Below are 121,896 nucleotides of genomic sequence, written 5' to 3'. Positions count from 1 at the left end.
GCGTGGTGTCCTGGTAGAGGACTCGATCGATGGTTTCCCGCACGCGGCTGATCTGGGTTCAAAGCTGTTCTCGGAAGGAGGACGCTGCTTCCATCCGGGTCGACCTTTCCCCTTCAAGGTTCCGCAATCGTTCCTCGATGATGGCTTTCAGAGACTCGTCATCTACCTGACTGAGTTTGGTCTTTCACGGGCGATGTGGGCGTCTATCGCGTACAGTTTGGCCTTGTTGTCCACGAGTGACCCACGAATGGTTTGCATGGCCTTGTCCAGCCCCCGCAGTTCCCGAACGGTAAATTCGAACCTGGGTAAGGGTTTGTTATGGTACGTGGCCAACAATTCATCGATGGCATGTTGGGGCTCATCGTTGAGTTCGGCCCTGGTAGCTTGCAGATCTTGGACAACCTTCGGGGGAAGCTTGGGCCGATAATCCATGAGGCTTAGTGCATCGCAGATCAGTTGCCCACCATGGCGACTGATGAGTGTCGATAAGGCAAGCGGTTCTCTCGTGCGTTTGCTCACAATATTGATCTCCGGGTGAGCCTTCAATCGCAGCGTGCCGTTCTCGTCGAGGGTGAACGAGTGGGCTCTATTATCCCACAAGTCACCCATCTGGATGTCATCGTAATCACCACCTTCAGCCATATTTAATTATGTTAAACTTATATATTTCATGTATATAACAATGTCATACGGTAGGAAGATCCGGAGATCAAGGGAGCCTCTAGGCGCCAGAGCCGTGCGCCAGTCGGTGACCATCACCAACAATCCTAGCAAGATAGACCAGAACCAAACGCTGCTGGGTCGATTCCCCAACCTGGGTGAGAACGACCTATCGTGCCTGGCACGGTTCGACTGGCGGTCAACCTCACGTTGACCTCCAGCAATGACAAACGCAAGCTCGAGCGAAACGTAGGTCGGGCCATCGTCAAGAAGACCACCATCAAGATCAGCGGCAACAAGGTGCTGAGCATCGATGACAGCAACGTATTTTACTGCTACGGGGACCTCTGGAAAAGCGAGGGAGAACGCGTCAACGGTGTGTACCAAGGCATCAGCAAGTCGACTAGGTTGCGCGTCGGTACGGCTTCACGGCAGACCAGCTCGACAAGGTCTCGGCGGGTGCAAAGGCCATCGCCGAAGCGGGAACAGGTTCTGCGTGTCGCTCGACTTTGAGTTGCTCACGGGACACGCGCCGTTTTACCAGGCCGCGCTGGGCGATCGGCTGGAATACGAACTCACGTTCAACGACTATGGCAAAGTCGTGCATATGCCGAACGGTGATGAGGCCAGTTACGCCATCGACAACATCTCTCTGGAGTTCGACATGGTCACTAGCCCGGAGCTGGCCAGGCAGGTTCGAAACCAGTACTTGGGGAAGGTGGCCATCCTGTACGACCGCATACTGCGGCAGTGAATGGTAGTACGGGATAAGAGCGTCACGGTGTGGAATATCAACCTGAACGTGCCGCCGCGATCGATGAAAGGCATCCTGATCGTCCCCGTGGAGGATTACGAGCCCTTCCGAAGGGACAGCGAGAAGTTTTTCAACCCCGAGATCACAAAGGTGGAAGTGACAATCGAGGGCCTGCCCAACCAGCTGTTCAGCCATGGTATGAGGGCACACCAGCAGTTGGATGAGATAACGAAGCTACCGACCTGGCACCAACACGTCATTAAGGACCTGGATCTATCCTCTGTGACCACCAAGTACACGCTATGGTTGGACATGCGATCCACGGACGACGATCAATTGCACGGCAGCGGACGCCACATCGACAACGGCAGCGAGGGGATAACCGTCCAGATTACCAAGAAGGCTCAACCCACGGGCAAGTTGAAATTATATCTGTACGTGATTATGGACGTGCAGTTTAATATAGATAATGGGAGATTCGTGCAAGCCATCTATTGATCTACCCCGCGACCCGCACTGCGCCATAGTGTGCGGGCAGACTGGTTGTGGGAAGACCATTTTCGTGCTGGATATGCTGGAGGGGTACTATAGGGATGCCTTCGACAACATCGTTATCATGTGCCCTACTCTGCATATGAACAGGACGTACACGGAAAGACGGGTGATGACGGACCCGGACGTGCACACAGTCGACCTGGGAACACGCCTGCAGGACTGGCTGAAGGCTTACCACGGTAAATTCAAGGGGGAGTCGACGCTGTTTATCCTGGACGACTGCAGCGCTAACAAGGAGATAACAAAAAAGAGAGACATGCTATCGTATTTAGCCTTCTCCGGACGGCACGCTCAACACAGCATCTGGGTGCTGACGCAGAAGTTCAACTCGGTCCTTAAAGACCTCAGGGAACAGACGCGATGGGTAGCCAACCCGTGGCTTACCAAGTGCTAGGCATTACCAAGCAATGCTGAGCAATACTGAGTAATGGCTGAGCAAATGCTGAGCAATGCTAAGCAATGGCTTAGCAATTAAAAGTTACAGTTCTATATGGCTTGTGAAGTGCTCATCGTGTGCAATTTAACCTTCATCTCGCTGTGTTTCGCGTGCATTGGTTATTATATCATTAGAGTTAAGAATCGGGTGATAAGCGAGTGAAACTGCCTGATGATAAAAGCGACGACAAGCGAGAGAAACTAATGGCGCTGGCGGTAAGGCCAAAAAATACTTTGGGGACTATGCTCCCGATAAGATTCAGAAACTACCCGCCGATGAGGTCGATAAGCTGTACGCGAGATATGAGTCCCGGCTCGGGGCCGAGATGACGAAGACTATAGGGTCGACAATGACTCAGATCTACACCGGTTTGGCGTCGTATGTCCTCCCCATTCCCCCGGTACGCCGACTTTACCTGTGGGAGGACCTCGAGAAGGACCCCTTTATCGAACATGCTTTGAGCGCCGTTAGCTGCCTGCTGTACCACAAATACGGCATGTTCTTAGCCCCGGTGACGGCGGCGATCATCATGGCAAAGCATTGTCAATTTAAAGAGGGGAATAATAATAGTAATAGTATACAAGATGGATGCTGCCCAGCCAGTGACTCCGACCCCAGAGGGGGAGGAAACCCTGATCCCGTCACTAAGCAGAAGAACCCTAAGAGAGTCGCCGCCGGTAGAAAAGGTGGTTTGGCTAAGCGTCACAGTAACTATACTCTGTGGATTGTAGGCGCAACTGCAGCTCTCTCATTATCCCCCGCAACGCGTTTTGCGGGGGAGGTATTAAAATGGACTGCGTCCGTCCGTCCGTCCGTCCGTCCGTCCGTGCACATTTGTCTTTTCCGGAGCAGAACTCTAAAACCATTGAATATTTCTTCACCAAACTTGGCACATACATAGATCTGGTGGTGTACTTGTGCCTTTTGGTAGTTTTGGAATTCTGAATAAAATATTTTTGGCGTTTCCATGGCAGCAAGTTTGACTAAAACTGAAATTAGTGGTAGTGTTCTTTTCCGGAGCTGAACTCTAAAACCATTCATGTTTCTTCACCAAACTTGGCACAAAGATTGGTCTGGTGGTGTACAGGTGCCTTTTGGTAGTTTTGGATTTCTGTATAAAATATTTTTGGCATTTCCATGGCAACAAGTTTGACTTAGACTGAAATTGGTGATAGTGCTCCTTTCTGGAGCAGAACTTTAAAAACCTTTCAATACTTTCCATCCACTTTTCTATATACACACCTAAATATTTGACATAATCATAACTCGTAGACATTATCATGAAGAGTATTTTGCCATTGCAGGGGATATTGATGACTTTGTCTTCTTGTTATTCATGCTATATCGTACATCCCCAAAACCAACCCCACCCCCGCAACCCCAATTAGAGGTCAACCCCCATATTATGTTGTAATTAAATATATGTTTCTGTATCATATACATCATGTCTGAGGGGAAAACGTTCGTTAACGAAGCATACCACGCCACCGTGGTCGCCGGCCTAGCCGTAGCATACGCTCGGTTGACCAAGATGGTCCTCAAACAACCGACTATCAAGCTCGACTTCGACCTGCAGGATATTGGCAACCTGTACGGTTGGGCTATGAGCCGGTATCTACCCACCGGGGGTTCGACTGGGTGCCTGAGATAGACGTCATGAGCATACCGCCGGATTCGGGGCAGGTTACATCCTCGAAGTTGACTTGGAGTACCCAGCAGCATTACACAAGTCACACAACGGCTACCCAATGGCCCCCGAACGGCTGATGGTGAACCCGGACTGGATGTCCGACTACCAACAGAACTTGCTGGGGAAGAAAAACCTAGCCAACGTCGAAAAACTCGTACCCAACTTGATGAACAAGACCAAGTACATCGTTCACTATCGCAACCTGCAGCTGTACCTGTCGCTGGGTATGAGGCTGACTAAAACCCATAGGGTGCTCAAGTTCGACCAAAGCCCCTGGATGGAGCCCTACATCAGAATGAACACGGACCTGCGAACGCTGGCCACCAGTGACTTCGAGAAGAACCTCTTCAAGCTCATGAACAACTCGGTGTTCGGTAAGACGATGGAGAACCTGAGGAAACGCGTGACCGTGAAGCTGGTCCGGTCGAAAGAGGAAGACAAGCTCAGGAGACTGATAGCCAGCCCGGCATTCAACCGGAGCAAGATAATCACCTCCGATCTGGTGGCCCTACACATGAGGAAGAGCCACATCAAGTTCAACCGGCCCGTCTAAGTTGGGATGAGCATCCTCGACCTCTCCAAGCACCTGATGTACGACTTCTACTACAACGAGCTCAAGAAGCAGTATGGTGACAGGTGCGAAGTGCTGTACACGGACACGGACTCCCTGCTGATGGAGATTCGAACGGAAGACGTGTACGAGGACATGGCAAAACACATCCACAGATACGACACCAGTCTCTACCCCAAGGACCATGCCATGCACAGCACGGTTAACAAAAAGGTCCTCGGTAAGATGAAGGATGAGTGTGCTGGCACGCCCATAGCCGAGTACAAAGGCTTGAGGTCCAAGATGTACTCCATCCTGAAAGCCGACAATAGCGAGATCCGGAAGGCGAAGGGTGTCAAGAAGTACAGGGTGAAACAACACATCAAAAACGCCAGGTTCAAGGAGGCCCTGTTCAGGGCCCGCACCTTCAAGCATCAGATGAACACGCTGAGAAGCGAAGGACACAGGATATACGGACTGACAGTAAACAAGACGTCCGTCACTGATGGACACGAAGCGTTGCATAGCCGCCGATTGAATCAACACGTACGCGTACGGGCATGAGAAAATTGAACCAAAGACATAGCCGTATGTATATGATGTCACGGAAAGAGAGAAAGTTTGAGGCTATTTACTACAGCCCGCGTGGGTACTGGAAAGGAGCGAGCGCCATACATAAGCTTGCCAAAATGGTGAGAGTACCCCCGGACGAGGCCAAAGCGTGGCTGGAAAAACAAGCCTTGTGGCAGATCTACCTACCGGCACCACGCTACGTGCCTAGAAGAAAGTTCGGTATTGACGTACCCAAAAGCGTCCACCAGGCCGACCTCCTGTTCCTACCCCACGACAAGAGGTACAACTATGCCCTAACCGTCGTGGACGTGGCCAGCCGCTACAAAGAAGCCGAACCCTTAACCGCAAAAGACTCGGCCCAGGTAGCCCGCGGATTCGATTGCATATACAAGCGCAGCCCGCTGACATGGCCCACCGAACTGCAAGTCGATCCCGGACGGGAGTTCATGGGTGCCGTGTCACAACTGCTAACTAAGCGTCCAGGACAGGCGTGGTGCGGCCGGGGCTCATCGCAGCCAAGCCATCGTCCAGAGATTCAATAGGACTTTGGCCGAGAGCTTATTCGGGCATCAGTATGAGAGAGAGATGGCCAACCCGGGGAGACGATCGACGGAATGGGTAGTGCGGCTACCTCAAGTGGTGTCGGCTATCAACCACGAAACCACTCGGCTCACAAACTGAAAATCAGTGACGGCCGAACCGGCTGCACCATGGAGAACATGAAGGAGACACTCGGAAACGAGCCACCGACCCGACATGGTCGGTCAAAACTTACAACAAAGATAAAGTGGACACCAAAGCCGACAAGCCGAACTTGTACTACTTGAAAGATCGGCCACCGAGAGGTTTCGTCAGAGAGGAATTATTGATCATACCCCACGGCACAATGTTACCCCCCAAGTAGTGATTCAAAATATTTAACACTTACCTTGTCGAGTAATCCCAATAGTGTCACGTAACCAGGAAGTTTTGGTTCGCGGTCATAGTGACCAGGAAGTTAACTGGGGATTCAAACAGTGGTATACACACTAGCGGGGAGAGATAAGGGCCTGACAAAAGCTTTATTTCATAAATAAAGCTTTACAGATCTCGTACCGCTACTGTATATACTACTACAGACATCAACATGAAGTATCAGAATAGCTGCAGCAGGTAGAGACTTTACAAGATCATCCCTACTCTGCTCACAAATTGCAATAATATTTAGGTCATTGAATGAGGTGTAGGGTTGTTGCTTTTCCTGCAGCTGTAAGAGTGAGTGAGAACATTATGAACACTTAGTTATATCATGGCATGTCAGCTTAACGTGGTATTAAACTCAGGGAAATCTTGATTCAAACCACACCAAAAAAAAGAAGAAGTTTCTATCATGCCCAAAGGAGGCAACTCTACTGGGCTAATTGTTGTGCAACATGGCAAATAGGCCTATGTGAGGCTGTTACCACCATATGACAGCTATCAGTCTGTATACTTTCAGATGTAGCATCCACTTTGTAGACAGTATCTTGTTGAGATGTGATAGTGCATGGGCAAGGGTGTTGATATCACTGGAATGTGTTGTATGCGAGACTCTGCCAGATCATAAAGATCCCCTTTAAAGACCTTATGATCAAAAGAGTGTGGTTCCTCCCAATCTGTTGATGTCGCCAATGGACAACTCATAAGTTGTGGCTTATAAGGATGGAGGAATTCTTGAGATGTAGAGACCAGTTCTGGATTGTTAGGATCACGACCTTCAAATATCTCAAATATCTCTGTGTACCAGGGAATCTAAAGTGGTTAGGGTATGCACCCCTTCATGTCAGACATATCTGTGAAGAGGTGACAATCTCGTTGAGGCATCCGGATTGTCCACTGGATGACACTGTTGGAAATGTTCCAACATCGGAGTTCCTTGGAAGAATCCTGAACTGGAAGAATCTATTGTTGATGGCAAAGCATAGATGTTACTGAGATGTTGGATGGACTGGAATGAGGCATCCTAAAGGTCTACTGAGATGGTCTGCTTCAGGTTCCAAACCATTGAGAGAAAAAACATTCCGAGAGACCCAAAGGGTCTAACTCAAGTGTTAGAGGTAGTATTCTAAGCATTTTTATCATTGCTGTTAATACTTCAAAATTCTTACAAATATGTCCCTCTAACACTTGATTACCGAATCCCACATAGGCTTGGTGGGTCCAGAATACCCCAAACAAGGAATGGAAGACAACCATAAAACTCTTGGTGGACTAGGCCAAAATTTTGGGTTAACCATACTTCCGATGATATCAATTCCATTTAACTATACATCTGATGATGCCCCTTCATGTTCATATCTAGTCCACTCAATGAATCACCAAGTTTATATCCCTGATTGGACATAACCCGTCTTCAATTATGCAGTTGTAGTGTACCATTTGAGGCATTAGACTCATCAATTATATGCAGCAAGAAAAGCTTCACGGATTGTCAACCTCATGTCCAATTTCAGTGAGGACTGTTTTCTTCATGTTTCCTGGTATCTTTTCTCAACATGTTTGACCTGTAATTGTGCATGGAAGCCATCTCAATCTGGCAAAAGTAAACTTTTCTCTGTGGATCTGGGACAGGACTGACATAAATTTGCAACTGATCTTTTAATGATGTCACGAACAGATTTATGTGAGGTTGTACACTTTTGATCGTTATCTGCCTGAAGGCACGCAGATGAAGCATCCACTCTGTCATTAGAATTTTGTCAGGCGTGATAATGTGTCTGCAAGGATGTTGATATTGCCTTGGTTATGTCTGGCCAAAACATTGTAATCCAGACCACTAGGTCATAAAATTTCTCTCATAGATTCATGATTACCATCTCAGTCTGCTGATAATGGCAATTACCATGGTGTTGTCCGTGGCAACTAATAGTGAGGAATTCCTGAGGATTAATGCCCAGTGCTCTCATCTCCAAGATGTTGATATGAATTGATGAATCTAACTCCCAAAGACCTAATTTTCAAGAAAAAGCTCCCCATCCTGTGAGCAAAGCATCACTGAAGAGATAACAATCCGTCCACCATGTGAGTTCCTTGAACACTCGATCAATGTCTGTTTCGCTCAACATTGATAGATTCAATTTCTGAATGAATCTGAGATGCAGAAGGCCTCTGAATGTTACATCTATTGTGTGTGAAGATTTCTGGAACTTGGCTGTGACATCCTGATAGTGTTCCAACTGGGGATAAACAATATATTTGTGAGTGTTGAATATGGCCCCTATGTACTTCAGTCCATTCTTGGGCTGAAATTTGATTTTTCTGGATGCATTAGGAACCCCAAATTCCCAACGAAATCTTCCAGATAAAGGGAATTGTCTAAAGATTCATCTACGTCAACATTTGTCAAGATATCCAGGAGGATGTAGGTGCGCCAGTACCGGGGCTGTTAGAATCGTGAATAGCCATGGAGCTACTGATATTCCGAACGGGAGCACTCCAAACTGGTACAGTCCCAAGTTTCCAGCAAACATAGATATTTCTGTGAGTCCAGATGAATGGGTACGTGGAGATGAGCGTACTGTAGATCTGTGGAGTTCCCTATAGAAATTGACTGAGATTCCATTTGGACAAGGGAGCTTGAAATTGAAAACAGCTCTCATTGATCAATTTCAACGTGTGCGATAATTGTGGGAAATATGAAAATTGTTTTGACAGTTGGTGCTTTAGGAAAACTCCCCTGCCTGCCATGTTTGTTTGATGTTTACCTGCACACGTGGAAATTGACCAGTGAGAGCCGTTTTCATTTTCCCCAAGTCATTTGATTTCCAAAAACTGCTCAAGTTTCCCGATAGAGACCACTTGATCACTCAAAACAGAGGGCAGTGTAAGTGCAAGGGTCATGCAGTGGTCAAGTAAGAAATGAAGTTAGACAAAATGATGAGCACAAAGGTAAAAAGAATGATCTACGAGCTCGTCACAAGTTTTTGTGAAAAACATAAGGTTTTGTTGACCTGCAGGCTAAAATAGTTGGGCTGTGCAGTTTTTGATCATGTTTTAGCATTGTGTACTCAAGATAATAGTGTAGCGGTAGAATTTTCTAAAATCTTTATATTTTTACCAATTTCGTGCACATTTGAAAAATATGTTAAAAACTGCAATTGCAAAAGTCTAGAATTGTAAATTTTATTATAAATTGTATATTTATATACTTATCCTATCTCACTGTATGCAAAATCCCACGGTTGGTAGGCTGGTCGCAGATTACCCAGTTACTACCACCAGGAAAAACGCATAACCCCCAGCAGGCCAGGAGAAAGCACCAACTCCCAATATGCAAACTCCAAACTTGAGATGGGTTTCTTGTAACCCCTTGGCTTACACAGCACAAAAACTCTAGGGAGTGGGCGCTCCCCAATTAATGTGGTTTTCAGACCGCAACTTTTGACAAGCAAAAGGATGCAGTTTGGCAAGTAGGCCCCGCCGCCCCGCGATTTATCAGGTGACCCCAGTGAATTAAAGTCGAGGACCTTAATCTGGCCAGTCCCTGCTTCGAAACTACCCCCCACAGACACACGCTGGAAGGCGGTGAAAGAGGGAATAGTTCGGATGCTCAACTAGTTTAACGTTCAGTACCAATCTCCCTAACGTACTAAAGGTGAGAAAGGACCAACGAGCAGAACGCTTCGAAAACCATGTAGGTAATCTGAAATCAACACTTCACTGACGTAATTGCTCAGAGAGTAGAGGCCAGTAAGCAGAGTGTCGATCATCTCTGTATGTAGCACAAGACTGGCCTCACAGTCTATCAAGTCATAACTAATGACAGTGCAAACACACCCTATTTCCATAGGAGAGAATAATCTAAACCCAACGGAAAAAAGTACTAAGACATGGATAACATCGATATCTTTTATTATGTACAGAGCAAAACCAAACAAACAGGATTGTTTCATCTGCGAACACGAGCCGATGACAACTGCTGCGCCAGGACCAGGGGCCGAACTGATGTAGACCTTCCACGTCTGTAACTGAGAGGTCCCTCCGGTAGTGTGAAGCAAACACTGTATCTGATCGCCAAAAACAGCCCTCCATGATGGACTGCAGGGAACAATTTCTGTGAAGAGCCATGTTTGGAGGCAAGAGCACGCGTCTCATGGAGCTTCGCCGTTGACGGTGGAGGCAGTTCAGCAAAGGCATAGGCACGCTGGATCGTAGTTCTCATCCAAAACGCCAAGGTAGTACGGGAGACTTCCGAGGTGGAGGCAGTGGACAATGGAATGAACAATCTCTTACGCAATCTGCGGCGATCCTGCGAGGCAGCTAGGTAAATCCTAAATGCACGCACCGGGCATAAGGACAGATCCTCAGTGACGTCTGGGCCCAAAATAGTGGACAACGGCGGAATCGTGAATGTGCGATCCGGCTGAACTGGTAACTGATTCTTGGCAAGGAAATCCCACCGCAAACCAAGGAAAACTTTCGCATGTCTAGACCTTTCAAACCTTACCCGAGAGACATCCAGAGCATGCAACGCCGTAGCCAAGGCCAATAAAAAGAAGGTCTTAAAGGAGACATGTTTGAAATCTTTCTCCTCCAAAGGTTCATAATCAGCTGACGTTGAGATGAGCAAGTACAACGGAAAGATCCCAAGCTGGAGGCCAGAACTTCCGAGATTGGTCAGCCAGTTTGTAAGACCAGAGGAGAGACTGGAGTTCAGGGACAGTGGACACCTTCACACCCGAGGCCGCTGCAATTACTGTGTTAAGAGCCGCCAAATAGGTAGATAGCGTAGAACCTTGGAGGTTCGGAGATGCTGAATGTACTCTGCCACCATCTGCGGGGACGCGCGGAAGAAGGGCCACTGGTGGGAACGCGTAAGTGTTCAGGTTGTCCCAAGGAATGGCTAGAGCATCGAGGTCCCAAGCCAGAAGATCCAGAATCGGTGACACAAACCGAGGCAGCTGATGGTTGAAGCGGGTGGCGAAGAGATCTACTGTCGGCGTCGTCAACGGAAGGCAAAACGTCTGGAACACTTGAGGATGCAATTTCCATTCCGTTGGAGACGGACGACTCAGTCGAGACAGAGAATCGGCGATGACATTCTTCACCCCCGGAATGTGATTGGCTCGTACCATGATGTGGAGACTGTCCACCAGATCGAAGAACCGTTGGGTCCGTCGTAGCAGTTGAGTAGACCCCGTGGACCCCATCCTGTTGATATGCCAAACCACCGCTGCGTTGTCCGATCGGATCATGAGGAACGTTGCTCTGAGGACATCCTGCCAGTGACTGATTGCAAGCATCACCGCCCTGAACTCCAGAACGTTGATGTGACAGGTGCGATCGCCGGGAGACCACTGCCCTGCCACTTGTTGATTGAGAAGATGAGCTCCCCACCCGTGTAGAGACGCGTCCACATACAGGTGGTGAGACAGAACAAACGGCCCTAAACAAACTCCGTCGCAAACATTCAGTTCTTCCATCCACCACCGGAGATGGGGATGGAGCTGCAGAGGTAGAGTGATCAAGGCAACGGGATCTCCCACTCTGATGTAAGGCGCTAGAGAGAACTGCAAGGGACGAAGTTGTAGTTGACCCCCTGAGGGTCAACGCCTGAGCCGACGTCAAGAGGCCCAGGAGCTCCTGCCACTGACGAAGCGTCCTGGGTTGCGCCAATGCCAATGAAACCAATCGCTGAATCTTGACGAAACGATCCCTCGGGACAAAGAGTTTGTTGACTTTTGTGTCGAAGACTGCTCCAATGAATTGGAGACAGCGCGTGGGGACTAGTTCCGATTTCTGAAGATTGATTAACCAGCCTAATTGGCGAAGAAGCCGTATCGCAAACTGCATGTGACGAAGCAGAAGGGCCTGATCGTTCTGTGCCTGAATGCAGTCGTCCATGTAGGCTTTGAACACGATCCCCTTGCGGTGAAGGAAGCTGGTGATAGGCTTTGTTACCCGTGTGAAGAGCCACGGGGCCGAAGAAATTCCAAACGGGAGGACAAGCCACTGATAGTGGGTGCCCTCGAAGACAAACCGAAGGAACTTGCGATGACCTGGGAAGATCGGGATGTGCAAGTAAGCATCCTGGAGGTCCAAACTGACCATGAAATCTCTTGATAATGGTCTCGAGGAGTGCCACCGATACCATGCGAAAATAGGGCGGAGGCTGCAGAAACCTCTTGTTGAACTCCTTCATGTTGAAGATTAACCTCAGCTTGTCCGAATCCTTCTTGGGGACCAGAAAGATTGGAGAATAGAACCCCGCGGGGTGGGAGGAGCCGGACCCAGGGATTCGATCGCAAGTTTCTCGAGTAAGGTATTGATTGTGGATCGCAGAACAGCCATCTGTCAAGCGGGATACGTTCTGCGCTCCGGAAGCAAAGTGAGGGGAGGATCCCCTATGAGTGGCAGCTGAAAACCCGTCGACAACAGGGAGAAGATGAAGGGGTCTCCCAAGATGGTCCAATTGGGAGCATAAGACCCAAGCTGACCGCCTACCGGGGACGTCAGAATTGGCACGACTGGAGGTGGAAGAACCAAGGCGCCGTCCAATATCCTCAAGTCACTGTTTAGCAGGTCTTTGCGAAGTGGGCTGGTCGGACACGGAAGCTGATCGTGAAGTAGAGGAAGCCCGACGTTGACGGTTGAGTCGTCCTCTGCCACCGGAGCCTCTCCCACGAAAGGAAGCAGCAGAACTCGCACGAAGATCAGGATCCACAGGAACATAACGGGCTGGCCTTCGTTGGCGCAACGATTCCTCCACTTGCAAACGCTGGAACTTCAACAATTCCACTGACACTTGTAAATGAGCGTCCTGGCCCACTCTGTTAGCAACATCTCTAACAGCTCCGTTAAACAAAGATCTGCCAGACCATGGCTGCCGAAAAAGATCAGTAAGTAACCGATCCTCCCAAGAGGATAAGTTCAAAGGCCCCCTGCGACGTACAGCTGTGATGTACGAAAAGAAGTGAGCTAACTGATCTAGAATGGTCTGGAATTGCTCTTGCAACAAGACCATAGCTGCCTGAATATACGCTTGTTGATGGGACGTAGCATTTGCAACCGACATAGCCACTGCTTCGGTAGTCGTCAACACCATGTTGAGTGGAGCCATAGCCTTCCGTATGACACCATCCAAATGTAACAGCTCACGATCCTCAACCCGGAACGGCGAGAAAACCTTCTGTTTAGTCCCAAGCAAAGAAACATCATCATCCACCGGAGGGGAGACGATAAGCGTAGAGAAACCATGAACATAAGTGCTAAGTTGAAACGGGGAGCCGCGAACCCATTCTTCACCTTCATGAGGTTACAGAAGGCCTCGTCCAGCAACGTTGCCAATTGAATAATACACGGTCGAGGCGGGAACGTGATAGACCCAAAATCACCTGGCTTCATGTCAAAACTGGATAATAAATCCGCTGATGAGGTACTACGCTGTAATCGCGTACCTCTTGTAAAGGAGGAGCTGGATAACTCGAAGGATGGGATGACTGATGAGCAGGAGGAGTTGGCACCTGCTGTCGTAACGCTGACGCTACCGCTAGTACCATAGCATCAAAGTCCAAAGGTTGAGCACCTGAAACCTCAGAGCCCGGATTCCAGGAAACCGGCAACATGGGTCTGGCCCCCAGTCCCGATACAGGAGGTACCGATGAAACAGAAGGCGGTACCAAGGTATGACGAGGTACCTCCCGCTGAGGAACCGAACCACCAGCTGATTGAGGCACACTCCCATGCGCCAACAACGAAGTCGCAAGGTCCCGGCTATTAACAGCAAAGGTTGACGTAGAAGGACCAAGTGCCAAACATGAGAGGTAAGCACCGAACTCGGACCAGTATATGTAAGCGGGGCAACACGAACCCCGTGAGGAAGCGCTGAACCAGGAACATTGTGAGTATGCATCGCACTGGGAACACCCTGAGGAAGCGACGACCCCCAGCCTGCATAAGGAAGTGCTGAATCAAAACCTCCCGAAGTATACACCAGTAGTAAGCGCCGATCTGGACACGCCGGTAGTAAGCGCCGAACCAAGAATACTAGTAGGAAGCGCCGAATTGGACACAAGCGGCGCTCTAACTGATATCTGGCCTAAAGGAAACAACGCTTGTGAGGCAAGAGGGGCACTCGAATAATGTGGTGGTTTAGAATCAAGTGACACATTCGACTGAACCACTGAATGAGAACCAGACGAAGGAACAACCACCGTAGACAGATGAGGTTGTGGAGAGGACGTAGTTAACACAACAACCCTAGGTGGAGACGAGTCTTCCAACGTGATGGGGTTACGGCCACGCGGTTGGAACAGTTGTCTTAAGTTCTCACTAAGGTAGGAATCAGACGCCTCTTCTAGGAAATCCTCAATAGGAGACGGGGACCTCGAACAACGGACTGCCGCAGATTTACGACGCTCAGCCTTGGTACGTTTCGATGCCGACGGACCCTCAGATAGTTGACGGCGATCTCGATCGGATAAACGTCTACCAGCCACCCGGCGATATGCCGAGAAATCATCATCGTTGAGATCCTTACATAGTACAGCGATGGGACCATTCACATTTGCCTAAACAGTCTACACACAAGACATGTGGGTCCGCCGCTGAAAAATTACTGTTGCATTGGTCACAATGCTGTCGTTTCTTAGAAATACTGCGATTAGACTTTCCCATAGTTGTAGAGAATCACATACAAACTTTCCATAGCCAAGCACACGTCCACCAGACGCCGCGACAAGAAAGAGAATGACAGGCACAGGTAGTCACATGATCATCTGAGCGAGCAGCACGCTTACAGAGATGATTGACAGGTGTTGATGTCGGAGTGGGGGCAGAGGTCAGGGCGGGTCAGAGGCCAGCAAGATTTGATTCAACTTAGCCTACAGCACGTTTCCACACATGGTCATAGAAGAAGAGAGAGGTGCATACAGTGAGATAGGATAAGTTTACAAATTTTGTTTTTTTTACATCATTGTCCAAACAGTGATTCAAATCCCTGTGGTCCAAAGGTTTCAGGGCCGCTGTTAGTTTCCACAGTGAAGCACCTCGGCTCTGGAGTCACAGGTTGGGGTGTGATATGATCTGAACAGCATGCTTCCCAGCTGATATTTCCAAATCATCCATCATGATGGCAGGAGTATGGGGGCTGCTTCTTTGCCATCTCTTTATCCTGGCCTTTCTTTACCGCCATGGCACTTTTCTTGAAAAGTCAGAATTGAGACAATTGGATGAGATTGCTAAATGGTTTCACGGCCACTGATAAGACTTCTGTGACATAATTAGGCGTCTGGGGTTGTGTGACATGGTGTATCCATAACAGATGAAACGGGGAGGATGCCAGGCTCCCTATGAGTCACACTGAACATCAGAGGTTTCTCCAGGCTCTAGAGGAACTTTCATCACTTTGGTGCTGTGGGGAGGTTTTTTTTGCATTTTCTTCTCTTGCCATTTTTTCAAGGACTAAAGCATATTTTCCAAACACCAAAGTGGTTTACTGGCCTCAATCTGGAGACAAACAAACATGGTATGTCCACACATTCTGTGAGGATCTTGAGGGGACATTAATTTGACACAATCTGTACAATTTTTAGTGCCCATTGGGAAGCCAGCATGAATTTATCCATTTTTTTTATCTACCGGTTTTTTTTCAGAACATGTTCACAAAATTGATGAGGATTCCCCCTCTCTGCTAGGGAAGATAACTTCAATGGCCAGCATTTGGTGGATCATAATTAAAAAGGACACAAATCCTTGGACTTTAAGTATTTTATTCAAGCTAAACCTGTGGATTCAGAAACAAGTTTCAAGAAAAAGGCAATCAAATGTTAAAAGGGATGTATTCATAAGAATTTATCTGTTTTGTGATCAGATGTCAGTTTTAAAAAACATGCACCACTACATCGGGGTTCAAATTATCTGTTTTGTTTTTTAAGAAACATGCACCACTACATTGTCGTTTATATTTATTTTGTTTTGTGCACCAGTGACAAATCAACAACCCCCATGCGCCAGTTTTGACTGACCTGCTGATGGGGCTGCAACGATTCGTTTCGATTCATCGAAAATCGAATCTGACACCTTAGTTTCGATATTTTCGATAACCATTATCACTATTTCAATATTTGAATACCTACTTAAATTATTTCCACACAGCCAGAACGTAATTTTGACTCCAACTCGAGCTGTTTCGAGCGCTGAAATGAGACGAAATGTGATTGGTTGACGCCGGGCTAATTTGTTGTTAGTAGACATAGCCAAGTTGACGATGGATTTCATGCTAAAAAAGTTGACTCTGAGAGTTGAATCGAATAAAAAATGATCGAATCGAGGGTCCAATTTCGAAAATCAAATCAAATCGAGGTGTGGGTGAATCGTTGCAGCCCTACTGACTGATCGCTGTATTGTTATAGATATGTATGTGTAGGCTGTTGATTGGTCATATGACCCACCCTGACTTCAGCCTTTAACTATGGAGGAAATTTGTTACATGTTTCAGTTTTAGTTATGTATCAATAAATCCTCTTAGGTCCTTCCCACCTGTACCTTTTTAAGTAATTTGACCTCTGCCTTGGTCATTGATTCACGCACCTGCTGCTTCCACAAAAGATTTCTATCAAGGCAGAGTTTCTCAATATCAATCTGGATGTCAGCTAAAGCTTTTTGTTTGTACACCTCATAGTCCACCCGTTCAGCATCAAGTTGTTCTCGAAGTTCAATCAGTTTCTGTTTTCTCACGTTAAATGCTGCCTTCACGGTGCCACTTCTCTTAAGGAACTTTTTGCTTGCATGGCCATGGTATTCCTGGATGGGGACATAGCGAATCCTCAGTTCCCTCAAGAGCCAGAGGAATCGCTGGTAGTCCTCCTTGCGCAGATACTTCAGCAGTTTCTTCCTCATCTGTATCTTCTCCACCAGCTGAGCCTTATTCTTCTTGTCCTGACAACATTTCAGCATCATTAAACTCAAACGCATATGGAAATAGTACACCATTTCTCCTGTTATTCCCTAATCAAAATACTATAGTCTGTTTGGCTCAAAAGCGGACCGATGAATTGCAATCTAACTCGAAAACTAATAAACATAACATACTCAATGAAACGCTGATCATAATCAAAACATCATACCCACTCTGTGAGGTTTTTGCATAATTTTTGTCCTAAAAATAAAAAAGTTGTTTAACAAACTATCATTAAAGTATTGACACAGTTCACTGTTTGTTACGAGGGAGGAGTGCAGAGAAAGGGACAGCCAGGTGTTCGAGTTCACAGACAAAGTTATTTATTCATTAACCTGTGCTGTGCCGTCTCCATCCGTTCTCAAACACCTGGCTGTCCCTTTCTCTGCACTCCTCCCTCATAACAAACAGTGAACTGTGTCAATATTTTAATGATAGATTGTTAAACAACTTTTTTAGGTTCAAGGACAAAAATTCTGCAAAAACCTCACAGAGTTGGTATGATGTTTTGATTATGATCAGCGTTTCATTGAGTATGTTATGTTTATTAGTTTTCGAGTTAGATTGCAATTCATCGGTCCGCTTTTGAGCCAAACGGACTATAGTAGACTTTACATTTTCCTTATAGTGAGTGAGTTTACACCGCTTTTAGCAATATTCCAGCAATATCACGGCAGTGAACACCAGAAATGGGCTTCACACATTGCACCCACATGGGGAATCGAAACCCGGGTCTTCCACGTAACGAGCAAACACTTTAACCACTAGGCTACCCCACCGCCCACGTTTTCCTTATAAATGATAAAGCTCACAACATGAAATCAAGATTGTTTATGTCTTCACAGGATTTTATCCACTTCTGGACATCTTGAATCCCTGTGTTTACCACCATATATTTCCAGTTCAAAACAATTACCTGAAGTTTTGTGAAATATTTGCATGCAATAACCTAATATCGAATTAAAGTACCTTTGCTCTTGTGAATAAATGGGTGCAAAGGAATGTCCACTCTAATTCCCTAAATGGCATTACTTCCCTCAGTCATTCACAATAAGCTTAGTTTCTATTTCCATTTATAAAGGAAATCAGTACATATTAAGCATCTCGAACACATGGTAGGGGTAGTGAAATGCTTCAAAACTATAAAAAAACAAGTACAGTTCCTTTTGCACGCAAACTACTTAACCGTGCATGTTATAATCATGGCAGTAGGAGTTGTGAGCTTGTCAAAACATCGCAATTAAGTCTATGACAATATGCAGTTTGCGATAAAACATGATAATCTGAAATGCTATCATATGTTTTACTGAATGCCAGACAGTGGTCCATACGTAGAGATTAAAAATACATGTATATTTGTCTCAGAAAACAGCCAGACATATCAAACAGCTGTTTACACAGTTCACCCTCACGAGCAAATGCTGTAACCAACTGACTACACCAGGGGCCCCAGACATACAATGAACATACAATGTTCATGGTCAGACTGGGTAAAAACATAACCAAAACGATAATCTGACATACTTTTTCTGGTTTTAAGCACTTACATCACCTTGTCACACAGTAGTCAAACTGTAGTCCACGACTATTCCAAAGGAGAATGTATTTTCAGAAATTTTCATGATCACCAGTTTTACAATCAATGTTTTATGTTGAGACTGTTAAATTGTGCCAAGATAATTAAGCCCTATTTACAGGACATTAGAAAAGAAAACGGCAAGTGACCATGACATGTGCATTTGCTATCAAAGGACACAAAGTTAGTAAAGTGGTTGATGGTACCTGTTACTGATCAAGGTTACCAAGGAATACATTTACAATTTACAGTGCTTGTAAAGTGGAGTGGGTGAGTATGGTTTTACGCCGCTTTTAGCAATATTCCAGCAATATCACGGCATGGGCTTCACACATTGTACCCATATGCCAGGTGGAACTTACCTAGGGTGAAAAACAGAAAGGCTACCCACCTGCACTATTTTTTTCAAAAGTCATTGGCTGAGAGCCAGTTGCTTTACTTAGAGAAGTACACATCTGATGTAGTATAATTTTAAACCAGGAAACATCCCATACTCACGGCTCCCCTCTGGTCCAATAAACATGCCTTCAAATCTCAGTCACGAATTCCAGATAATTACACATTGAAAGACTAAGTGTTTTCTCAAACGTAATGTTACTGGACATTCTGTAAATACTCTCAGAATCAAACTGTCCACAAGTCTTTCACATGGCAAATTACCTTGACATTTGTCATGACCTTAATCACAGAATAAGGTTTTGTTTTGTCAGGAATCCAAAGCAACAATTCAAGCTTACATTGACCTTTATCAGAAGTTAAACTCATTAAGTTTAATCAATCATCCAATCTCACGAACAACATTTGTGGAAAATATACCCCTCATTTTTTTGTGTGAGAGTTAAGTATGGTGGTAAATCCACACGCTAGTGGTCAGGATGCAAAACTTCCTCCTTGCTAATGTCAGTTACCTGCCTGAACTTGACACAGTGTGGGATGACTGTTCGAATGTCCACTGTCAGTTTGGCAACTGAAATTAGAAGTCAAACTTTGTGAAAACTATGACAGATAGCTGATATTCCATGCAGAGTAAAACAAAAGACTAAATGAATAGTCTGGCAGGTTTGGCTTGAAGTGGGGAAAATATTTGCAGGATAAATGTACTTGTTACCTCAGAGATCAGAGGGTGGTATATATAAGGAGGAAAGAGCTGACTCACTCCTAAGTTCGAGGTCTGCACCAACCCCAAACAGGTCCTCTATCCTGTCCTGTATGTCCTCAACATAATGAGTTTTCCTCTCCCTCTGTAAATATAGAATAATCTCAAGACAGATGTCCAATGTTCAATGATTGGATTGTACACTTCTGAATAATGCAGTCTTCCAATAAAGTATGTAATGCATGTCCCAAATAACTGAAATTTGGTCTTTGTCAAATTTGCACACAACAGCATGTTGCAATGAATTTGATCTTCACTGGCAGACAGGAAAACATGAGCCATAGAAGTACATTCAATTCACCTTGCACAATCTCTGGTCATAAATACTTGCAAAAGAACTGAGGTATTGTTGCAGTTATTTGCAAATTTGAAAACCCACCAGGAATTTTACACTTATAGTAAAGGTTAAAATTCTGGCTTACCAATAGACTTCATTGTTAGAAATTCAAACGCTATTACATTATCAGGTAACATATATTCAATCATCTATTTTGACTACAGTTACACAAAACTAATCTTAATAATTCTCAACACTGACAGCTACAGTTGTCAAGATAACAGTACCACCAATGAGCATGTAGCTCTTCATCTTGTCATGGTAGGAAAAAAACGACTTCTTCCAAATGTTTCCACAAGAATGGGGAATAGGGTGTGAGTAATTATGATGTAATCAATGTAGGTAGTATCCTTAAACCTTTTAACAATGATAACTACTGTGCTTATAATTCACAAAAATTCCCTACTTCTTTTTAATACATCCTTACCAGGTAACTAGGGCTGCACAAAATAACCGGTTTAGACATGAAATCGATACGTATTGCGATACGCTGATCGAAAACAGGTATTTCGACATGCATTTCATGAAACTTCATAACACTCGGAAATCTTCAGATATTTCCGTTTTTCACACCAGAAGTCAAGTTAAGTTTGGTTTGAAGTTGTGTTCTTAATTTTTGTTCAAGTGTTTCGCAGTGTTTTGGATCTGAATGTTTTAAATATTTACTCATTAATGACCAGTGATCTCTGATATGTCCTGACCAGGTCAAGTTGCTGTCTAAAATCTCAGGACTTTTTTTTGAAAATGGAGAAACTTGATCAAACTAGTAACCACTGTGTTGATAATAAATTGTTCTTTTCCTTGTTGCATTTGTGCCAAATATTATTGATTTTGTCATCATTCAAAGATTTTATTATAGCTTAATCAAGCATAGTGATTTTTTTTGTCTTTTTGCTTTATATATCAAGCATTACCTCTATTATAAGTAGCTTCTGCTTAAAGGTCACATGCAACGTAAAACACAACTTTGCAGATTCTGATACCTTTTGGTATGGACTTACCGAAACAAATCATCACAAATGCAAATTCAACTTATAAAGTTGAAAAATAACGCGATGAAAAAAACCGTGCGAAATCGGAGTTCAAACGATTCACTAATTTTCCCCCGACTTTTCAGGGGAAAATTGGTTTCAACAGCTGGGCTGCGCTCATAGCATGTGTGCAGTGAAATAGGTTCGCACAACTTGGAAGCGGGCTGTCCGGTGAATACTCGGTGAGGGCTTTGGTGTGAGCTATTTTCCTAATGTTTTGTTGATATCTCACAGGCGCGAGCTTTTTATATGTTATGACAGTAAATAAACTGTTTATATAATTTCATTTGTCTATTTCACCACACGTTCTTCTTACCGAGTCACTTTCTCAGTTCGATACTTATAAGCAATGTCATTATTTAGCGTTGACAGAATTTTTAACTGTGATATGGATATGTCGTTGTCACAGACAAAACTCAATGTCTTGTTTTATTGACACCTGTGTGTCTGCCTGCCTATCTGCTAATGACAATATTCAATACACAATTTCGATCACTGACCACATGCAATTTGAACTTAACACCAATCAGGCTATACACCATAAACAAAACGCATTGATTTATGGCCCGAGTTCGGTCTCTGTCACATTATGTAATTACACAGACAGGCAGGTGTGATACTTGAGCACATGACATGTTATGATGTCTGTTGATTGCAAAATGTTATACACAAAAAATGAGCATGTATTTACAAAACCCAACATCACTATATATACACACACACAATGAGCCGTGAGGGCGTCTGCAAATGAACCAGCCGTTACACTTGAGTGCACACCCACCCGCTCTGACTGGGTTCGGTATCCCGGCTGCTTCGTTTCTTGGTAAGTAAACCCAAGTACACAATATTGCACTTATGATTTGCGATTGTACACTTATAATTTTGTTTATATGTTTTTTCATAACCAGCAATGTATATTATATGTCATGAATAAGTGATAATTGTGTTTTAATTATGTTTGATTTTTTGGTTGCATGTGACCTTTAAAAAAAATTCTTGCAACATACTGCAATATATTTTGCATTGCAATATATTGCAATATGAAAATTCTCAGCAATAGCCACCTCTACAGAACACTATAGTGGGATAGAGTCAGTTTTGGCTCAGGTGTGCTCCCAGAGTAGATGACAATAGTGTTATGTATGTGGTATCTTTAGTAGAATACTGTAGATGTAATACTGTAGACTGACTGACTGACTAATTTTGTTTTTTACGCCGCTTTTAGCAATATTCCAGCAACATCACAGCAGGGGACACCAGAAATGGGTAATATTGTAGATGTAATACTGTAGATGACCTACAATGATGTTTCTCTTTCTGGTTTCTGTGACATCATTTCCAGTCTATAATACTTTAAGTTATGATACAACATATTGTTCATGGTGCCATTAATGATGTTATCTTCCAGTTCTGACATCACTTCCCGGTTATCTTTTCCCATCCAAATGGTCCTTTGTGCCATTCTTGTGTTGATTGTGACAACACTTACTTTGGTTCTGAATATGATTTCACTTCAGTCAATGATATTGCTTGATTCAGACTTTACTTTCGGTCTGAACTACCTTAATCATTTACGTTAATCTGTTTCTAAATAATCTGTACTAAGGGTAAGAAAATCAAAGGTGTATCTTCCTTTGAGGCTGCAGATTCAGGACCTCCACCAAATTCTATATTCCAAAACTATTTTCTTATGATCAATGGAGCAGCCATTATGGGGCCTGGGGTGTGGATCCCTTCCAACTCTACCTGAACATCGCATAAATAGAAGTTTGTAAATGTTTTGTGCAAGCCCTAGTGACAACTAGATGCAAGTCATTCAACTGAAACTGTATTGAAGAATGTAATACTTGTTGCCAAAGTTCCTTAACTGTGGCTGTCGTAAGTTTATTGATAGTAGTATGATGGGAAATTGACATCCCATCTTGAACATGTACAGAATATTAGGCCGATCAGTACCCTTCTATTGTACCAAGGCTTTTTATCTTGATGTAGAACTAGTAACAAGACCATGGGAATCTCCGAGGTCATGTCTTCATCTCCACTAAATGACCGTATTCGATTGATCGTTTGAAAAGGTGAAGTGAGGTGAGGTGAATTTGGGTTTAACGTCGTACTTGAGAATATTTCGCTCATATGACGACGTGCATGCATGTGTATGTGCGGCTGCTTGTACTAGCCCAGACTTAAGCTGGTTTTATAGTGCTAGCTCACTGAGATACCATGCCGCAGTGAAGCATGAATACCCCACTCAGACACATTATACTGACTCCGAGCCGACCAGTCCTTGTTGTACCCATTAATGCCGAGTGCCAGGCAGGGACCAACAAGTACCATATTTTAACCTCTTTTGGTATGACACGGTCGGGGATCGAACCCGTCACCTTCCGCTCTAACCACTACACCATGGAGGTGGTCTTGATTTAAAAGGAGGAACAGTGGTGGTTTAAATGATTTAACTGTTGCTGGATACACTGATTTACAGAAACTTGCTTGTTTCAATTTCTATGAGATAATTTGTTCAAGGTAAGTGCTTGGAAACTAAGATTGCTGCGGAAGACTTCTCCCAACTAGAAAGGCTGTCTGCTGGGATCTTCAGTCTTCTAGGAAGTGAAGTGAAATTGGGTTTAACGTCGTACTTGAGAATATTTCGCTCATATGACGACGTGCATGCGCGTGTATGTGTATGTGCGGCTGCTTGTACTAGCCCAGGCTTAAGCTGGTTTTATAGTGCTAGCTCACTGAGATACCATGCCGCAGTGAAGCATGAATACCCTACTCAGACACATTATACTGACTCCGAGCCGACCAGTCCTTGTTGTACCCATTAATGCCGAGTGCCAGGCAGGGACCAACAAGTACCATTTTTTAACGTCTTTTGGTATGACGCGGTCGGGGATTGAACCCGCGACCTTCCGCTCTCCGGGCGGACGCTCTAACCACTACACCACGGAGGCGGTCTTCTAGGAATATGTCTTGCATCTATCTGGAAATTGACTGAGTAATAAAAACAATGAATTGGATATGGTTCCTCCTCGCTTCTGAATGTAAGTTACCACAGCCATGCCATGGTATAAGATCCTTCTGGGAGCAATGACCATCCGAAAAATGGTTGGAATCTTGCCTAAGTGTATGCTATGTCTGGTTTTGGGATGGTCTCTGATTGCATTGGAAATATGAGGAAACCAAGAAGTTTCCTCAAGAAGATCTTATTCTGCTGTAATCTTTGCAGAATATGCCATTTCCATGTAAAAAATATCAGCACCATCAGACACCTGATAACCAAGGATGCTGGTCCGCTCACTCCTATTTTCTAGGCTAGACTACTGTAATAGTTTATTGTCTGAAAAACTCTATATTGGTCGCCTATTCAAGCCAGGATAGAGTTCAAAGCACCAACACTCACTAACACTCTGGATTATGGCTGCCTTTATACTGTGGGTACTACTAAGACAGAAATGGAAATAAAATCTTAACTAAGTCATAGCTATACCCTCGACAACAATCAAGACTTGATTATTTCCTAGTTTCTAGAGATATTGCAAATCTTACTATGTCCTCTGATATCCTCCCAGGATACAAATCTGATCATTCAGCTATCACACTAACTCTTTCGAACTCTTTATGTAAGACTCGAGGAAAAGGCTCTGGAAATTCAATACATCACTGCTGAGAATTAGTTAATATACTGATATAGTTACAAAAATGCTTCTTGAAAATAAACAAGAATATGCAACAAAACAAGAAGAGCAAACTTAATTTAGAGGATTTGAAAGGCATTGATGACAAAGATTTAGAGTTAAGCATTAGTGATCTTATGGTACTTACCATAAAAAGAAGTAAAACACAGATACCCTAGAGCTTGAAACCAGAATTAAGGAAAAGGAGGAGGACATACGTACTGGTAGTAATTTTCAGGCAATTGATGAACAGTTTTTAACCTCTCTGTCAACTGATAAACTCAAATTGGAAAGTATTAAAGAAACCCAGGTCAAAGAAAAAGATTTTAGGACTAGCACCCAATGGTATGATGAAAGGGAAAAGCCCACCAAGTATTTTGGCCACCGTGAGAATCGACACTTAGACTGAACTGATCAATGCGCTTATTAGAGACAATGGAGATGAAATCTTAGATGGTAGTGAAATACTTACTGAACAGAAAACGTATTATGAAATTTATATAAATCATCTGGTGACATAAATATTGAAAATATGTAATTTTTAGAGTAAAATTGATATTTTATACTTATCCTGACTCATGCTCTTTTGCTTGTCTTCTTCTTCTTGCGAACATAGTGGAACACTTGTATCTCCCTAATTGAAGCTCCCTTCAATGTAAAATCACTAATTAGTACTCACCACGAGTTACCTCCCTTCCACAAGCGCGGGAACGAGGGCGCCACCTCCACCCATGTGCCTCACTCTCTCCTCATATACTGAGCCCAACATTTGAATTTACAGGGAAATCCAAAGCGTTATGTGGGGAGGATGGGAGGCCTTACCTCATGAGTCAGGATAAGTATAAAATATCAATTTTACTCTAAAATTACATATTTTTCCTTATCCTGACTCATGCTCTTTTGCTTGTAGAATCCTACGGAAAAGGAGGTGGGACTATATAATACTTTGGATTTTAATAATTAGTGATTTGAACTGTGATGATTGTAATAACCCTATGGGAACTTCATAAAGGCTCTGAACTGATGAATTCCTGCTGCTAACTTATCAGCTGCCATATAAAGGTTATTACAATTTACTTATTATGATACAGTATATATAACATTAATACAATGCTTAAGACTAATAGACTTAAGCTTGTTAATATGCTAGTATTAACTCCTTAGAGTTTGTTAGCTAAAATACTTTAAGATATAAACATAGTACTAAGCTTAAGATATGATTAAACTTAAGCTAATTATATAATAGCAAAACTCCTTAAAGTTTATAGCTAATATACTTTATAATGTAACCATAATGCTTAAGATCTGATGAAACTTAAGCCAAATATATATAGCAAAACTCTTTAGAGTTTGTTAGCTAATATACTTATATGATATAAACATAGTGCTGAGCTTAAGATATGAATAAGCTTAAGCTACATATATAATAGCAAAACTCTGTAGAGTTTGTTAGCTAATATATTTTTACGATATGAGTATAGTACTGTGCTTAAGATATAATTAACTTAAGCTACATATACAATAGCCCAAAACTCTGTAGAGTTTATTAGCTAATAGATTTATAATGTAACCATAGTACTAAGCTTAAGATATGATTAAACTTAAGCTATATATATAATAGCAAAACTCCGTAGAGTTTGTTAGCTAATACATTTTATAATGTAACCATACTGCTTAAGATATGATGAAATTTAAGCTAAATATATAATAGCAAAAAACCCTTTAGAGTTTGTTAGCTAATATACCTATATGATATAAACATAGTACTGCGTTTAAGATATGAATAAGCTTAAGCTACATATATAATAGCAAAAACTCCGTAGAGTTTGTTAGCTAATACATGTTATAATGTAACCATAATGCTTAAGATATGATGAAACTTAAGCCAAATATATAATAGCAAAAAACTCTTTAGAGTTTGTTAGCTAATATACTTATATGATATAAACATAGTACTGAGCTTAAGATATGAATAAGCTTAAGCTACCTATATAATAGCAAAAACTCCGTAGAGTTTGTTAGCTAATATATTTTTACAATATGAGTATAGTACTATGCTTAAGATATAATTAATTTAAGCTACGTATATAATAGCCAAAAACTCTGTAGAGTTTGTTAGCTAATGCATCTATAATGTAACCATAGAACTACGCTTAAGATATGATTAACTTAAGGTAAATATATAATAACAAACTCTGTAGAGTTGTTAACTTATATATTGTATGATGTAATAACCATAGTACTGTGATGATAAAAAAGAACTTAAGCAAATTATATATAGCATGTAGCTATTTAGTACTGTTATAAGATAAGTAGAAATCTGTAAGATTGACTTATCTTCTCGAGGAACTGTCAACTGTTGTCTGCGAGGACCATGGGACCGAATTGGTGGATACCTGAGACGTCCTCGGTGGTGATATCTCTCAGATAATGGTTGGCAACCACCATATCGGATCTCCAGAAATAAACCCTCCATTATTTCAAATAACACTTGTGTAGATCAATTGTAGAAGTTAGCGCTCTAATATCATGAGTATTAGAAGCTCATGGAGGGTCGGGTCGGGTCCTGCAGTCTTGTAGGCACGTAGTATGACAGTTCTGATCCAAAAGGAGATAGTAGTACATGAGACTTCAGTCTGCGTAACTTGATGATAGAGGAAATAATCTGTTGCATTTTTCCCTCCTGTTTGGTTCGGTGGAGATATATTTACAGTGCTCTTACTGGCCATCGTGATAGAATCATCGTATCATGGAGTCCAAGTATATCATCAAAGCGTGTTCATAAACCTCACTTGTGAGGTATTGGAGCACTATATTCAGATCCCCAAGTAGGAGCGTGAAACTTCCGTTTTAATCCTCCAATCAGAAAGCTTAAGTAGGTTTACTAACCATCTAGTTGTGTTAGTAGCTTGATGATGAAATTCAGCTGTAGTCTGAGACGCTGTGGATTTGGATCCACTTGTATCCCGTCGTCTAGGTAAATTCGCTGCGAAGTCCTTGATGATGTAGGTGCACAACCAGGTGTGCCTGTCCTCGTTGAACTTTATGTAAAATCGCCTGACTGCCGTGCCCTCGTCCTAAACTTGACAGGGGAGGTCTCTAACCTCAAGAAGGCAGCCCAATCATGAAGGTTCAGGTTAACTGGACTGTAAGGAGGCTTGCTCGTTCACTGATATATAGTTGTTACTTGTAACCTAAGTCTTGAACTGTGAACTAAGATCGACCTCTGCGTAGGTTGTTGTCCATCGCGGTCCAATCAGAACAAGGCATTTTGATTCTGTAGAATACCCGAGCTGTGATGTCACCGGTGTACCAGGAAAGAACCTTGTATAAAATCTTGCCGTCGTTGATATTAGAATAATCGTCGGTCTTCACCGTAGCTTCCCGAGGTTACCCGAGTGACCACGTGTTTCGAGGGTCAATGGTAAACGGGCGAAACCTCCGGCGCGAAATACCTCGCTCTGTAATATTAATGCTGGGTAGGTTATTTTCCTGGCTGTCGTGAAAGTAACTTCAGTTTTGAATATAATTCCGACTTCCTTATATAAAGGTACAATAAACTTGCCAGTTGTCAGCTTGTAGACTGTATACATGAATGTATCGTCATAATTGTAGAATTAAGCTGAACTTGTTGTACATATTTCTTCTCAGAAACGTTGACGATTATGAGTTATACTCGCTGTAACAAGGCTGCTGTTCAATTTCGATATTGAATTGTCTGCAGATCTGCGTAATGGTCACGCATGTAGATAATCGTATCGTAGTCCGGGATTGCATATTCTAGCAATCTATACTGAAAAGTTGATTCCTGTGAAGATCTATGAACGTCGTTGACTAATTAATACAGCGACGTTCTGTGTTGTACATAGCCTGTGCAATTGTCTTCGCGTAGGCTTATAGACGGCATATGGCATACAGTTGATAGACAACTTATGCGATGTCTTGAACGGACTGACGAGTGGTTATATATGACGAGTGGCTAGTATATGGAGACCTTGGAGGAGACTTCCTCGGTGATCCCTTCTAGATCTTCTGGGTGAAGTAGACTTGGAGCCACTTAGCCTTCGCGACCTTTGCGAAGGTATCGAGTCAGAGCCCGATCAGTATATATATATGAGCGCTTGCTTCGTGAACGACCTCTGTGTTCAACAGGGTGTGGGGTCGGCGAAGCGCTACTCCTCCGCGACGTCCCTTGATTCATGTGTGGTTCTTGCTGGTTCTGCATAAGTAGGGCCGAGTAGATCATCCTATCATCTTCAGAAGTCGTGTCACGAAATCTGGTGATAAGAGTCTCATTGATCGTTCTAGATCTATTAAGGCCAAAGAACATACGGTGTGGCGTTTGAACTTTCATGGCTTTATGGCAGGCTGTGTCCAAATTCTGTGGCACCGCAGCAATCGGGTCGATCGGAGGTAAGGTGATGGCGTCTGCATCGTCCTCCTTCATCAGGTAAGTATGCGCCGAGTTACCACTCCTGGAAGGTGAAGAAAGGTCTAGGTTGTTAACCATCTAATAACGTATCTCAGCGTCTGAGAAATTGATGCCTCCATCATCTTCTACCACGGGATCGCTGATGAGAGGTTGATGCTCTTCAGATGGTGGACTGTGTGCTTCTACCACTGTACCGGGTGTCTGTGAAGACTTGTGTGGTGACCTGCGAGGAGATCGACGTGGTGATGTACGAGGAGATCGGCGCGGTGAACGGCGAGGTGGTCGGCATGGAGAATGGCGAGGGGAGCGTCTTGGTGAACGTCCTGACGATCTGCGTCTATCGGTTGACCTTCGCGGAGATCTGTGAGGTGAATGTTGATAGCTTCGCGAAGCTCTTGTGGAATCCCTCGATGTCCTTCTGGACGAAGATGATTTGGAGCCTGATAAAGGTGCCCTTCGCGAAGGCCTTCGCGAAGCTTCCTCTGCGTCCGGTCCTGAGGAACGGCGACTTGACCTTCGCGAAGGCTTTCATGAAGTCTGGTGGTCCGAGTCCGAATCTAAGGATGAAGCCGAGGTAGGTGATGATCTATCAAGCCTTCGCGAAGGCCTTCGCGAAGGCTGTACATCTGGGTCCTTCGTCGAGGTGGTCTGTGACTTCCTTCGCGAAGGTGGCTTCGTCGTGGCTTCGTCGTGGGCGCTACGTTGACGGGGGGTCCCTCTGGGATGTCGTCTACGTTGGAGCCTTCGCGAAGGCTGTACATCTGGTGGCCGCTACGTTGACGGGGGGTTCCTCTCGAGGATCGTCCGACATCGGTGTAGACACATCAGGCTGCATGGCGATCTGTGCTGACGTCACTGTTGCCGACACCGGTCGTCTCTTGTGGCGTAGATCGGGGATGATGATCGGCTGATCATCGTAGAGGCCCAGTTCAGCGGCTGGAACAATCTCGGTTGAGAAAGTCCTAGTAGACTTCGTTGATTTCCCCTCAGGGGTCGACGCTGCCCTGGGGGTGCGAAGTCTGCGTTGAGATGAAGTAGTTGCTGCCCTATCAGCGTTGATAGCGACGGGACCCTCAGGAAGATCATCGAACATCAGCGTCGGTACATCAGGCTGCATGTTGATCTGCGCTGAAATCACTGTTGCCGACATCGGTCATTCTTTTGATGTACATCAGGTATGATGATCGGCTGATCATCATACAGGCCCAAATCTGCGACGGGAACAATCTCGGCTGAGAAAGTCCTAGTAGACTTCGTTGATTTCCCCTCAGAGGTCGACGCTGCCCTGGGGGTGCGAAGTCTGCGTTGAGATGAAGTAGAAACCCTCTAGTCTTCGGCTACGACGACGGGATGTCTGGGGAAGCAGGACGCTTCTTGGAGGCGGACTACGTCCCAAGCCTCTCCACCACTCTAGCGGAACACCAGACGGGAGGGGGGGCGACCAACAGCAGTAGACTGGCGAGGGGTTCAGGTGTATCAGTCATGGCTAGACTCTGCATCACAGCGACCTATCTGCTGCTGCGTCTCAAAGCGCAAAGTAAATATTTATTAAAGGCAGAATTGGATAAATTAGTACCGCAATTGCAACGTGAATAAAATGAACATGGCGCAGTACAGCTAGGGCATATTAAATGCGGATCAGCAGCAGAATAAAAAACGTAATCTGCAACAGTACAGATTTTCATCAACGTAATCCACTGAACAAACACGGCGTCCCGTGAATAAACAGTAGAAACACGACTAAATATCAATATATAATTGTTGAAGGATACTAGTTAAACCTGTATAGATGCCTATACGAGGTAACTAACTAAATATAATCAAAGGATATAGTGTGTCGGGAGACACAGGCGCTCTCACGTCCAGCTCACTGGGCGAAGAAGGAGAGAGTGAGGCACATGGGTGGAGGTGGCGCCCTCGTTCCCGAGCTTGTGGAAGGGAGGTAACTCGTGGTGAGTACTAATTAGTGATTTTACATTGAAGGGAACTTCAATTAGGGAGATACAAGTGTTCCACTATGTTCGCAAGAAGAAGAAGACAAGCAAAAGAGCATGAGTCAGGATAAGGAAAAATAAAAAGTTTCTGAACTCTGTTACCGTTCCTAAACTTGATAGGCTGCTCAACGAAGAACTGGAAAAACAATTTGATCTTAAAGAAATAACCAGTGCAGTTAAATCTATGAAAAACAATAAAAGTCCAGGCCTAGATTTCCTATAGATTTTTTCAAGTTCTTTTGGAAAGAACTAAACATATTCATATTCAGATATATTAACGCTGTTTATGAAACTAATTTGCTACCCATTACAATGAACAGAGGTGTTATTACATGTATCCCCAAATCTAATAAAAATAGGAAATACCTTAAAAACTGGAGACCTATTTCCCTCGGTGTATAAAATAATCAGTACTTGTTTAACTATCAGAATAAAGAAAATTCTTCCTCATCTTATCCACACGAACCAAACAGGTTTCATACCAGGTAGAGTGAGTGAGTGAGTTATTATTTAACGTCACATCGGCAATATTTCAGCCATATCGTGACGAGAACATTTGAGATTGAAATGGAATATGTGTATGATATAAAAAACCTGCCAACGAAGGGCAGTAAAACAACTAGAATATCACAGATATGTATGTAAAACCAGCAATTAAACTAAAATATGTTAATTTGAAATGACAATACAATATAAAAACGGACTATAGATCGCCAATAACTGAAGGTAGATCACCATACTAGGAACCATGGGGACTTACATTACTTTTGCTACCTACATGGATCCTAGTTGGATTTACACCATCCCTTCAGCCATTGGCGACAGAAGAGAAATCTAGCCATAAATTAAAAGCACACATATTCTACGATTAAAAACGTGGTAAGCCTAAATTTACTCTAAATGTGTTGGGACTTACGTACCCTCTCAGGAGGACAATAATTTTACAATACTTCAACCCCCTTTGAGGATACAGCCACTAACAATCTCAGTTGCTAATCTAAACTACCAATAATAAAATATATATCTATTTACAAATCACTCAACAAATCTAATTTTTTTAAAAATGCAAGAATTAAATGAGAACTGACATTATTAAAAAGATCCTTCAGACTTTTGGATGTGAAATAGATATCCCTTGTGATGGAATATTCAATGCAGTCAAGCAAGACATGCTTGACTGTGATTCTTTCATCACAAGGGATACAAAACGGAGGATCTTAAGCCTTTAAGCAAATATTCATGGGTATATCTAGTATGGCCAATGCGACATCGCCCGCATAATGACCTCTTCAAATCTGGACTGACAACCCAAGTAGGTGTAACCAATGTAGGGTTTTATTGCATGTAATTTATTAATACCTACTTGGGTGTCCCACTTCTTCTGCATTAGATCGCGGATGTATGCTCTAATGCTGGCTTTGTAATCAGAGTAAGGAATAAGAAGTGGTGTCACAGATTGGTTGAGTGCTGCCTTAGCAGCAAGATCGGCCATTGTATTCCCAGAAATGCCAAGCGTGGCTGGGTAACCAACAAAAGACGATGTCGCATTGGCCAGTAGCAAGTTCATTGTACAATTCAATAATTTCTAACAAAAGTGGATGTTTACAGGATAAGTTTTTAATAGCCTGAAGACAAGAAAGAGAATCTGAAAAGATGATATATTGTTTATATTTACGGTGTTTATTAATATATTTAAGAGCTGTTAAGATGGCGTTTGCTTCTGCTGTAAAAATAGAGCTGTTATCTGGTAAAGCGAGAAGATATGGTTCTGGATCCAATGACAGTGGCACATGCCACCGCGCCACCATCCTTGGATCCATCTGTAAACAAGGATTTATATGTATTATATTGACTCCTTAATTGATGATATTCTTGTTTATATTGTAATTCATTAGTTTCTGCTTTTTTAAATGCTGTTAATGTTAGGTCAACTTGTGGCCTAACCAATTGCCAAGGAGGAGAAGAAAGAAGACGGGAAGGAGCTATATTTTCCAGCTCAATGCCGGAAGCAGCAATAAATGGTTTAATTCTGAGCCCAAGAGGCGGAACAAGAGAAGGTTTTTGTTATACAAATCCTCATAAAGGGATTAAAGACACAGTGAAAAGCAGGATTAGTCTTGTTAGAATGTAATTTAAGTAATATATTGTAAAGATAATTTTATCGCCGTTGGTTAAGAGAAGGTTCATCTGCCTCGACGTAAAGACTGTCAACAGGAGAGGTTCTGAAAGACCCAAGACAAAGTCTTAGGCCTTGGTGATGGACAGAATCCAGTAGTTTTAGGTTGCTTTTGCAGGCTCCACCATATACAATGGAACCATAATCGAGTTTCGAGCGGACCAATGAGCGATATAGGTGGAGGAGGGTAGTATGATCTCCTCCCACTTTGAGTTGGAAACAACTTTCAACAAATCAAGGGCCTTTAGGCATTTAGCTTTAAGGGATTTAATATGCGGCAAAAGGTTAAATGAGAGTCAAAGATTAGACCCAAGAACTTGGCCTCCTTAACAACTTTGATGGGAGTGCCATTTAAAGATAGTTCAGGGTCTTTATGCAGCTTATATTTTCTACAAAAGTGTAGACAATTAGTTTTGGACTTGGAAAATTTAAAGCCGTTTTCAAGACACCATTTATTTATTTTATTTAAACACAACTGCAATTGCCGTTCAATGGTATGCATATTTTTGCCACGACAAGAAATATTAAAATCATCCACAAAAAGCGATCCATCGATTGAATCGTTTAAAACCTTGGATAAACTGTTGATCTTGATACTAAATAAAGTGACAGACAAAATACTGCCCTGAGGGACACCCTGATCCTGATTGTAATGGTCAGACAGGGTTGAACCCACTCGGACTTGAAATTGTCTGTCTTTTAAAAACCGTGATATAAAAAGAGGCAAACGGCCTCTCAAACCAAAGTCATGTAAATCCTTCAAAATGCCATGCTTCCAGGTCGTATCATAAGCTTTCTCAAGATCAAAGAAAATTGATACAGCATGTTGTTTATTGACTATAGCAGTCTTAACAAAGGATTCCAAACGTACCAACATACCAGGTAGATGTATCAGTGATAACATTAGGTTGCTCTATGATATAATGTTTGAACTCAAGGAGATTAATAAACGTGGAATGTTACTCCTCAGAGACTTTGAAAAAGCCTTTGATACTGTCTCTAAAGACTTTATTATGCTGGTTTTGGATCAAACTACTCATTCTTATCAGACGGCCCGTAAATTTCATTCTGGTAAATCATATTACCTGAATATATATCCCTCATCAGATAAGGATGAGTTTTAACATGTTTCTTTAATTGTATCTGAACATACTGAAAGACATATCCAACTTCTGAAAATGCCACTCAAAGAAATTCATCGTTAAAATCTAGGGCGGAAGTCTTACCATTTTTGTGAGTTCTCTAGTAAATGTTCACTTTGTGTCAAATATGAAGAAAATACAGTGATTCGTTTGTGAGATGTCTTGCTGACAAGGTGAAAATGTACATTAACAAACTGAAATCTTCAAAGTGTCGCCGTGACCTATGTGATGGTCACCAAACTCAACTGGGCCCTTTGCCTTCCTTAGATAAAGCTTGGTGTCAAATATGAAGAAAATCAAGTGAATGGTTCTTGAGATATGTCGTTGACAAGGGTAAAATGTTAAAGTCCCCTTGTGACCTTGGTCAAGGTCACCAAACCTGACTGGGACCTATCGCATACTGTGATGAACCTAGGTACCAAATATGAAAAGAATCTAGTCAACGGCTCTTAAGATATTCCAATTTACATGTACAGACGGAGCCTTATACTATATACCCCGCTTTGCGCTAAACGTGTGGTGGGGGGATAAAAATCTGTTATAGTATCATATATGTGAAGGCTTTGAATATTGTGAATCCATATGTATAGTCTGTTTGCAATGAAATCGTACCGATGAATTTCACTCTAAACATAAAAGTAAATCAAATGAAGTTAAATTTAGATTGCGAATCCTCATAACTTTACCTTGCCAACTGAACATTAAAATCTCAGCACATTAAATGAAACTCTGAGACCACGTAAGGTTGGTGTAAGTGAACGCTCATCACGTACAGCACGTGCATTTGTTTCACTGTTCCAACTACTGCGTGTACACCCTTGTAATAGAAACCAATAATAGCGATTTGAATGTATGATCGTTTGTTAAACAACTTTTATCATAAGTTGAATAAAATTCTGAGAGTTAAATGTTCATTTGGCAAGGTAAAATTATAAGGATTCACAATCTTAATTTCACTTTATTTGATTTACTTTTTTTGTTTAAAGTGAAATTCATCGGTACGATTTCACTGCAAACAGACTATGGTGCACAATGTGTTTATTAAACATCAAGAATTGCAGTATGTAACATTGTTACACAGGCAGGTATTGTTGCACCCCTAATACATCTCCAAACAATGTTTTGCTTTAATAGCTTTGCTTGTTGCAGTGTCTACTGATGAGACAATAAATTGATTTCCAATAAGCATGCGTGGAATATAGACATCAATCAAGTGTAGAAGTGAGCACAGCTCTCATACCCCCGCTTCCCAGTTTGGGACATGGAAATGACTGATATTGATATATATAATGTGACAAAGATCAGCAGCTCACAAGACTTTCTCCTTGACTCTACTAAAGTTTATATACATGTTAGATAATAGTTTTGCCATGTACTGATTACAGTAATAATTTATGGAAACAATATTTTTTTGTGTTTTCCGTGGAAACCTGACATACAATTGAACTTGTTGCACACAATGAAGTGGACGTAGATGAAGATTGTTCTTTTTTAGCACATAGCATATCTGTGGGTCATGATTAACTTGTGTATTAAGTTTGGTGAACCTAGCATGTATAGTTTTGATGATATGCTGTGGCCAGATATAGCCACATCATATGCTGTGAAGTTTGGTGAACCTAGCATGTAAACTTTAAGAGATATGCTCCAGACAAAGTTTCGGGACGGACGGACAGAATGAACGCTATATACCCCCGTTACGTCGTAGCGGGGGTATAATAAAGACTGAAATGTCATTTCTTCTTTGATGAGCAAGGCATAATAAAATATTAAAATACACACATCTGACATCCAAATTTAATTATCAAAAGATGAAAGAATCTTTAGGACCACTTACCCCATCTGCATACCCGACTGTGCTGAGGCGTTGAACACTTTCTGAAGCTCTGGAACATATTTGTACTACATGTGAAAAACAATCAACTGCTGACAAATTATTTCAACACTTAAACCAAAAGTGGGCATTATGGCCAGTGCAATTTCCAACATGTCCAAGCTATACCACTTTTGTGAAACAAAGCAGTCAAAAAGTAACTCATCACATTGTTATTTGGGTGTTTTTTTTGGCAATAAACAGTTTGGTATCTTCAACCTGGGACTGTCCTTTTTCAAAGATTACTAAGCTCACACAGCACACTTTAGCATACAGTTGAAACTGCCTACCTAAAGACCGCTTAACTAAACAGACCAGATAAGTAAACACTATTCTTTGGTCCCAGAAATATTTTTCATTAATTATCACTATTAGGGTCCGGATAACTAAACTCGGATAAGTAAACAATACTGCCTAACAAAACGTCTTCTCACGGCCTCTGGAAGTAAGTTACTTAACAAAAGAGACCGGATAACTAAATTACAATCACCACATAATCTGAAATGAGGGGCACGTGTAAGTCTCCAGCTAAACAAACATCCTACTTACAGCTCGCTGGCATCATGCAGTTGACAGTACACTGACAGCTGGAGGCCAGCCCTGATAAGTGGTCCATTGTTACATATGCATACATATACATGTATATGGTTGTCATTTGAAAGTTTTACAAGTTTGGAAAAGTAAAATACCTGATAAGTAAAACATTTTGGCGAGTCCCTTGAAATTTTACTTATCACTGTAACTATTACTGACAAAGCATCATAAGATTTTAATACAGCAATTAATATATGGCGATACTAATACAATACTAATGAAATCATCCTGCAATACCAGTATGCTCATCCTCTCTCTGAATGTGAACTGCCAAGTGTGAGGCAGTTGAAACTCAGCATATCTTAAAAGACATGATGGCATGGCTTGTTGCTTCTACTATCGTCTTTGTCATGCCTGTGACTTTGACCCTGAACATGTCCAGGGCATCATGGAAAATGATGCTTTTAAACTTCATTGGAATAGGCCCAAATACAGTCTCAGAAGAATTAATGCCAACAAACCTGATCATGTGCTTTTTGATAAAGCTAATGAATATACTTGTATTATTGAATTTTCTGTCCCTTTTGACAGCAACGTGTTTTGCATGATTCAGGAAAAGCATGTCCTTCTGACACTCTGGGTAATGCAGAACGCTGCAATGTTGGGGAGTCTACATATTCTCTGGCAGGTTTTTGATGGGTTCAACTAGGCAGCGCTTCATGGGAGAAGTAGCTGTCTGGGCTGTGTGTAAAGGGGGCAAGGGCCCTGAGCCAATGATGAGCCTTACCAGCCTGACTCTGCCAGGCTTACCCGAACCCTCTCTGCTGCACACTTTTTTTAATCTGTTAAACATAATAATTTAGCTAAACCTGTAGAGGTTTCAAATTATTGAGAATTTTAGGAATATGTTTAATTCGATTTCTAGTATAAACAACCTTGACCAGCTATCAAGTGCTTGGTTTCATTCAAGAGAGACAACTCCGTTAATCCTTTTTCATTAGTTTGTGAAGAGTTATCCCCCCTTTGTTTACTTGCTAGCAGACGGCATTTTCAGTGATCCTCAGTATGGATGATTTAGAGAAGAGGAAGTTCATTTTAGAGTATTATAACAAGGAAATCAGATCAGCTAAAGTGATTTCAAGTAGAACAGGCATGCCTTTGTCCACTGTTTATCGTGTTTTGAAAAATATTGCAAATGGATATGGCATTGAGCACCAGGGAGGTGCAGGTAGGCCCAGAAAATTGACTGTCAGTGACAGGAGGCGGCTTGGTATTCTTGTTTCTAAAAACAAACAAAGGAGTTTAGAAACCTAAGGCTGGATATGATTGATAGAGGAACTGTGGCTGTCTGTAAGGAGACAATTAGAACTGAGCTGCATGCAATGGGTTGGCAGAAAAGTCGAGGAATTCCATCACCGATCATGAAACGTGAACAAAAGGAGCGAAGGTTGAACTGGTGCTTACAGCATAGAAATTTTAACTGGGACAATGTGATTTTCTCAGATGAAAGTTCTGTGTGGTTGCTTCCTAATACACTGAAATTCAGGACCAAACAAACTTAAAAACCTATGTATCAGCGCCCAAAGTACAGTCCGAAATTGAATGTGTGGGGTGGCATATCTGTGTTAGGGGCAACGCCCCTCTGTGTATTTGAAGGGAATATGAACAGTGAGCGGTACACATATATTCTCGAGGGACATTTACTTCCATCTGCTCACGTGTTCTATGGAAATTTTTGGATTTTCCAGCAGGACAACGACCCAAAACATGGTTCAAAGCATTCAAAGGCCTGGTTTCGGACCCAAAGTATGACATTATTAGATTGGCCAAGCTATAGCCCTGACCTAAATCCAATAGAAAATGTTTGGGGACTTATGAAGGAAAGTGTCAATAAGAAAAATCTGACAAATATTGCTGAAATGAAAGAAGAGGCGGTCCGATATTGGAACAGCATGGACCACGACTTTCTAACTTCTTTGATCAGTAGTATGCCCCTGCGCATTGAAGCCTGCATTGCTGCCCATGGTGACTTGACAAAATACTAACTGTTCACCTGTCTTTGCATCTGGAGTTATGTTCTGCTAATATTCACATAAAAAAATTAAAAATTTACAATCTTTAAATTCTCAATAATTTCTGGTTGTACTGTATCCGTGAGGTGAATACTGACACGATCTGGATGGAACACAGTCAGCGCCGGGTCTGCCGAAATAGCTTGTAAGTCGCCGGCCCTTCGCCCAGATGTTACTGCCACCTTCCATGTTAACAGCTGAATGGAAATAGCAGATAGATGTGAGAACGTAGGACCGGACAGCCAATCTAGTACGATTGACATCCCAAGGTGGGCTAGTTCGCCTGACAGCAGGTCGAACCCAATCCATACCAGCTAAAAAGCGCTGCATAAGAGGGTGCTGCCCCAGAAGAGCACCATCGACAGGAGTGTGGAAAGTGGAAATAGCGGTGGAGTAGCCACGAATGGTCGAAGCCGCCAAGCCTTCTTCCAAACGAGCTTGCAAAAACTCCAGTACTCTGACTAAATCCGCAGAAAAGGGATCTGCAATCCCCCTATCTGAACACCAGAGCGCATAGCAGGACCACCTATCCTCATATTGAACGTTTGTCAAATCCCGCCTTGAAGCCAGAATTGTGTCTGCAACTGCTGCAGGAATTCCGCGAGCTTCGAGGCTAGACCTGACAGAGGCCAAGCCACCTACTGAATCCTTGGATTGGGGTATGGCGCGCTGTTCTGAGTGAGAATGTCCGGTCGCAAAGGAAATAGAACAGGAGGCTGAGCCAGAAACCTGAGAATTACCGGAAACCCGCTCTGTGACGGCCATAGCTGTGCCAGTAGCACAAGTAGCCGAGCTGGCTGCGTCGACAGCTGGGAGAGGACCCGGGGAATGAGTGGTCCGCTGGTGCCTGGGGCTGGGAGAGTAACGAAGACACCATCTGCCATACTCTGGTCACCCGGTCAGGCGACATAGAGACAAGACCTTTGTCAGTTGTGAACCGCGCCCCGAGAAAAACCAAGTCCTGGGTGGGTACCAGGTCAGATTTCTTGAGGTTTATGATCCACCCCAGCCGAATGAGAATGTCTATCACCGTGTGGGTAGAATCTAGGCTCGCTGGCTGAGTTAGAGCGCTGAGCAACCAGTTGTCTAGGTAAGGGTAACAACGCCTTCCTTGCAACCTTTGCGAGGGCAGCGGGCACTAACATGAGCTTGGTGAACACCCTGGGGGCAGTGGATATGCCCAAGGGGAGCACCGTGAATTGGTAATACATTGAGGTTGAGAATGGGAAGTACGTGGAATAAAACCCCAGCTGTTCCTCACCCGGTGGTATGCGCTCTATTGCGGACTTGTCCAGCAAAGGCTGAACTTCGTCTTGCAGTATACCCGCCTTGAGTGCGACGTATGCCGGTGAACTCTGGCGGGCCTTGCTTTCACAGTGGTAGATGGCTGACACAGACGGTGGATAGCACCCAAGTGTTGCTGGTAGCCTTCTCCCACTCCGGCAGGAATAGAGAGAGGCGGCCCCCCACTGGGACGTGTGGTAAGAGGGCGTGAGTGGTCCCTTGCAGATGAACTGACTGGGACAGGGACTGCAGGTTTAACGGGAGGTCGGGGCAGACGAAGAGGCCTGCTCCTTGCCCTTACCTTTGGCGGGACGGCTCCTCCTCCTACCTCTACCCAGTGGCCTAAGCCAGCCAGCAGACTCGGGCGTAGGTTGCGCCCCGGAGGAAGAACCCGCTACGGGAGCGTGGGAGCGAGAAACCCGCGGTTGCTCCAACAAGGCCTTAGAATCCTTGAAGGAGGTAGCTGCTGCAGCAGCCTCCCAAATGACCTGCTGCACCCCCGGAAACAACATCGCTCCCAGCCAAAACGGAAGGGCCAGCAAGGTCTGCTGTATTGCTGCCGAATAATGGGATGTAGACTGCGCACATCACCGTAGACGCGGCAGACCGCAAGGAGTCTCGCATCAGGTAGGCCTGCACTTCAGATAAGCAAAACAACATTCGGGGAAACATCCCCAGTGCTCGCTTCCGCCTCCAGACCCGACCTTTGGATAGAGGAAAGGTAGGCCTTGTACACCACTACCCGGACCTGCTGCATGGCATTCCGGTAGACTTCCTTGTAAGTCTGGTATGCCTGTTGTAGGGGGGCGCCCGCTAGGGCAAACGGTGGAATTAACCGCCCTGAGTCGAGCCTCCCCTGAGGGTGACCGAAGTGAACACGCACTCGTCAACCACCGGCTCAAAGAACAGAGAATCATCCCCCAGCTGGTGCCTCTAAACGAGTTCGGGTAAATCGAACCCGGAGGTGGGACCCAACCAGGAGGGGATCCATCAAGTCCTGCACCAGGGAAGGCAAGATACGGAGCTGTGTCTGCGAGGGTTGCCTAGGGGCAAACGCCTCGCCCTGCAGGCGGAACTCAGTTGAGTCCGAGCGACATGTTGGCACCGTGGCTTGGGGTATATACTCTGCAATACGTTGCCTAACCTCCCGGAGAGCCGACGAGAAACAGAAAGTACCCTCCGACTCCTCGACCTCCCCAACATCCATAGACTCAGCACCTGAGTCTGAGTCAGAATTCGGGTCTCCACGTAAAGAGGAGCCGAACCCCGACCCGGTGGGAGGCCGAGCCACAGACGCCGCGGGAAGGGAAGAGCCGAAGGAACTCCCCGCTCTGGCAACCGACACAACACTCGAACCCCGGTCCCGAGACACGGGAGGAAGACCGGGCAGAACCGGCTCCTCCGCTCTCATGGTGCGGGGTGGCGCAGGGACTGGAACACCAGGAATCCTCAACGGACTCTGCGCCAGCACCGAGAGGGGGACTGGGAGCGAACCCTCCCCATCCAGGGTAGCCGAGGCGTCTGGACCCGAAGCCAAAGGCAAAGGGTCAACAGTCACCTCCAGGCTAAGGATCGAGCTGGGCTCGGCGATCCCACCCCCGGACTCTCGGTCCCCTGCTCAGAGTGGGCGAGGAACTCCTGGCAAAGACCTCAAACAGACTCATGAAGAAGGGACTTCACGGAGTCCATGTGCTGCTGAAACAATTGAGTGATTATTGACATATCAAAACCACTAGATTGGGATTGAGATTGGGAATGCGACTTATGCGAAGACCTAGGTTTAGCTTGTTTAGCCTTTTTGGCTTTGGATGGGGGGACCTCCTGGGTCAGTTCCCATACACAGTTCGCAAGATTTCAGGGTTATGCCCCGCTTTCTCTAAACAGCACACGCATTTGTCCTGCTTATCAGCTCTCAGGATATTCTGCCCGCAGACAGTACACCCAGTAAACGCCTGAAAGCAAACACGCAAGCATGTAGCTAACGGCAGAACACAGCAGCATAAATATACACGTACAAAACATTGAAACTTACGTGAATGCGACCACGCAACATGAAATACTTGGTTAATAACGCAATATTTCAACCACATGGCACACTAAACTTCCCGCCATGGAAAAGCAACATGTGCGTAAACCACGGAAAAGCTAGCGTAAAAGTTTAATACAAAGTCACATAAATGAGAAATAACAGACTGCAAAGTCAATAAAATTGTTCTGTCAAGAACGAATAAAGACCATACAAACAGTTGTTGAAGTCTCAGACATTCTTCACAAAAAGAAGTAAATCAGCTAGTAAATCGGAACGCGTGTGAACGCTTGAGTGACAGCAGAAGGAATGATGATACGGGCCTAGGTGCTTACCTGGTTGGCTGCGCATGCGTAGCAGGGAGGTAACTCCACGTGGTGCGGGCCGCATAATAGATAAAAAAGATTTTTATTTATTGTACAATATTTTTATTAAAACATTGATACAACTGTCACATGACATTTTCAGCCGCAGAAAATGCATATATGTACCCCAAGGACGATGTCTAGGAAAAAGAATGAGTTAATGAGCATCTTGTGGAAGATCAGGCCTACATCTATCTTGGAATGCAAGTTCGAGACAAGCTCCAGAATGCCCAAATTCAAGACAAACTTCAGGCTGAGTATACAACTCGCTTAAAGAAAATCTGGAGCTCAGATCTAAATGCTCAAAACAAGGTCAAAGCCAGACCTTTCCTATCCCTTTGGAGTAGCTGACTGGACAAAACAGGACATCCAGAGTCTAGCTGGATGGTACAGCAATGGGAGTAAACCAGGTGAAGTCCTTCACCAAGTCTACCCAGAGTCGGTCTTTTGTGGAGAAGCTTTCTGAGAAGCCATTGCAATGTGTGTACATGCAGTGCGTGGAACAGAATAGCAATCCCACTGACGCCTTCGCCTGGATGAAGTCGGCTGGTCTCAAATGTGAAACTGAGGGCTTCCTTTTTGCTGCTCAGGACCAGTCACTTCCCACTTGTAATCATCAAAATCTGATTCTTAAAGAAAATATCAATATGAAATGCCGACTTTGCAATGAATTCACAGAGACTGTCCAACACCTTGTCAGTGGATGTCCTACCTTGGCACAAACAGCATATCTTAAACGACATGATGGCATGGCTCGTTGTGTCTCCGCCATGCCTGTGGCTTTGACTCCGAGGTCCATCCATGGTACGACCCTGAACATGTCCAGGGCGTCATGGACAATGATGCTTTCAAACTTCTGAGGAATAGGCCTATATACAGCCTCAGAAGAATTCCTGCCAACAAACCTGATCTTGTCCTTTTTGATAAAGCCAATGAATTTATGTATATCATTGAATTAACGTGATTGGTAAGATTCAGGAAAAGCATGATAAATATGCAGACCTTGCCTTTGAAATGTCTCACTTGCATCCCAAGTACACTGTCGTCAGGCTCCCCATTGTTCTCGGTGCCCTTGGCTTGGTACCTCCTGATCTCTTGGCGCAGATCAGGAGAGTGTCCAGGTTCTCCACCGGGAGCACAGCCCTTCTGACACTCTGGGTAATGTAGAAGGCTGCAGTGTTGGGGAGTCTACATATTCTCCGGAAAGTTCTTGGTGGGTTCGACTAGGCAGTGTTTCCTGGGAGAAGTCCCATTCGCTGTCTGGGCTGCATGTAGAGGGTCGAGGGCCCTGAGCCGATGATGAGCCTTACCACAATGACTGTGCCAGGATCACCCGAACCCTCTCTGCTGCATTTTCATCTTTAATCTGTAAAACATAATAATTAATTTATATAGTGCCTAGTATCCATCAATAGAAGCTCACTTTCGCTTTGACAAAATCAGAAAAAGTCATAGAGTCTAGTAAAAAGGCAATGCAAAAGAGGTGGGTTTTGAGGTGAGGTGAAATTGGGTTTAACGTCGTACTTGAGAATATTTCGCTCATATGACGACGTGCATGCGCGTGTATGTGTATGTGCGGCTGCTTGTACTAGCCCAGACTTAAGCTGGTTTAATAGTGCTAGCCCACTGAGATACCATGCCGCAGTGAAGCATGAATACCCTACTCAGACACATTATACTGACTCCGAGCCGACCAGTCCTTGTTGTACCCATTAATGCCGAGAGCCAGGCAGGGACCAACAAGTACCATATTTTAACCTCTTTTGGTATGACGCGGTCGGGGATCGAACCCGCGACCTTCCGCTCTCCGGTCGGACGCTCTAACCACTACAACACGGAGGCTGTCAGGTGGGTTTTGAAGAAAGACTTGAAATCCTCTTTGGATATAGTGGTCCTTAATTCTGATGGTAGAGAATTCCAGAACATGGGACTGCAAACTGAAAAGGCGCAATCAGACATCACAGAGGTGGACAGAAGCTGATTGAGTTGGTGATCAATGGATAATCGGAGTGAGTGTTCTGAAAAGTAAAGGGATATCAGGTCCTTTAGATATGATGGATCACTGTCATTGAAGAGACAGTCATGAGTCATGCAGCAAATCTTGCAGACAATACAAGAAGAGACAAGGAGCCAATGCAAGGCTTGAGAACTGGTGTTATATGATCTGATTTAAGGATCTTAGAGACACACCTAGCCGCCGAGTGCTGAATCCTCTGTAGCTTGAAGATGGCTTCGTTTGGAAGATTTGCATACAGGGCATTACAGTAATCAATCTTGGAAGACACCAGACACTGCATCAACAGCTTGGCGGTAGGTGTATCCAGAAGGTAACACACTTTGCTCATGTTATAAATGCTGTGGAAACATGCTCTGCTGATGATAGATATGCGGAGTATCCATTGTCAAAGTTGACTCCCAGATATTGAGCACTGGTGGTTGGAAACACTGAAGTAATGCCGATTTCATTGCTAACAGAATCAGGATGAATTTTTCTTTGCTGTCTTGAATCAAGAACTCTGTTTTTTGTTTATTGAGTCTCAAGTACTTAGACCTCATTCAGCGCTGTATGTTGTCAATGCAGTGCTCCAAGCTTGTAAGGTTGAGGGAGAGGTTTGCTTATCAGAGAGCACATCTTGAATTTTCACAAACATTGAACATCAGAGAGATATGATTTGATCCACTGAAGTGTAGTTCCATGGGCACCAAGGCATTCATCTAATCTGTGGAGCAATATGGCATGATCAATAGTATCAAAAGCAGATGACAAATCCAGGGTCCCGGGTCCCTGGGTCCCGTTCCTCAAAGCGATCGTAGCGTTACGACTGTCGTAAGTCTATGTTAAAGTATGGGAGTTACGATCACCTTAGCGCTACGATCGCTTTGTGAAACGGGACCCAGGAGCACAAGAGGAGTTACATTTTGATTACCCATGGAGGACATGATATCATTGGGGACTAAGGGTGAAACGATACAACGATGTTGCGATGTACCATCATACCTAACCCACGATATGATACTGAATACACATTAGATGTTTTGCATATACAGTGAATTTAGCTAGTCAACGTGCAATGCAGATACCTCAGATGGCTAGAATGTTACTTTTAGGGAGAATGAGGAGGGTCGTTTCATTCTTTACATAGAAGTTCCCATGCTGTATTCCTGTTGAAAACAAAACAACTGCTTCTTGAACTACCCTGTCACAAACTCATACAAGATGTTTCCACAATGTGGAATTTCAGTTATGAAATGTTAGAAAGTTATCTGGAACAACAAGCAGCAATATTTGCGACCCTAACAGTGAAAGACATCAGGAAAAATGCTGAGGCTCTAGTCACTCTGTCAGGTGAAGACATTTTCTCGGTTGAGGATGCAATACAGGTTCTGAAGCCATTGAAAACCATCACAACTATTTTCTGTAGTGAGAAGATGCCCACAGTTTCACTTGTTCTTCCACTGAAAGAGTTGATCTTACCATCAGTGACTCTATGCGAAACTGATTCAAGTCTAATCAGGTGTGTCAAACCTGCCATTGACAAAGATCGCAAAGGCCGATACCCAGATCCAGATATTAATGACTTCCTGCTGGAGGCAACCACATTAGATCCAAGGTTCCGATCCCTACCATACCATGATGAAACTGGACTTACAGTGAAAGCTGTGGCAAGTGCTTCTGCTGCATCAAAGGTAAATGAAAATTATCTTTTATACTTTAATTTGAAAATAAATTAAAATGATTAAATAAAGAAATTGTTTATTTTAATCAAGCTTATTTTAAAAGGGTTCAAACTTCAAACAGCAATTAGAATGGTTACTTTTTTGTAAGTTGTTAAAAGTTAAAAACATTCTTCTGCCATGAAGACACTGAATCACTGTGAATTTATGTTTAAGATTCAGACTGAAGTGAGAGTGAAGGAGGAGCCTGCTGAACCTGCAGTTGATGCTGAAACACAACCTCCCCTGCCAGTATTACCCTCTGTACCTGACACTGAGAGGATGGCTGAATACAGTATGACTGCTTTCGAGTCCATCAACGTGAGCCATGATGAACCAGAAAACAAGAAAATGAAGACTGCTACGGAGGAAATATTTGGGGCAGTATTTATCACTTATATTCAGGAGGCAAAGCCATTGTTGGCTTGTGTGGAAGATGAGGTCCAGAGGTACAAGGCAGCGAGTTCCTGCCACATCTGTCTCAAGTGAGAGACTTTTCTCTTCTGCAGGAGATATTGTCAGTGCTCAGAAGGCATCACTCTCTTCTGCAGGAGATACTGTCAGTGATCAGAGGGCATCACTCTCTTCTGCAGGAGATATTGTCAGTGATCAGAGGGCATCACTCTCTTCTGCAGGAGATATTGTCAGTGATCAGAGGGCATCACTCTCTTCTGGAGGGGAGATATTGTCAGTGATCAGAGGGCATCACTCTCTTCTGCAGGAGATATTGTCAGTGCTCAGAGGGCATCACTCTCTTCTGCAGGAGATAATGTCAGTGCTCGGAGGGCATCACTCTCTCCTGCAGGAGATATTGTCAGTGCTCAGAGGGCATCACACTCTTTTGCAGGAGATATTGTCAGTGCTCAGGGGGCATCACTCTCTTCTGCAGGAGATATTGTCAGTGCTCAGAGGGCATCACACTCTTTTGCAGGAGATATTGTCAGTGTTCAGGGGGCATCACTCTCTTTTGCAGGAGATATTGTCAGTGCTCAGGGGGCATCACTCTCTTTTGAGGAGATATTGTCAGTGCTCTGAGGGCATCACTCTCTTCTGCAGGAGATATTGTCAGTGCTCAGAGGGCATCACACTCTTTTGCAGGAGATATTGTCAGTGCTCAGAGGGCATCACTCTCTTCTGCAGGAGATATTGTCAGTGCTCTGAGGGCATCACTCTCTTCTGCAGGAGATATTGTCAGTGCTCAGGGGGCATCACTCTCTTCTGCAGGAGATATTGTCAGTGCTCAGAGGGCATCACTCTCTGCAGGAGTGAGTGAGTTTGGTTTTACGTCACTTTTAGCAATATTCCAGCAATATCACGGCAGGGGACACCAGAAATGGACTTCACACAATTGGTTGAAGCATCTTCTTATGTTAATTCTTTAAAATTCTTTTGGATGAGAAAGTTGTTGGATATTGGTTATGAATCCAAATGGAAGTGTTTGTGCTATGCTTCCTCCCCCAAAATGCAAATCTAGTTGTATTTGGTAATTGTTATCCAGGTACTCAAAGATATTAAGAATGAATTTTGGCTTGATTGTATTTCTGCTTTCGACAAGTTTGCTCATAAGATTCAACCATGTTCATTTGATGAATTCATCGAAGAACCAATCTATTATTACAAGCACTTAAATTTGGCAAAGAGGTAATTTTCTGTTCTGCTTGGCTTGAAAGAGGTGTTAGTCAAATTTGCGATTTTATCAATTTAGACGGAACATATCGTACTCTGAACATGTGCAAGCTTTTTGGAAATGTTTTCTAGAATTATTGAATGCTAAATGTCAACATGTTCACAACATGAAATTGGACCTGCAACTTACCGGTACTGTGTTTGGAATGAGAACAAATGTATATACTGATGATGTGTTTGATTTAATATTGTTGTTAGCTAAATTCTTCATATATAAATGTAAGGTATTAAAACTACTCTTAGTTTAAACATTTTAGACATTATTTACAAGATAGGTACTTTATTGAACAGGGGTTGAAATAACTTTAAAATTGCTAGTGTACTCCGGTACAGCGGCACATGTAAAATCACTTGCCCTGATAATTTTTCCACTATACCAGCCGTTTTCTTGTTGATTTTTAAAATAAACAACATAATTAACATTGGAAAGTCAACTAGACACAGGTATAGTGTGATATACAAATTTGCTTGCCCGACAGAAAAAAACACTGGACTCGGACATCGGGCAATGGGTTATTTCCACCCCTGTTGAAAAGAATATATCCTTCAGTAACAGTGAACAAGAACAAGTTCTATAAAAAATGGATGTTATACCATGATTTTGCAAATTTTAAATGACTTTCTGAATTCATTCTTCTTGTTGTCTAATGAAGAAAAAATATAGGCTGAATGAACTTGAACTTAAACAAACTTAATGTAATTGTTTGAAACTTGTAAGTGTGACTGGTTAGTGAATGTGTTGTGGGGTCTGGTGGTGTTGTTTTGTGCTTTGTTAGAAAAAAAAAATCCTGTTTTTCTGTTGTCAAAGTTTTCCTGCCAAAAAAAATGACTTATTGTTATGCACATTATCATTCCAAATGGCCACACCTGTGTGAAGCTGTGAGATTGAGAGAGTCACAGATAAACAGTTTGATAGGTTGCAAAGAAATGGTTTCCAATCATGAAAATTACCGCATTTTCCATTAAATGAAACATGGCGAGTATCATTTCCATAAGTTTTGCCGTACCAACAGGGCACATTGAAAATATTTCATTCATGCCATTTCAATAAATACTGTGCCATTGTATGAAAATTGAGCACTAACTCAATCCCTGAAATCCTTTTGCTCTTAAAGACCTTTTGAGACAAACCAAACATGAAGTTTGTAGACTTCAGGATTTGGACTCGTGATGTGAGGGTTAACAGCAGATTCAACCGGGTTGGTTGGTGGAGGATGGGTTTTTTACTGGTGAGCTACAGGAGGCTGGGAAGCCACAGTTGGTAAAACGTGACCAAGAGAAACAGCAGATGCTTGTACAGAGCTGCTTTGTGAACGACCTGAGGGAGGTGAACTGGGAAGGAAAAGTGAATATGCTTAGACCGCCCCAAGACACTGTGAGACCCTCCTCTTCTGCTGGATCTGGAGAAACATACACCAGCAGTTGGTGGCTGCTCACAATGGGAAACACAATGGGAAACAGATCGATGCTAGTGTTTCCAGCCAGCCAGATAGGGAGTTTGCTCTCACACTTCAGCAGCCTGTGATGTGGAGCGAGTGAGTATGGTTTTACACCGCTTTTAGCAATATTCCAGCAATATCACAGCTTTAAACAACTAGGCTACCCCAACACCCTAACTGTGATATGGAAACCACCTGTGAGATGAAAGAGGTGAAAGGTCTGGTTGAGCAGAGATGCTATCTTGGTCGAGCTCTGCATGTTGATGTTAGACCCCACAGCCAGGCGTTCCACAGAGCTGTGTGCCTATGGCGACTGTCTCTGATAACTGCTTCCATTTTTAAGTTGTTATGCATTAAGAGCATTTTTTTCCAAGGTCCAAAGGCCGGCACAGTTTCCTGGAACAAATGAGCACTCCACTCACATAGTTAAAGGCGACCCTGGATGGTAAGATCTTGTTTGCTTACTTTCTCAACCAACTCAAAGTTCTAAAAATTGCAAAAAAAGATCTGTAAGTGCCTTCTGTAGTATTTAAAGCAGGACATGGTTAATGATTAAATGTTTCATAAAAACAATATAACCAGATTCATAGATCAATCCTGAAAGAACAAAAGTACTCTTTATTTCTGTGCAAACAACTTTGGAACAATGTTTAATTGACTGAATACTGAAACTGGGCTAAAATAATCGAAGATGAAAAGCATGGGCAGCCAACTTCAAATAGGAGAATAACAGCTGTTTCCACTCTGTGGTGGGGATATTGGAGATATGAAGCACAGTGAACACTGCCATAGCAAAACAATAATCATTTATATTTGTGGGAACAAGCAAAACAACTTTGAACTCCATTTGTCCAGTGGTTTCTGATTAGAGATGTAAACAGATGCTGACATTTGATGTATGATGCCAGACAAACACAAGCTCATCTGATCTTGAATCAGGTGAGCTAAAAAGTACCCAGTATCTCTCATGCCACAATTTTTGGCTCTGCATTATTCATATGAAACAAGCTCCAAAGAATATTGGTGATATATTACTCACTGTTGCAAAGAGCTTGTCAGTTCCTTAGCATTGTATAGCACAGCATGTGGCTCCAGAGGCTTCTGCATGGTTAAGTCTCCTGAACAGTAACAAAAACATGGATGGATCATTCCATACTCAACAGGCATGTTCTTATTTTGCCTACATCCTAATTCGCCTACAGTCTTAAAACAACATTTCATGGTCTGTTGACTGTTGATTACGCAATGGTAAACTAGTGGCACCCGTATGATCTAAAAGTGAACTCTTCTAGTTGAAGAAGGTGAATGACAAAAAGAATTTATTTCTGTTATTTGTCTGTTATTTATTTCTTCTGTTATTTGTCATTTTCTGATCACAATGAAAATTATTCACATCATAACACATTAGTGTTAAGGAAGTTAACTTTTTGCAGATGTCCATTTAGGTGATAAACATACTGTGTTGGAAAATTAGAGGTTTATAACGAAATTGTAATAGCTCTAAATTTGAATTGAAAACGAAAATAGTTCAAGTGTTTTGAACATTTGTGATGTGCTTTCTTTGAATACAAATGTCACAGGGCTCCAGATAAGGTCCGTATCAGCGTATGAAAGGATATAAAATAAGCACGATACGGTAGGAAATAATTTAGAAAACGGAGCAGATACGCACCACAGCAATGGTGTACGGTATTAGAATCATTTACAGACGTATTTATCTGAAAATGTATTGTTTTATTGGTTATTGCAATGTTGTGGTGCATATATGAAACGAAACACAAGACTACTGATACTCCATTAAATCCCATTCAGTACTCTAAATGTACTCTTAAGGTTTTCCAGTACTCCTGTATTGAAAAAATAAGGAGTACGTACTCCCTGATGTTGAAAAATTATATCTGGAGCCCTGAATGTCAGTTGAAACATTTGGTAAATAAAATAAGGTGTAATGATTCTAGTTCAATTTCTATTTCCATCAGTCCAAATGACATTGCTACTTTCCGACATACACTGAGACAAAACAAAGAGAAGGCCTTAAACTGGTTGTAAACAATCTTCATTCACATGTCATATGCATTTAGATAAACAATTTCCAAACTGTTAGATGTTTTAATAAACCAATTATGATTTTATGAAATACAAGGAATTATGCAATATTTGTTACCTACAAGTACATTTTTTTTTTCTTCCACCCAAACTTTAGTTTTTGATTGCATTTTCCAATTTATTTGTACTTACCGAAAGTTCCACCCGTTGTCTCCCGTGCTGTCTCACTTATACCAAACAAAGGTACCAAATTGGTTCTATTTTTGTAAAGCTTGAGGTTATAAAACATGAAAGAAACCATGATATGGCTTCAGACTTTCTACAGTCATTAACATATTGTGCATGCAGAACAACAGTGAATTTAGATGTTAGGCAACATACAATCCATCTAACGACAGGCTAACAAGGTATGATGTTGGTATTTGTAGGCAATTCAGAAAATGAGCACTGATCCACCAACTTGTCACTTTTAGAGATTAGTGATGGCAACTGATTTTCATAAGAGGCAAATATGTTGTCTTTACATTGGTAAAAAGAATTACAAAGTGCAAGCAATTCTGTTTTGGACACCTTATACCTAGCTGTGTACACTTTTCGTTGGAATCGACCACATATCCTTTTAACAACAGTCTATCAAGATGTAGTATGGCACTGACCAGTGAGTCAGGTTCATTATAAGAGTAGGGGTGCAATTTCTAATCCGAATTAGCCTACATTATTTTTGTATGCGAAATGGGATGTAGGCAAATTGAGATGTAGGCGAATAGAGACTAAACCACTCAACATAGCAGACAGAACAAGTAAACTTAATGCATTTACTGCTTTCCTTTGACAAGACAAAGCTGTGAGATGGAAACGTTGAAGAGAAGTTGTTACAACTGAGCAAGCCGCCGTATTGCCATTGCATTGCGCCCACGCAACCCGGAAAGTGCTGACGTCACATATCTTCACATTACTGCTGGATCGTAACATCTGAAGAAACATCGTGGGGAGGTAGCGATGCGATGGACGGGCGACTTAGACTGAGTAATGCAGGATAAGTATACAAATATTTTTACCTTATTAGTCCTTAATGCATCTGCATCCAACGGTATGGAGGCGGCAAACCTTCAGATGTGATACTCTTGAGAAAACTAAACCTCCCACATCGCCAGATATAAGCCGTCAGCAGTCGTGGCCAATGATCGGTAATCCCATAGACCATTCCTGACAGGATAAGCTAAAATCTGAAACTGATCTACCGAGCGAATGCAAACAGCATGTAACCTGCTCGTCTGGGGTGATGTATACTAAAACAGTTGCAAGGCTTGCTCTTGACTGCCATGGAGTTCATGGCGTTTGGGATTGGTGACCTGTTGTGCAACTACCAGGGGACCAAAACTGTGTACACCCTCAACATCTTCTAGCGCCACATCCCTCAAGTAGTGACTGGCAAAGACTGTATCAGACTTCCAAAAGCATCCTTCCATGATGGATCTAATGGAACAATTACTGTGGAGGGCCATCGTGGAGGCTACCGCTCTTATCTCATGAGGGTTGTTTGCCCGAGGAAGGTCCAAGTTGGCAGCTTCATAAGCCTGGAGGATGGTGGCTCGCAACCCTAATGCCAAAGTGTTACAGCTAACTTCTGTCTTCGATGTCTTGGAGATGGGAAAGAAGAGCCGTTTTCTTAAACCACGATGAGCCCTTGACCGACAGAGAAAACACTGATGTGCGTGGACTGGGCATAAAAGAAGTTCTGGGTTGTCTTCAGATCCCACAATCGAAGAGCGATTTTTTGCTATGAAGTCCCAGCAGTCCCAGGTGGACGGCTCCATGTGGGGTACGTTCAAAACGAACATGGGCGACGCCACCTACCCAGCAGGCATATGCCTGGCATATCCCTGTAATGGCTGCAGTCGTATACCGATATCACAGACGACAGTTCTACAGAAACCGTATATTTAGAGAAAGGTCAAACCTTTTAGAAATATACGACGACCTTGATCTGTACAGAAGATTTAGATTCAGGAGAATTGACATTTTGAAGATAGTGTCTACAATCAGAGGTGATATTGATTATGGCTCGTACCGCAATTCCACCATTACCCCAGAAATGCAGGTATTGTAGCCTTACGGTTTTGTTTCAAAACGTAGTTGGGGATACAGCCAAAGTTCATCAATCTACGGTTAGTCGAACAACGTCTTGCTTACGCCAATTAGTTACTTTATTTAAAAGTTTGGAGCTGAGAAGATGCTTATAATCTCCATACATCTCCAAAAGACATATTATTTCTCCATCGGTAAAGTTGGGTTTTCTCGGTCTTCTTTGGCTTTCCATGATTGCGGCTGAAACAAATGTGCCGCGAAGTTGTTTCTCGCATTTTCCAGTGGTTTAAAAACGTTCGAAAATCTAAAAATAGCACACTGCATGAATCCATTAAGTCGCGCGTAGTAACGCCTAGGCTTAGACGAAGTTGTTCATGAGGTGTAAGAGCAGGGCGCTGTTAAGCCCGACATAGTGGGTCAGGCCTGACGTTAGCTACGCCCGACATGTGCATACGACAAAGCTTGCAATTCCAGAATCTTGGTCATCTTCCTGTCCTCTGGAATGGCTAACACCGAGTTCAGAGCTACCAAATATGTTGTAATGGTACTACCCTTAAGGTGCCGGTGATTAATGAAGAAACAGAAGAAATTCAGCCAAGAATTGAGGTGATGCAGTAACAGGATCATGGTGTTTGTCCTTGCAAAAACTCTCAAAGGGTCTCCATTTATCATTCTATAAACCTCGAGTAGAGGCAGAGCTACAGATAACTTTTGGGGTCATTGAGTTATGTACTCCCTTGTGTTCATTTCAATTTGGTATCAAATTTTCCTTTGAGTAACTAAATAAATTGTACTCACCTCACTCAAACACAACTGGATATTTTACAATTGTCCATTCATTGTAAAAATAATGTAATTTTTAGAGTAAAATTGATATTTTATACTTATCCTGACTCATGCTCTTTTGCTTGTCTTCTTCTTCTTGCGAACATAGTGGAACACTTGTATCTCCTTATTTGAAGCTCCCTTCAAAATAAAATCACTAATTGGTACTCACCACGAGTTGCTCCCCTTTGTTTCCCCTGGCGGGGAAAGGTGTCGCCACCCTCTGGCCATGTGCTCCACTCTCTCCTGATTTAGCGAGCCCAACACTTGAATTTACAGGGAAATCCAAAGTGTTATGTGGGGAGGATGGGAGGGCTAACCTCATGAGTCAGGATAAGTATAAAATATCAATTTTACTCTAAAAATTACATATTTTTCCTTATCCTGACTCATGCTCTTTTGCTTGTAGCATCCTACGGAACGGAGGTGGGTAACAGAATACTTTGGATTTATAATTAGTGATTTTGTATAGATATACTGTAATATCCCCTACGGGAACTTCATGAAGGCTTAGATTTAGGATGTTTCCTGTATAAAGAAAACCATAGGTTATATAAAGCCATTAAAGGGGAATTACATTATGAATATATTGAACAATACATATAAATTATATATATATATATAGGTGACTCTGATAGAGGCACTGAACTTGACTATACCAAAGTATATGCTTAAGGTTGAATACTTAAGCTGAACATATATACATAGCCCTAAAACTCCGTAGAGTTATAAGCTAGATGAGTATGTATAAAATACATATTAATCTTGTGAGGATAATATTTTAACGCCTACGAGGGACTGTCAGTTGCTGGCGAGGACCAGTGGTCGAAATGGTGAATGCCAGAGACATCTTCTGTAGTGATGTCTCTCAGGTAGTGATTAGCAAATACCATGTTAGATTTCCAATAGCATCCTTCCATAATCGTGTTCAAGGAACAGTTACCGTGTAGGGCGAGGGTAGAGGCCAGTGCCCTGATCTCATGTGGATTTGATGCTGTTGGTGGGTCCAAGCCTGCTGCCTTGTAGGCACGGAGAATGACAGTCCTTATCCAAATAGATATTGTGGTCCGTGACACTTCTGTTTGATTAAGTAGGCGATAAGGGGATGAATAAGCGTTTGAGAAATCTTCTCCTTGTTTTGGATCGTCAGTAAATAAACTTTGAGCTCTTACGGACACAGTGATAGGTCTTGTGTATCTTGTGATCCGAGAATAGAGGATAGCGCCCGGGATGTGGAATAATCTGTCTGGTTGACCTGGCAGTTGATTTTTTGCGATGAAATCCCATCTTAATCCGAGGTGCGCTGTGTTATGATTGTCATCAAACTGTATCCTCTCGTAATCCAGAGCGTGAATTTCAGACATTCTTGCTGCTGTGGCTAGCGATAGCAGAAACAGTGTTTTCTGTGAGAGAAATTCAAAGTTTGTCGATTCCAAAGGTTCATAGACCTCACTCGTGAGGTGTTGTAACACTACATTCAGATCCCAAGCTGGGGCGTGGAACTTCCGCTTTGGTCCTCAATCGAAAGCTCGTAGTAAGGCCAGTAACTCTGGAGATCTTGTCAATTTGACACCCGTTCTCATGGTGATTACAGAACTAAGCGCGGCAAGATATGTTGATATCGTTGAACCTTTTAAATGTTTGTTTTGGCGTAGGTAACACAAATAGTCTGCCACTTGAGGTTGTGAAGCCTCTCTTGCTGTAAACCCTTTCTTTGTTGCATAATTTTGAAACTGTGCCACTTGTCGTCATTACAAGTTACTGAGTTGAGTAACGTAAAAGCAAAGCGTGACTGCTTTTGCCGCCCTGGCAGAATATCCTCTCTTGTTTAAACACATTTGTATACAGTCCATACGTGTAGTTGGAACATTGCTGGGTTTCCGTGCACTTGTTTGGTGTGAGGATGAATTAACAGGTTGGCGCCGCTTGGGTAGCTCCAGTGTTGGTTGACCGATTTCTTGAATTAGTATGGGAAACCACGTTCTGGCCGGCCAGTAGAGCGACCAAAGTGAGTTGTAGGCTCTGTGTTTGTCTGATTTTCTGTAATACTTGAGGTATTATTGCTGGCGGAAAGCAGCGACGCATTGAGGCCTTCCATGATAGACTTAGAAATCCGTTGCCCAAGCTTGGGGTCTGGGACTGGTGACACGAATGTCGGTAGCTGATTGTTGAATCGCGTGGCGAATAGGTCTATTAGCGGCACTCCTAATTGCTTGATTATCTGTGCAAAAATTTCCCTGTTGATCATCCACTCTGTCGGTGATGGTAGATGAGGCCGAGAGAGAGCGTCTGCTAGTATATTTCTGGCTCCGGGAATGTGCACTGCTCTGACATGTAGATTTAGATCTTGTATTAAATCGAACAGTTGAAAGCTTAGGTTCAAAAGGTTCATCGATCTCGTTGAGCCTTGCCTGTTCACATAGAACGCCACTGTCGAATTGTCTGTATGGATCATTAGGCTCGCATTTTGTAGAAATGTGCTCCAATGTAGAATGGCGTTGATTACAGCTTTCATTTCTAGACTGTTTATATGGAGTTTGCATTCTTGCTGATTCCATAATCCTGATATCGTGTGGTTGGTGAGATGAGCTCCCCAACCTTGGAGTGACGCGTCTACATATAGATGGGTTTTGTATTCCTGCTCTGCTAAACAAATCCCTTCGCAGGCATTCGATTTCTTGGTCCACCATAGTAGATGCGGTCTGAGATGTTTCGGTAGACTGAATGGTTGTACATCGTTGAGATGTGCGTTGATGAGGACCTGTAGGGGACGTAACTGTAATCTGCCTGTGACAGTCATGTCTTGGGCTGATGTGAGAAGACCTAGTAGGCTCTGCCATTGTCGCAGTGGTAACGGAGAGAGTAGAGCTGGTGGAATGGTCTGCTGTATCTTGAGCCAACGGTCTTCTGGTACCATAATACAGTTGCGATTTGTGATGAATCGAATACCTAGGAACTGCAGGTCTTGCGATGGTACTAGGTCCGACTTGCGTAAATTATGATGTAATTTAACTGTAGTTTGAGACGCAGTGGATCTTGATCTACTTGTATCCCGTCGTCGAGGTAAAACGCACTGCGTAGCCCTTGACGATGTAGAAATTTGATAATCGGTTTCGTTATCCTCGTGAATAGCCAGGGGGCTGATGATATTCCGAATGGGAGTACTTTCCACTGGTAATGTAGCCCTTCTAGAGTAAATCGTAGGTATTTCCTGGAATCGGGATGAATGGGGATGTGCAGGTAGGCATCCTGTAGATCTATGCTGCCCATGTAGTCCATAGGACGAATCATCTGGCGTAACTGAGGTAAATGTATCATGCGAAACTTCGGTGGTGTGCGTAGATAGTTCTTTTTGAAAAAGCTCATGTTGTAGATGAGTCTGTATTTCTCCGTGGAGTTTTTCTTGGGAACTAGGAAAACTGGGGAGTAGAAACCTGGTTCGACGTTTGCTTGATCTATTACTTCTATGGCCTGTTTGGATAGGAGTGATGAAACAGCCTCTCTTATCTTTGGTAGTTGTTGCGCTTGTAAATCGAACCTGGGGGGTTTGATTGTCAGCGGAGGCTTGGCCTGTAGAGGGATACGAAATCCGTGTTGAAGAATGTTGGAGACGTAAGGGTCTTGCAATATTCCCCAGTTTTCCCAGTGTAGTTGGAGGCGTCCACCCACTTGAGCTGGCTGTACTGGAACGGCTGGGGGTGGAAGACTCCAGTCGTTCCGAACCTGTGTTTCAGCGTCTATAATTGCGGGAACCTCTGGGTGTCCTGCCTCTTCCTGATCCTCCTCTATAGTTGCCATATGGGCAGCTGAAAAAGAATCTTTACCTCTAGAGCTGGCTATCTTCCTGTCTCTTGCTCTTTGTAGGCCCGTGAACTTAGATCTGCCTGAGTATCTTTGTGAAGTCTGGCCGAATGACGCTGGCTAGTGTGTCCATCGATCTAATCATAAGGACTTCCCTGGAATCCTTAGAGACTTCCTTGGCGACTTTGTCGATTTCTCCGTCAAAGATGGATGTTGTCGACCACGGGGCTGTATAAAGTGGGGCTGTAAAGTTCTCCCCCCAATTACAGGAGGCGAGGAGGCCTTGACGACGAGCTAAGGTCAGTGCTGCTGAAACAGATGTAAGATGATCCGTTAAAAACTGCTGATCTTTCTTTTGCATAAGTAAGGCAGAATAAATCATTCTATCATCTTCCGTCGTGGAATCCCGGAATCTAGTAATAAGAGTCTCATTGATCGTCCTAGATCTATTTAACCCAAAGAACATACGTCTCGTCATGGTTTCTATATGAGCCAACTTGCGATCATCCATCTTGTAAATCTTGTTCTTTACATTGCTGATGATCTTATAGTTCTCATCGATGTCCTGGGCCTTGTAGAAGGAGTCCATGTTATGCGTGGAGAACTTCTTGGCTTGAAAGTTGGGCAGATGTGGTGTTTGAACTTTCGTAGCTTTCTGGAAAGCTGCATCTAGATTCTGTGGCACTGCCGCAATCGGGTCGATCAGGGGTAGAGTGATCATCTTCCTTCATCAAATACGTCTGCGCTGTATTGCCACTTTTAGATGGTGATGTGAGATCTAGGTTATTGACCATCCAATACCGTATCTCTGCATCAGAAAATATGATTCCTCCATCATCCTCAAAACCATCATCATTAACAAATTGTAGATGCTCTTCGGGACTGCGTGTAGCTGTCTGTATATCTGATGAGGTTTGTGGCGATCTAGTTGACTTGTGCGCCGCTCTATGTGGAGATCTGACGGGTGATCGACCTGGTGATGAACGAAGTGGAGATCGTCTATGGGATGATCTTCTCGGAGACTTGTGAGGTGAATGTTGATAGCTCCGCGAAGCTCTTCGGCAGTCCCTCGATGTTCTTCTAGATGATGAGGATCTGGAATCATATGTCCTTCGCGAATGCCTTCGCGAAGCTTCATTTGCGTCCGGTCCGGGGGATCGATGATATGACCTTCGCGAAGGCCTCCGTGATGTCTGATGGTCTGAGTCCATATCTAGAGATGAAATCGAAGATGGTGATGATCTCTCCCGCCTTCGCGAAGGCCTTCGCGAAGGCTGTACATCTAGGTCCTTCGTCAAGGTGGTGCGGGACTTCCTTCGCGAAGGTGACATCGTCTTGGCTGCTACGTTGACGGGGGGTGCCTCTGGGGTGCTGTCTACGTTGGAGCCTTCACGAAGGCTCGGACCCTGCTTGCGCAGTTTGTAGTGGTCCTCCATGATGTTCATAATCTGCCGCATCATGTCTTCTGGGATGATCTGTGACGAAGTCGTCGGCGTCTTTTCTGCGATGGGGTTCACATCAATGACGTCTGACGTCGGTGTAGAGGCATCAGGCTGCATGGTGATCTCTGCAGAAGTCACAGTCGCTGACACCGGTCGCTTCTTCTGCCGTAAGTCGGGGATGATTATCGGCTGATCATCGTAGAGGCCCAATTCTGCTGCTGGAACGATCTCGGCTGAGAAAGATCGGGGCCTGATAAAGGCTTTATCTATAAAATAAAGCTTTACAGAGGCCTTTGGCAAAAGTGATCTCGTACCACCAGTGTATATACTACTATGACATGTTGTAGCAATAATGTTTTACAAGCTGATATTTTCCTTGATAAACACATTGATGACCTCAGAGTCTCTGGGAACGTGGTGTCATGGCAGTAAAAAAGCTCTTGTTGACTGGTGTTGAAAGAGTTAAGAGTAAATTAAATCATTTATTACATACAACAATAAAGCAATGAAAGTAAATTTCATTATCAATGGACTTGTTTTGTTTGTGGGCTAGTGATAGTTGAAGGTTACTAGTCAGAAGGGCTAGAGGCACTTTTAGGTTTAGTTCTAATCCTGCAGATACGCAGCTTATCTGTACCTCTGAGAGGGTCTGTGGGCCCTAAGTTATGGCCCTAGCAGCTCTAGCTGAATAACCCTTGGCACTTAAGCCTTTTGTAAATGTACCAGGCGTGCAGATGAAACTGATCTGGAGCCGGGTGTGGAAGTCTGCTGTGTGGGTGTATCAGTAGATTTGGCCACTCTGGCAGCTTTAGAGGGTCGTTGGTGACAAGCTTTCTTAAGTCCATCAACCAACTCTTTGTCTGCCACCAAGGCGCAATTAAAATCAGGGAGAGGTGGTGAGTCGCTCTGACCTTTTGAAGAACCCTGGGAAGAAGTAACGGTGGTGGAAAAGCATATGCGCTTAGGTTTTCCCAAGGGACGCTGAGAGCATCTACAGCCCACGCTTGTGGATCCGGAACCGGAGATATGTAGGTTCGGATCTGGTAGTTCTGGCAGGTGGCAAACACCAAAGGTCTATGTTGGGATGGCCGAGAAGGCGACATACAAATTTGTATGCCTCCGGGTGTAGTTTCCATTCCGTAGGCGCTATCCTGTTCGTTCTGGAAAGGTTGGCCGCTAGAATGTTTCTGCAGCCCGGAATATGCTGGACAATGAATTTCAAGTCTAGGTGATCGACAAGTTGAAAGAACCGAAATGTCTGACACAGCAGGGAGGGAGAATGAGTCAGCATGCTGAAGGCGTGACTGCCAGTGAGACAGCCAAAATGACTGCCTCCAACTCCAGATTGTTGATATGCCATCGGCGTTGGTCATTGGACCACCGCCCTGAAACAACCTCGCCCTCGAGACGGGCACCCCAGTCCTGGAGAGATGCATCTACGAAGAGGCACAGAGTGGATGTTAGCTCGGTCAAGGAGACACCTCCTAAGACATTCAACTCTATCATCCACTACTATTCGAGGTACATCTTGAGGTGAGACGGTAGAGTGATGGAGTCCGACTGATCCTGGCGTCTGATGAATGGGGCTAGGAAGAGTTGGATCGGGCGTAGTTAAAGGCGACCTCTGGTTGTCAGATCCTGTGCTGACGTTAGTAAACCAAGAAGTACTTGCCACTGACAAAGTGTATGGGATTGATGGAGCGCTGAGAAAATATGCTGCAGAGTCTTGAGCCAGTGGTCTCTCGGAACAGATAAAGAGGTCCTGATGTGTCTGAAACAATCCCCCTATGAACTGCAGCGTGCAAGAGGGAGTGAGCTCCAACTTCTGCTTGTTGACAATCCAACCCTGTCTGGTGAAATTCCTGTGTAGGACAAGAGTTGACGGGTCCTGCTGATTTAGGAGACAATTGTCTATGTACGACTCGTTACTCAGGTGAAGGTAGGCTGCTATTGGCTTGGTTATTCGTGTGAAACACCACAGGGCCGAAGAAATTCCAAATGGGAGTACTGCCCACTGGTAATGGATACCATTGAAAATACACCTGAGGAAGCGCATGTTGCTGGGGAGGATTGGTACATGCAAATAAGCATCCTGTAGGTCGAGACTGATCTGGTAATGGTGGGCGCTGATTCTGGTCCTGGGCAGTCTCAACGTTGTCATGTGAAAGTGAGGCGGAGGTTCCAGATAACGTTCATTAAACCGAGATAGATTGTGGATCATTCTGAACTTGTCTGAGTCCTTTTTGGGAACCAGGAACACTGGAGAGTAAAAGCCTGGTGTCAATGTCGGCCCCTGAACTATCTCTATGGCTTTCTTGTGTAACAATATGTTTATATTGTCCAAAAAGATGTGATGTTGGTTGTGGGGTTATCCGTTCGGGGGGATATTGTTGGACTATCTATCTGCCATCCAATCTGGGACTTGGCGAAGTCCCAAGTGAGTATTCTTTCCTGAGATGAATCGTCACAAAGGCGCCCTCTGATGAATGGTAGTTATAAGGCCTCCGGACAGGATAACCACTCCTCGATCTATGTCTCTGTTTAGTAGATTTCCTGCTCTGTCAAGACCTGAAGGCGAATCACGATATGAAGTAGCCCTAGAGGCACCACAAACGCTGGATCGGTAATGGGAGTAGGATGGACAAGCGTCGGAAGAGTGACACAGATGAATGAGGTGCCGGGAGTACCAGTGGTGCTGCAGGTAAAAGTGGTACTGATTGTGCACAAGACAACAGAGGTACCGAGTGTGCGTGAGGAGTTGCCGTCGGAAGAGGCACAATAGGCGCCTGAGGTGCTGCCTGTCCAGGCTGTGTGGAAAAATCCGGGTGTGGGGCAGATGGATGGATCACCGGAGACACCATCCGCTGTTGAAACATACACTGTAGAAAGGATTGTATCCAACCTGGATACATGAAGGGCGCATGAGGCGCAAACTGGTCGGCAGGTAAACTATGAGGCGATGGTGAGGATATCACTGATGACACTAAAGGCGCCGGAAACGTAGATGGTGTCGCAGAAGCAAGTGCCGACACTGTTGAGGACGAAGTCACTGATGCCGTGGGGAGTGTCGAAACAACACTCAAAGACGCTGGTGTAGATATAACAGACACCGCTATAATTGGCGGTGGTGACGTCTGAAAGATGTAGAATCAGACCTTGCCGGGGGTGATGTCTCCTCCGAAGAAGGCACATCCCCGTAGTAGCCGGTATGACAACTGCTTCTTGAAAAGCAGACATCCTATGTCTATTGGCTTGTTGCTTGAGCTGCTTCCTGGAAACCCTCAGATATTTATTGAAAGCTGTGGAAGAGAGAGTCTGAGTCAATGTAAGCACTTGGACATCAGGGAACACTGCCGAGTACAGTTTAAACACCTCGGATGGAGGTCCCTGTTTGACTTGCTGCCGTTGGAGACAATACAACATGGCATAAATCTGCAATATTGAAAATTTTATAATAAATCGTATATTTATATACTTATCCTATCTCATGGTATGCACCATCTCTCTCTTCTACGACCATGTGTGGAAACGTGCTGTCAGCTAAGTTGAGTCAATCTAACTGGCCTCTGACCCGCCCTGACCTCTGCCCTCACCCCGACATCAACGCCTGTCAATCATCCACCAAAGCTTGGGTCTCGCCCAAATGATAAAATTTTCAAATTTTTATACTTATCCTATCTCACTGTATGCATAATCCAACAGTTGGTAGGCTGGTCGCAGATTACCCCGTTACTACTACCACCGGGAAAAACGCATAACCCCCAGCAGGCCAGGAGAAAGCACCAACTCCCGATATGCAAACTCCAAACTTGAGATGGGTTTCTTCAGGTAACCCCTTGGCTTATACAGCACAAATACTCTAGGGAGTGGGCGCTCCCCAATTAATGTGGTTTTCAGCCGCAACTTTTGACAAGCAAAAGGACGCAGTTTGGCAAGTAGGCCCCGCCGCCCCGCGATTTATCAAGTGACCCCAGTGAATTAAAGTCGAGGACCTTAATCTAGCCAGTCCCTGCTTTGAAACTACCCCCCCACAGACACGTGCTGGAAGGCAAGAAAGAGGGAATAGCCCGGTTGTTTAACTAGTTTAACGTTCAGTACCAATCTCCCTAACGTACAAAAGGTGAGAAAGGACTTAGGAGCAGAAAGCTTTGAAAACCATGTAGGTAATCGGAATCAACACTTCACCGACGTGATTGCTCAAAGAGTAGAGGTCAGTAAGTGGAATGTCAACCATATCTGCATGTAATACAGGACTTGCCTCATAGTCTTCTCGCCATGGATGACGCAAGAGCTCGGGTCTCATGAGGCTTGGCCGTTGCTGGTGGAGGTAGGTCAGCAAAGGTGTAGGCACGCAGGATCGTAGTTCTCATCCAAAAAGCCAAGGTAGTACGGGAGACTTCCAAGGTGGAGGCAGTAGATATAGGGATGAACAGTCTTACGTAGTCTTCGACGATTCTGCGAGGCAGCTAGATAAATCCTCAATGCTCGAACTGGGCATAAGGAAAGATCTTCAGTGTCTTCTGGGCCCAAGATGGTAGACAATGGTGGGATCGTGATTTGCGATCCAGCTGTCCTGGTAACTGATTCTTGGCAAGGAAATCCCACCGCAAACCAAGGAAAACTCTCGCAAGTCTAGACCTTCCAAACCGTACACGAGAAACATCAAGAGCATGCAACTCGGAGATACGGGCAGCTGCAGCCAAGGCCAAGAGAAAAGATCTTAAAGGAGACATGTTCGAAATCTTCTCCTCCAGAGGTTCATATTCAGCTGACGTGAGATGAGCAAGTACAACGGAGATATCCCAAGCTGGAGGCCGGAACTTCCAGGATTGGTCAGCCAATTTGAAAGACCTAGGGGAGACTGGAGTTCAGGGACAGTGGAAATCTTCACACCCGAGGCCGTTGCAATAACCATGTTAAGAGCAGCGAGGTAGGTAGACAGTGTAGAACCTCTGAGTTCCCTGGAGGTTCGGAGATGCTGAAGATAATCTGCCACCATCTGCGGGGATGCCGTAGTGGGGGATGAGATGCCCTTCTTCCTGCAGTATGCTTAAAACTTTCCCACTTGTCCTCGTAGAGTGACCTTATAGAAGTATGATGCGCTGTTGTAATGGCAGTAGCAACCTGCTTCGAATAACCTTTAGCCGGTAAGGATTGATGGAGATGCGCGAAATGTGCAGATGGAGCGTCAACAGGGACCAATGTAGTTTGTGGGAGTGCGGATGAACCAGTAGATCAGTTGGTCGTGAAGCGATACGGGATCTGGTTCGGCTAGGTCTTGAAGATTTACGAACCAACTTCTGGACGGTCAGTAGGGCGTGACCAAAGTAGAGTCAACCTCCGTGTTGCGCACAGTTCCCAAGAATGCGAGGAAGAAGGGCCACTGGCGGAAACACGTAAGCATTCAGGCCTTCCCACGGGATGGCTAGAGCATCGAGGTTCCAAGCCAAAAGGTCCGATATCAGTGACACAAACCAAAGCAGCTGATGGTTGAACCTCGTGGCGAAGAGGTCTACTGTCGGAGAAGTCATTGGAAGGCAGAAGGTCTGAAACACCTGAGGATATAATTTCCATTCCATTGGAGAAAGACGACTCGGTCAGGACAGGGCATCTGCGATGACATTCTTCACCCCCCGGAAAGTGGTTGGCTCGTACCATGATGTTGACTGACTGACTGACTGAGTTTAGTTTTACGCCGCTTTTAGCAATATTCCAGCAATATCACGGGGGGGGGGACGGGACACCAGAAATAGGCTTCACACATTGTGCCCATGTGGGGAATCGAACCTGGGTCTTCGGCGTGACGAGCCAATGCTACCATGATGTTGAGAAAGTCCACCAGATCCAAGAACTGTTGAGTCCACTGTAGAAGCTGTGGAGACCCCGTTGACCCCATTCTGTTGATATGCCAAACCACTGCTGCGTTGTCCGATCTGACCATGAGGGCAGTTGCTCGTAGGACATCCTGCCAGTGACTGATTACCAAAGGCACCAGTACACCACCAGACCAATCTATGTGCCAAGTTTGGTGAAGAAATAGTGAACAGTTTTAGAGTTCTGCTCTGGAAAAGAACACTACCACTAATTTCATTCTAAGTCGAACTTGTTGCCATGGAAACACCAAAAATATTTTATTCAGAATTCCAAAACTACCAAAAGGCACCAGTACACCACCAGATCTATCTATGTGCCAAGTTTGGTGAAGAAATATTGAACGGTTTTAGAGTTCTGCTCCAGAAAAGACAAATGTGCACGGACGGAGTCCATTTTAATACCCCCCGCAAAACGCGTTGCAGGGGATTTAATACAAAGTAAATGAGTAAAGTCACAAACTTTAACTCCGTAGAGAAATGGCATGTCCTGTCAAGTTGCTGACAAGCAGGAATGTGACGATGCGTGACATCAGCACTTTCCGGGTAACGTGGGCGCAGAGCGACAGCAATATAGCAGCTTGCTCAGTTGGAACAACTTCTCTTCAATGTTTCCATCGCACAGCTTCGTCTTGTCAAAGGAAAGCAGTAAACGCATTAAGGAGTAATGCAGGTTAAGGTAAAAAATAAGGTATTTTCAAGCACCTGTAAAAACAGAAACATACCTTTAACATCATTATTAGAAGGCACCAGAAATTATAACATACAAACACACATTTCAGATTTGATACCATCCACTTCAATTAGGTGCAATGCATTGGGTGGTACAAGCTTAGTCATACCAGATGAAAGAACCGTGCCTCTAGCTAACATAATGTGGGCCTACAAGGCATTTCCTCTAAGTGACATCACTTTCTTTCTAATGACGCCATTTCTGGTTTGAAAAACACACAGCCAGTGCAGTACAATTATAAAACAGAAAGTTCTATTTCTATAGATACTTCAATGAAGTACTAAGTATTAAATGGCATTTGCAGTGCAACTATAAACTGACAGTGTTAACGGAACCCAAATTCTCGGACTCAATTGGGTGTCCTCATAGAAATCCAATTTTAGTCCTCACACATTATTTCAACCACTGCCTCCCTAACATTTACAATGAACTATCAGTCCACTCTAATATGGTAAATACCCTGGGCCCATTCAATACCAAAAGGTCTTAAGTTTCTGAAGTCACCATCTCTATTGCTCTCAGTTTTATCACAACCTTAGCACAGAAATTCTCTTGCTTGTGAGCTTGATATCAACAACAAATCAAAATGCTTGATCTGCTTGTTCTGATCAAGCAATTTTACTGATTTGAAATACAAATCTGATATCATACAATTCCAGGACGCCACATTATTTATTATTCTAGGATATTTATATACCACACATATTCACGCAACTAGTACATCCTCAAGGCGCTAAAGTACTGTCGGAAATAGAAGAAAACAGTTTTTTCATACTTATCTCTACAATTTATGTAGTTGATATGTGAAAGTGTGGAATATCTGATAAACTAAGTTCGGCCTAACTGCAGTCACAGTGGGAGGGAGATAGGAAACGTAATAAAAGGACATTAGTGAGGAGAGATTAGTGCAGAATGAGCAATGAGGTTTTTTTTCTTTAGTCCAAAGCGACTTATTTGGAACAGACCATGGCTTTATGCACATTAGTGTTCAATGATATTGTATTTCAAAGGACACTTTTTTAAATGCCCATCTTGAAATTAGACTTAGCTTCATTATAAACGATAGCTGAAACTATTAAGGATGTAGCTACCATGGAGTCTCACTGTCACTATAAAAAGAAACAGATAGGAGGGGTCATCTCAAAAGTAAAACCAGGACGGGTGTCGCATACGATGGTTGGGGTCGGTCTGGGGGATAGAGATATCAGCTAAGATAAGATAATCCTTTAGGAGACTTATACTGGGGAAGTACACGGCATGTTATAACAATTTACAAATAATATCCAGTCCTGTCGGTCTTCAGGTGTTCATGCCACCCATATATTTTGAGATATTTAATACGATGCTTTTCTATGGTTATCAGGTGTCATACTCTTTCACATACTTTTCTAACATAAACTTTATGAAAGAAAGACACGTAAGATGTTAATCAATAGCTGAGACATATTCAACACACATGAAAAAGTACATATCTTTGAGATCAAAATATCTGTAGGCAGCACATACATATCATGCCAGGTGAGTCAAAGGTCCGCCATCATACCTTGCTGAGCGACCTTATTGCCATCTATAGTCTGATCTATTGTTTTCAGCAGCTTTTCGTATTTTTTCTAAGTTTTGCCCCGATTTTACGAGTAAACATGCTTTTCTGGATATCCTCTTACGCATCCCACTGAATGCCCAGTTAGGCCGAAGTGGGTTATTTCAACATATGCTATTTGCAGTTGTGTAACTTTTAGGGATACAAAGCAACAGCCTAAAAACAGTTTTTTTCTATTTCCGACTGTACTTTAGTATTTGTTCCCTCAATCATTGGATGTCAATCTCAACGGCACATCGTATTATCAATCTCAACTCCCCGGAGATCATACAACTCTTGCAGTCACTAGGCACACCAAATTATTGTGGCTTTCCAATCCTTACAAGGTACTCATTCCCAGCTGGGTGGACTGGGACACAGTCACAGTACTTTGTCCAAACTTGTTTATTGCACCCGCAACTAGGTGTTTGCACGTATTCATGTGGCCACCATCTGGTCATATACCAACAGGTTTGTGGGTTCTGTTAAGTGCACAGGGTTGTGTACTGTACACTAGGGGTTGTGACAACACTGAAAGAGTCTGCACACAAAGTAGACTCCAAGGTTTTTACACCTGGTCACAGGTGGGCACAAGCTCGCTGGATCACTAGTCTGGCTTCTTAGCCAGCTCGCCCATCATGCCCCATGAATTTAATTTTATAGCTATTGATGGTGCAATTAATTGAAATATTCGAAGATTGGTCACAGTGACTAAACGACCAAGCAATTGATCATGTTTTCTCATAATCGAACACAAACAATTTTGGAACACTTGTTTGCATTAACAATATTTCTCACAAGGTTGTTTTTTTTCATTTCATAAGCACCACATGCTCATTCCAGGTCATGATTGAATTTATCTTAAAGACTCCAGAAAATATATGTTCCTAACATACTAGTCATCCTTTAAAGATGTGAAATTTGCAAATGCATTTTGTGCAATTTGCAAAACAAACCTTTAAGAATTACATGAGGTTTTGTTTCATTATTTTGTTTTTGCGCATCAACAAACATTACAGGAAAATTTGATAAATGATGCTAACCAATTATTTCGATGATTGATCGGTTGTAATGAACCAATTAACAATTATGAGATTTTAATCATCTCCCAACACTAGCAATAGCATCTTACAATCTGTCAACAACGGACAGTAGAACACCTAGCATATAACAGTTTTGTTTTAAAACTAGTACTAGAGCACTTAACGTTTATTTAATACTACAAAATAAAGGCACCAAATATAGGACCATAATGACTTTCAGTCTCTCTGCTGCATGCATTGTTTCCCCAGAGGATTTATACCATCTCTTTAGCTGCTGGCGCCTGTATGCACTAGAAGCCCAAAACTAAAATGAACATATATACTATGAGTAAAATACTGGTAAGAATAAACATATTTTGGATGACGAGACTTCCACATTTTCTTATTATTCTAACTTCATTCATCCCCATCTGAGGGTACAGCCACAAACAATCTCAGGTCACAAATATGACACTACTAATATTTGAAAATTTTAAACATAAATTGTATGTTTATATACTTATCCTATCTCACGTATTGTGCTCTAATTCGACGAATGAGTGGAAACGAAAAAACTTGTGAACTTATCTCGGCCTCTGGTCCAAGCACCCGCCCTCCATGTTGTCCTCCTTCCTGGACATCTCTGTCTCTCACAAGAGGCATGTGTCACGCTCCACTACCTAGTCACATGACCACTCCTTAGTGATCATTCTCGCTCTTGGATTAAATGTATATCAAGGTAGTGGGGAAGCTGGGTGGGCATACATCGCGTGAGTGAGTGAGTTTAGTTTTACGCCACACTCAGCAATATTCTAGCTACATGACGGCGGCCTATAAATAATCGAATCTGGACCAGACAATCCAGTGATCAACAGCATGAACATCGATCTGCACAATTGGGAACAAATGACATGTGTCAACCAAGTCATGATTCACCCAAGTCATGGCATGATCACCCGAAGATCGACAGGACTGGATATTATTTGTAAATTGTTATGACATGCCGTTTACTTCCCCAGTTTAATTCCCCTAAAGGATTATCTTATCTTAGCTGATATCTCTATCACCCAGCCTGCCCCAACCACCGTCTGCAACACCCTTCCTGGTTTTGCTATGAGACGACCCCTCCTACCTGTTTCTTTTTTAAAAATAGTGAGAATCCATAGTAGCTACATCCTTAAAAGTTTCAGTGCTAAAGTTTTGGGTTTTTTTTACGGCAGCTGTCGCTTTATAATTAAGCTAAGTTTAATTTCAACTTGGGCATTTAAATAGTGTCCTTTGTAATACAATCTCATCGCACACTAAGTTGCATAAAGCCATTGTCTGTTCCAAATATGTCGCTTTGAACTTAGAAACAAAACTGCATTGTTCATTTCTGCACTAATCTCTCCTCAGTAAAGTCCTTTCTCTACGTTTCCTATCTCCCTACCATTTATAATTTACTTATAAAAATGTCATTATTTATTAAACATGCACTATCTAAAAGGAATTCTATCCAATGTTAGAAGAGACATGTATATATATACCTATGTATATGTTTAAGCCATATTGTCTATATATCAAATACCACTTTGCATTTATTGTACACGGGCCAATGGCCTATATACCGAAATAAATTCTTCTACCATTGTGACTGTAGTTAGGCCGAACAGATATTTCACACTTTCACATATTAACTACATAAATTATAGATATAAATGCGAAAAAACAGTTTTTTTCTATTTCTGACAATACTTTAACATGGCAAATATCATTTTACCTAGTAATGACCTCTTTAAATATTGACTTACAACCCAGATAGGTGTGAGCAATTATTGGTTGATGTACGATATTTACACCTAATTGTGTGCCCCACATAACATCTGATCACCAGCTAATAATCACTGTATGAAATTTGAAGTGGTATCAAAGGCTTGTTGAGGGCTAATTAACTGTGGCATCTGCCATTGTTTCAAACATTTTGGGGGATTCAACACAAGACTATGTCATTCTGACCAGTAGCAATATCAATATGGAATTCTATAACTTCACAACAAAGTGGATGTTGACAGAACATATTCTCACTGGCATGAAGTTAGGAAAGGGAATCAGAAAGATTATGAACTGCTCATGGTTAGCTTGTGTTATAACATATATTAGAACTGTTGCCTTTGAATCTGCTGTAAAAATGTATTGTTATTTGGTAGTACTGATGATGGATCTGAATCAAATGATGCCAGCAATTTCACAGGTATTTGTCAAAACGAGATCATAAACACTGTAATACATCGGATAATACAAGAGCAGAAAAAGCTTCTCTACAGGCAGTTCCTTGTTTAATGCTTACCACTGGACAATATTCCAGCTGTATGACTGGACTGAACATGATCGCACCAACCTATAGTCCGTTTGGCTCAAAAGCGGAACGATGAATTGCAATCTAACCGAAAACTAATAAACATATAATACTCAATGAAAAGCTGATCATAATCAAAATATCAGACCAACTATGTGATTTGTTTGCAGAATTTATGTCCTAAAATTAAAAACGTTGTTTAACAAACTATCATTAAAATTTTGACACAGTTCACTATTTGTTACGAGGGGGGAGTGCAGAGAAAGGGACAGCCAGGTGTTCGAGAAGCACGTGCACAAGTGCCCACAAAGTTATTGATTCATTAACCTGTGCTGTGCCGTCTCCATCCTTTCTCGCACACCTGGCTGTCCCTTTCTCTGCACTCCTCCCTCATAACAAATAGTGAACTGTGTCAATATTTTAATGATAGTTTGTTAAACAAGTTTTTTTATTTTTAGGATGTAAATTCTGCAAAAACCTCACAGAGTTGGTCTGATGTTTTGATTATGATCAGTGTTTCATTGTGTATGTTATGTTTATTAGTTTTCGAGTTAGATTGCAATTCATCGGTCCAATTTTGAGACAAACGGACTATAGTTATTGACGTTTTGTGCATCAATCCAGGCAATAGGTAATCCACCAAGTTTTCTGATCCTAACCACCCAATGCATTTAGCATGTTTCATCAACACTAACATTCAACATAGGTTGCTTGAGGTTGTTATTCTTACCCAGAAACCCTATCGGTACCAAGCTGACCCTAGAAACTTACCTGAGTAGGCAAATGTGTTATTCTTTGAAGCATAGTTTCTGGCAACTAACTGCAGCCAGGTACCTGAAACAATGAATTTATTGCCTCAATAAAAAGAGCTACTAGGACTTAGGGGACAATTGGCACCAACAGGACATGATAACTGGTTTCTGTGTCGGGCATGTTTAAGCCTCACAGAGAAGGAATTGCGTGAGATGTCATAGACATTAAACATGAGCAATGAAGAACTATCGGCTCATTAAGTACCAAATCTTTTGACATGTGACAAAATATGCACTAGCATGATAATGTAGCTCTGTTTCAAGCCAGTCCAGATACCCTCTTACAATATCCATGACAAAGGCTCTCTTGAATTTCACTCAAGCTGAACAATTGATGATGTAGGCTCTATTGGTAACTGCTAACAAAAATTAAAACACATTAGACCTAGACCATCTCTCCAGACAACATCCACTTCTGGCAAGAACTATTTAATTGTAACATGACAGATAATGAATATGGAACAATTTATAAGGAAAACAACGACATTATTCTTTGTATTGACGTTTGGCAGCAAAATGCCAGATTTGACCTCAAGCTCACTCTCATAGCTTCACAGTAATGGATCAATGTGGAAACAGAGAAGGAAAATTCTGAAGAAAGATTTCATTCAATTTTGTAATCTACAAGATACTGTGTGGTGTGGAATGAGGCGTTATGGAGCGAACTGAAAACAGTTGTTAACGTCATTGTAACATTGGGAACACTGTAAGGATAATGTGGATCACACTAAGGAACAAGGGAGACATGAGCATGTGTAGTGACGGCAGCCTTCGTGTAGTTAGCCTTCTAATCATTACTGAACAAATGTAGCGTCACGAGTGAAAGTGGCTAAAAAATTAGTGCAAGTTCCATGTCAATGTCGATTTACCCAAATTTTCCACATTAAACCATTCATCGTGCACTTTTGATGTTCTTGTGTAAAGTATTTAAACTGCAAAAGGGAAAACAACAAATGGTACACATGCATACACCGGACATCTATCTACTATATTGGATTTGGTCCCTTACCCTAACCCTAAACCTAAATCGTATCCCCTCGAAATAATCCTAATAAATAGAATACCTTGACAGACGCTGGCACAAAAATGGCTGACATGTCCAGGGTAATGCATTCTTACCGCTTCAAGAAGTAGAACATAATAAATAGACAGCATTCCTATGTCATGATACAAATTAGTTCCAATTTATTATTTATTTAGTCCTAAATATTCTGCTGAAAGCGAAATATAAAATATATTTAAAATAAAAGTGCTTTCATAAACTGGCGCTTGCTATGAATCCACCGCCGTCCATGTTTAGCCCTTGGCTTACTCAAAGACAATGCGTATAGAGACGACAGAACACTGAGAGGAGCTTAGGCACACTCGATAACCCAGCGGCAGCCTGACATCAAACAGCATTGTTTTGGGTAACAATGTTTCACAAATTACATCATAAGGTATTGTGATGTAATTTGTAAAGTTTGTGGGGCTGAATTCTAAAGGTTGGACAATATTTCCTTTGCAAATAATATTCATCATCTAAAATAACTGTTTAATTTTTCTCGAAATGAAAATAGTTTGGGGTAAAAATATATCTCCACAGGGGCTAGAAAAGCAACAACAACAGTCAAATGGCATCTAGGTATACACTGTCACTGATGGGGTCTCAAAACATCGTCGTGTCACATAACTTTGATCGGCCATTTTGAAAGTTAAATTTCGCGATAACAAACGAGATTTGATGTCAGATGCAGCTTTGATCTTTTGTTGAGACCGCTATGTCACCTGAAGCACCAAATGCTTCGCATCAAGTTATCAAATGTAAGTAGCAGCTACTATTTGGCGAACAACTCTCATTTAATGTGTGTTCACTATTGCAATTTCTTCACTTGTAATAAAACATCAATAAAGTTTTAATACGTCATAGAAAACTGACAGGAATTCTGTCGTCTGCTATGTTTGGGTCCCTTGTACAGAGATCATGTGATCACATTAAGTGACATCACGCTCAAAAAAAAATCTATGGAAACTTCTAAGGGCCACTCGTTATCAAAATCGTATTTTGTTTCACTCTTTAATACTTTATCCTTTGTTTCAGTTTGTTTTGTTGTGGTGAACTACAGCTTGTCATTTTGATTTTTTCAAGGTTTTGCCGGACGGGCCGGCCCCAAAAGAGGGAAATGCAGGAAATATTCCTTTGAAGCCCTGGATAAAGTATATGATGCGATAACTTCTGGCATGTCTATAAGAAAAGCTTCTGCAAAATTTTCAATTCCTTTCGTCACATTACATGACAGAATAAGTGGGAAAGTTTCTGTTAAATGCATTACAATGGAGAGAGAAGAAAAGCAACTCGTTGACCATATTCAAGCTATATCAAATTTTTGTTATGGCTATACCAGGACTGAGGTGATCGCTACTGCCACTGATTTAGCTGTTTGTCAAGGAAAGAAGACAAAAGATGAGCCCTGTTTTTCCTTGCAGTGGTTTTACTGTTTTCTTAAACATTGGCCCGATTTATCAGTGAGACAACCTCAATCTTTAGAGATCCAGGGAATGTGTGCTACGTCGGAGGAGACGGGTTCCACATACTTTTCTGAACTTGATAACATCCTTACCAAGTACAATTTTAAGTCTAACCCACAACGTACTTACAATGTGGATGAAAAGGGACTTGTGGATAACCACACCCCTCCTTCTGTGGTCACTTCTAGCCAGGGCTCCCCAGTCTCTCTGACAACTTCACACTCTACTACTACAACAGTTATATGGTGCGGTAATGCAGCTGGTGCATCCATTCCACAGTATTTTATCTTCCAAGGTAAAAGGATGAGGGATGAACTTCTTGAAGGATCCGCTCCGGGGACAGCTGGCACTGTGAGTGACTCGGGATGGTCAAACACCGAAATATTCCAACATTTTTTACAGGAACATTTCCTCAAGTATTCTGTTGCTGCGCCTGCCGACAGTCCCCTTCTCATCATGTATGATGGCCACAAGTCTCACGTCTCCATACCTCTCATCAACTGGGCAAGACAACACCATATTGTATTGTTTGTTCTCCCGGCACATACTTCCCGCGTGTTACAGCCGATGGATGTTGGGTGTTTTGGACCCTTTTCCCGGATTTATAACACCTTTCGTCAAAGTATATGCGTGAAAATGCCACCAGCTCAGTCAATAAGCATTCGGTTGGTCAACTTGGATGTAAAGCTTACAACCTGTCGTTAACACTCTCAAATTTGCAGTTAACATTTAGAAAATGTGGCATATACCAATTTAATCCGTCCGTCGCAACTGATATGAACTTTGCGCCATCTACTGTTTTCAAGTCTGCTGAAACACATGAGGAATCTACTGCCAACGTTTCTGATGTTGTGACTGTTGAAAAACCTTTTGAACCTACTGCCGACGTTTCTGAAGTTGTGGAATTCTTTAATGACAAATCTGCTGTACTTGTCAAGAAATCTGCCCCTACGAAGAAAAGAAAAGTTCTGAGCGCTGTCATCAGGGGAAAAGCCATCATTGAAGATAACATTTTCAGTAATATTTGTTCTCATCAGGCAGAATGTCCGGCACCACAAAAAAGAAAAGAAGCATCTATTAAAATTAAATTTTCTAAACAAACTGCTGTACGTAAACATGTTTCTCCGATGCCAAGCACATCTGGAATTACCCGACCAGTTCACAACAATGATAACGACAGCTTTGATTCGTATGACACTGATGATGTGATATCTGATGAAGAACTGTGCTGCAAATGCAAGAAGTATCTTCCTCATGAGGTTCTTGGGCACAATGCACTCATTCAACATGTCACATCTACGTTTTTGTAGCCCAGTCCGTGTTCAGAGACCATATACCGTAATATGTTTCACCTGACTACGGAAGTCCACTGCTGAGGGCATCTGCGCATGTGCTACGCATCTGAACCACAGCCAGGGAAAACACTGCAGGGGTTCATGGGGTATCGTTTGCACTCATTATCGCGACAGTGATGGTTAATGTTAAAGTACTGCTGAGGCCTGTCCCTCGGTATATGGTCTCTGGTGTTGTACGCCAACATTCCGATTTTTGGTGTCCTTGTCACAACGCATGGAAGCCCAATGAACCAGAAGAATAACTCTAGTCATGCCATCAACGGAGCACCTTTAGAATACAGCACCACAACTTCTCGTGAGGACGATCTCTGCCGTAGGTCACGTGTCATTAAGACAAGCAACCAGTTTGTGAGAACCGATGCCATTTGGCACACTCGTCCCATTCCGTAATCTACAAATTAACGTGTGGCGTGGAATGAGCCGATATGCCTCAAACGGAAAAGGGTTGTTGGCATCAGGCGTCAGACGTAGATTTCAGGTGTATGCATGAATGAGGCGCTTTTATATAAATCTGTGATTTTGTGACAGAAAAGTGATGTAGGGAACACTGTAAGGATAATGTGGATCGCACTAAGGAACGAGGGAGACATGAGCATGTGTAGTGACGGCACGAGGGTGAGTTAGCCTTCGAATCATTACTTTACAAAATTTATGTTGCGTGTGAAAGAGGCTTCAGTGCAAATTCCAGGCCAATTTCCATTAGCCCAAAATTTCTACATTAACCCATTTCATAATGTACTTTCGATGTTTTTGGTTTCCCGTATTTGTGTGAAAAAAAAGTATTAAAATGCAAAAAGGAAAAACAACAAATGGTACTCACGTATTACACCGGACATGTACCTACTATATTGGATTAGGTCCCTAACCCTAAACCCTCAGCCCTAACCCTAACCCCTTGAAATAATCCTAATAAATAGAATGCATTGACAGAACCACCGGACATGTACCTACTATATTGCATTAGGTCCCCAACCCCAACCCTAACCCTAAACCCTAGCCCTAGCCCTAATCCTAACCCTAGCCCTAATCCTTTGAATTAATCCTAATAAATAGAATGCATTGACGGAACCGGCACAAACACGACTGACGTGTCTAGTGTAATGCATTATTACCGCTTTGAAATAAAAAATACTAATAAAACACTTTTCTATGTAATGGTGCAACTTACTGAATGACAAAAATATATATGTAAATTTAAAAAATTACAAAAATGTAATTTTTTGAGTAAAATTGATATTTTATACTTATCCTGACTCATGCTCTTTTGCTTGTCCCCTTCCTCTTGCGAACATAGTGGAACACTTGTATCTCCTTAATTGAAGCTCCCTTCAATGTAAAATCACTAATTGGTACTCACCCAAGAGTTGCCTCCCCTGCCGTAAGCGCGGGAACAGGTGTCGCCACCCTCTGGCCTCATGCTTCACTCTCTCCTGATTTAGCGAGCCCAACACTTGAATTTACAGGGAAATCCAAAGTGTTATGTGGGGAGGATGGGAGGGCTAACCTCATGAGTCAGGATAAGTATAAAATATCAATTTTACTCAAAAAATTACATATTTTTCCTTATCCTGACTCATGCTCTTTTGCTTGTAGAATCCTCCGGAGTGGAGGTGGGCATAAACAGAATACTTTGGATTTATAATTAGTGATTTAAATAACTATACTGTAATAACCCCTGCGGGAACTTCATAAAGGCATTGACTTAGGATATTTCCTCTATAATAAGCCATAGGTTATATATTACCATAACTGGGGTATTACATTACTCATATACTGATATACCATATTATATAAATAGATATAAAAGCGACTCTGATAGAGAAGCTGTACAACTGAACATAAAACTCAGTATGAGCTTAAGGTTGAATAACCTAAGCTAAATATATACATAGCCCTTGAACTCCGTGGAGTTATAAGCTAAATAATGTATGTATAATATACATAATAATCTCGTGGGGTGAATATTAACGCCCTCACGAGGGACTGTCAGTTGCTGGCGAGGACCAAAGGACCGAAATGGTGAATGCCAGAGGCGTCCTCGGTGGTGATATCTCTCAGATAGTGATTAGCAAACACCATGTTAGATTTCCAGAAGCATCCTTCCATAATTGTATTCAATGAACAGTTACCGTGAAGGGCGAGGGTGGAAGCCAATGCCCTGATTTCATGGGGATTTGATGCTGTTGGAGGGTCCAGTCCTGCTGCCTTGTAGGCGTTAGAATGACAGTCCTTATCCATATAGATATGGTGGTACGAGAGACTTCTGTCTGATTAGTAGGCGATAGCGGGATGAACAATCTTCTGAGCGATCTTAGCCTTGTTTTGGAAACGGCGTAAATAGATTTGAGCTTCGTACTGGGCATAGCGATAAGTCCAATGTATCTTGAGATCGAGAATCGAGGATAGTGCAGGGACGTGAAATAACCTGTCTGGTTGGCCTGGTAGTTGATTTTTGGCGATGAAATCCCATCTTAATCCCAGGTGGTGCTGTGTTTTGATTGTCATCAAACTGTATCCTCTCATAATCTAGGCGTGAATTTCAGATATTCTGGCTGCCGTGGCTAGCGATAACAGGAAAATTGTTTTCTGTGAGAGAAATTCAAAGGTTGTCGATTCCAACGGTTCATAATCCTCACTTGTGAGGTGTTGTAGCACTACATTCAGATCCCAAGCTGGAGCGTGGAACTTCGCTTTTGGTCCTCAATCGGAAAGCACGTAGTAAGGCCAGTAACGCTGGTGTTTTGTCAATTTAACACCCGTTCTCATAGAAATCACAGAACTAAAAGCGGCAAGATATGTGGACAATGTCGAGAGCCTTTTAAATGTTTGTTTTGCCGTAAGTAACACAAATAGTCTGCCACTTGAGGATCGCGTAGCATCTCTGGCTATAAAACCCTTGTTTGCTGCGTAATTTTGAAACTGTGCCACTTGTCGTCGTACAAGTTCACGAGTTGAGTATCGTATGGCAAAGCGTGACGCTTTTGCGCGCCCTGGTAGAATATCCTCTCTTGTTTAAACACATTTTAATACAGTCCATCACGTGAAGTTGGAATACTTCTGGGTTTCTGTGCACCTGTTTGGTGTGTGGATGTATTAACAGCTTTGAGCGCTTGGGTAGCTCTAGTGCGGTTGACCCGATTTCTTGTATTAGAATGGGAAACCACGTTCTGGCCGACCAGTAAGCGACCAAAATGAGTTGTAGGCTCTGTGTTTGACTGATTTTCTGTAATACTTGAGGTATTATTGCTGGGGAAGCGGAAGCGGCGTGCGCATTGAGGCCTTCCCATGATATGCTTAGCGTCCGTTGCCCATGCTTGTGGGTCTGGAACTGGTGACACGAATGTCGGTAGTTGATTGTTGAATCTTGTGGCGAATAGATCTACTAGCGGCTCCTATTTGCTTGATTATCTGTGCAAATATCTCTGTATTGAGCATCCATTCTGTCGGTGACGGTAGATGTGGCGAGAGAGTGCGTCTGCTAGTATATTCCTGGCTCGGGGAATGTGGCATGCTTAGACATGTAGATTTAGATCTTGGATTAATTCGAACAGTTGAAAGGTTAAAGTCAAAAGGTTCGGCGATCTCGTTGAGCCTTGCCTGTTCACATAGAGCGCCACTGTCGAGTTGTCGGTATGTATCATTAGGTCGCATTCTGTAGAATGTTGCTCCAATGTCTTATGGCGTTGATTACAGCTTTCATCTCTAATGAGTTTATGTGGAGCTTGCTTTCTAGCTGATTCCATAACCCTGATGCCGTCGGTTGGTGAGATGAGCTCCCCAACCTTGGAGCGGCAGCGTCTACATATAGATGGGTTTTGAATTCCTGCTCTGCTAAACAAATCCCTTCGCAGACATTCGATTTCTTGGTCCACCATAGTAGATGAGGTCTGAGATGTTTCGGTAGACTGAATGGTTGTAGGTCGTCGAGATGTGTGTTGATGAAGACCTGTAAGGGACGTAACTGTAATCTGCCTCTGACTGTCAAGTCTTGGGCTGATGTTAGAAGACCTAGTAAGCTCTGCCATTGTCGAAGTGGTAGCGGAGAGAGTAGGGCTGGTGGAATGATCTGTTGGATCTTGAGCCAGCGGTCTTCTGAAATACGACTATCACGGTTGAGATTGGTGATAAATCGAATGCCTAGGAATTGCAGATCTTTGCGATGGTACTAGGTCCGACTTGAGTAAGTTTACTAACCATCCCAGCTGTGTTAGTAGCTTTATGATGTAGTTTAACTGTAGTTTGAGATGCTGTGGATCTTGATCTACTTGTATCCCGTCGTCGAGGAAGAAAGCACTCGTAGCCCTTGGCGATGTAGATAGGTGACAATCGGTTTCGTTATCCTCGTGAATAACCATGGGGCTGATGATATTCGAATGGGAGTACTTTCCACTGGTAATGTAACCCGTCTAGTGTAAACCGTAGGTATTTCCTGGATTAGGGATGTATAGGGATGTGCAGATAAGCATCTTGTAGATCTATACTGCCCATGTAGTCCATGGGGCGAATCATGTGCCGTAACTGCGGTAGATGTATCATCGCGGAACCTCGGTGGTCTGCGTAGATAAGTCTTGTTGAAGAAGCTCATGTTGTAAATGAGTCTGTATTTCTCCTTGGAGTTTTTCTTGGGTACTAGGAAAACTGGGGAGTAGAAACCTGGTTCGATGTTTCCTTGATCTATTACTTCTATGGCCTGCTTGGTTAGGAGTAATGTAACAGCCTCTCTTAACTTTGGTAGTTGCTGTGCCTGTACGTCGAACTTGTGAGGGTTGACTGTTAGCGGAGGCTTGGCCTGTAGTGGGATACAAAATCCGTGTTGAAGAATGTTGGAGACACAGGTGTCTTGAAGCATTCCCCAGTTTTCCCAGTGTAGTTGGAGACGTCCACCCACTTGTGACGGTTGTACTGGAACAGCTGGGGGTGGAAGACTCCAGTCGTTCCGAACCTGTCTTTCAGCGTTTATAGTTGCGGGAACCTCTGGGTGTCCTGCCTCTTCCTGACCCTCCTCTATAGTTGCCATATGGGCGACGAAAAGAATCTCTTCCCCTGGAACTGGCTATCTTCCTGTCTCTTGCTCTTTGTAGGCCCGTGAATTTAGATCTCCCTGAGTATCTTTGTGAAGTCTGTCGAATGACACTGGCTATCGTGTCCATCGATTTAATCATCAGGACTTCTCTGGAATCCTTGGTGACTTCCTTGGAGACTTTGTCTATTCCTCCGTCAAAGATGGATGGGGAAGACCACGGGGCTGTATATAGTGGAGCTGTAAAGTTCTCACCCCAGTTGCAGGAAGCGAGGAGGCCTTGACGACGAGCTAAGGTCAGTGCTGCTGAGACAGACGTGAGATGATCTGTTAAGAACTGCTGGTCCTTCTTTTGCATCAGTAGGGCCGAGTAAATCATTCTATCATCTTCAGAGGTCGTGTTACGAAATCTGGTGATAAGTGTCTCATTAAATGTTCTAGATCTATTTAGACCAAAGAACTACGTCTCGTCATGGTTTCTATCTGAACCAATTTCCGATCATCAATCTTGTAGTACTTGTTCTTGGCATCGGAGATCAGCTTGTAGTTCTCATCGATGTCTTGCGCCTTGAAGAAGGGGTCCATATTATGCGTGGAGAACTTCTTGGCGTGAAAGTTTGGCAGATGTGGTGTCTGAACCTTCGTGGCTTTGTGGAATGCTGTATCTAGGTTCTGTGGTACCGCCGCAATCGGGTCGATTGGGGGTAGTGTGATAGCATCTGCATCGTCTTCTTTCATCAGGTATGTCTGCGCCGAGTTGCCACTCTTGGAAGGTGATGAGAGATCTAGATTATTGACCATCCAATATCTTATCTCTGCATCTGAGAAATTAATTCCTCCATCATCTTCCATTCCATCATCATTAATGAGAGGTTGTTGCTCTTCTGATGTAGGACTGTGTGGCTCTATCTCTATATCGTTTGACGCTTGTGGAGATCTAGTTGTAGGCTTGTGTGCAGACCTGTGAGGTGATCGACGTGGTAATGTACGTGGAGATCGGTGTGGTGATCGGCGAGGCGATCGTCTTGGTGATCTACATCGATAGGTTGATCTTCTTGGAGACCTGTGAGGGGACCGTTGGTAGCTTCGCGAAGCTCTTGTGTAGTCCCTCGATGTCCTTTTAGATGATGACGATCTGGGTTCAGGTGTCCTTCGCAAAGCTTCCTCTGCGTCGGTCCTGGGGAACGGTGATATGACCTTCGCGAAGGCTTCCGTGAGGTCTGATGATCAGATTCCGTATCTGAGTATGACGCCGAAGAAGGTGATGATCTTTCCCGCCTTCGCGAAGGCTGTACATCTGGGTCCTTCGTCGAGGTGGTCTGTGACTTCCTTCGCGAAGGCGGCATCGTCGTGGCTGCTACGTTGACGGGGGGTGCCTCTGGGGTGCTGTCTTACGTTGGAGCCTTCGCGAAGGCTCGGACCCTGGGATGGCTGCTTCTCCAGTCTGTAGTGGCCTTCCATCATGATCATGATCTGCTTCATTAGATCGTCTGGGATGATCTGCGACGAAGTAGATGGTGCCCTCTCTGCGCTGATAGCGGTGGGGCCCTCAGCGATCTCGTCTGACATCAGTGCAGAGGCATCAGGCTGCATGGTGATCTCTGCTGAAGTCACTGTCGCTGTCACTGGTCGCTTCTTGTGGCGTATGTCGGGTATGATGATTGGCCTGTCATTGTAGAGGCCCAATTCTGCTGCTGGAACGATCTCGGCTGAGAAAGTTCTCGACAACTTCGTAGATTTCCCTTTGGAGGATGACGCTGCCCTGGGGGTACGAAGTCTGCGTTGAGAGGACGTTGAGGCCCTCTTGGACTTTATCTGCGATGGCCGGGATGTCTGGGGAGGCGGTCGCTTCTTAGAGGTGACGGACTGCATCCCCGTCCCTCTTCGATGGGGTCTCAAGCAGAACACCAGGCGGAGGGTAAACGACAGCAGCTGACTGGATGGGAAATCCGATGTATCGGCCATGTCTACACCTAGTTTGCGTGACCTATCTGCAACACGTCTCAAGGCGCTTAAAGATGGTATTTATTAAAGGCAGAATTGGTTAAATTAATGCAGTAACTGCAAGCGTGAATCAAACGCACAAGGCGTAGTACAACTAGGGCATACTACATGCGGATCAGCAGCGGAAAAGCGTAATCTACAAATAGTACAGTTTTTCATCAACGTAATACTAGCTGAACAATCACGAACTCACGTGAATAAACAGTAGAAATACGATTAATTATCAATGCAAATTAATGAAGGATACTAGCTATACCTTTATAGTAAACTATAAGAGGTAACTAACTAAGAAAACCAAAGGATATAGTGTGTAAGGAGACACAGGCGCTCTCGCATCCTGCTCACTGGGCGAAGAAGGAGAGAGTGAAGCATGAGGCCAGAGGGTGGCGACACCTGTTCCCGAGCTTAAGGCAGGGGAGGCAACTCTTGGGTGAGTACCAATTAGTGATTTTACATTGAAGGGAGCTTCAATTAAGGAGATACAAGTGTTCCACTATGTTCGCAAGAGGAAGGGGACAAGCAAAAGAGCATGAGTCAGGATAAGGAAAAATTACAAAATACACAACACATAACACCTCAGCAGCCCGTAATACAAATAAATATGAGCGTATTAGTGAAAAAAGAAAAATATTTCAAACTGGTGCTTGCAAAATATTGAGCATCCGCCGGTATACAACTACTGGAAACTCTCAACATCGTTGGGCTTATGCAATGACATAGCTCGTAGAGATGAAACACCAGTGAGCGGAGCTTATACGCACTCGCTGAGGCAGACAACCATGTTGCCATGCAGGCGTCATAGGGCATTGTTTCGAGATCGTGCTTTCAAACAAAATCACATTACATTACGTAAAAGGGTATTATGACGTATTTTTAAAGTTTGTGGTGCTGTATTATAAAGGTAGGCCCCATCAACATTGTAAATAAGTTGATTAATTCATTTATGTTATTTCGTGCTATTAAAGACTGCAAAGAAATTTATATTGAAGAATGTTTGTGTGAATGACGTGTCATTCAAAATGACAGCAAGGGAACTTCAAACTCTCCATTCCGAATGCGCTACAGGCAGACATATCACGTGATCGAAGTATGTGACGTAGCTTTCTAGGTCAGTTCTGTTGACAGTGAGAGAGCGTCCATGCCACAGCAGTGACATTTGTTAGATTTCAATGGGTTTTGGAGATGTCAAACTCAAGTATTTTTGCATTACAAGCCCGTGAGATTGGTAACTAAGAGTTCCGCCCATAACCCCCCGCTTGTAAAGTATGCTATTTATTCTGATTATTTCAAGGGGTTAGGTTTAGGTTTAAGGTTTAGATTCATCATTATGTTAGGTTTAGGGGGGGTTAGGATAGGCTTTCTATAAAAACCATCTATTCTTACTGTAAATCTTAGGCATAGAATGAAAACAAAACGGGGCTTACGGGCGGAAATCTTCCCTAATCATACATCAACGGGTTCCTGAACACTGCGTTTCACAACAATATCGCATCTCCATTCTATCATGGTGTATATCCTGACTTTTGATCAATGATGATAACTTTTCTCAATCATGATGATACATTGATAGTAACCAACCTTGAGAGTCAAGCAATCGATGATCTAATTTATTAATGTTGGTCTGCTGTTGAAAGTTGCGCTGGCTGAAGCACAAAGACTCAGACATCAATTTTCTTGTTAACAGTCTTCTAGCAATTACATGCATGGAAGTGATTTTGATACACATGCTTGTCGTATTGGCCGGAAATGGATATCTTGGGAAACCTCGTGAAGGTCGTTGGGTTGACCCGGAAGTACTTACCATAGCAACAGCCCATGCGTAAACCTTGTCATCCGGGTTGTTTGGCTGTTGCTTAGATACCGATGTCCGCTCTCCATATTATATTTGGGGTCGCCTTTACTCGGTAGGTCTTTTGCACGGAAGTTCCACATTAGTAAGTGAGTTCGCCTTTTCGCGCAGAATTCGACAAACAAGCCAAGATGATAAAAGGAATTCCACAACAGACCAACAAAGGAAAAGAAAAACAGAAGGTAACTAAATCATGCAGTTCATCGATGAGTTGTCGATCACAATCCCTCCATTTTTAGTATGGGAGTCAACAGTACCTAACAACGTCTAATATTAACCTATAGTTTGTTTTTTATCGTGCTTCGTATCTCTATAACTGTACAGCATCGTTGGAGGCAAGACGTCTGCTACGTATTTATACAATTTTTCTGCCGTCATTTTTATTCACGAAAGATTAAATGGAAAATATATCATGCGAGGGTGTGTGTTTGGGGATGATGAATCCTCAGCATTCGGAATATATAAACATTGTATTTAGCAATAGTCTGCCTGTTAAATCCATTGTGTTTATTCCTTTTTCGGCTCTTCATACAGGATATTTTCCATTCCCAAGCAAACCCTCTTCATCTTAAACTGTCATTCTTAATTCCAGTGTCAATAATGTTTTGTTCTTATCTTCGAACAAACATTTTCTTATCATTGCAAGTTTTCCTGGAATGTGAGCATTCATATGTTTTACATCAGTAGGTTACTGAAACATCTGATTAGGGAAACCAATCGTGTCCTTACTGAATTGTTTTCACCATTTATGTCTCCAAAGACAAGTTATGTTAACCAAACTCTAACAGCAACATTCAGCATCAGAATATATATATGATGTTATTCTGTGAGTTTATGCTGGGATTTATCAACATCAGTTAACAGGCCAATATTCAGCCAGAAATGGCCAACCATCTGACTAAGTGGATATGACTTGTGTTTCACTGATAACATGCCCGACTTAGCTATCCTTTCAAAGTTTTAGTCACTGCATTATCTTGTCACTTCATTGCACCCTATTGTTAGCAATTACTGTTTGATACTGCTTGTTCATTGCACAAGTGCTAATTTGTTCAAAGATAACATGACAATTCATGAAGTGAATTCATTAGTCTGTTTCATCATGATTTTTTAAGGGAATCTGCCAAGTGATTTATGGTGCAACAATTTGCTGTGCAGAATATAAATTATAATGATCATGAGTTCAAATGCCAGATCAACCCTGATTATGATCACTGGTTTGTCACCACCAAAATGATATCTATGAAAATTATTGATAAATGATACTATTTGTAGTTATGAAACTTTCACACAAATGGTATATTTCTCCTCCTAAACATTTCTCTTTCATAGCAATATACAGAGATGCCGACCCATACTATTTTATCGTGTTCATTTCGGAAAAAAACCCACACAATTAAGTGACTACGATAGCAGTAAAATATACAATATTTTCAAAAAATACATTAAGTAAGATTTTCAAATAGCATACGTACCATACACAATAAATTTAACCACATTTTATTCAGTATCAAGCTATATGTGGATACTCACTACTGATTTAGATGTGTACGATGTTAATAACAAGTTCTTGAATATCTATATATATTTTTTTATTAAATATGAAAATTATTTGGAAAAGTTCATACTAATTTTGGTCAAAACATTCTAATGTTTGCATCAGTTTTTGGCCAAGATACTAATTGGGCATCTCTGGGTATATCTAGTCGGTTTGACCATATTCCACTTTTCAATACGTTCAGTAAAACAATCCATTTTTTTCATATAAAAAGTTTAATACATGATTTTCATATGAACTAAGTGTTTCTAGTTAGACATTTCCATATTACTGTTCACAGATAAAAACAGACTATTTCATCCTAGCAATAGTGAGTGAGTGAGTTTAGTTTAATGCTGCTTTTAGCAATATGCCAGCAATTTCATGACAGGATACACCAGAAATGTATTCTAGCAATGGAAATCTTCAGATCATGGTCAAGATGATTGATATAGGATTTGTGCATTATGCTTAGTTGAATAAAGACAAGAATTTGAGAATCATGAACTGGTGGAATGTAAAAGGTATTTACTGAACATATGCATGTTTCTAAGTTGTAATGCTTTAACATGTTACTGATCAATCCATGAAAGTGTAAATATTTTGTTAACCAAATATGGTGGATTAAATTTATGATGTATTTGTTCGTGATGTCTATTGATACTTCTTGCAGGTTGAAGCACCTCCTGTAGCTGGGGCCTTCAAACAGAGACCAAGCAAGCCAACAGCATTCAGGAAGTTCTATGAAAGAGGAGACTTTCCCATTGCACTAGAACATGACACAAAGGGCAATAAAATTGCTTGGAAGGTAAAATGTTTTTAACATTTTGGCCCTATTTATGATCATTACTTGCCATTTTCTTTTAATAATTGTAATGGGCTTTTTTTTCACAGGGAAATGTAGTTTGGATTTACAGTATGCCTTGTATAAATTGTTGCACTACATGTTGTATTCGAAGTTAAGATCATGATTAGACCTTTGGACTTTAGCAGTGTGCTTAACTTCCCTTCAAATGCTTTGGCTCTGTGAACATTTCTCTTCAGGATAAATGAATCTATTATCCTTACATCAATGTAGTTCTATTTGTTGGTTCTTATTAACAATGTCAGTAAACATATCAACTGCCACAAGCTATTGACAGCTTTTTAAGTCATCAGTTTCCATTCATCTTCAGTTGTCTCAAATGATTTAGTCAAAAATAAGAGTTCCTCTTCTATCACAGTTTAACACCCACAGTGTCTGTGGGTATACATTCTCAAAGTGTGAACGGCTTCATCCCAAAATGAGATGGGATTTGTTAGGATCTTCGTAAGCTCAGGGTCAATCTTCAGATGATTCTAACATATGGTTATATCAATTTTAGTTTCTAAATAATGGTGTTACCTCAAATCTGGATATTTACATGAATTTAAACAAATTCTACCATGTAAATGGTCAGTAGTGTTAGGTGCCTTGTACACACATTAAGCTGACATTCCTTTGGTATGACTGAAGTATGGTTCAACATAAGTTGCACGTGTTGGAATCACATATGACATTGTTAAACAGGATTTAAATATTCCTCTATGCAAAGGGTTGGTGAAAACGTTTGCTTTATACGAGAATATATAAGAAGCACTATATTCCAAGTGAGCACATAGTGGTTGTGGTTGAGGCATTACTCTTGATGATGATGTTGATGATTGGGAGATTTCACATGTACTTTTTTGACGTGTGTATTTTACATATGGTCATTACTCTTTTTCATCTTCAGGCTCATATATAGCCAAAGTCATCTGACATAGAGTGCTAACAGTAATGAGAAGTGACATAGTTGCATTACAGTGGGGATTAAATTTGTGATTGGCATGTCATAAGTAATGTCAGCTAAGTGATTCTAGACACACATATGTCATGGCTACAGGGTAAGCAGTGTTTGAAATAAACATTCGTTCAGGCAGGTACTTTGACAGTTAAATCCATCTCACTCAGTGAAATGTTTTTGTCATTTTTATTTTTTTTGACTAGTTGGTTGATGCATCAATGTTTTATTCTCGCATGAGCTGGCTGTTTGTACAGAAATGCTTCTTCAGATGTATGCTAAAGTTATGACATAAGGAGAATATTTCATTGGCATGGTAATGCATTTATAAACGTGGTAATAAACTTTCCTTAGTGTTTACTGTTGTTATAAATTATGGATTAAATATCACCAGATGAGGTTGTTTATCAATCACAAAATTTAAAGGTCGAATAACAACTAGATCATGCAGGGACCGAAATTTCATTGGACATATATTGTGTTTATTTTAATATTATCTTTCAGTGTATTAGAAAATTGTCTCTGTATCCCATCTTTCATTTCAAATCACTCTGGAAAGTCTCTAAATATCTATCCTTAGAGAGTGAATTTAATTCAGGGACATAACTCCGAAAATTAAGATAAAAGAAAATGTGTTACAGTCATGAAACACTTACTATGCTTATCAAACAACAGCCAATCAAAGGCAGGCTTGTTTGAAACAAAAAAGATCTCACAAAGATAGCCATTACATAGAACTCTTGACATTAGTCACAATACATATAGAATACTGTACATTGTGATCTCACCCAGGTATCCTCAGAAGCTATAGCAACAAGCAAACATAACAATATCAAAGCAACTATTGTACAATTATTTTCACACTCGTAGCTAGGTCAGCCTGTAAATTATCCAAAGACTGTAACTATAACAAACAACTGAAAGAACACACTATAGTACATTATTTTAAACTTTAGTTATATTTGTATTGTTGTAACAGTGTGAACACACGCTTTTTGTATCATTTGTAGCTAAACCACTGTAATTCATATTGTCTGGTAAGTATCCATTAGTAATTGCTAATGTCAATTGACATGTTTCTAGGTGGAGATAGAGAAGTTAGACTACCACCACTACCTGCCGCTGTTCTTTGATGGTCTGTGTGAGATCAAACACCCATATGAGTTCTTTGCAAGACAGGGTGTCCATGACATGATGGAGCATGGTGGCTCTAAGATTCTACCTGTCATTCCTCAGCTAATCATCCCTATGAAAAGTAAGTTCCGTGTCCCCACAGGACAGGTGCAGCAAATACTCCACACACAAAAAACATTCCATGATTTGTTAGCAACAGATACATGGGATTATATTGGTTCATCAATTGTGTATCTCAAGATTCTCTTCCTTATGATGTACATGTTCTCTTGCCAGGTCTTAAATCAGTGTTCATCAGCTGACACACGCCACCACTATTCCCATAATAAATATGTTTACTGTGGGAGCATAATATTTATGCTCAATAGAAAGTCAGGTGCCATCATGTAGATGGGTTTATTTTGCATTCCTCAGAATTGATGACTGTCTCAAAAATATTTTCATTTGCTCAGACACCTGCCTCATATATTAGAATGTAAACATGCTGATTTCTTTGTCTTCTCCAGCTCAATTTTCTGTCAGTGCCCTTTCATTGGATAAAAATTAGAAATAGTCCAATCAGACTCTAGCCTACATATTTTTTCAGACATAGTAATGTTCTGGTAATGTTTCTGCTTTATATGACTTTGGTATCATAGAATCACCTGACACACGTTATGTTAGCATAAGTTATGGGTATTGACCTGAATTTCGTATTTTGTTGGTTGTGGCCAACTGATGAAGTAATAGCCACCTTACATACAGGACACTGATCACAAAGAGTTTCACTTTTTTCACAGGAAACAGTGGCTAATATTCATAATTTTATAATGCCACTTTTCTGGGGTCCCTGTCTCCACTTGTTATTAAAAAAAGTCTTAAGATCCTTAAGCTTTACTACAATGCTATTTGAATCAAGGGACATTCTAAATATTTGTCATAATAATTTGCAACTTGACCAGAAATGCTTATCATATATGAACGTGGATACGCCAATCTCATAGATAAGGTCAGCTCCTAACTTGACCCTTAAAATCAGTATCAAAATGGTATCTTTGGTACATAAGCCGAACCACCAACCTTCATACACCTTCTGGTCGTGATCAGTTATTGGAGATAGAATATCAACAAATCCATATTGCATTACCCAAGTTAATCCTGATGTGCAGATAGTGCATTCCAGTTTATTTAAATTAATCAAAATGTCATTCAATAATGTTTATATTAATTGAGGCAAAATTGTGTGTCCCTCCGATACGTATAACTTCCGTCTACATTATTCAGAGCAATCACAATCATATACATATCACGCATTGAAATGAAGTGTAGTTGACAGAAAATGGATAGGTATATATATTTTGTTTGGTCATGTTTGTTATAGCTGTAACACACAGTTTTCGTGGTGGGAATAGCGAGATTGTGCGAAACCATATCGGTGACAGGGCAAATTGCCCCATACATGAAAAGCATCCGACAATACACCAAAGCACCGCATAACCTTACTTATTACAAACATTTTACATTTGGACACCAAACCTGCATTTTAAATGACACAATGCTAGAATATATTTCTCTTGGTAAAATAATAGTTTCAGATATTATTTTTTCCGATATATGTGAAGTAATCTAAATCCCTGCACATAATACAATGCCTAGCAAAAGCAAATTAGAACTGAAGAAATAATTAATCTTGTCTAGTGATGTTTAATTGCAAATTTGACATTTTCACTCACAAAATCATTTATTCTTGTTCGTTCACACAATGCGCGAGAAAAAAAGTTTGAAAGTGTAACCTATATATAAGCTAACCCCTTTCTACAGAATGCTTTTTGGGGGGTCTTCAAATCACGGCTTACTTGTGGTCATATACAGTATCTTACACTATACATCTACTTTCATTTGTCCTGTGCCAATGGACCCCTGATCTATAAAAAATGGGTCATTTTCAAACTGATGGGCCGTTTTGAAATGGGCCTGGACATCTAATGAAAGTCTCCAAACCTATTAATCACAGTATGTAAAGTAAGAAACAACACTGTATGTGTACCTTAGTATGTAAGGTAAGAAGCAACCCTGTATATATTTCTTACCTTACATACTAAGGTATAAAAATGAAAATGTTTCCACAAAGTCAATCTTCCATTGCAAATTGTTCCCTCATTATGTAATATTGTGACCATAAGTGGTGCACTTGTGCCCAATCCCTTCGTCTTTTGGACAATAAAATATGTAACTCAGGGATTTACGGGACGCGAATTCCTGCGTCCTATACGCATAACAATTGATAACTGACACAACGAAATTGATAAGCGTCCACAGGGACGCAGAAAAAGTCCAAATACTACTTGTAAAAATATCATTCAAGTAGCAACAAGTTATCACTGAGTCTGCTACTAGCCGGGTTATGGTATCTTTTGCAATTTAATTTCTGTAACAATGTGATGATCACAATACACAATATATAACAGTAACTGAATTACAACAATATTACAACATAGCATTAATAATGATATTTAAGTGTCTGGGACTCTCAAATGTAGTCCAGGACCCCCGAAAATTAAGAGGGACCCTCAAAGACAGGACTTGAGGTAAATCCCTGAAACTCATGTAAATAACTCGTTCATTGATTTTCAAATACACTCTCTGCACCGCAAGATCCTTTAGTAAACCCAATAGACTTTTAAATTCACTGAGAGGTATGTTTTCTGAAGCCATCTGTTAGACAACTTGGATAGATTTCATTAATCCTTCATCCATATCTGAACCTGATTTTTGACTGGTTGTTTTGAGCTTTATTTGGCATACCACTTGCTGACTAGCTTGCTTAACATGTCATGTCTATGCATGCTGCTAGTAATAAAATACCCCAGTCATTTATACTGTACCCTACTGGCACACTGACTTTAAAATAAACTGGCCAATTTAACATGTACCTTCACCAATCACTTTATAAATACATATATATTGGTTTGTGTATGGTCCTTGTTTTTTAATTTGTATACATTAATGTATATGTAAAAATTTATTTTTTTTCTAACAGATTCCTTGAATATGCGTACACCCATTGTTCTGTGTACTACCCTGAAAGTGCTGCAGCATCTAGTGGTTTCAGCTGATATGGTGGGAGAAGCCCTCGTCCCATACTACCGCCAGATCCTTCCCATTCTCAACATCTTCAAACGGATGAACTGTGAGAACTAGTCAGACGTTTTCTTATGTAATGAGGAAAGTAGAACTGGAATAAGGGAATGATTTGATATTAATAAGTTTCAATAGAACAATTTGGTTATGTGCATAAATGACAACAAATTTCTGAAATATAAGCAAAGGAGTCATAACTGATAATGAGAGGTTTGCTTCAATACTATTGAAGTAATCTTTTAGTAAACTGTCAACATTGCACCCAGTGTGCGAAATAGCCACTGGCCCGCTAGCCCATGGCTAGTACAAATCCATTCAGACCAGTAAATCTCCAAGTCACTGACTGGCCTGACTGGCTAGTGAACTTTCATGGGGTCATTTTTTTAATACATCACTCTCTCCGACCTGTTAAGTTATAATGCACTTTAAATCAATGAAGATTATGATCTGATAAATGATGGTATTTTAACTTTTTGTAATCTTAGTTTCTACATTCAAATTTGGGGCTAGTGAATTATTTAGTGGGCTACTAACTTTCAGGGATAGCTAGCCCGGCTGGCAAACTAAATTTGTAAACTATTTCCCACCCTGATTGCAATAGCGTGAAATGTTTACTTGATGAAGATGATAATGTCCAAATAAATATCAGTTTATTGACCCAACATGATGAACTCTCTTTCAGTGAATTCTGGTGATGGAATAGATTACGGCCAGCAAAAACGAGAAAATGTTGGAGACTTAATACAAGAAACATTGGAGGCCTTTGAGCGTCATGGTGGAGAGGATGCGTTTATCAATATCAAGTACATGGTTCCAACATACGAGTCCTGTATGCTCAACTAGCAGCCATACATAAGCATTGAACACTTTAAGTGAGGATTACATTAACCATTGCAACCATTGTACAGTGACAAGATGATATTTTGTGATAAAGAAACACTTTGGCCAAACCCTGGATATTTTTCACTGTTGCAAAGTGAAGATATATCCATCCATCAGTATTTCTAATATTTTCATTGTTTAGCTCATAGTACTACTTATTAATCATTCTAAGAGCCATTTTAGAAATTTTCACTGTTTGATTTTAAAGCAGCAAATTCATTTAATCATACCTCAGAAATGTTAGGACATATTGAGAAATAAGTACATTTGATTCTTAGTTAGTGCGAAGCATAATAAAATGAACTTGAAATAAAGAAAATGTGTTTTGAATTTTTGTAATTTCCTAATATTTTTTATATTCATTGTTTACATTACACTCAAGAACAAACAAATTCTTGTATAGTTTTGAATATTTTCAACATCCCAAAGCATGTTTTGTTTGAAAAGTATCATCAATTTTAGTAAATATTTTAACCTCTGATATATTTTCAGTAATTGAACAGGTACATATATATTAGGTTCATCTGCTGCTGTACTTTTGCCTACAGGCCTGTTTCAAGTACCAGATTGTCTGAAATTATGCCTGTAGTGTTGAAATACAGACATTATTGTTGTTGTTTTGGTACAACTTGTATATAATTTTCAAAATTGGCCAGTAGGTTATGAAAACAAAATGGATGCTATTGATCTCTTGATCTAGATTTTGTTCATCAATAGATGTCCAGTTTTAGATGTGTTTTTTTATGAAGGAGGTTCCTCCAGCTACCTTACAGGCCTTCCTCCTGTCTGCTTGCAACTCATATGTATAGCTTCATCTTTCTCCCTCCGCCTTGTACAGTTTAACCACTGTTTGTGTCTAATGGCAAATATCCAACTCCCTCTGTTGTAAATAATAAAGTTATATACCATATTTGTGTGTTGTGATATTTCAAAAGCTGCAATCAGTTGGAATGTAACTAAAATAGGATAAATATGACAGCTCTCCCATTATGCAGACAGGCAGTTCTCAGACATCTTAAAACAATTACAGTTCAATGAACAGATTAACTACTACCTGTTACCTATACATTAAAGCACTAACATTCAGTAGGTAGCACAGTAGCTTTCAATTGTCATCATATATACTCTGTGTACAAGGTCTGCATCTGTGTTGTCTCTTCTCTAGCTCGTTTGCGCTGTTCACTGACAAACTTCTGGTTATCTGGTGCGTGGTTGTGTTTTGTCTTCTGTGTTCAGAAGTCTCTGACAGTTGAACATCTCCCCCGTGCATGTCTTGCCGATCCATCTCCAGTGGGTGCAGGTCTGTCTGACCTTATTTCTGGTGTAGACATATCCATCAAGAATAATTTGAGGGCCTCATGCTGTGACATCAGATATTCGACTCTCTGCACTCCAGCCATATTGATAGCAAACATGTTGTTCATCATTTTATATATTTTTTTTAGTTGTTCAAAACAAAGTGAAATTAGTCTTTTGATAAAATTAATTAGCTAATTCCTGTTTATAAAAAACAGGTTTAAAATACGAAAGTACAGAAATACAAGTAATAAATTCGTTACAAACACATTCGAGGGGCTTGTTTCGTTACTTCTTCGTTGAATGAGAATGAGATAACTTGAGCATGCATCATTAATCTTCGAGTGGTTACAATTTGAGTTACGTCCCTTGGCGGGAGCATTCATTATGGTCATTGCAGGGAGAACTAATTGTTAATTGTTTACCAGTAACATCCCATCCTTCCCCTTAAAGATATGCTCTTTAAAGTAAACATTAGAATTAAGGCAGTTGTACAACATTAACTTTAAAGTCTCTCAAAAAAGAAACACTGCCTTAACACAACTGATCAGCTTTTTCAGTTTTGGGTAACTGAAATATTACCACTTAGGGTCTTCCAGGAAATATGAAGAATACACTGAAACTTAAGTTTCAACATTTAAAACTGATCAAAGTCTTGATCGAACAGTAACTTGTAATCCACTTGAGGTTCTTGCAGCACTCTGTCCTCTAACATCGACAACTGGTCGGTCTTCACCTCCACTCGACTGAGTCGAACCTGAGCTGCGCCCCGTATCTCCCTGTTCTGAAGCGACTTGTGCTGAATGATTTGCCACCTGTGATTCAGTATGTCTTGGGTAAAGGTCAACTGGTGGACTCTCATCTTTGGCTGGCTCAGGTGCAGGTTCTCTCGAATGTCTCAAGTGTTTTCTGTTTCTCCTCAAAATTCTTCCATCAGGCGTTTTCACTTGGTAAGATCTTTCACCAACCTGTTCATTCACTACTGCCTTTTGCCAACATCACGGTTTCTGTTTTAAGGTTTGATTCGTACAACATCACCTTCTTTCAGCAAAGGCCATGAATGAGCTGACCTATTGTAGTATTTGGCCTGTTTTGTCTGTCTGGCAGCAAGTTTGTTAGTGATGTCATCAGCTGTACTCGGTCTGAGCAAACTCTCAGCTGTTGGTTGGCAGGTTTTTGTTCTCCTATTGAATATTCTTTGTACAGGTGATGTACCCCGTACCAATGCCTTCTGTTGGTACATTTCTCCATTCCAACAATGCAAGGTATGGGTCTGATTGAGCAAGTTTTGATTTTTTCATCAGTCTCTTAACAGTCTTTACTGCACTCTCAACCTTGCCATTTAATTGAGGTTATCTAGGAGAAGAGGTTTGATGCTGAAATCCATAACTGGAGACAAATCTGGCAAATGCATCCGAGTTAAAAGGGGGCCCATTATCGGTAATGATTTGGCTTGGTATGCCTTGAGTTTTTCAATAACCTCTGTTGCATTCTTACTACTCAAGCAGTCTACCTCGAAAAAGTCAGAGAAGTAGTCCACCGTAATAAGATAATCATGCTCATTAAACTCGAAGAGATCACTTGCAATCTTATCCCATGCTCAGGACGGTAAATTATGGCTTAGCAATGGTTCCTCCCCTGATCTTGTTAAACACTATTGCAGATTTCACATTTTCTGATATGATCAGTTAAATCTCTTTTCATGTTTGGCCAATACACAAGTTCACATGCTCTTTGAATAGATCCTTGAATTCCATTGTTGCTGGAGTGGATCTGTTCTGTGATTTCAGCCCGCATACTTCTGGGAATAACCACTCTTTCCCCTTTAAAGATCACATCGTTCTGAACTGATAGTTCTTCACGGAAAGTGAAATAATCTCTAGCAGCATGTAGCAAGTCATCTTTCTCTTCAGGCCAGCCTTGAGTGAGAATGTTTATCAGGGTTCTCATTTCATTGTCAGACTGTGACTCAAGTTAAATCTTGCCGAAAGTTTTGTCTGAGACGGAAATTTATTGTTTCATGTCAATAGACTCTGTTTCAATTTCTGTTGGTGATCTTACATCCATTTCAAAGATGTCATCCATTTCAACACTTCTTGTGGTATTTGTACAAGGCAAGTATGTTCAACTGAGGGTGTCTGCAAGATATATTTGAGAACCTTTCTTGTTGACAACAAGCAAGTCAAACTTTTGAAGCCTGTGCGTCATTCTCTGCGGACGTTCGTTCATAATTGACTCTAACGGCTTGTGGTCCGACTCATCTTTTACATTTCTTCCATATGTGTAATGCTCAAACTTCTCAACTCCAAATACAATAGCCAATATCTCTTTTTCAATCTGGGCATAGTTTTTTTCCGAGATGGTTAGGGACCCTTGCACCATAAGCAATATGTTGACCTTGCATTAAACTCACACGCCCAATCGATTCTGTGAGGCATCACACTGAATTACAGTCTCAGCTGCATCATCAAAGTACTTCAAGACTGGAGGTTCGGCTAAAATATGCTTGATCCTGTCCAGATACTTTCATGTTCATCCCAGCGAAACTCAACATTGTCCTGTAACAAGGATCTCAAAGGTGCTGTTACTTCAGATAGTTTTGGTGCTAAGTTTTGGACATAATTGACCATTCCAAGAAGTCTCTGTACACCTTGTTTGCCTGTAGGAGCAGGCATCTGTGCAATCGCTTCAACTTTCATGGGGTCCACTTTCAATCCATCTCTTGTAAGAATATGTCCAAGGAAAGGGACTTCAGGTTGTTTCAGTTTTAGCTTTGATCTGTTCAGTTTGATACCCATTTCTCTACAGCGATCGAGGAATGCAACCAGTTTCTTGTCATGATCTCTCTCTGCTTCAGTATCTGTCAGACCGACACCAAATATGAGCACATCATCATGGATAGCTTTTACACCTTCAAGTCCTTCAACAGCATTATCCATTCTTCTTTGGAACTCTTCAGGTGCAGGGGATGTCCAAAATGGCATGCGTAGCCATCTATATCTACCCCAAGGCGTCTCAAATGTGGTGAGCTGACTGCTTTCCTCATCCAGAGCGATGTGCCAGAACCCATTCTTGTCTGAGTTTTGACTTAAGTTAGAGTTTTTACTCAAATTTCAGAAAATGCAGGAAAATGCATTTCCCAGAATAAACTGAAATCGATATTAAACTCATACATAGTAAACAATTTGAGTTTGGTTGATAGGTTACTAAGTTCTTTGGGCTTTTTATCCCCTGCCGCACGTTTAGCGTGAAGCGGGGGATATAGTATTAGGCTCCGTCCGTCCATACGTACTTACAAATTGGAATATCTTAAGAACCGTTGACTGGATTCTTGCCATATGTGGTACCAAGGTTCACCACAGTAAAACAAAGGTCCCAGTCAGGTTTGGTGACCTTGACCTTCATTTCAAGGTCACAAGGGGACTTTAACATTTTACCCTTGTCAGCAAGATATCTCAAGAACCGTTCACTGGATTTTGTTCATATTCAACACCAAGCTTTATCTAGGGAAGACGCAGGGCCCAGTTGATTTTGGTGACCTTCACCTAATTTTCAAGGTCATGGCGACACTCTGAAGATTTCAGCATGTTAAGTTGCTTGTTAAGCTTGTCAGCGAGATATTTCATGAACAGTTCACTGGATTTTCTTCATAGGCTTTCAAGACTTCCCTTGAATGTTTTTCAATAAGCAATTTCTTTCTTACTATTTTTGCATATTTCATACACTAAGACATTCATGTCAAGGTCAAAGTGAGTCTTGAAAATATTTGTGCGTTTGAACAACTACAGATCAAGATATCAAGAGAGGTTGACTGGTCATGTTTTTGTTGACATTTAACTTCATCTTAAATTACGACCTTCACTTTCATTACTTTTTTAAGTTTGATTTGATAATTTGCGGCGGGGGGATTATGTCACCTTAGTGACAATGCTTGTTTATTATAAAAATGCAGTTGAGTTAAAATTTCAGCTGTTTCAAATTGTCAAACTCAGTCTGAAATTTGAGTAAAAACTTAAGTTTATTTCGAGAAATCAGAGCCTGATCTCTGATCTCCCTAACTATTCTGTCACAGATTAAGCTGTCTTCTTTATCCCCATAATTGCAAGTTCTTGCCAGTGTACGAAGTACAGTGGTGTATGTATCAATGTTCTCTGAGGATTCCTGATCCCTTTTACTGAAACAATACCTTTCAAATGTTTCATTTGTTTCGCCAATGCTGTATGTTTCTAACTGATTCAACACGTTATCATCATCTTCCTTGTCTTTCTCATTGGCAAACACAAACTCTTCAATGACATCAAGAACATCTGACCCAATACTTGTCTTCAAAGTGGCACACTTGAATTCTTTGGATTCATTTGACAGTGTAGCTGCTATTATAAATAATTGTGCCAGCTTCTTTTGAACTTCTTAGAGTTAGTAGCTAAATTCCCTTTCAAATCTAGTTTCTGGGGCAAGGGAATATTTACAGGCATATGCAGAATTTGTGGGGTAATAGGTGCTTGTTGATTTTCGTGGTCTGACATGTATGATTCAGCGTTGAAATAATGTCATTTGAAAAGATTTGAATATGCAGCAGTAAGATACCTGTGCTGATACGGAGGGGTCAGTTATACCACATGCTCTGATCTGATTTCAGTTCGAACACATCGTGCATAGATCTGTGCACTTATGCATTAATTAGATTAAACAATTACTGGCGAGAAGCAATATACAGTGAGTTCATTATCAGAATGGACACCGGTACCGCTTCTGACACCATGTTTCATTACTTCTTCGTTGAATAAAAACGAGATAACTTGAGCATGTATCTAGGCACGTGCGATTATACGTCTTCTCGGAAGAGAAACCTGTTCTGGAAGAAGAGTCTTCAGGGTTTTATATAAGAGCCAAAGACCTCGCTCTTCTGCTTGCTCTGAAGCTCGCTCTTCTGCTTGTGAATGAGAAGAGTGGGAAGTACTTCCGAGAAGAGAAGCATGCAAATCGAACACCTGGAAGAGTCCACTTCCACTTCGAGAAGTGTAAATCGCACGCACCATCTGTAATCTTCGAGCAGTTACAATTCGAATAACGTCCCTTGGCGGGAGCATTTATTATTGTCATTACGGGAGAACTAATTGTTAATTGTTTACCATTTACGTCACAGGGCTATCAAAAACTTTTGAGTTTCTGTTCATGCGTCATCTAATCACATGTACCCTTATTCAAACGGCAGAAATGGATAAGCTTGAGTTCAGAGCAGTCATAATGTTTTTGGTCCTCGAGGGTGACATGACCGGAAACAAGTGACATGTGCATGTCAATATTACATTTATGTGAATGATATGATCCATTTTTTCAATATTATAGATATTTTCATCATGCACATATTACAAGTATTTTAGGCTCCAAACTGTTTGAAAGCCCCTCGTACCAATTTCATATTACAAAGATCAATTCATAGTAAAAACAAAGTTGAGAAGAGAAAACAGATTATCATTAAACGGTAACAAAGTTCTGTATAAACACAATCAAACCTCTCACCGACGAACCTGTTTATATTCGATAGTAAAAACAATTTTGAGAAGAGAAGACAGATTATCACTTAATCACAACAAAGTTCTATTTACACACAATCAAACTTCTCGGTAACGAATCTGTTTCAGGCTCACCCTACTCATTAGACTCTGGACTGTTTCATTATACCCATGGTTATGGCCCGGGGAAGCAAAATCTGGATCAAACCTTCTCCATTTAGATGTAACTTTCTCGGGAACGTCGAGCTGGCGTTCCTGGGACTCAAGAAATATAAGTCGTCTTCTGATACCGTAGTCATGGTAGAAATTGTGGGCTGCAAGTTCAAAGTCTAACAGGAATGTCCTTGGATCGAGGAACAGTTCAGCTGTTTCACACAAGTGTTCCAGCGCCAGTAGTTGTTAGGAATATCTTATGTCATTTTCCATCCGCGTTATCCGCGTCCTTCTTCCGGCAAGTGTTTTGTAAACTCATGTAATAAACCAGTCGCGGGTCAAAAAAGCTTTGACTGTTTGTGCTTCCTACTGGCGTGGTGGCAGCACTGATGTTATCCACGTCTTCAGAGTTACTTCACAATATAAGTGGACAGTTTCTCGCCTTATATGAAGCTTGTAAGGCTCAACTAACCGCCCACATCAATGGGTAACACACATCGTGCACCAAAGCAGTGGTGTTTGACAAAGTCAAAGACAACTGGAAGCAGAACATTATTTATACACTTTCTCTTGACCCAAACTTTGCTCCATTCCTTACTGCTATTGACTGGGCTAAGAAAACATGTACAGCTCCATTACATGGCTTCAAAGATGATGGTAGGTACGTTAGAGGAGGACGCACTGCACAACAGAAGGTTACCATGCTAGAGCTCATGCTCGGACAGATAGCCAACTATTGTCCTGTCATATCAAGAAACACAGTTCTTAAGAACTTCACCTCTGTTGATGGCATATGGCAAACTATTAGACTCCTTTATGGGTTCCAGTCCACTGGAGGACACTTCCTCGTTTTTAGTGATATTTAATTACAACCTGAGGACATATACCAGCTTTTAATTGCCTTCATTAAAGACAAAATGGGGGTATCAGTCACCTTGGTGCTGAGATAGATTAAGACGAAGATATGACCCCCACACTTGAGAAATTTGTTGTTTTGACGTGGTTGCGCTTGCTCAACCAAGATTTGCCGAAATTGGTGAAACAAAGATATGGTACTGAATTACGATCAAGAAGTTTAGCCTCCATCAAACCGGAAATATCTCAGGCACTCCCTTCACTGTTGGATGAGGTCCGTACTTCTGGAGAGGTTAAAGTTCTGAGAGCTGCCACTTCGAGATATAATCATGAACAGACCCTCCCTACCCTTCACACAGCTTTCACTAAGAAGAATACTCCTCTCTCTAAAGTGTGCCCCTTGTGCCAACAGGCAGGACGACCTAGCAAGAGCCGTTTTCTGAGCCAGTGTAGATACGTACCTGCCCAGAACAGACATTACATTGCTAAGGCCTGTCAAATTGCACATATCATCAATGACGATGAGATTGACATTTGTGGCTCAACTGACTTTTTGCCACCTAACAATGTTTCCCCAGGACAGGATATCCCTGCTGTGTCTCCCGAGGAACCTATCACCACTGACGTGTACAGGTCCGACAGTCTCTACACATGACTGCCTTCTATGGTTATCGCGTGGTTCACTTGGGTTGTAGTCAAATGGGCCGAAGGACAAAAGGGCCGGAAAAATGTCAAATGGGCCGAAATGAAAAGTCAGAAAGGCCGAAAAATAAAAATAAAACATGGGAGACTGATGTTTTTATTGTAAAGTATCTCAACTCAGTGTCTTAACTAATGAACTCACTTCAATTGATAATATGGTATGTAACCTGCTTTCCAACACACAACCTTCACAACACTAACCATGGCTGTCCAGTGTGTGCAGTGCTCCAATACTGTAAGAAGGAACCAGCACGCCCAACTTCACTCTCCAGTTGGATTCTTCAATAGGTGCTCTATCGGTTGCTTTGGATGACACTCTTGAAGTTCAGGAAGTGTAAGTATATTTAACATTATGTCAATAAATAATGTAAAACCTTTGTACACTTTTTTTCTGTTTGGCCCATATGACTAGGAATAAGGCCCTTTTGACTTTTTGTCAAGGCCCATTTGACTTCCACCTCAGCCCTTTTGACTTTTTCCATCGGCCCTTTTGTCCTTCAGCCCATTTGACTAGATCCCGCTCACTTCACATTGGACAGTGGTGCCACTGTCAGCTTGATCTGACTCTCCACTGCAAAGATGCTTGACGTTGACATCAGGAATAGTACGCAGTCAGTGCGCCAGGGTGATGGTTCATCCCCTGTCAAAGTCGTCGGAGAAACCAGGTTCACTACAGTCCGTGATAACAGGGAGTTCATGTTTGAAGGGCTTGTGGTTGAGGACCTTGAGATGGACATTATCGCCGGTATCCCTTTTATGTAACAAAACGATGTTTATGCTCGACCTGCCTCCCAACAGATCATTCTCAGAGACAGATCATCCTTCACATATGGGGTGAAGGACTCTGATGCCGTCCATCACAGTGTACGATGTACTCACAACTCACGAAGCCAGGGCTCTTCTTCTACAATTTGGCCTGGAGACTTTGTGTAACTCACACTTCCTCCAGACTTTTCCTCTCCAGACAAATAATATGCCATTCAACCACATATAGATAGTAGTTCATGCAAATCTAACTGTCCTGCCCCGGATCTGATTACCAGTATCGCTGGCAGAATCCGAATACCTAACCTGACCAACCAGCCACAGATGCTGAAACACCATGACCACGTCTGCCAAGTTCTACACATTTCTACGTCGTCTGAGACCAATAAGCCTCAACCTTTACAGCCCACTACCAGTCACAAGCAAGCAACCCCTCCTTCAGGCCCCATTTCTGAATCTGTTCATCTTGATCCAGATCAGCAGTTCTCGAACGACATGAGAGACAATTCAATGAACTTTTACAGCAGATATGATGAGATATTCAACCCTACTATCTGCAGATATGGCAACACTTCAGGACCTTTTAAGGGCGACTGTGTACATGGGACCTGTTCAACCACCTCAACGCAAAGGACGTGTTCCCCAGTATTCAAGGGACAAGCTCGTTGAACTTCCGGAAAAATTTGACCACCTCGAACACATGGGTGTATTTGCTCGTCCTTCGAAGATATGGGAGTCTCTGTAGAATACCTAAATCCCTCCTTCCTGGTTAAGAAACAAAGCGGCAGATTTCATCTAGTTACAGCATTCTCGGACGTCGGCAGATATAGCAAACCCCAGCCCTCTCTCTTGCCCAATGTAGACCCCACTCTTAGACACATCACATCATGGATGCCTGGGTTGGAAACAGCCCTCGAGGAGCTCATGTGGTTGGTTCTCATCAACCTACAACAAGAGGGCATTTTGTTTAAACAGGCTGACGACCTTTATTGTCTCTCCCTGAACTCTTGTCTAATTGTCGTCGTGTTCTAGACGCACTTTACCGAAACAACCTCCGCTTGTCAGCCAAGAAGACCTTCATCGCACCATCTTCTGTCAGCATCCTCTCATCGTGTATCTGCACTTGCTTCCTGCCCCCCACCAGAGCGTGTTACAGGGTTGAGATCCTTTATTGGGGCATACAAGGTCCTGGCACGTGTCCTTCCCAACTTCCTATCTCGCTCTTGGATAATGCCCAAGCAGGCAAACAGTCACATGACAAAGTGGCATGGTCAGATCTCCTCTTGGACACCTTCACAGCTGCTAAGGCTGCTCTCAACTCCACGAGAACAATAACTCTACAACGTCCAGGGTGCCGTTCCACTAACCCATCTTACCTAAGATCAATCTTAGCAAGTTAGGCCAATTTTACAATCGTCTTAGCTAAAAGTTACACCCGTTCCGCTAACCGATCGTAGCCGGTGCCGATCTTACGATCCGATCAGCTTAGATCGAGACTCTTTCGTGCGAGAGACAGAGAAATGCGAGGCACGAGTAATCTCCTTTTTGCATAGTCTAGCAGACGAAGGAAGTAGTTTTAGAACCAAGTGAAAACGTGGAGAGAAAAACCTCAAGAAAAAATATTAGGGTAGTGAGCACCTTGGTTTCATGTGCAAGTGCGTGTGAATGCTGGGTATCAGGCATAATATGTGGCTGAACCTTGTCGATCAGAATAAACAAGGCGTGACGAGGCATCCTCTTTAAAGTATCTAGAATCTGTAAGTGGTCTTGAAACCTTCCACCAAATTAGCGCACATAATCAAACATATTTGTATCTTTTTGTTTCAGAACATTGTTCACTTCAAGACCCGTCCCAATGCTTAACCATGACGTTGCAATATTGTTGTACAAATGTATTACACCGACTCCCTCGGGTGTGTTCCCGTGACAACAGTGGTCAGACTGGCCTCACATTTGTAAGGCTTCAGTGCAGTGTTTGTTTTAATCACAGAAATAAACAAATTCATTTCGCGGGGGTTTTAGGGGACGCTCACAGTGAAATGGTCGCTCTTCTTCTTCACATAGAATATGAAAGCCACCATTTTGGTTTCTCCACGATTGATTTTAGCGATCCTAAGTTGGTCATGAGCAACTTAGACTTTGGATCTTAACTTTAGGATTGACTTGGGTACAATTGGTTAGTGGAACGGTATCCCAATCTTAACGTCACGCTAAGATTGGGATTTTAGGTGTTTACGATTGGCGTAGGGCTAAGATCGGTTAGTGGAACGGCACCCAGCTGATCAGTTATGGATTGTCACCGATGGTTCAGTGAAGTGCAGTGGGATCGGTGCCACACTATATGTGACAAGACAGGATACCCCAGAGTCGCTGGTTTCTTCAGTGCCAAGCTTCGCAGCCAACAGATAAACATGGCTACCTTGTGAGATTGAAGTTCTTGCCATAGGTGTAGCAACTAAACACTTCTCACCGTAACTCATCCAGTCCAAACACAAGGCTTGTATACTCACTGACAGCAAACCCTGCGTCCAAGCATATGAGAAATTGTGTTGTTTTCAGCCTCGTGTATCAACTTAAATTCTCTCAACAGTCAGCCGTTATCAAGCCTCCGTCCGCCATCTATCTGGTAGTGCCAACATCCCTTCAGACCTCGTCAGTAGAAATGCCGCCGAATGCAAGGATGAACTTTGTAAAGAGTGTACGTTCATTAGAAAGGCTGTGGAAGCCACCGAAAGTATCCGCTCAAGATATTGTCAATGACGACTCTAAACTTACCTACATGAACGGAGCAGCATGGCATGCTATTCAGTCAGAGAATCACGATCTTCGACGTGTACACTCACCTATCTCAACGAACTCGGCCGTCCAGGAAGCAAACTGATGTCAAGGACATAAAGCGCTACTTAAACGTGGTAACTATTGCTAGGGATGGGTTATTAATCGTGCAACAGAATGAGCCCTTATAGCTCCCACACGTGAGCGCATCATAGTGCCTCGCGATGTACCTGACGGCTTTGTGACAGTCCTAGACCTCCAACTCGACCATCCATCATGCCGCCAGCTTAAACGTGTCATGCACAGATACTTCTTTGCCCTATACTTGGACAAAACTGTCGAGCTTACCACCACCACCTGTCATATGTGCTCTTCTCTTGCAAAGATTCCTCACACACTGGAGCAACAGTCTAGAGGACACTCTCCGGAGTCAATCGGTCTTCTTTTTGCAGCTGATGTAATGAAAAGGGAGAGGCAACTTGTTCTTGTTGTCATGAGTATGTAACTTCCTTCACCGCTGCTTGACTCATACAAGACGAACGTCATGAATCCCTGCGAAATGCTCTCACCCAGCTGTGCATTCAATTGAAGCCTCTTACTGGCCCCCTATAATGTAGTGAGAGTGGATCCTGCCCCTGGTTTTGTGTCCCTAACGAACGACCCTCTACTCAAAAAACACAATCTTTGTTTGGAGGTAGGCAGAACCAAGAATCGTAACAAAAATCCAGCGGCGGAGAGAGCGATCCAGGAGGTAGAAAAAGAACTGTTGTCTCAAGCCCTGTTGGTGGAGCCACTACTCTCCTATCTCTGGCCACAGCCGTAGCACGGCTTCACTCAGTCTCAACTTCCCATCTCTGATATGGAATTCATCACCAAACAGCATGAAAACAGACAATCCCCATAGTGAAAAATCCAAAAACCCGCTGATGAGAACGATGCCTATGCACCTAACATCACTGTCGGTGATCTGGTTTACCTGCATTCTGATGGTACTAAGTCGTATAGTCGTATTGTTTCTCTTGACGGCGCTTGGTGCAACATCAAAAAGTTTGTGGGCTCTCAACTTTGCAGCACGTCCTACCATGTCAAGCTAATGGACTGTTATAAGCCACTGAGTCAAAAAACCTCTGTACCAGCCCCACTACTGTGACTCTGACCATGACGGTAACACTACACCTCTCAGCAACTGACCTTCCCCCCTCCCCCCACGTTTGCCGGATGCCCCCACAGAGATATCTCTTCACACAGGCGCTCAATATCCTTGTTTGTAGTGAAGTTGTTTTGTTTTGTTTTTATCTTTTTTTATTCCATTTCAAGTTGCATGAACAGATAGAAGAGTGATATGTGTGGGCATTTACATCAAGTTATTACAAAATTGTATACACATATGAGGGTGTACATATATAGATAAACAGAAGTTAGTTTGAAAATATTATTACTGTAGTTAACACAATAGTTTGAGGAAGTCAAACTGCATCTGTGCTAAATTAATATGTCAGAGTACCATATCTAAGTGTTGCCATTTCCTAGTTAAACAACTAAATTTATTATTATTCTTTGCAATAAACCTTTCGATATAGCATATGTCTTTAAGTAACTTGAGAAATTCTGCAAAGGATATATCTTGCTGTTTCAGGCTTGAAGTATAGATTAATCTTTTTGCAAGTAGTAAAATGTGATTTACTACTTGGTTATTTGAGGGCAGTCCCAACATAATGATGAATTTAGATAGTGTCATTGGTTTGGGGGTTATCATTAAGGAATTCTTCAACATTTACCCAGAAGTTCCGAACAAATTGAAATTCAAGGAAGACATGTGATATATCTTCTGAGTCAGTTTTACAAAATGTACATGTATCATCATTAACTAACTTCATTTTCAATAATTCTTATTTTGTATAAATTATTCTGTTTATAACTCTGTATTGAAAGTCTAAGAGCTTACAGTCATTTGTACATTTCCTATAATAGCTAAATACATCTTTCCAGTCAATCTGATGTTGAAAGACAGTGTTCCAATATTATAGGGACTTGGGTGTAGAATCATACTTAATTAGTTCGTCATAGAATATCCTTGAGCCTTTAGCATTACAGATAATATATTTGCATATATTATTAATATGTGGTTGATCGAATGTAAATGTTGTGTTTCTTATCTGATGTCTCCAGTTATTTGGAATGTTGTTTAACAAATGTTGATAGTCTAAGAAAGTTCCCTGTATTTCATATCTCTGTTTTAAATTTTCCAAACTCAGAAAGCCATTTTCATCACATATATCTTTTATACTATGTATACCGCGACTAAACCAGTGTTTAATAATATATGATGATTTAAAGAAATGGTTCAACCAAAGTGGTTGAGTCCAGATTTCGTCTACATCAGTTTCCTCAAAATTAATTTTCCTATAGAATATCCTCCAAGCAGATAGAACGTCTCTCCAATAAGGATTATCATGGTCAGAAAACAGTCAACAGCATTGGAGCCAAGTGAGAATAAATTAATTACAGGAAAGATGTTTATCGATTCTTTATTTGTGTTTATATAGTTTTTCAGTGAGGATAATTTCAAAGCATTAATGAAACATTCTATATCGATCATTCTGAGACCTCCATCTTGATAACCTCTGTTTATAGTTGATCTCTTTATTTTGTCATTTTTATTTTTCCATAAAAATCTATAAATTATTTTATTGAGTTCTTTAATGAATGTTTTAGGTGGGTTGGGAAGTGCAGAGAAAATTTGTACAAGGGTTGAGATTGCCAAAGTTTTAATAACAGTGATTTTTCCAATAAGAGTCAAATTTCTTCTGCGCCAGTTGGCAAGTAATCTGTTGATATTCTCTAAGAGTTTCCTTGTGTTAATCACCCACAGGTCATTTAATGAAGCATTTAAGGTAATTCCTAAAATGTCGAAGTCCCCCCTGTGCCAATCAAGATTTAGGTCATTGGTTAAAGTTATATTACTTTTAGACATTGAACCTATCCAAATAGCCTTGGTTTTATCTATGTTCATTTTGAGACCTGAGATTTGGTGAAATTTGTTCAGTGTCTCAATTGCTGCATTGAGGCTTTTTTCAAATCCATCTAGAAATAACTGAGTATCGTCAGCATACTGTCCTAGTTTATGTTCAATATCATTAAGCGTTATGCCCTTTATGTCCGGATTTGTCCTTATCATCGTACCTAATATTTCAACTGCAAGAATGAATAAGTATGTAAGCCCTCCCCCCTTCCCCCACGTTTGCCGGATGCCCCCACAGAGATATCTCTTCACACAGGCGCTCAATGTCCTTGTTTGTAGTCAAGTTGTCGTCGATGCGATGGAGGAACGGTTCTCCTGCTTCGGTCAAGGCCCATTGTCCCTCAAGCTGAAACTCACGTCGGGTGGCAGGGTGTCTAGGAAAGGTCTTGTGCCCCTGTCTGTAGAGAAAGGCCTTGATTATGCGAAGGATGGTATTTCCTTTAGCAGGTCATCTGAAACAATCATCTCCATAGATGTTTGGACTCGGCGTTGTCTCTGTCTTTGCACGGTGGATTAGCGTGGACTTGAAGGCGGCTCTCCTAGCACAATTTTGGTTTCGCTTTTCCGGGAATAGGGAAGATTGAGATTTAATTTGCTTTCCCGGGCCGACACCATACCCATAGGTGTTACCCTAATTAACCTTCTTGTTCAGTGTCTGTCAGTCAACTGTATGTCAGCTGTGAGACAATCGCATATCTAATACGATATGAATTCAACCATGTGTGTATTGTTATTTCCATACTTTACTAGATTTATACAGAAGGATAAATGTTGGTTTGTTTGAAGAAAAACAATGACAGTATGGGAATGAATTAGTGATATCATTATCAGGGCGAGTAGATCATTTACATTTCTACTGAATTTACATATTCAATGATACCTATATGTGTGCTAGATCAGGGAGTGTTTATACGACTTAGGCCTCCATGCTAGATCCACGCTAATAATGTAAAAAGGGGAGACATTGTTTTTGGCTCAATTCCTGCTGTCATCGATAAATGTTACATGTTTTCCAACCAAACTTGGCATATGCTTAGCTCATCAGCATAAGTGGTGCCTTTAGTTATTTTGGCAATTTTTAATATATTTTTTTTTTAGAAAACCACGCAACACAACTTTAGATGTGCGTTGCTATTCAGCTTAAGTGGTGCCCTATGGTATTTTGAAATTTGTTAAGTGTCATTTTGTCGTTTCCATAGAAAATAAAAGGCTTTGTTTCCAAGCCACAGCTCTCAAAGTAATACATAATTTTGCATGACACTATTCATGTGCAATGACCAGATGCAGAACTATTACCATTTAATATTAATTAGTTTTATTTATTTTTTCAATGTGTCGTGTTTCCAAGGGAAAAGGTTAAGAAATTCTGAAGTAGTGTTATTGCTAATGTATGTTAGGGTACATTGTATAAAAAGCAGTATGTCTTTATATAAGTAGAGGAAAAGATAGGACTTAGTAAAAACAATACCAGTTATCTCTCAATTTCAATGGAAAGTGATTAAAACTAATCGTGTTTTTTACAAGTAGAGGTTGCATGTCATCACGTGAACTCTAATTAAAGATGCCACCCAAGCCAGTAGGGGTGAGCTAACCTATGTTCAGGGTGTATGGTGAAATGAACACTCTTGATTGCGCTGAAGGTTGGACAGTCACACCCAAACATATTCCACTTCAAAGACATCCTGAAGCAAGAACAGTGCCACACAGAGATTGTCATTTTGTTTATATAGACATGTTTTATTCATGAAATATAAACATAACATGAATATGGATTGGCACAACAAGCCAACGGCTTATATCAGTGCTGCTCCATCAAATATAACACAATACTATCAATGATTACAGAAGTACAGAAGCAATTATTTCCGCAAAGTCATGAAATGCATAATAATAGGAAAAGTCTACAAAATTGCATTAAATGGTTCATAGTAATTGCATACATAAGTGTTTAGAATAATTTGAATCTATTTGAAAGTAGTATGTCTTTTATGAACAGAGTCAAGAATATGCTGATTATTTCTGGCAGAAAACTCCAATTGGGTATGCCGATGCCGTGTCGTATCTGGTTGGACTTATAGTATAAGTTTGTTACTGACATCCTCGATAACCTCCAGGGTATACGTTATGATCACTCTCCACTACACCCTCGATGCATCCACGGCTTGGCCCGATAATCATATTACCTCCCTTTGCTGGCGCCGCATTCTCACAGTAGCCAATCAGCTAAGCCGCCGTTACATCCAAGCTTGCCAGTGTCAACAAAGATGGCGGTCGCAGTCACGAAGGTTTGTTCGCAGTGCCACTCAGATTTTTGGGGAAATAATACAGACATTTTTTGACAGATCTGAAGCTTTGAAAAAATATATGAAGAACTCCTTCTACACCTTTCAGAGTACCTCTGCATCAATTGTGTTGCCAAGTTTAAACGGTTAATTGTGTTGCCAAGTTTAAACGGTTAATTGTGTTGCCAAGTTTAAACGGTTAGATAATTTAAGAAGCGAAAGTGAGTTGTGATTGGTTTGCTCAACTTCCCAGCGTAGACACCTGATTGGATAAAAAGCCAGCCAAGGGAGGTAACAAAATCATTGGGCCAAACCGTGGATGCATTCAGGGTATAGTGGAGAGTGATCGTAACGTATACCCTGGAGATTATCGAGGATGCTCTGTGTATAACAATAATTTGACATGTTATAAGTAAGTTAAAAGCATCATGTGAAAATATGTTATATTGAAAGCATATTCAGTCATGGTATGTTAAGTCATGGTTGATGTGTTTTAATATATACGTTTAAAAATAAATGTTGAGATGACCCCCACCTAGTCCTATTGTTCTACCAATTACCACACCTGACTGCACGACCTAATTTCAACAATAGGAGGTGGCAAATCAGGAAGACCCCGGAGGCACAGGGGCGTGTCACGCTTAGAAAATGCGTTAGAAAGACACATAGGTATATAGACCCTGCCCTAGTACTATATAAAAGGTATAGTACTAGGGTAGGGTCTATATACCTATATGTCTTTCTAACGCATTTTCCAAGCGTGACACGCCCCTGTGGCTCTAACAAGGATTTATAACATAAGGTTTTAGATAGTCCACTCTTGGATGTAAATACCCTTAAGTCACCGTTTGAAGAGAGATTCCATAAGTGTCACTATTAGTTGAATCCGTATTTTCTTAGGCCGAATGCCATTCTACCTGGCAAATGACCGTTTAACGAATCTATTACCCTGAAACATTTTAGGCGCTACTTGTGTGTTTTCCGGAACCTCTTTTATCCGTTTCTCTTCTGTTTCTACCGCCATGGTATGATACGCAAAGTGTCTCACCATGAAATGATTGAATGGATATAATACAGATATTCCAGGTGGATAAGCAATCATGTACGAAGTTAAGTGTAACACATAGAACAATAAAGTACATGTACAAACATGAAATGTCCGAGGTTAAACAGTTACAAGTAGATCAACACTTATGTGAAAACAAATCATATGAATACATTTTTTTATTGTTTTTAATGTGTAATTATTCAACATTTCACTTATACATGTCATTGTGATACACAACCGGTCAATCCCAAGAATGAGAAGATGCTGCTGACATAGTGCCTGGTATTTCTTCTTTGAAGGCAAGGTCGGCTGGGAAAGGACAGAGGTAGGATCTTGGCACGAATCCCTCTTCCCCTGTGCTTCTGACGACCCAGTACCAGTCGGGATCCTCCATGTTAATCACGGTGACAAGCTCACAACGTTCGACGCTCAAGTCATTCTCTTCGCTGGTATCGAAGTCGAACACCACAACGTAGCGGCCATACGACTGCTTTCGGTAAACGAAAATGGTATTTCGAGACAGACACTCGGACTCTACTACAAGAGACAAAGGGTCCGTTTCCCTTGTTTCCAGAAGCTCTGGTACATCATGCAATGGCGGAGAGATGGCTCTACCAGCTCTGGAACCACCACAAGCAGCTATATAGGACAAGGGAACAAAACCCTCTCTGTTATCTTCTGTGAGGACATACGCCCAGCCATTTTCCTTGTACAACACATAAACTGCTTGACCCAGGTCGAGGCTGAGCTCTCTGTCTGCACACGCTGTGAAACCCTGAACAGCCACCATCTTGGATTCTGGACAGAGTCCATGCTGCTTCTCCATGCCAACTCTCACCAAGGTGTCAACGCTATCACTACCAGTGATCCGACCAAATAGTGGCTCCCGCTCTGAAAAATACAAAGTCATATCACATTAAGGATTTCACACTCATTATTTCAGATACTATATTCAACACAATTAGACACTTGACACACTCATTAGTGGTAATTATTGTGAGGGGGTAATTCATTTTAGTTTCTTGTTGTGCCATATTTATGTCGATGACATGCAGGTTGTTTGAAGGTTGTTGGAATATTGCTGAATGCGGCGTAAAACTAAACTCACTCACTCACTTAATGCTGGATATGCCAAGATGCTTCGCTAAAAGATCAAAAGGCGATAAAGTACCCTTTTTGCATTTCGTCACACTGTTTTGACGTCACTACGTCGTTCTAGTGAGCTCCTTCATAAACAAACGTACCCTTGGTAACCGACGTCACCGTCTCCTACAGTACAATTAACTCCGTAGCACCCCGTTTCTTTGTTTGTAGTTGTTTCAGTTGGCTAAAATCACTGAAACGAGGATTGTTGTTAATATGGGTCACCGACACCTTTTTTTTGTTGTCTTAGATTAATCGTTGGTAAGTATAAAACTTTTCATCTTAGAAAAGAAAAGTTGTTCAAAGTTAGAGTTTCAGCACAGGCTAGCAGGAATCGACTTTGCACCACAGGTATCCGAGCTGGACGACTATAAGCAGTACCTACTCTGACGCAATTTTGTCAATGGCCCCAGAGACACGCCAGGCTCAGCCAAAGCAGTGTTAAACAGGATTTTCGTAAGTGAGGATTCACGCTTCACATTGCACTCTGCCAATGGCAGGGTACGAGTGTGACGCCAGACGGTTTGGGTGTTGTGTTTGTGAAGTTGACCGATTTGGAGAGAGCAGCCAAATTGTTTGGGGAGCGTTATGTGCCAAGGGTCTTTCTCAATTGACAGTTGTACAAGGGACCCTTGCTGCAATAGAGTATGGAGCCCAAGTTTTGATCCCAGTCCGCCTGATATCCATGCAGCTACTTTGTCATGTACTGACATTTGAACTTGACAACGCTACGCCCCTAAAAACAGCTCTTATGCACGACTCCCTAGGAAACGCTGGTTGGGTTATGGACTGGCCGTCCTGTTTCCCTGACTTGAACCCGAGTTTTGGGAAGACGATGACGAGTGGGATAGTATATGAATCCACCCCAGGACCACGCATGAACTGGAGCAAGCCCCCGTAGACAAATGGCGGTGTCTTTTGATTAGAGTGTGCACGAGGAGACGTGTGGCCGTCACGGCCACCCAAGGAAGTCACCCTCGTTTTTCACTTCACGTTGGGAGAACATGGAACGTTATGTATTACTTTTCTAATAAAATGATTACTTTTCTATTAACATGATGCCATAATCAGCGTTTCCTGTATCTTACCTGGATATTTAGCAGTATGATACACACCTACTTTTGTAATAATGCACACACTACTTCCATTGCATGATTCAATTTAGAACTTGAATTTGTTTTGGGTGGAGTTTATGTTTTGTAGTACATAGTTAAGAACGTAGCACTGACACGGACACTTATGAGATCACTAAAGTAAATACCGATCTGTGTATTACCGGTAAATACTATCAAGGCATTGAATAGTTAAAGAAAACTATCTTTACCTTCCAATTTGCCATCAATGTTTCTATTCTTCAGGTTTTTTAATGTAATCTTTCACACCATTCAAAAACAGAGTGCTAACATAAGATACATGTGTTTGAAATTAAAGATCCACTGACCTTAGTTAAAGACACTTGCAATTGCCACTTAAACCTTATTTTCAATATAGTTCCTTTTTCTTTGGTGATCTTGACACATTAAACATGTTGACATGTCAGGCTGATCAGCTGTTTAAAAAATAGACAACCGACATTACATACGCGATCTCACTATAGTTCCAAAATATCCAAAATACTTTGGATGAAGACAAGATAAATTATTCAGTAGCTGAGAATCTGAAAACATGATAAACTGTTGCTCAACACGCAGACTGTTGCATGTACACCCAAACTGTAATGATAGCATTGGCCCGAGCAGTGAAAACTATTGCAGGTACTTCAGTTATCCAACGACAGAAACACTTTGCGACCATCTTTCGATCCATCAGGAAAAAATGAACTGTGAGTATTTTATTCATTGGTTGGAGGCACAAACGTCCCCAACCATATAATCAGGCTGAATTTTCCCTCAGGTGAAATTTCTCTCCATGTATACACTTGGAATAATCACAATAACTTTCAACCAATGATACAATTCCAAATGAACATAGCTGTAGCAAATAGGGAGCCACGTGACCATGTATGTAAATCTGAAATAATTGTCCCGCTTTACTTCATACTTAATGTGGAAATCAAGTTGTCTATAAATGTCTAATTTTACACGTAATAGAGCACACTTGTACTAGTTTAGTACATAATTTCGAACTGCAGAATCGGAAAATCCATTCCATTTTAGAAGCACACATTAGCTTTCCCTAGAATTTAGCGAAAGGCAGCGTAGATGTTATTACAGTGCATATATTGCTTCATACATTTTTATATTTTTCACAAATTATTCATAACAAAGAAAATCCGTATACGTGATGGTCGCAGTGCATAGTGTATCTTGTTTATAGCCCCGCATGGAAAGCGCAGTAGTAGGCAATTAGCAAACGCGTCCACGCCAACCTTAAACTAATTAATCAAAGATGAAGCTAGCGAGCTGTGTCGGCTCCGGCCATCCCTTGGTCAAGCACAGATAAGTAGTACCATCCCAGCAGGAGCATGTCTACCACCAACTAAGTCGTAATCGAAAATCAACTTTTGTTGAACAAGATCGAGATTACCATCATGCCATCCTCTTTGTCCTGTCGTAAATGCCATGGTCAAGCGCTGACAGATATTTTGTTAAGCAGCTGGCGCAAGCTGACCGTGGCTACACCACAAAGAAAATCAAACCTTGTTAGGTAATCATCTTCTTACCACCTACCTCGTGTAGTAAACCTTGTCAGCATAGGGTAGATAACGCATATGGAAACTTCAACTTTATAGAAACTTGATAATGACAAACGAGTAGAGCTGTGGGGTATAAAATCCTGGGTTCTTCCATCTCAGGCACACTTGCTTGAATAAACCCTGGATCTCACAGCTCTGCCTCCTTTCTTGTTTCAAGGTAAGAAACATTTAAACTTTATTATTGTTTATGTTTCACTTGTTATTTCTTTGTTAATTATCGTCTAGAAAATGTTAGAGTTAGGTTAGAAACATTCCTACAACATTGAAGCACTTTTTCATTGCAAATGCTATTTCGAGATAACCGATTAATTATTAGGCACTATCCAGGGATATTTATTTATGCACATTGCGTCGTGGGCTCCTCAAGTTTATGTTTTTTCATGTACAAACGAATATTTCTTTTCTATGTTTCGACACACATGTGTGTATTCCCAGTCTTTGTCTTGTTTTATTCATTTGCGTGTTAGATCTGTATATGCAGGTTAGATTCCCGTTCAGTAGCCTAGATTCTAGTAGCTTAGTCACAAAAACAGTTCCGAGAGTTTATACAATCATTTCCAGCAAAGACGAAGTTTTATGTATTTTACTATAGTCCGCCGATCAAATGATATTCGTGTAGATTTACCTCAGATACGCGCCCACATGATAGGTATAACAGCCAACATTTGTGTTTTGATATTTCACCAAAACTATAAGAATTTGAATAGTGATGTATTAACGTTCCGTTCCGCGTGCAGTTGTATACCGTACAAAACAGTTTATACGCGAATCACATTACCGTAATCAGTAGAAAATGGTATTGTCTACTCTTCATATTACCAGAAAATATACATTCAAATCCGTGTAGTTTGCAATTACAGTCTTCGTTCCGTATTTGTTTAGCTCCGTAATTTAAGAAATACGCGTAGCCAATGACAACAGCGCCGTCCTAGTACATTATTACATATTTATTTAACTAAGTTACTGTCTTGTTTTGTAAAGTACAAAAATGTAGCTCTACAGCATTACATATATTCTAGGTCATGGCTTAACTCCGTATATGTCGAAATTACACGTTGCCAATAGCAACATCACCGTCAAAATACATTTACCGTAGTCACCCAAATAATTCTGGATGGGACAAAGTAGTAGTACTCTAGCTACAACTATATCGTCTGTCCCCGTAGTTACACATATTTATATCACTCTCTAGTTCCACTTACCGTATCTACCGAAATTATTGTATTGAGATAATAAATGTACAGTTAGAATGCGTACAGTCAATACCGGAGTTAAATGGTATATGTCAAATCTGAGCACTTCGCGCCGTTTACCGTATTTGCTCAAGGCATGTATGTTGATAACGGAAATTACTTACACAAGTCATAAATCGTTACCGTAGTTAATGCATTAAGCGCGACATACCGTAATTGTCATAAATCGGTACCGTAGTTAACGCATTAGGCGCGACATAACGTAATAGTCATAAATCCGCACAACAGTTAATGAACTAGGCACTACATGCTGTAATTAAACTGTTGGGCGCTCCACTCAGTACTTGTTCTTTGCAATTGTTGTTGATGATTAATTTATCCGTCAGGTTATGTTATTTATCAGTACCGTAGTTACTCAAGAAAATGTTGTATTATTTGTATTATGTTTCTGTAAGCAGTTACCGTACATACCCTGTTGTACCACACATTGCTTATATTACCGGACTTAGATATAAACTGTATTAGGATATCATTGATTACTATTTCTATTATTGTATGTCATTATTATGTATGAACTGATGTATATTGAATGTCATGCAAGGACACTTGCTTGAATAAACCCTGGATCTCACAGCTCTGCCTCCTTTCTTGTTTCAAGGTTTCAAGGCTTGCTCCCTATAGCTAATTCCCCAAATCGAGGCCTGACAGCACCTTTAGCACACATAGCGCTAAAGGTCGTCCTAACGGACACAAAAACAAAAGCTGTCTTAATGTTATTCCGTCTTAGTAATCGCTGTGCGGATCCACCCGCGCTCTTAGATGCTGGCCCGGCAGTGGCACTTCTGAACAAGTCTTACACATGGAAACTGTCAAGTACTGTCTCGCTATATATGTCAATTCTTTAAAGAAAGACTAACATCCAGCATTGACAATAACGTGCCATCCCGATTATCAAGCACAAAGAAGTCATTGCCCTGGGTAAACAGAAGCATAAAGAGAATGCTGAGGAAGAAACACCGGCTATATAAGCAGGCAAAACGCACCAAGAGCTGGAACAACTACCGACATCACCAACGGGAATGCAAACGAGCACTAAGAAAAGCAGAATGTACATACATCAATAATGTCACCAAGGAGGGAATGAAATCAAACAACAGTAAACCCTTCTGGCTAATTAACTTCACAATATCGGACTATCACCCCTCAAAAACAAGGGACGCATCGTGAGTGCTAGCAATAGTAAAGCCAATATGCTCCCGGATCAGTTCCAGTCAGTCTTCACTAAAGAGAACAAAGATAAAGATCACCCACTCATGGAAAGGAAAGCCATCAAACATCTGCTCCAAGACATCAAGATAGACTCCAATGGCATAAACAAACTACTATACTGGCCAACCTCAATATTTACAAAGCCAGTGGCCCAGCTCTTATTCCGAATACCATCCTACAGAAATGTGCAAATAACATCTCACCAGGCCTCAGCAAAATATTCCAACCAAGGAATGAGAGCGAGATGCATGTGCGTTAATGGGTTCTCAACAAATTTTTGAGCTGGCGACATGACACGTACCCCAGCTGCACAGGCAGTACGCTGTATGTACTTATAGTAATTGCATACTTGGGTCACCCCCTGTTATTTTCACCCTTGAAGAAATCATAAATTATAGACTCGTTTTCTCTCACTTTGTCAATCAGCAGTAATCACATGTCTCTGACGTCACTAATGCACGTGCATCTCGCTTTTCGTGCTGTTCCTTTAGTTGCCAATGCGCCCTTGTAACAAACTGGGAAAACGCACAAATAAATGATGACAGTTTCTTAAACAACTTTTTTAATTTTGTGACACAAATTATGCAATTGTTTTCTAGAGTTGGTCTGTTGTTTTTATTGCAGTCCGCGTTGGTTTGATTCTTTTATGTCTATTTGTTTTTGTGTTAGATTGCAATACATCGGTATCATTTTGTCTCAAACAGACTGTAGTACGACCAATCATCGAGTACGGTGCTGCGACATAGGAACCCCATGTGAAAAAGGACATTATGAACATCGAAAGAGTCCAAAATAGATGAGCACGCTTTATCACAAATGACTATAAATCCAGGACACCAGGATCTATCACCAAGATGCTGAGCGAGTTAGAGTTACCATCACTGCAAAGAAGAAGAAGAAACATCAGACTCATATTATTATTAAAGATCATAGAGGTTATGCTACCAGCCATACCAGCCAGGCAAAACCTGCAGCCAAGGAAACAAGGCCGACAGATATACGAGAGACCCGATATAATACGAGGGCTACGACACCATCAACATCGCCGAAGATCTGCCTGCCACAACAGCAGAGGTTTTCCAGCTACTTCCTTGTAACACATCAGCGATGAGGGAATCATTCTTTGTAAGAACAGTGTATGATTGGAACCACCTACCAGACTCTGTTGTGATGAGCGCATCTCTAGAGAGCTTTAAAGCTGCTCTTGAGAATTACAAATATTAACTGTAAATGTGCTCCTTTTTCCCTCTGAACTTACTCCTACACTTCGGACCTACAGAGTAATAAATCAGATTCAGATATCGCAATAATTGCTCCGTCTCACTCGCTGCCAGTCCACAATCCTTAGGGTAAGGGTAAGGTTTAGGGTTAGGGTATGGCACCCTTTCCGATCCATCGGGAGCTGACACTTCTTAAGAGGAAACAGCCCTTTACGATCCTTGAAGAGATAGGATTCACATGAGTTTTGCAAATAAGCGGGGGCGGGGGAATATGTCATCTTTTGATGACTCGTTACCATCCGCCATGAAATAGAAACAATATATAGGACCATGTTTCCTCCGTTCGTCACTAGTACTTCATTTCCAGACATGGTTAGGCATCACAAAGACCTTTGATATGAAATGTCATACACTGGAGATGAGAGTACCGTATTTGCGATGCGAGTACTGGGCCTAGATTTTCGAAGCTCTCTTAGCGCTACGATAGTCCTAAGTGCCATACATTAACATTAACTTACGACTATCTTAGCGCTAAGAGAGCTTCGAAAATCTAGGCCCTGATCTCTGAAAGAAGCAAGTCTCTAATAGACGGAAGTATGGTTATCGTAATGCTCTTGAAATCAGCTTCATCCCCCGTGCTCACGATCATCTCACGTGCTTCTCACTAACTTTCTTAATGCACTCAGATGCCCCAAACGTTGCCTTTTAAAGGCTTTTCTTGTTTCTTAATTGTACATACCAGTACATTTGCGTTGGATGTTATAGAACGCGTAAGGAGAAATGTCTCCTGGCCTGACTCGCTACCTGGGAGGAGTATGCAAAAGAAGTTATGGAGACATAACTTCCATATATGGATTTGTAATAGTAATACACAGAGTACGATATCTCCTACCCGTCAACCCTATTCAACTTCATCAACGAGGACCCGTGAAGGTCCGGGTTAGAATGAACCTTCAGTAACCCATGCTTGTCGTAAGAGGTGACACATGTCATCGATTCCCAATTGCGCAGATCGATGCTCATGCTGTTGATCACTGGATTGTCTGGTCCAGACTCGATTATTTACAGACCGCCGCCATATAACTGCAATATTACTGAGTGCGGCGTAAAACTAAACTCACTCACTCACTCAGTCAGTCATCAACGAGGCCTCTCAAGATGCCCTAACAAGCAAGTTGACAGGAGCGTTGATGTTACCTCAACTGCTGGAGAAATTCAAACAGACGTTCATGTCATAGGCAAAGGACGTCGACGAGGTTGTATTGAGGGAACACATATCGAACCCATGAAGAAAGAGATCGAGGAACTGAGGACAGAGCTGAAGATGAAAACGGACAAACTAGAGCAATATATTCGTAGGAATTCCCTCAGGATCAGCGAATTACCGGAGGACATACACGAGGAGGGCACGGCCACCGAGGACATCACCATGAACATGTTGAGAGGACTACACCAGACCCTATCTCCTTTGAACTCAGATAGGTGCCACCGCGTGGGAAGGCAATCGAAGGACAGGCACAGGGACATTATTGTCAAGTTTGTGAGCTACTACGACAGGAACAAAGTAATCACCAGCCGGAGGAAACTTCACGATACATGGCGTAATGTGTACATCAATGAGGACTTAACTAGGCTCAGAAGTCGCCTATACAAGCTAGCCAGAGACCTCAAGAAACAGGGAAGAATCGAGTCAACATCGACAAGAGATGGACGTGTGCACACTCTCGAACAGATCGAAGGACGTATCTGTGTGAGTCACGACGAGTCGATCAGTACAGGAGATAACTGTGTTCTAGTTGTGTTCATGTGATGTGAGCTATTCAAAGATATTCATGGACTGTACATATTGTAAAATATAAGTAACTTTCAAATCCACATTTTAGTCGTTACACATCCTGTTATTATGTTTTCTATCAGTCTAAGTAAACTTAGCCTCAGTACTATTCGTTACACTCCTGCGTATGGGATGTTCTCCGTACATGTTCCAGAGTATAAACATTAATGAATACTAGTACCGATACAGATGGCAGGCTGAAGCTATTCGTGATATGATTTACACATATCATTAACTTAATAAATATCAGAAGATATTATACCCAATTATATGACATGAAATGCTTGAAAGAGGTGGGTTTTTTAGTGGTTCAGAATACAGGATGTTCTCCGTACAGTTTCCACAGTATAAACATCACTTCATACTAGTACAGATATAGATAGCCGGCTGAAGCTATTCATGACATGATTTGAACATATCAGTAATTTAATAAATATCAGAAGGTATCAGCTAAAATGACTTGCCGTATGAGATGTTATGGTTATATAATTTGAACATACGAAAGTATGAAAACACATCCACGGCAATGACACTGTGTTGCCCAGCTCAGGCTCGGGAGAACATTGTTTTCACTGTGAGAGCTTTGACAAAGGTTACTCGGAGATGCCGTTTTCGGATGTTGTAAACTTCAAGCGTTTCAGATAATCCTGTTTTCCTGAACACGCATACCGACAATAGAAGTATTAGAGAGAGCAGTGGGAGAAGTATGTTTTCATTA

General features: G+C 42.0%; 3 protein-coding genes across 3 annotated transcripts in view; 1 reads left to right on the top strand and 2 right to left on the bottom strand.

Moving 5' to 3' along the window:
* Positions 1-15,928: 15,928 nt before the first annotated feature.
* On the bottom strand, positions 15,929-84,877 carry LOC124285105 (28S ribosomal protein S15, mitochondrial-like). The gene is made up of 7 exons (XM_046721260.1): positions 84,665-84,877; positions 72,159-72,221; positions 50,686-50,764; positions 36,491-36,539; positions 19,865-19,949; positions 19,617-19,675; positions 15,929-17,113 (listed from the first exon to the last, which is right to left on the bottom strand). The coding sequence occupies exons 1-7, from the start codon at positions 84,810-84,812 to the stop codon at positions 16,700-16,702; spliced, it is 897 nt and encodes a 298-aa protein (XP_046577216.1). The 5' UTR covers positions 84,813-84,877; the 3' UTR covers positions 15,929-16,699.
* Positions 84,878-84,933: 56 nt separating this feature from the next.
* LOC124285106 (parkin coregulated gene protein homolog) lies at positions 84,934-93,634 on the top strand. Its single transcript, XM_046721261.1, has 5 exons — positions 84,934-85,117; positions 87,146-87,280; positions 89,358-89,529; positions 92,428-92,577; positions 93,211-93,634. The coding sequence occupies exons 1-5, from the start codon at positions 85,067-85,069 to the stop codon at positions 93,369-93,371; spliced, it is 669 nt and encodes a 222-aa protein (XP_046577217.1). The 5' UTR covers positions 84,934-85,066; the 3' UTR covers positions 93,372-93,634.
* Positions 93,635-111,052: 17,418 nt separating this feature from the next.
* LOC124285110 (SH3 domain-containing protein Dlish-like) overlaps positions 111,053-121,896 on the bottom strand; it is a 15,356-nt gene continuing 4,512 nt past the window's right edge. The window contains exon 2 of the mRNA XM_046721264.1: positions 111,053-112,715. Coding sequence (XP_046577220.1) covers positions 112,066-112,715 — 650 coding nt within the window. The 3' untranslated portion in view covers positions 111,053-112,065. The remainder of the gene's footprint in view (positions 112,716-121,896) is intronic.

Source organism: Haliotis rubra, unplaced genomic scaffold, assembly GCF_003918875.1.
Source record: "Haliotis rubra isolate DU_JTF1 unplaced genomic scaffold, ASM391887v1 Scf352, whole genome shotgun sequence".
NCBI classification, from domain to species: Eukaryota; Metazoa; Mollusca; class Gastropoda; order Lepetellida; family Haliotidae; genus Haliotis; species Haliotis rubra.
This window is presented reverse-complemented; position numbering and strand designations above follow the sequence as displayed.

Bases quoted from the DNA above. Each gene is read 5' to 3' on its own strand.
- LOC124285105 (XM_046721260.1), bottom strand. From the start codon at position 84,812: ATGTGTATCAAAATCACTTCCATGCATGTAATTGCTAGAAGACTGTTA. The intron at 72,222-84,664 runs GTTGGTTACTAT...TCATTGTTTCAG, and splicing joins TCGATTGCTTGACTCTCAAG to GTACCTGGCTGCAGTTAGTT. The intron at 17,114-19,616 runs GTAACTGACATT...AAATGTTGTCAG, and splicing joins ACTGTGTCAAGTTCAGGCAG to GACAAGAAGAATAAGGCTCA.
- LOC124285106 (XM_046721261.1), top strand. From the start codon at position 85,067: ATGATAAAAGGAATTCCACAACAGACCAACAAAGGAAAAGAAAAACAG. The intron at 87,281-89,357 runs GTAAAATGTTTT...ACATGTTTCTAG, and splicing joins GCAATAAAATTGCTTGGAAG to GTGGAGATAGAGAAGTTAGA. The intron at 92,578-93,210 runs GTGAGAACTAGT...ACTCTCTTTCAG, and splicing joins CATCTTCAAACGGATGAACT to TGAATTCTGGTGATGGAATA.